The sequence below is a fragment of the Rhinolophus ferrumequinum genome, chromosome 22, assembly GCF_004115265.2.
Source record: "Rhinolophus ferrumequinum isolate MPI-CBG mRhiFer1 chromosome 22, mRhiFer1_v1.p, whole genome shotgun sequence".
NCBI classification, from domain to species: Eukaryota; Metazoa; Chordata; class Mammalia; order Chiroptera; family Rhinolophidae; genus Rhinolophus; species Rhinolophus ferrumequinum.
In genome coordinates, this window is record NC_046305.1 from 1,682,643 (window position 1) to 1,816,319 (window position 133,677).

A 133,677-nucleotide genomic window follows, 5' to 3' on the forward strand; every position below is an offset into this window, starting at 1 on the left:
ACCAAATAGTGTGTATAAGCTCCGGCTGAGCCTCCCGCTTCCGGGACTCAGAGCTGTGGATGTGAACCCCCAGTGTCCTTTACTTGTCACAGGTAAATAAATCTACCTAATGACAACCCTGTCTCCTTGAATAGGACACTCCAAGCGGCCGACCCCGTGAGTTCCGCAACACTATGATTCAATTAATTCTAACCAAATAATGAAATCGAATTATTCTAAATTGAATAACAAGATTGGCACCTTGAACTTAAGATGAAACTTTTGAAATGTAAAATTGAACTTTTAAATTATTCAATATGTAAATATCTAGCTCTATAAGAAACTCGTTAAACACCCTTTCCCCTGTCAGCAGCGTCCCCTGGGGGTGCAGAGCCCGGCGGCGGGGCGCTGGGCGGGCGGCGGGGCACTGGGCAGCCGGGCGCTGGGCAGCTGGGCGCTGGGCGTTCCGCACGCGGCGGTAGGAGGGCGAGGGTACGTGCAGGAGGCGCGATTCTTTCCACCAGTGGCCGGAAAAGGGTCACACTGGTCATGGATTTTCATTCGGCGATGGCTGCAGGGTGACGCCTCGAGCCGCCCTATGTCCCCGCCCGCCGCCCAGGCTGAAAGGCCCGGGGACGCGCGGTGCGGCCGCGATGGGCCCGCGAACCGCGCGCGCGCTGCTGCGGGTGCTCCGGGCGCTGGCGGTGCTCCGGCTGCTGGGGGTGCGGACCGCAGCCGCGCAGGGCCCAGCGCGTGAGTGAGGGCGGGGGACGCGCGGGGACCGGGCGGGGGACGCGGGGGTAGCACCCGGCGCCCGGAGCGAAATTACGGAGCGAAATTAGCTGTCGTCAGCGAGAGGGAGGGGCTGCGGGCTCTCCGGGGAGGAGCCAGGCCGTGGGGCGCGGGTGGGTTCCGCGGCCTCCCGCCCGGGGCCTGGCCCCCACCCCACTGGCCCCAATCCGCGGAGCAGCACTCTCCCTTCCTCACCTGACGCTTCTAAATGTCACTCTTTCCGTTTCTCCTGGAGGCCGAGCTTGGCTTTCAGGTCCTTGGACTCGGGTCTCGGGTTTTTTGTCTCCACTGCCGGTTGTGTCCTGTTTCCCGTCACCTCCCCCGACCAGGAAGTCTTCACTCGGGGTCACTGCGTCCGGAGCACCCCTCGACATTTCCACACCGGGCGCCGCTAGTGCGGAGGGAGCACGGGGGTGTCCTCCTCAGGGCCCCTTGCACTGGGGAGTTTTGGGGGTGCGCGAGGGGGCTGTGTAAGGAGGGAGGCTGGGATCTGAATTCCACCCCAGCCCCACCCCTGTCGTTGATCCCTGGGGAGGGGGCCCCTGAGAGGGATCTGTCCCCAGCCTTATTGTCTCTGCGACACTACTCTGCTAGGACAAATAACTCACCTGTTCTTCTGAACTGGAAGTCAAGTTCCGGCTTTCAGTGGCGTTGATTTGTGATGTTAAACACTACTGTAACTAAAGGACCTTTACTGAAGGACGCCACAAAGATGACAACTACCATCTAAGTAATGACCTCAGTTTTAGATCACCTTCCTAGCTCTGATCTTACAGACTCTAGCCTTCGCAGGTAGGAGACATTCATATGCTGATTTTACTGGCCCTCGCGGGTTAAATTACTTTTCCGGGTTACAGAGATCTGGACAACGTGGTTTTCTCCTGCCAGGCGAGTACCACTGCTCTTTCTAACCTTAGTTGGCAGGGACTTCACCGTCGGGCACAGGTCAGCATTTTACTAGTGACCACGGAACCTCGGCAACACCTGGAGGGCAGGTGGGAAGTGGTCCACTTGTACAGATGATGAGAATGAGATGGTTTGCTCTCTGGTGGTGATGTTACCCTGAGCTCCTGCGCAGGAGTCCACCCAGGTGCCCACTACATAGCCGCCATTGTTAAACGTCACACTGCAATAGCGGTTGAATCCGGGAATCTGATGTTGGACTGGAGCTCTCCTCGTTCGCCCGGAAGGGGGCACCAGCCATGTGCGCTGTGCCAGACCCCTGGGAGAGGCGCCAAGCCTTTGCCCTCTGCCACTGTGCATTCTGGTGGAGGGGTAACCATAAGCAAAGGAAGGAAAGGAACGAGAACGTCAGGTGATGGGCGCTGTGAAGGCACGTGGAGCACAGGTCAGGACAGGCCACTGTTGCAGGCGGCCTTTGAGCAGAGAGTCCTGCCGGAAATAAGGGTGACAGACGCTGCCTGCCAGCAGCACTGCCTGGACAAGCCGAGGGCCCTGGCGGGTGGGGAAGCCTCAGCACTCCTGACGTGTGGGGACCGCCGTGTGCTTTGCTGGGTGTGTATCAGCATCCGTGGCCTTCACTCCCTAGATGCCATAGCCTTTCCATGGGAGTGACAAGCACAAATATCTCCTTTATTGCCAATGTCCCCTGACCTGGTTTAAGAATTCCCAGTTAAGAATAACTGTGTTGAAGAAAGAGCAAGGACGCAGGTGCTCCAGGGATGCAGGGCCAGAGGACAAGACTCGGTGACAGTGACGGTGACAGGCTCCACAGAGGAGCCACAGGACAGTCTCCACGGCCTCGGGGGCCGCAGTGTGGATCCTGGCCGAGGAGTGACATGAGCTGTCACAGCTTTTAGCAAAACTGCTCTGTGGAAAGCGGGGCAGGGAGAGCTGCAAACAAGCGGGGAAGTAGCCGGTATTCCAGGCAGCAGGCGGGTAGCAGAGCCGTGGGGGGGTGGGGGGGCAGCTTTTCCGGGTGTTTTGAAGGAGCTGCTGAAAGACCTGTAAGCTGTGCGACACAAAGAGGAGTCACAGGCGACGCTGTCCTTTAATTATTTCATGGGCCTGAGCTCCGGGTGATGGGTGATGCCCTCTCTGAGATGGTGAAGGCAGAAGAAAGAGCACTTGGGGGGAAGTCAGAGCAGCTTGGGGCTTGTCAAGTTTGAGAGTCCCATCAGCCATCCAACTAGGGGTGTCACGTAGGAGCTGTCACCCTGTATTCATCCAATGAGTCTTCATTAAGCACGTCCTCCTTGCCACGCTGTGCCAGACACTGGGATCCACCACTGGACTCCCCACTCTAACTGAGGGGCCGCTGGGGACACTCACTTGCCTGGAGGTCTGTTTGGTCCTTTTTGGCTTCCTGGGGCTCTTTCTGTATTTGCTCTGAAGCTGTTTGGATGCTGAAGCTTGCTTGAGCTGTTGGTCAGCAGACCTTCCAGCATTTAACAACCACCTGGACACAGGAAAGGGTTTAGAGAGGACACAGTGAAAACCCAGCAGCACGTTCCTCTGGCTTTGACTCTCATGAGCTCCGAGCACCAACTTCCTGAGCTCAGTGCCACAGCTGGACACACCTTGGGTTTTCTAGGGCCTGTGGGGTTGCAGGGAGCCTGCCCTAATCGGATGAATCCCGGGCAGCGAGTAGAGGGCACACGAAGGGTGCGGACAGGACTGTCACATGGAGGGGAGGCAGGCACTGGCTTCACTGCTCATTCTGGGCCCATTTGCTGCGGGTGGGAGCTGATGCAGAAGACATGGGGCCGGCCAGTCCCCTGGGCCCACGGAGGCCTGTTGTCTCCCCAGGATCACACTCTCTGCGCTACCTCTTCATGGGTGCCTCAGAGCCTGACCTTGGGCTGCCCCTGTTTGAGGCCTTGGGCTACGTGGACGACCAGTTGTTTGTGTCCTACGATCACGAGAGTCGCCGAGCAGAGCCCCGGGCCCCATGGGTCTTGGATAGGGCTTCCAGTTCACTGTGGCTGCCGCTGAGCCAGAGTCTGAAGGGCTGGGACCATATGTTCACAGTGGACTTGGGGACTATCATGGACAACTGCAATCACCTTAAGGGTACGTGGGGGGCAGAGGGGGCTTGCCTCCTAGAGGGAGAGAGCTGGGCTTTTGAGGTCCTGGCAGGCAGCGGGGAGATGAGTTTGCTTCCTGGGGTTGTTCAGTCCCTGCAGATGGTGGAGACAGAGACCTGCTCCTTTGATTTTAGTAACAAAGGTGTGCTTCGTTACACACTCTGGTGTGCTGCCAGAGTCCCACACCCTGCAGGTGGTCCTAGGCTGTGAGGTACGAGAGGACAACAGCACCAGGACCTTCTGGAAGTACGGCTACGACGGGGAGGACCATCTCGAATTCTGCCCCGAGACGCTGGATTGGAGAGCTGCAGAGCCGAGGGCCCAGGCCACCAAGCTGGAGTGGGAAGTGAGCAAGATTCGGGCCAAGCAGAACCGAGCCTACCTAGAGAGGGAGTGCCCTGAACAGCTGCACTGGCTGCTGGAGCTGGGCACAGGGGTGCTGGACCGGCAAGGTATGGCGGGAGCACCTCGTGCACCCACATTCTAAGGACGAAGCGGGTAGGGGCAGGGCTGAACCCCCAGGTGGGGTTTCAAGGTGTCTGAGGTTGTGACGCTGGGAAGGAACTGAGGTCTGAGATTTCCACCCTAGGTCTCCGCCTTGTACGTGATACGTCTGATACAGCCATCAGTCGTGGCTTTAATTTTTTTCTCCATGTATGTGGCCAAAGAAGAAGTATCTGTGGTCTCTTGACTTAACCCAGAATCCTGCATGCATTTATGCCTTTTAGGAATCAGAGATGTCAGTTATCCCATGAACACCAAGGCAAGAAATGACCAAGGGAGACAGCCAGTCAGAGGAGCAGAAGCCTGGGGGTTCAAGGTTACTTTCGCAGGGCACCCCGTGGCCACGGCAGGCTGGCTGTCTTACAAGGCCCCCTCTTACAAGAGTGCTTGAACCAGGTTGAACCAGGTGACACTGCTGGTCCTGAACGTTCAATCATTTGTGATCTGTAAAGGACAATTTTATCTGATTTAACTTAGCCTAGTAACAAAGCATGGAAGGCATGGCCAACAGGCATGCAGGTGGCCACAGGATAGGACAGGCTGATACACCTGGGACTGTCCGCCATGTAAGCCCCTCAGAGCAGAGTGTTGGGACATGTGTTGGGCACACGCTGGTGTGTGCAGTTGGCTTTGTCTGACCAGGGTGGCTCCTTCCTCCCACCTGTATGGGAGGCAGGGCCGTTCTGGTCTTCCTGGCAAGACTAGAGGGCTCCCCTCTCCTGTCCCTTCCTCCTCCCTCGCCAGTGCCTCCTTTGGTGAAGGTGACTCGTCATGTGGCCTCTGCCGTGACCACTCTTCGGTGTCAGGCTCTGAACTTCTACCCCCAGAACATTACCATGAGGTGGTGGAAGGACAGGCAGCCAGTGAACGCCGAGGACGTGGAGCCTGGGGACGTGCTGCCCAGTGGGGACGGGACCTACCAGGGATGGGTGGCTGTGGCCACGCCCCCTGGGGAAGAGCACAGATACACCTGCCATGTGACACACCCAGGCCTGCAGCAGCCCCTCACTGCCACCTGGGGTACAGGGACCAGGGGCTGAAAAGATATCCTGTGGGCGGGACGGAGTGGGACACCTTGGGGACAGTCTGCGGTGGGCTGGTGGCTGTCACAGGCACTCACTTACTTTTGCTGTGTTAGAGTCCTCGCTGTCCGGCTCCCAGGTCACTGCGGTCATCAGTGGGATCACCGTTTGTTCCGTCATCCTCTTTGTTGGAATTCTGTTCAGAATCCTGAGGAAAAGGCAGGCTTCCCGTGAGTAAGAAGACACAGGGAGTTTCAGTGCCTCTGCCCCCAGGACACATGGGTCCCCTGCAGGGAGCAGGCAGAGAGGGCTGGGGCTGGGTTCCCTGAGAAGCCTCTTCTCTCTCCCTCTTTTGGAGACCCGCTGCCCCGGAGCAGGGATTAGCGTGTTTCCCTGGAATGAAAGCTCCTGATTCGATAAACATCTTCTGAGCCCCTATGTTTTGCAAGGTGCTGGTGAAGGTCATGCAGGGGATTTGAGGTTCAGCCACCGGCCATTCTCAGACCCACGTACAGTAGGCAGTGAAGTCAGTAACACAGCTAGTGTGGTGACCCAACCCCCCTCCCACGCCCAGTCGTAAGGCAGTAAACGCGTGGGGAGACAAAAAAAGGAATGGCCATTTAGTTGGGGATAGAAGCAGCAGGATTTCCTTGGGTGAGGCTGAGGACTGGGGGGGGTCTACACAGGTGGGGCATGGGCATGCTGGAACCATCGTGCACCCCTTCCCTGACTTGGGGTGCCTGTCAGTCATCAGGTCTGCATTTCTAGCCCTGGACATCTGCGCTGTGGGGACAGACGGGCACGCAGAAAGCCGGGGCCTTTCTGTCATGAGCACTGGGGAGTCAGGGCAGGGACATAGCCAGGAGGGACAGTCTCCCTAGTGTGGGGAGTTGTCAGGAATGAGGCAGAAGGCAGGGCGGCCGGTGGGGAGCTGAGGACAGGAGAGGTCCTGGTGCTTGAGATCTAGCGGGCCCTTGGAAAGGGACTGGTCAGAGCAGCGGTGGTGGATAAGGCCACTGACTGCAGGCAGGAGACAAGCTGGCGCCCAGCCTGTGGTGTCTTGTCTTTACAGGGGGAGCCACGCAGGAGTACATGTTAGCCGACCTTGAATGAGGGACGGCCAGCAGACCCGGTGGGGAGGACACCTTGCAAGGCTGTAGGGCTCATGTGTGCAGCCCTTCCTGTTCCAGGACAGGGCTGGGCCTGACAAGTAGGCACTGTCCCCAGAACTGGCTCTCAGGACTCTCAGGCTGCACGTGGACGCTGCAATTGTTTCCTGGATCGCCTCCCACTCCACACGCCCACAGCCTCTCACCTCCTACCTCTGTGACCGGGCTCCTTTACCTGGGGACTCGTGAGTCTTTTTAACTTAGCGTGAGAAAAGCTATGAACCTTCTCCTCAGGACATAGTCTCTCGGACTCCCACCGGAATTCTGCACACATCCAGGCACTTCCTGCACCCATTCTAGTTTCCCTGTAATCCCCTCTCTTTCTATTAGCCAGTCAGTCATCTGTCACCCAGCCTTGTGGTCCCTTCCACCAGACAGTGACCTGGGGCACGTGTAGCTGTCGAGCCCGTACCCTGTGCGACCGCATGCGGACAGGGGCGCCTTTCCCGTCCAGGTTTCCTGGATGTTTGTGTGCTGGGACAGTTTTCCAGAAAGTGGGTGGCACGTGTCCTGCCAAGGGTCCCTTTGTTGCCTCGTGCACAGAGGTGCCCCTCAGGCTTCCTCAGTCAGCCAGGCCTGCCTTTCCAGCACCTCCCTGGGATGCCAGACTCCAAGTCGCACAACCAGTCTCTACTTGGCCTCTGCTGACCCTTTCCTTGTTTTGATCATGAAAATGACAGTAAGGACGATGAGGATGAGGATAAGTGGTTGACACATGAAAAAGAAAGAGCGTCCTTGGATCCAGACTGCGTCTGGAGCACCCACTTACATGCATTGTCTCGTGTAATTCTTAGCAGAATTCTTTGATGTGAAGTAGTGTCATCCTCATTTCTTCAAACAAAGACAGTGAAGTACAGAGCGTCTCACAGCTTGCCAGGTTCGAGCTGCGTCCGAGTGCCCCGGACCCCCTCTCCCACCCACTGCCTTCCCAGCCGGGACGTGTGATGCAGGAGGAAGGCGTGCCTACCAGACAGTCTTCTGCCTCACTGTCTTTGTTCTCAGTGAGCTGGACTCGCTGAAGGGAAGCCAGCAGAAAACAGCTTCCGCTGTGCTCCCTTTCACAGGCCTGTGGGAAGGACCCGGCGTGTGACTCCCCAGCTGTTCTGTTGCCACCAGCAGTCTGCCCTCTCGGCCACGCCTCTTAGGTGCCAGGACAGGACTGTCATTGGTGTCGGTGAGTGGCTGTGTTGGACCTCACAGTGTCCTCCCCCCACTAGGGCCCCTGGACTCAGAACCTCAGTGGCATTTCACCTCCATGAACTGGGAAAACTCATTAAATGTGGTAAAACCGTAGCCGCCAAATGGCCCGGAGGGTAGCTGGCACCTTCCTGGTGCCCTGAGAGTTTGGTTCTCATCCATCCCCAGCTGTCAAAACATTTAGTCTGACCAGCCCCTCGGGAACGAGTAGAGTCTGGTTAAGTGAGTCATCTGACCACCCTGAAGGTTGGGGGGGGATCTGCCTGACCCTGCCACACACGTGTGGTTGCAGAGCAGTGGCACGGGGCATTCTGTCTGGAAGGACAGATGCTCGAGAGGCCAAATATAGCTCACAAGTCTGTTTGGTAGGTACCGAATTTGGGCAAAAAGATGTCAACTATTTTTTTAAACTTTTTTTCTGGTTGCAAATGTTACATGGATAACGTGCTTATTGTAGAAAAACTGAAAATGAATTAAATTGAAGCTATTGTTCCATTAGCCAATTACAAACTCTATTACTAATGTGTGCTTGCTCTCAGCATTATTGCTATATTAAAATACATGAAAGCTACAAATACATACATTTTAATAAATGCATGATGAATTGTGCTGTGTACTGCACGATTTTTCTGATGTATTTGTCCATCTTATGTATATATTTAATCATTATGTCATTTTGGGGACATTTATATGGCTTCTAACTTTTTTTTACATTTTGTTTTATGGAATATTTTCATTAAAGTATGATAGCTGAATTAATTGTGTTTCTTCACCCTAGAAATGCCATCTAATTTGTAACACCTTGGTCATTTTTGTTAGATAGAACAAGGGTCTCAAGGTCTGGGCGGTTCTCACTAAATGCTATTCTTGCTAAATGTTAAAATGTAGCACAGTATTTTGCAGGCTCAGCTGTAACAGGATGAACTTGACCTAGAATCTATTGGATAAGGTTAGCCTACTGCCAGGAAGAAACCAACATGTAACTAACCAAATAGTGTGTATAAGCACCGCTGAGCCTCCCACTTCCCGGAGACAGCTATGGATGTGTATCCCCAGTGTCCTGTACTTGTCACAAATAAATAAAACTACCTAAACACAACCCCATTTCATCCTTGAATAGGACACCCCAAGCGGCCAACCCCTTGAGTTTGGTAACAATTTTCCCTCCAAACCATGCTGGAGGGGCACTGACAAATTCTTTCTCTTTAAATATCATCTGATCCTCAAAGCCAACTGCCAAAAAGCTGCCCTTCCTCTCCTACCCCCTGGAGGACATGTTACAGTTCATTAGGCAGTGGTTTGTTTCCTACTGTGTTATTTCCCACAAGCTGACGTTTCAAACACCCTAGTCACACAGTCTCACATGTATTAACCATCGGCACCCATGACCTGCTAATTTTCTTTTTTATAACTGAAGTTACAAATCTCCATTATCTATCAGTGTGTCTTAGCTTGATTTTTCTGGCCTCGTTTATTAGTCCTCAAAGTCAACTATGTTGGAAAAATCAAAGACCTACATTTTAAATTCTGTACCTTATTTCATCTCTGGTAAAACCACCCGCACACAGCGTGGTAGTACGGAGAATGGTGCCATCTGCTGGCCACAGTCAAACATGTCACAGTGTCATGTAACTAAAGAACTGGGCTGCGGGTTTTCCCCAGGGGATTGGGACAAAGACAAAGAGTGGGACACTGGAAGATCACTGGTGGAGAAAAGCACGTGGAAATCTGAGGAAATGAAAACTATTCAAGAGCTGTGTGAATCACAGCGCTGTTTAGCTTCCTGAAGTGGAAACGGAACAGAAGGAAAACCAATCTGGCCATCTTTGAGACAACATGCAACAGTTGGTAAAGGCCTGAAGGGAGGTACAGGCAAAAATTCTTATTTTCTGTAATAATTATACGGTGTTATAGTGCAGTGTGCACTTAACGCATTCTTCAAAAACAAAGTTCCCTTAACATGCTGAAGGCTCTTGTAAGCTACCACTGTTTTCTAACCACACTAACAATGAATGAGTAGAATTCAGAAATGCATATCCCGGGAGCGCCAAACATGTATGCACATGACCTGTATTCATATTTTGTTATTGGTATATATTGAGTATTACAAATTTAATACAGGTTTTTCCTTTCTTAAAAGGTGTACACATTTTTTTGGCCCCCTCTGTATATATATATATATATCATTCTTCATCTCTGATAATGATTGACTTAGTCAGTGAGGGTGGTTCTGGGCATTTCATATCTTTATAAGGTGTTTGGTTAACATCGTAGTTTTTTTTTGTTTGAAAACGTCATGTGTCCAATTATCCACAACTCATCCCCAGGGGTTTTATCTGAGGGAACTATGTCACATGTTGAATGAATGGGGTGCCACAGCCAGGTTCACTCTGGGGGTAAGAGGAGGGTGAAAGGCAGGAGAACAACCACCTTATCAGTTCTAGAGTAAGCTGCCCTCTCCCAAATCACATGACCAAACAATACCTGTACTCTGCCCACGGGGGAAGGATCCGTTTTTTACACAAATCTACATGTGTATACCTTATAAATATTTCTGTTCTGACATTCATGTTTTTTGAGTCAAGGTCACCGAGAAAAATTTAGAAGAGGGGAAATTAGAAGGGAATAGAAGAAAGGAACCATGTTGTATACATTCTATTTTTACATATTTTTATGACTTCAAAAGCATGTTGAGATTTCAGTTTTACCTCTGACCTTGCACTTTTACTTTGTAAAGTTTGACACTTCTTTCTAGCCAAGTCTCCTCTTACAAAGTGTGTGTGGTGGGGAGGGAGTGGTGAAAGGCAAGAAGCTAAAAACTTCCCATTTGGGGTAGAACATAACCACTGAATCATTTCAGAAGTGCTACAACCCATAGGCCATTCAGAGCTCTCTCGCCCTCCTCTGAGTCATTTTTCTCACTCTCTGGGTCTCCTCTCTCTGTTCACCTAAGTCTGAGGTTATATAGTATGTGGTCTTTCTCCCGCCATAGTATCATTCTAAGTTCCCAAAATAGGCATTGATTTATTAACCAGAATGGGAAGAGGGTGTTCCTTTTCTTTCTTTTTGCTCTAACTAGAGTGACTCCTACCGTGGAAATTTGCGACAACTGCAGCAGAAAACTAAGGAGAAATTTTTGATTTGAGATATGCCTCTTTTCAAGCTATATTCAGACCCAATTCTGCTCTGTTCTGCCTTTTCCCGCCTCCCATGGGATTAGCCTTGTTTAAAACACCAATCATCTCTTCAGAGGCCTCCCAGGTGTGGCCCTGAAAGCTTCATAATGACCTTAATGAAGTATTAGCCTTACCTACAATTAATCCCCAACTCTCCAGTAGATAGGGGCCGATCTCTGAAACTGGACAAGGTTGAAAGGGATTAATGAAGGAGGGAAGCGGAGCTTGTTGGGAACTACAGGCAGGTGAGATGGTGCAGCAGGCCAAAACGAGGACCCGGGGTGACTGCTGATCCAAGCTTAGCTTTAGGTTCCCATCTCGGACTTGCCATAAAAAGGAGTTACCCAATAAATGTTGGAATCCAGATAATGAAGAAAAGGAAGAACTTTTAATTTGCAATTGTCTACATTTCCGTCTTTCAAATCCCAGGACCCTTAGGACCAGAGCTTTGTCACTAGGCTTATACACTGTCCGGTACAAAGAAGGTTGTCAGAATGCATAAGTTTAAGTAGAAACATGAAAAGGACTGAGGGAAAGTCCCTCGTTCTCTAAATCCAACATCCTTTACACATTATTTCTACTTTCCCCAAAGAACTATTACATAATTTATTAGTTAATAGGTGGAAATAAAAAGAAATATTGAGTGGACCTCTTTGTTCAGCGTCTTAGAGCTGAAGAACACATTCAATTTACAAATACATGCTGAAATAAAATAATGCAACGCAAAACAGAAACAACCTTTTCACTGCAGTAAAATCTGAACCACCCCTTCCAGAAGAAACACAGCGAGGTTTCACTGGCCAATCAAAACACTGACATGTTAATATCCTTCCCTTACTCCACCCCCTTGGTGACCTAATTGGGGGGAAATCCTTCAGCGTGTGATGTTTTCAATCAGGTCCGCAACAATTCTATTTAAAGGGCTGTGTCTGGTTTCAACAGTCACTCTTACTGCAGCCATGTCTGGTCGCGGCAAAGGCGGTAAGGGGCTCGGGAAGGGCGGCGCCAAGCGCCACCGCAAGGTCCTGCGCGACAACATTCAGGGCATTACTAAGCCTGCCATCCGTCGCCTGGCTCGGCGCGGCGGCGTCAAGCGCATCTCTGGGCTCATCTACGAGGAGACCCGCGGGGTGCTGAAGGTGTTTCTGGAGAACGTGATCCGAGACGCCGTCACCTACACGGAGCACGCCAAGCGCAAGACGGTCACGGCCATGGACGTGGTCTACGCGCTCAAGCGCCAGGGCCGCACTCTCTACGGCTTCGGCGGCTGAATCATTTGTATTCACTATCTTACTTTTTTCCCTACCAAAGGCCCTTTTCAGGGCCGCCCACTTTCTCTCGGAAGAGCTGTGCGCTGCGTTTCTGCTGATTTCTGTGATTGTATGTTGGCTTTAATGTTAGCGTTTGCTTACCTTCAACAAATATGACTGGACTGGACGATGGCTCCTCCACAATAGTCTTAAGTTTGCGTGGAGGACCCTGGTCCAGTGGCGTCCTCGGCGTATGGGGTAAAGGTTTCTTAAGGGGACAGGCAGGAACGCGGCAACTCTGTGCCTCCCGGGAGAGGTCAAAATTTGAGAGCCCCGAAATTGATCTGGCAGGGCCCTTCATTCACCCCTTGCCTCTGAAGTCAGCTACGGGTAGCGGTTCCGCCAAAGAGGCAGTCTGCAGTGACGGGAAGTCTCGGAAGCACCGCCCATCGGGCTCGTTAGGCCTGGGTGGTCCAATAAACGGACAAACTACAGAAACCTGCGAGGATTCTGCCGGCAGCCCACATGCACCCAAGATGGTTGAAACCCGCCGTTGCCAGTAAAACGCTGGGTGTTCGTTCATTCCTCGTATGTTGGCTGTGATCGATGTCAGGAAGGATCGGCACGCTTTGCCCCTCCCCCACGCCGTCTCCCCACCCGCCTCTCCAGGCACCGGCTGAGTGCCGTCACCCCAAACCCGGTGTCCTTGCGGTTAAATGGCGCTATTAGGCCTTGCTGAGTCCCGTTCTCAGGCTGGGTCCCTCCCTAAGCCTGAGGCCAACAGTTTGTAAGTTACCTCTCCCTGTAAGTCTGTAGCTCCCCGGGAGCCCAAGCCCGAGGGCCGAACTTTGCCTGTGTAAAGGAGAAGCTCCCCTCCTGCGCAACAGGGCGTATGTGATTTTTTCCCCCTATAAAATGACATACCATAAAAGTTTTTAAATTGTTGAAAATAATGGAGTAGTTCTGTTATGTTTCTTATTAATCTGTTAACCTGTTAATATGTTACCTGTTAACTAAGACTACTAATTACACTGTTAAACTTGCTCTTTTTCTCCAGGTCAAAATTGAAAAGCACATGTAAAGCATCAGAATTCTGATTTTTGAGTTTATTTTTAAATGATGTTTTTCAGTCTATGTAAGCCATTTAAATTTTAAGTTCACATTACAATTTATTAATTTCCTGCTGACGTAAACAATTTGCTCACAATTACTTGTACTCATAAAACAAAATATTCTCAGTCCGTGTACAAGTCCGAAGAGCTAATTGTGGAAATGGAAAATTCAGGGCAGGTAAAACAGCCAGAATTAAGTATGGCCAGTTAAAGAAAAAAGACATGATTAAGATCAGAGAGCCCTCAGGAGCATCATCCCTGAGAATAAGTAAATTCTGACACCCTTCGAAGATTGCTGTAGCCTCTACAATAAACTCGGTAAGGTATAGAAACTATTAATGCTTGTGTTATACAAGCATTGGAAGCCTTCTCTTCTGACTCAGCAGTCTGATTTATTATGACATGTTTCTTCTCTCTCCTCTCTAACCTTACTTAAAGGACCTGAAGGGACAATAATTTGGAATTATTGAATCAAACTTTAGAGGCTTCAGTGTAGCAATTAAAGGGACACTGCATGCTGGAGGATTAGTTTCCTGTTTTCTTTCTTGTCCCAGGTCCCTTCTTAAGCCTAACAAGTTAAAAAGAAAACCACAGGTGCCAAAATGGCCCTGCTGGGACTGAAAACCAAGATAACCTAACCTAGAGTTAATACCTGATGAGTTTCAATCTCTCCCAGAAGTCGGAATTTCCTGGTCAGCACAAGTGAGGATAATTTGATGAGAGCCCTGCCTTCCCCCAGTGGAAGGTGTCCTCCAAAGAATCCATTCTTTCAACTTTCTTAGTGCCACCCTATCTGCCTATGAAACCCTCCCAAATTAACACAATTCATTGGAACCCCTTCCAGCTGCTTGATGGGACTCTCGCTGCCCTACTCTTGAATTTCTTAATAAAGCTAACTAGATCTTCTGACTTACTCGGTTGAATTTTGTTTTTTAACGATGTCAGAAGTTATATGCGGCCATTTCATGTTTGTCTTTTCTTTGAGGCCGGCATGCTATTTTTGCAGAGGTGAGGGTTCAGAACAAGCCACCCCAAGATGTGTCTCTGTGGTGATTGTTTTGAGCTAAGGGCAACTTTAGCCAGGTTCCCAAAAACTAAACTTCTGCTTCTCTACCCCCGCCCCGCCCCCATTACCTAGAAGAATTTGAATTCAGGGACTTGCCCATAATAAGAGATTAAGAGATTATCAGAGATAACCTTTTGGACCACCTAAGTGGTAGAGCAAGTTTGTATTTACTCAAGCATCTGATCTGCCCATGCTGCAATGACCCTTTGAAGCCGCCAATGAACCTTACCTCACCCATAGCTCAGGATGTCTATGTACCCTTGTTCCCTTTCTATCTCCCTACCTCCCCTGTACATGGGGTCTCTCTGTCATATGCGCGGGGTTCCCATACATATGTGTGCATTAATTTTGAGCATTTTTGTTTCCTAATCTGTCTCATATTTATTTGATTATTACACCAGTCAGAAAAACCTTGTCAGACACTGACAACTATTTGGACTCATAATTTATGAGGAAACGTGGAAAAAGAGTGTTGAAAAGAGGCGAGAATTTGTTGTTTAGTTGCAGGAACCCACAGCATACAAACACAACACACCAAACACAGTGGATCCCACCAAAGACCAGAAGGACACCAATTTCCTGATCCTGTGTTCTCAGATGCCAGAAACGATCATAATCGAAACTGAAACCAACAAAGATTAACAAATGACCCAGATTCCAGCTTCCCTGTCCTGTCACCAGTTTCTCTTATGATCTGACCATCCAGCCCAGACAGTGCCCCATAGACAATAATCGAAGTAAGAATGAAAATACGAAACTTGGGCAGGAATAGAGTTTAGCCTGCAAGGGGAAAGGACAGCTGTACAGGACATTCTAAGCCCCAAGCCCGCAGGCTGGACAAGTAGTTTAGCAGGTCGATTGCTATGGTTGGACTGTTACAAGTCTTAATGGTATCTTCAGAAATGGCCTAGGGGTTCATGATTAACCTGCACTTCACTTGTGAAGGAAAACATGCAGTGGAATTACTTCACTCAACAAACACAAAACCAGAAGTTATACAAAAGGGGGAGATGGGGTGTGTCAGGCTAGCAGTGACTGCACATTTACTGGGTGGACTAGCTCTTAGAGGTCAGCCTGCCTTGGACCATCAATACCGGAGCAGGCTCACCAGGGGTACAAGAAAAATCTAGTTTGCTTGAGACCATGAGGCAAGCACCTGTCCACTTCCCGCGTTGGTACTTCTAGCCTGGTTGGGCCTGGGCCTGCACCCCTTCCCAAAGTGATTCCACAGCTGAAGACCCAGTGTCTGACAGCCCTTAGTATTCCTCCCAAAACACAGAACTACAGATTTAATATCAAATGTCTTTTACCTCATCTTCAAAAGCAACCATTTTGTGTAGTTCTCATGTTATTTGTAAGAGTGCTTGAGACTTCAGTACAACGAACAGAAAAAGTTATCCTGTTGCTTAAGTTTTTGCCTGGGGCAAACAAAGACCCCACGAGTAAAGTGGATCCCCCAGCCTACAACCAGCCTCCGGCTGTACGAACTCACCCTTTGTGAGATTCAACACTAAACCCACTTCCGTCACGCAAAAAAGGTCCCTGATTGCAGCTCTGTTGTGAAAACGTGGGTGGCTCTGAAAAGAGCCTTTGGGTTAAAGAGTGCAGCACAAGCACTCACTTGGAGCTGGTGTACTTGGTGACGGCCTTGGTGCCCTCGGACACGGCGTGCTTGGCCAGCTCCCCGGGCAGCAGCAGGCGCACAGCCGTCTGGATCTCCCGGGAAGTGATGGTCGAGCGCTTGTTGTAATGCGCCAGGCGCGACGCCTCGCCCGCGATGCGTTCGAAGATGTCATTGACGAAGGAGTTCATGATGCCCATGGCCTTGGACGAGATACCCGTGTCCGGGTGCACCTGCTTCAGCACCTTGTACACGTACACGGAGTAGCTCTCCTTGCGGCTGCGCTTGCGCTTCTTGCCATCCTTCTTCTGCGCCTTGGTCACCGCCTTCTTGGAACCCTTCTTCGGGGCGGGAGCAGATTTAGCTGGTTCCGGCATCTTGGAAATCTCAAAACACCTAGAAAGAAGATGGAGCTGAAGACCGGATCTCTGCTACTTATAGGGGCTTTATGCTAATGAAGGATGCAGAGAGCCTTTTAGTTCATTGGAAGGTGAATACCAAATCTGTCATCAATGGGCCGAGCTATGCAAATCGGGTATGGAAATGACAGCCTTCTATTGGCTACTTCACTGAGTATGTCAGTAGCCAATCAGTCAGCCTGATTTACTCCCCAGGAACTGCCTATAAAAGAAGCGGTGCTCTGCTTACTTCCAGAATTGAATTTTTCGCGGTTGAGTGTTTTAGGCTTGTTTAGGGGCATTTTCATTTCTTAAGCAATGTCTGGGCGAGGTAAACAGGGTGGGAAGGCGCGCGCCAAAGCAAAATCTCGTTCTTCTCGCGCCGGGCTGCAGTTCCCCGTGGGCCGCGTGCACCGGCTGCTCCGCAAGGGCAACTACGCCGAGCGGGTCGGGGCCGGCGCGCCCGTGTACCTGGCGGCCGTGCTGGAGTACCTGACGGCCGAGATCCTGGAGCTGGCGGGCAACGCGGCCCGCGACAACAAGAAGACGCGTATCATCCCCCGCCACTTGCAGCTGGCCATCCGCAACGACGAGGAGCTCAACAAGCTGCTGGGCAAGGTCACCATCGCACAGGGCGGTGTCCTGCCCAACATCCAGGCCGTGCTTCTGCCCAAGAAGACGGAGAGCCACCACAAGGCCAAGGGCAAGTGATTTGACTGGCATGTGAGTTTCCGGAAAAACTTTAAAACCCAAAGGCTCTTTTCAGAGCCCCCCCAACGCTTCAAAGGAAGAGCTAATGTCACTTTAGGTTTAAAGGAAATAAGATACACGAAGGTAAGCCAATTTTTTCTAAGATACAGTGATGCAAGTTACCTGGGTATAAAAACTCAGGCGGCCTCTAGAAAATCAGTGGGTGAAAGGTCTGATGAAGTGGATTAATACATACTTTACAGTTCAGTCTGACTCTGGTCCTGAATGTGTTAACTGCTGAGGTATTCTGGGGTCTCTAAACTTCAGATTGCTTTGCAAATTTTTTGGATTATCTATAAAGCAGACTTCCGAGCCGGCATCGTAACATCCTGCCGTAGCCCCTGAGGCTGTTAATATTCAAAGCACCATCTGAAATTTACCCGGGCCTTGAAAGAAGCCACTGAAAAGTTCGTTCTCTGATTCTAGACTTAGATGGCTGTTGCAGTTTCTATCTTCTGGTACAATTTTAACTGACTTGTTGATCGGGGTGGGGGAGGTGTATCCTGCCTGACGTTCAAGAACCGCAAACAAATGTTAATAGATTTTCAGAGGCTCTAGCCTGTTACTGACGCAGCCGGAAAAGGTATAGACTAGGGCCCGAGGCGTCCCCAAAACAGCTGCTGGCAGGGATCGGGCAACTCAGCTGCACCAACCCCCATTAAGTGACGATCAGGGACGGTACAGAAATCCTTAGGCTCCTATTCCCTAGGGTTGAATATTACCAAGATTTTGTTATGGTTGACTGTCCTCCCGGCCAACCCCCTGACTGCCGTTGAACCCACCGCCAACACTTCGGGGGTGAGCTTTGCTGGCTAGGTGCCGAAGCTCCCCTCGCCCCCATGTCTGCTGTGTGCTTTTCCTTCTGAAGTTAGAACACGGGGAGCTCAAGATAATGGCCAACACCCACTAACTTCTAGTACTAGGCAGGACATTTCCTGAGCGTCCAGCATATGAATTCATTTAACCCAACACTGAACGTTACCCCATCTTAAAGTTGAGGCGACAGGAACCGAGTGAAGCAATTTGCCCGAGCTCCACTGTCAGGAAGACGCGCCTTCTAACTGCTGGCTAATCTGTAAACCTGCGCCGGAAGAGATTATTGCCAGAATAATGCCGCCTGTAAAAAGTGCACATAAAGAGTTAACTGACCACATTCCAGTGTTAACTAATTGCATCCTAAACACTGAAGTAAGGGTAGGAGGGGAGTTCTCCCAGAATCTACAAAGAGGGAGGGAAGTAGATCTACACACTGTTAGCACTATAAACCCAGAAAAAAGCCAATCACTTGGTTGCTTTAGTGTGTGACAAGTGAAACAAGGGACAGGTGGGGAGATGACTGGGTAAAGACCTTTTGGACTCAATCAACTTGTGAGGCAAGGAGTTAAAAAATAAAAAAGACTTGAGTTTGAATTTTCCCTCAGGGTGCCGTTTTAAAAAGTTTACATTTGATTACTTGTTAGCAAATGGTACATTGTGTTAATCTTGTTTATCTCATCTTGAGGACCCAAAAATCAAGGACCCAAGCTGGTTACATTGTTGATGGCTGGCCTAGGCCCAGCCTGCAATAAACAATTGAGAGAATTCTCTAGCGGCAATAAGCTCAGCAGCTTCGGCCATTTCCCACCCCTTAAGCAGGTGTCTATCTACCAGGGTGCTGGGGTGGACCATTTCAACTGAGACAAAGTGAGGAGAACTGAAGGCCCAGACACCACGGACAAAAAACTGATTTACTAAGATGGAGGCCCAGGCAGAATCACCTGGTTATAGGGGGCTTTCCACACAAGCACATCAGCTTGACATGTCGCCAATTACAAACCTCCTTTTTACATTTCCAAAGACTGCTGCAGTACCCTTTCTTTTACTCCATCACTCGCTTGCTTCATGTTTTTCTGCAGTACTTGAACTCTTCTTCCAATGTAAGTTTTAGAATCAGTTGTGTAAAAAAAATACGCATTTTAGGAGTAGAATTAGGTTAACTTGTAAGGGTTTGTCATCTGTTGATCTTGAATCATAATTCTAAATGTACATATTCCTGTTAAATATAATGCACATGTATTATTAGGAGGTGTTAGGAATTTAATTGAGGCTTCCCATGCATACTGAAATTGAAAAGAAGGGCTCATAGGTAGCCCCAGAATTCTTTTCTATTTTATTCCAATACCTTAATATTGTGTTTTAAAACTAAGATTAGCATCATCAGATCTACTAAAAGGTAGCCATCGCCTACATTTACACCTTGAAAACGATACTCTTAATAATAGACAAATCTATGAAAAAACTGAAGTATAACCATTCTAACTCCACGAGACATTGGAACATGGTATGTGGCCTTCAAAACAAGGTGAAATCTCAGGCATGGCATCACTGAAGTTCTATGAAAAAGCAGAATTGCAGTGGTTTGTCTGAGTTGTAGTTTGGGCAGAGGGAGAGAACTGACATGTCTTAAGACTGGAGACTTAATGCACATTACTCACAGTTGCAGCTGTTCCAGAAGTATGCAAGTGTGCTGAGTGAGCTTCAGACTCTGTTACGAGTTGTCTGTCTGCCAGTTGGAGCGCAAAACCTTTACCATGTTCGTCAGCTCGCAGGGACACCAGGCAGTGGCAGGTGAGAAACAAAACTGCTAACCTTCCTTGTAGATAGTTAAGCTGTGTTTCACAGCAGCAAAGGGATCCCATTTCTTATCGAAACCTGTAAGACTCAGGACGGCTGAGGATGAGAGGAATTAATTGTCACTGTCGTATAAACTTTTGAGACACTGTTCCTGGCAACACTGATTCAAATTGCTTAGTAGACACTTAGCCTTTTGTCCAACATGGTAATATTAGATTAAGTAAATGAAAAAGGAAAAAGGTAGACACTGGAAGAGGGTGTGTACCGTCTAGAAATAAGGCCCACTCTGAGGTTGTGTGAGCCTTTATAAACATCTGTATGGAAAGTGTTTAAATGAGCATGTATCCAGTTTGTAACTTAAAGCCTAGAAATAAAACTAAAAGAACTTCCCTCTGCCCACTTCTCACGCCAAATCTTTAACAATTATTCTGTTTAGATTCTTCAAAATACAGTCAGATTTTATGACCAGATTTCTCGTTGTCTGCCTCTGTCCATTACGCCCTTCCATGATGTAGGGGCCTGGTCTGTCTAATCACTGTGAGATCCCAGCCTCTAGCAGGGAGACTGGCACCTTGCGGGCAGCATCTCTAGGGAATGAGCCCGGGAAGGGGTGTGGCCTGAAAGCCCTCAGACCCCACACATGGTTATGGGAATTTGTGTATGTATAAAAGTCTGCCCGCTAACAGTTGCTCATACATCACTACCCACCCTCCCCAGCTCCCGGAATGCAGGGCAGTTTGCGGAAAGCCCCACTTGCTTTCCACACCCTACCTTTCCAGGTCTCTTCACTAACTCCTCCAATGCCATATAGTCACCCTCAGGGAGCCCTTAATTCCTGAGGGTCTGCTGGCTGACGTAAACAAAACAGTCCTCTTGATATGCTGCGGGAGCTCTGCTCATCGATGTTTGCTTTAAATTGTGAAAAGGAGTGATTTCTGCACAGAAATGGAACGGTCACTAAGCCGCAGGGACTGGAGTTTGTCCCTTGGGTGTGTGCCATTGTAGCCACCAGTCCATCTTAAGTTCCAGTCGCTAAGTTTAGAGGGAGATACATGACTGGTTGGTTCTAGAGCTGCTCTGTCCAAAACAGAAGCCACTACCCACGTGTAACATCTTCAGTATAAATAAAAGAATTACAAATCCAGGACCACATTTCAAGTTGTTGGTGGCTGCCATATTGGATAGCAAAGATACAGGACATAACCTGTTGTCAAGTAAGTTCTAGTGGCAGCACTGAGCTAGGTCCTTCTTGCCCCTGTGGGTTATCATGTTCAGGTGCACTCAACCAGCTTCCTCCAGGTGGCGTCTGATAAAACATGGGATACTTAGTTAAATTGCAATCTCAGATACACAACACATAATTGCTTTATTATCCATCTGCCCTGAAATACTGCATGAGACATACTGTACTAAGACAAAAATTGTTTATCGGAAATGCATACATAACGGAGCACCCTGTGTTTTCATTTGCCAAATCTGGCGACCTCATCTGCAGAGCAAGATCAGACCACCTTCCCTGAGAAGCTGGGTTCTCTCATCATCCGGGTTTTTATATAAGGAACTGAGAAGCTAACTCACGAGGAAACGGGTCTGTACGTTTTCTGCTCGTGTTCAGGAAAGCTGAGAAAGAATTTCCCAAACATACTTACTTGGGTGTCTTCTCTCCTTAGGTGTCTAAACGCTTGTCACTGCAGAGATGCCTGAATCCGAGTGTTTGTCGCAGTCGCCGGTGCTCAGAAATAGATGGACGGCATCCAAGTTCTGACGTCACTGACCGACTCTGCACCTGCAAATTTTTCCTATTGAAAACTTGCTCCCGTCTAATTACTTAGTGTACCTGTGTGCCCTGGGGTTAAGGAGAGTAAAGGGGAGAGAAACTATTACTGAAGGGAAGCAGCTCTCTGTCGTCCAAAAATGTGTCTAGTTTTTTTGAATGAGCAATGCATTCGGAGGGTTCAAACAAACCAACAAGGTGTGCGTGGAGAATGTCCTCTTCCACTGGACCAGGCCACTGTTCCCTAGGCCATCTGCAGTGTTCATTCATGCAGTGTGAGACAAGGAGTGAGTGCCCTATCCCGCATGCCACCCCCCTGCATTCAATGTCTTGGAGAACTTTCCAGACTGATACAGGAGCTTCTGTACCGTCGCCTGGTGGTGGTCTGTGTGGCTGCATCACAGTTTATGTAACCTGCCTCCCTGTTGGGAGGCAGTGGAGACAACTGGGGAATGGTTAGCTCTGATTTACAGCTAGTTGAAAGTGTTCTCATATTCTGCTGCGACGGTGGAAAGAGAACAGAAATTGAAGTCCCTCGTGGGTGGGACTCAAGTTTCTGCCCCTTAAAAACGATGTGGCCTCAGCCAAGGCAGAACCGTTGGATCTCCGTTTCTTCGTCTGGGAAATGCGGGTAACAGAATGAAGAAAAGATCATGCGTCTGAATTGTTTGGAGCTGTAAAGAACAGCACAAATAAAATTAGTTCATTTTCAACACCATTTCTTGTGTGAGAGTTACGCATACTATATTGTAATAGGAACAGATTCCCCAAGTGCCGGCTTGGCACCAGGAAAGGGAAGATGGTGCCAAGTGGGAGGACGACAGTTGCACTGACCTCTCGGGACGCCTCCCTGGTCTGGTAAATGGCCGCTGCCGTCCTCCTCACACAGGGCTTGGGAAGCAGGGCCCACCGCCCGCACTCAAGGTTGGGTTTGAAGGTCTCTGCTCTCCGTGAAATCTGGTTGTTGGGGGCGGGGCCTGCTTGGATCTCCGCAGGGCACCCCGTCACCCATGGGCATGTGTGTAGGAGACCCTGGGACACCTGAATCCATGGAGGGGGTTGTAGGAGACAGACAACGCCTCAGCCTTACCACATACCTGCAATAAGTGTGTGTCTGCATGCGTGCAGCCCAGACATGCAGCGATGTTCCTTCTGGAACAGTGCGTTTGGGTTCCAGCTGTGCCCAGAGCCTGACTGAGGGACTCACCTGCCACTCCCGAAAATCAGGCTTTTCACCTTGTCACGCAGGGTGGCATGCGAGGTCTCAGCTCCCGCTCCCCACACAAGAACACAGGACATGGTGAGGCCAAAAAGGAACACCCACGGAGCCATAGGTAGGGGAATCATACCACTATAGTCTCACTGGAGGCTGGATTCACACAACGTGCGACCTGCTGTCCGCTTTTCTGCCAACCGACCGACTCCTCGCTAACTGCAATCCGCGCTAGCTAGCCCAGCCACTATCTTGCCCCCATTTGCTGCTAGTGTAGCCATGGCAGTTATGTTAGTGGCCAATGGATCACTGGTTACATTTGCTGCCAACTACCCACAGCTGATGGCCATCCAATCACAGTTGATGGCCATTTACTACCTGAGCCAGCACCTTTCTATGTGAGGTCGAGAACCTGGAAACTGCTCTCTGGGGCTCTGTCCCCACACACCTGTAAAATGAAATAGCACATCCCAGAGTTTTGAAAACCAGTCAGGTGAGCTGGCACATGACAAAACACTTTATCTCCCTGTCTCTCTGTCTGTGTCTCTCCCTGTCTGTCTCTCCCTTTCATGCCCACACATGTTGGATCACACTATTGTGCTGTTTCTGCACGTAAAAGGGTCCTGTCTGCACTCCTGATGACCCCGATGCGTCAGGGCTGATTTGAGTCCACACTCCGGTGGTCTGCACCACCGCACCACCCCACCACCCCACATCCTTCTGTATTGTTTCCCATCTACTGTGTTTTCATATCTGCTTTCCAAATGTTATGAGGCAGCCTAGAACACTCCTCAAGCAGATACTCACGCGCCCCACCCCTCACTTGTTTCATGCTTTTGCTCAAATGTCACCTACTCCGTGAGGCCCTCCCTGACCATCCTCCTACTCCCAAAGCGGGAGAGATGCCTTCGGGGGAGGGGCCATGGGCTGGTCCACGAAGATGCTGGGAGTGTGGGCTGTCAGCACAGCGTGGCTAGAAATGCCATGAGCACAGCGATGACCAGCAGGGATGTTTATTTAACCAAGGGCCCCAGGGACTTCCTTTGGGTTGCCTGGCAATGACCTGGGAACAATGCTGCTTCTCTCCCTGTGGGAGGATCAACCAATGTTCCCTGGTGCTGGGAGGCTGGCATTCAGAGCCGACACCCACACAGAAACTGTTTCTCCTTATTCAAGTCTGCTGTCAGGCTTTTTCTATGAAAAGGAACCACATAGGCGGTGGGTCCCCCCTCTGGGGCACAGCCTCTCTGTGCGTGAGCCTCTCCCCTTCCCGGGCACATGGCTCTGAGGGCTGCATGAGGACAGACACATCTGCTGACTTCTGCCCATGAGTTGCAGCAGGAACAAGTGACACCGCGCTCGCTGACAAGACAGACAGAAGCCACAGCAGGAAGACCTGTCACGAGGAGTTAAATGACCTCTAGTGTGGTAGTGAGTGTAAAGGAGTGGATCTAGGTTTGCAGTAGGGGCCAGGGTCTAACTTCTTAGTCATCATTCTGATCACCTTGTGTCTCATCTTCTCACATGCTCTTGCTGAAAGCTGCAAACCACTAATTAGCTCTTTCTGTAACTTTCCATTTGTCCCCTTGAATACCCCCAATTTTATGCCCATCTTTCCCCCACCATCTGTCTTTCCTCTCCATTCAGCATCAACTGTTTTTTAAGGAGCACTTGCAAACGGTATCTTTCTTGTTTTCACAATAGGTGGTCAGTGTTGAAATATGTGGAGACCCTACTGTGGCTTGGCTCGGCGGACACCAGGCGGAATTCGGTGGTGCTGGAAGGTGGTGCTGAGTCAGAGCCATGCCGTCCGGCTCCATCCTCAGGCCCCACTGCTGGGATTCCACTGCGGCTCAGAAGCTGGGCCTCAGAGTCAGAACAATAGCTATCCTGGGGAAGATGCTGTGAGACTATGCAAATCCTGCCGGAACTCGGAGCCAAAGATGTGAGCGTCCACCTGTGGGGTTTATCTCCAACAAGGAATAGTTGTTCCTTCTCTTTGTGTATTTACATATTTACATATTCATGGCTGTACATTGTATTCTGTGAGTTAAAATGAAATATTACCAATTCTTAGTTGTTGCTCAAATGGTACCAGCTTTGGCCATTAGTAGCCCCTGGAGACTGGCTTGCATGTTTTCTCCACCAGTTTCCATCTTTTTAAACCGTCTTACTTCCTAGCACCACCTGACGGTCCAGGCCCTCTGTGTTTTCCCTGCTCCGGACTTGGAATCAGCCATTTCTCCAAGGAGCCCTGGTTCCTTCCATTGGAGAAGAATGCTTAAAAACCATTAAAGATGGTATGTCACGTGTGTCATATGCTGCTATAGTGTCACTGCTTGTAGGCCCTCGCCGCTGACAGAGAAAGGAACTGTATGCATATGTTAACTTACACATACACACATCTATGTCTTGCTAGGAGTATAACTGCACATATATTTAAAAATGTAACTTTATATTAATACTTCTGATTCTAATCCAACACCACAAGGTTAGTTTTAGCCAAATACTAATTTTTCCACCTTTGGGAACACTGGATCTCATTTCTGACAACATATTTACTGCTTTGTTCAATTCTACTAGACATAACTAGTTTTATAGTTGTTAACCCATATGCATGAGAGAACCACTTTTATTAGATTATAATCTTTATAGATCATTACTTTTGTTTTAGCCCTACAGTATGAAATCAAGATATGGGTTTCCACGGTTACTTGAGTTAATTTTTATCTTCCTCGACTCCTTCATTGTTATTATGTTATTAATACGTTTTAATTCATTTGTTAGTGCTTATATTCCATTTTGGGTTCTCCCATTCCTATGGCTGTTTGTTTATTTTGCTTTCATAGGAAACATTACTATAGTAGTAAGAGTGAGAGTTATACAAAAATACATTCAGAGAACTGCCACTCCCTTCTCATTCCTGCCACTTTGTTCCCATTCCTCCCCTCTTCCCACTCCTTTCTAACCCCCCCCCCCCCCAGATATAACCAGTCTTGTTCGGTTTTAGTTAACCTTCTTGGATATCTTTTGCACAAATGAACAGAAAAGTGTGTTTTCTTATATCCTCTTCTTTCCCTCACAGGGGGTATTATATTATGGATACTCTTTTACACTTGAGTTTTTCATGTAACCAGATGTCCTGTAATTCACTCCTCCTTAGTTCAGAGACCTTTCTTACTCATCTTGGTAGCTACATATCACTCCACATGGGAGTGGAGTTTATTCAACTTCTCTCTTACATGTAGAAAATAAAGTTCTTTCCAACATTTTACAGTTCCAAACAATGCTGCCATGAATAACCCGGGGTTTGCGACCCACAGTTGTGATTGTTGAATTAAATCAAGAGAATAACAATTTCTGTGATCATATCTACCCCTTTTTAAGGAAAGTTTTATGGAAATGCTCTACATCAAAAGCCAAGATAACATGCCTATTTAAAAAGTCCAGAAAGGAAAGTCTGTCGCAACAGAGAGTTCTATAGGTGGTCTTCACAGCGCTGCCATGCCACTGCTCCCGTGAGGAAGCTGGGGAGGGGCTCATTTGTTTAGCAAAAAACACCTCTTCCCCAAACTCTTGTCTTCAATAAAGCAGTCATGGCAATATACTGCAATATAACAGTACAGAATCCAGTGCTTAGAACCCAGAACGGTGGAGGAAAAGAAACCAAGTAGAAGCGTCCCTCACTCTTTTTCTTTTTTTGTAAATCACATTGTTCCTTCCTCTTAGCACAGCTCCTGTCATGTCCAAAGGGACATGTACACAGAGTTCTCCTCACTTCCCATCACTCAGGGTTCCTTACAGGCTTTTTTTAAAAATTACCTTTTCGGATCCTTAGAGATTAATACACTGGAGAATATTCCAAGACTACAATCTCAGGAGGGCGCCTCCTCCCACTCCGGCCATCTGAGCCTGCGCAGTTGAGAACTGCATTTTCCGTGGGATATCCAGCATTCATCCAGCCAGTTGTGTAAGTAACTGAAACTACATGCACTGGGCTCTGGTATTTTATATTTTATTCTAGCTCATTGACAAAGGAACATTCTGGCCTTGTGGCACTTACTTGATTTCACAACCTTTTATGATTATTCAGACCTGCTGTCTGAAAACCGCTGTTTATTAGAGCACATGCTTTGAGATCAGACAGATGTGAGCCGGCATCCTGGAGGCACCTCTTAAAGGAGACTTCTCAAGAGAATTCCTTAGCCTGCGTCAGCCCGTGTCGTCCTACCTAACGAGGGGATACTACCCAGAGCATTGACTTAGTGAGAATGCAGGAAGCACACACAACAGTAGCCAGTCAGTGGAAGGGTAATTATTATTAAGAAGGATAAGACGGGATAAGAAGTGGAGATGCCACACTAGGGAGCCCCAGTAGTCCACACGCAACCCACGTTCCGTCTGCCCCCGGTGGCCGCTACTCTCTTTTCTCCCTCGCTAGCCCACTCTAGTGCCCAGTCAGGTGTGAACCCAAGGACGGCGGTATTGGATTGCCGCTGCCCCCACCCTCCCGACCTGTGGCCACATCCAACATGGACTTTTTGGGAAGGACTCACAGAAGGGCGAGGCCAGAAATCCCCAGGGACACTCCCATGACAGGAAACACTCCACACAGCGAGCCACTGGTTCCCAGGCTTGGCTGTGCATCAGAGGAACTTGAGGAACTTGATAAATATTTGAGATTCCAGGACCCACTGGAGTGACTGGTTCAGAATCACGTGGCGCAAGACTTTGGAATCCGTATATAAAATTGTTAAAGGAAAAAAACAGACAAACAAACAAAAAACCCACAGGCTGAAAATGACGTCACTCATATTAAAGGCCTATGATACCAAACCTAGATTTTGTACCTGATCTAACTACAGTTTCAACCTCTCCCAGCAACCTAATCAACCAGTGTGGAGCTTTGTGGTGAAGCACCTGTCAGGTCATCTGTCACAGTGCCCTCTCCATCCCCAAGCCCCTTCCTCCCCGTCCCCCCAAAGAAAGAAGAGGCAAATTGCATGTTAAAAACCCTCCCGTTTTCTTCCCCCAAAGAAAAGATGACCCTACCCAAGAATACTCCTTTCTTTCCTTTCACGAAGAGCTCCCCTTCTCCCGATGAAATCCTTCCATTCTGTACAGCTCTTTGCAGAGCTCTCCTAGCTTCTAGATGGGATGCTGCCTGATTCCTGCATCACTTCACAAATCCAATTAGATCTTCAGATTTACTCAGTTGAATTTTGTTTCCTAACAAACATATGCACACACCCTAGAGAGTGCTGACAGCCAGCCAGAGCTGACAGAGCAATGGGAAAGTGGAACCTTTTGGTGTCATCCCTATTTTGCCATAGAAGTGTCAAATAAATGCTTGATTTAATAATGGCAGGTCCTCAATGTCTTCTTTAACTCCATCAAATAGTTTGATTCAAAGAAAAACCTAGGTGAGTTGAAAGAGCCCAGAATTTTGGAAAGTTTAAGTGGTCCCAAGTCATTAGTAGTAAGAAATACAAAGAGTAAAGTGAGCCATTTGAGAGAAAATGACAATTTGTTATGCAAATAGAAGCAATTTACAGGAGTGATTTTGTTTGTCATTGAAAATGAGATAGCCCATTGTGTTGGGATCAAATGCCCATAAATCAGTTTCCCTAATTTGATGGTTTGATGGTTCCCTATTTGATAGTTACCAGTTGGTCTGTTTTGGAACCTTATCCCCTCCCTTTTAGTTTAATATATACCACAAAGCATATTTATTTTTCTCCAGCATGCACTAATTACATTGAAAATGTTTGTACATTAAGGCCTGAGAAATCGATCATTTATATCACTTTTAGGCCAGGTTCAACATTAATTTAAACAAGACTATTTTGAAACGTCTCATTAATGTAGCGTCAAAGATTTGTATTCTCATTTTTATTTCAGTAATAGGGTCTGTTGTGTGTGAAGATTTGGGGCAATGGAACCAAAAACAAATGTAGTGTCCAAGGCTGTGTTACCACCAGCCCACAGAACAGTATCATGTGCCCTTTAGCAGTGGCCAGCAGTTGTATTTTGTCTGTCAAGTACATAGCTTGCAGTTTTTAAAGTCAGTTCTATCCAGACCATTTTCCAGGAATAATCCCTTTAGTTGGGTTTTCATTGCCAACATGTACTCTTTGCGATTGGACAACTACCTAAACGAACCCACTCTTTCAGAGACCTTGGAAAGGATGTCTTCAGAGGGCAGTGGCTTAACTTGTATTGTCTCTCAGAGTGCAGCTTCTGAGATGGAAATCCGAACTGGTCATTCAATCCTACATGTAATTCGTTTTCTTCATTATGCATAGCGCCACCCTCCTCATGAATCAAGCATATTTGGTGTGTGGACTAGGCATTCATCAGCTATTCAGTAATAACAGGGTCTGAGTTTCTGTAACGATTGGAATACATGTCATGATCTACACTTCTCGTTCATTTCCCTTTATGATCAACGCCTGAATTTCAGTTCTAACTAGTACATTACAATTTGATCCTGAAGAATGGGCCGAAAGAACTCAGCAAGACGGCCCACAGAGCCGTCAGAGTGCACCTCCGCTTCCACTGACTTTATGGACATCATCTGCGGGGTGATTTGAAAATGAATCATTTTCCATTTCTGTGTACCCTATGTTCTGGTCTCCCTTTTCTTCCCAAACATCCTGAGTTAAGGGTACCTAACTCCTGGAGCAGTTGTCCAGGGGAAGAGAAGCAACCGCCCCGCCCCCAACCCTTGGGAGCAGAAAGGAAGAGTTATCCTAAGGAATTACTTAAAAACCAAGGTGCCGCAGACAGAAATAAAACCATGCTGCATGGAGTGATGTCCCAGGGCTCCAAAACTTAACCCCAAATGGGCAATAATTTCTTTGACATCAAAGTAAACCAGTTTGATGAACTCAAATGCCCTCGGCTCAATAGACAGGACTCTCCGAGGAGCCTGTGTTACTTCCCTCACTTAAGTGCAGATTTGTAATAAAAATCTTAATGCCAGTGGCATGGTTTTTGGACATATAAGGAGCTAACCACTTGGAGAATTATACTTTAGAGGTCAGAAAACTCCACAGTTAAAGATCGGTTTATAATTTACGAAGAAAATAGAAAGTTTTGTTTCTCTGAGTTGAAATCTGACGAGCACGGCGAGAAATATTGCTGGTTTTTGACAGAAGGATTCGTGCTTTCCTCATAATTTCAGACCTGCGTGAAGCCTGAGGCTTCGGGGATCAATTTCTGAGAAAAACCGGGCAATTCGGTGTTGGGAATTTTGATATTTTTGGCATTTTTTGAGGTGTAACAAACACAACTCGGGATCCGAGAGGACTCTCTGCGGCTGCCAGCGAGGCGGGCTGGACAGCGCACCAATCACGGCGCAGCTCCGCCCTATATAAGCGCGCGGGCGCAGCGGCGCGGCCCGAGTCCCGGCCAGTGCCTCTGCTTCCGACTCGAGTTCTCTCCGCACGCCCGCCCGCAGTATGTCCGAGACCGCACCCGCAGCGCCTACCGCCCCGGCCGCCGCCGAGAAAGCGCCGGTGAAGAAGAAGGCCCGCAAGGCTGCTGGCGCCGCCAAGCGCAAGGCGTCTGGCCCCCCGGTGTCTGAGCTCATCACTAAGGCCGTGGCCGCCTCAAAGGAGCGCAGCGGCGTGTCGCTGGCCGCGCTCAAGAAGGCGCTGGCGGCCGCCGGCTACGACGTGGACAAGAATAACAGCCGCATCAAGCTGGGTCTCAAGACCCTGGTGAGCAAGGGCACCCTGGTGCAGACCAAGGGCACCGGCGCCTCGGGCTCCTTCAAACTCAACAAGAAGGCGGCCTCCGGGGAGGCCAAGCCCAAACCCAAGAGGGCGGGCGCCGCCAAGCCCAGGAAGGCTGCTGGGGCTGCCAAGAAGCCCAAGAAGGCCGCGGGCTCGGCCACCCCCAAGAAGAGCGCCAAGAAGACCTCGAAGAAGGCGAAGAAGCCGGCGGCAGCTGCGGGAGCCAAAAAGGCGAAAAGCCCTAAAGCGAAAGCAGCCAAGCCCAAGAAGGCGCCCAAGAGCCCCGCGAAGGCCAAAGCGGTGAAGCCTAAGGCGGCCAAACCGAAGGCCGCTAAGCCCAAAGCTGCGAAGCCAAAGAAGGCGGCGGCCAAGAAGAAATAAGTTCCTTTGGCCAACTGTTAAAAGCTCAACACAACCCAAAGGCTCTTTTCAGAGCCACCCACAAATCTCTGCAAAAGAGCTGTTGCACTTGGTGGGAGGAGTGGTTGGCGGTAAGGACTGAGGGACGAGCGTACCGCCGCCTTGGGAGTATTGTGTGCCCTTTAGTGGTAAGAGCTGTATGGGGAGGAGATAACACTGGGTCCCTTCCTTTGTGCCGGTTCTGGTCCCTTCCGATTGCGGAGCGCAAACAACTTCGCATGTAGGCTCCCGAAAAGCCTAGCAGGGGGAATGGGAAGTCAACTTGAGCTACCTCAGGTCCAGCAGCTTACTGATTAGATGTTTGCGTGTTTTTGTCCTACGTTTTGCGGGTAAGACTTAAGTGAGCAGCGCAGAACAGCGGTTTGCTGGGCTGTATACGACTGTTCGGCTGCGGCAGGTTCGAGATAATGTGCTCGCCAACCCTAGCATTTAAGACATAAAAGCATGACCACTGCATACCCCACTGGTGTGGAACTCAAAACTGCGTGTTGTCCCAGCGAGCACGTTGTGCTGCCACCCATAATTCTACACTTCATGGCACAGTTACAAAAAGTTTCCTATACGCCAGAACACACTGCCCTGGCTTGAGTGGCCCTTTTATAGTAGCTCTAGGTAGTCTAGCATAAGACTTCTGATTGGCTCAAGCGAAATAACCAATGAAAAGGCAGGACTTCCAATCATTTACGTTCTCATTTATGACGACACACTAAGAATGATCCAATCGGGAACGAAACCTTACTAGCCTCATTTGAATACAGCATCTATAAATAACCGTGCCTCATTGAGACTGGTTATTCTGTCAGTTCCTAGGGACGATATTGTGACGTGTGACTGACCCTATAATGCCTGAGCCCACCAAGTCCGCGCCCGCTCCGAAGAAGGGCTCCAAAAAGGCGGTGACCAAGGCGCAGAAGAAGGACGGCAAGAAGCGCAAGCGCAGCCGCAAGGAGAGCTACTCGGTGTACGTGTACAAGGTGCTGAAGCAGGTGCACCCGGACACGGGCATCTCGTCCAAGGCCATGGGCATCATGAACTCGTTCGTCAACGACATCTTCGAACGCATCGCGGGCGAGGCGTCGCGCCTGGCGCATTACAACAAGCGCTCGACCATCACGTCCCGGGAGATCCAGACGGCCGTGCGCCTGCTGCTGCCCGGGGAGCTGGCCAAGCACGCCGTGTCCGAGGGCACCAAGGCCGTCACCAAGTACACCAGCTCCAAGTAGGCTCGCACGTAAGCGGCTTGGCTCCCGAACTCCAAAGGCTCTTTTCAGAGCCACGCATGCTTTCAACAAATGAGTTGTAACTATTTCATTTGAAAAGGCTATTGTCACATTACTCATGCTGAATTTAAAGCTACAGTAGCACTTTTAATGTTTCATTAGAGCGGCGTAAGAAATAACTTGCAAGGAACCCAGGCAGTAACAATAGCTACTACAAATTGCGTGCTCACGATGTATAAGTATACTTTCTCTAGAGCCATTAACCATTTAATAATGCATCACATTTTTCCGGAATGAAAATGTCAGTTAAAGTGCACAATTCGCTTCCTTGTGTATGTCTCCCAAATTGATCAAGGACTTGGCGATGACGGCTCACAGAGAGCACAGTAGAACGTGGAGTGACAAGTTTGTTATATTCATAGTTTGGGTTTTTTTGTTTTTTTAAACAGATATGTATTACCGAAAAAAGGCCGAAAACAATGGCCGTCTTCACGGAGGTTTTTCTGGTTTGTTTGCAATTGGTCCAATACATGTGGGGTTTTCGTGCACATGAGGTTAAATGTGATTTTCTCTTGTTAATCTGTTTTCTGACAGTTTGATTACTCAGCCAGCCTTATTATGCCTGAGACTCTGAGAAGCCAGTAAGGGAAGGGGGAGGGGGCGTCCGAAGGGGAGGCCCGGAGAGGAAGGAAATGGAAGCCCTCTTTGAATCTTGTCAGGTGGTATATCTTCTTTCCCAGAAAGTCCTATTTAATTTGTAGTCTTTGGGCAGCATTCATCTTTAAAATCCTCTGGGTCACAAGGGAAAAGCCCAGCGAGAGTTCAGGTGTCTGACTGGATAGGCAACAGTGACCTCAGGATTGGGGCCCCCTTGTTAGTACCCTTTCCCCAGGTCCCCCAGTATCCATGATGGAGGGTAGGTAGAAAGGGGCCGGAAATCACTCTGTGGCATAAAGGGCTTTTGCTGCTGGGGAATGGATTATTGTGGGGAACATATGTCTCAGGAGGGACAAGGGGACCTGGGAGAGAATGGGCAGGAAGGAAAGTAATCAAATGGTTCAGAGTTCTCCAAGAAAATGGGAGGGTAAGTGAGGTTGGGATGGGAGTGAAGTGCTGGTGGATAAGGAGAATTTAGGTGGGGGGTGTTTTTGGCTGAAGGAAGAATGAATTTAGAAATTCATTCTAGTGTCCTCAGCATCTCCCAAGCAAACTCAGATTCATGGGTTGTGGGCATAGATTTCCCAAACACAGTGTGTGTCAGGCCCAGCAGCCCTAACTGGTGCCTTAGTGGTATGTGGATTATTTTGAACTAAAGACAATTTTAGCCTTGGGCTCAAGAGAAAATTCTGCCCCTCCCTTAACTATCTAGAACTTTGAATTAGGCACCTTGCCCGTAACAATAGGTTATCAGAGATGACCTCTGCTGACCCACATATAGGGCAGAGCAAATGTCTATTCACTAAACATCTGCTCTTCTTACCCCCAATGACCTTTGGAAGCCCCCAGGCAACTAACCTGCCATAGGATTTCTTCTATACTTCAAACCCCCTTTCTCTCTGAACTTTACATCTGTGGGGTGTCTGACTCTCATGCATGTGGGGTTCTCGTGCCCGTGAGGTTAAATGTGATTTTCTCTTGTTAATCTGTTTCCTGACAATTTGATTATTCAGCCAGCCAGAAAGAACCAGAAGAGAGAAAGGGGAATTTTCCCCTTCCCCACGATGGCAAACTGAGTACCTGGACTGACAATTAAAATCCAGAATAATATTTTTGATATTCTTAAAAGCAGTGATGAACCACTAAGAAAGAAAGCGGTCTCGGGCCCAGCGGCCTGCTTGGCTTGTGTGAAACTCCAAGCACCATAGCTGGCTTTCACTCAAACCTGAGCTCTGTTGTTTAGGGGGTTATGTGAAGCCTAGCCCTAGGGGGAGCCTGATGAAAACTCCTTGCCCATGATGCTGAGACACCAGAGCAAAAGCTACATCCTGGGAGTAGAAGCATGAACTAGAAATAAACACACACAAACTCACACAGCACTGATGACTGGAGAGAATGCCCTGAGCAGGACAGACCCACCACTGAGAAGGTGAACCACAAGCCCACCTCCACACTGTCTTTTTTCCGGCATCAGTCCCACAGGGATACAGAACTTCCAGGCTGAGAGCATTTAATCTAGAGATGTCTCAAATTGGTTTTGTACCTCTGAGCATCTGGTGAACGCAAACAGGTCTTCTCTGAAGGAATAAACTTCACATTAGGCCTCACCAAATCCCCACCCATAAAATATTAGGTTGGTGCAAAAGTAATTGCGGTTTAAAAGGTTAAAAACAATTGCAAATATCACAATTACTTTCCCACCAACCTAATAGCAAAGACCTTGAGTGAGCACCTTCACAACCGAAATTAACCAAATAACCCCAACCAGGAACACAAGCAACAGACAGTGGAAACAAAAGGGGTAAAAAGAGGGAATTAACAGACTTGAAGTGACTCATTGAAAAAAAATTTAAAAAGACTTTGATTCATGTTGAGGGACAAAGAGAATACAAAGAATGACCATACAGATGTGAAACAAGAACCAAATGGAAATTGCAGAAATGTGTGTGTGTATACAATTATAACAAAATTAAAAGCTTACTGGGTGGGCTTAATAACCAATTGGACCCAGTCAAAGAATTTAATGAACTACATAATCCAATCTTAAAGGATTATCCAAAATACCGAGAGAGATACAAGAGGTTTGGAATTAGTAGTAAAATTGCCTGACGTGCGTCTAATCATAGTACCTGGAGGACAACCAGACAGAATGACGCAGATGAGCGATTTAAAAGATCGTGGCTGAGAATTTGTTAGAATTCATGGATTACTCATATAATGAGAAATAAATGGAGAAAAAGTGATAAGACAAGGGCATCACAGTGTGATACTGTGAGCTAAGCCTGGAATTTTCACAACGAAGGTCATTCTGGTTTGCCCAGGGCTGTTCCCTCCTATCTCATGATTTATACTTGCTGTGTGTGTGTGTGTGTGTGTGTGTGTGTGTGTGTGTGTGTAACTTTGTTGGGTTGATGTCGTTTCCTTCTAATCCTTTGTTAAGAGTTGTCATTTTTTAAATGATTTATGAATGTTTGGCATTAGAATGAAATCACGTGCTTTTTCTCCTTTAACCTGTTGCAATGAAGTATAGGTAGATGTCCTAATGTTGATCCCTACTTCATTCCTAGGCCAAATCTTATTTGGTCCTGTTGTATTATGATCTTAAATAATGACTGGACAATGTTAATATTTTACACGTATTGTTTTCCATCTCTATGGAAATCACTATGATTTTCTCTTTTGGGTTTACCTTTGTCAGATTTTTGTCACGAGGTTTCTGGAAGCTTCAAAAACTCCATTGTGGGGCTCTCCTCTATTAATTATCTATTTATATATAACAAATTACCCAAACTGAGCAGTTTAAGTCAGTGAACATTTATTATTTCATTTCATTTCTGTGCGTCAGGAATCCAGAAATGTCCACATGTAAGCACAGGCCGCAGTCACCTGAAGGCTGGAGCCTCCCCTTCAAGGTGGCCCGCTCACAAGCCAGACTAGTTCTGTGGGCTATTGGCAGGAGGACCTCAGTTCCTTTCCATGTAGACCTGTCTGGAGGCCTAACTGACTCTCTTGAAAACATGGTAGCTCTTAACACCCAGGAGGAGAAATCATAGAGAGGAAGAGAGAGGCCACAATTCTTTTTGTGAGCTAGTTTCAAATGTCACACACTCACTTCTGCCACTTTCTATTTATTAGAAGCAAATCACTTAACATCTGTCATGTATTCAGAAGGGGAATTAGACTCCACCTTTCAAGGCAAGAATGGTGAAATATTTGTGGACATATTGTAAAACTACCACATCATCTGTTTCTATACTTTACATAGTTGAATGAAAAAAGTACCCCTGCTTTAAAGATTAGGTAGAAATCAGCTGGACAATCACCTGGACCTATTACCTTTATAACTGGCAGATCTTTAAGAATTCCAGCAACGTAGACGAGCAGCAGGTGTAGAGGCCAGAGCTGAGTTGTCACAGTGGTTCCACAGAATGAGTGACTCAGCCTGTCTGGGATGCACTTTCCTCGTGGATACAAGAATAATAACAGTACACTACTTTTTAAAGTTCTTTTCAGGACTGAGCGAGATAATTCATGTATAGCTCTTAAAAACAGGGACATTTGGGAGGCACTTAGCAATTGTTACCAATTACTATATTTTTATAGTCACTGAATTAAAATGTAAATTAGAGTGGCCAATTATCTTCAGCTCAAAAACTAAGGGGAGGTGATGGAAGGAGAACTGACTCTGGGTGGTGAACAACAATGGGATTTATAGTTGATGTGATACAGAATTGTACACCTGAAATCTATGTAATTTTACTAACAATTGTCACCCCAATAAATTTAAAAACAACAACAACAACAACTAAGGGTAGAGAATATACGCATGTGAACTGTTTGAATCCCACCCCAAGCGGGGTGCCTGTGGGATTTGTAACGCAGTTACATTATGCAGGAGTGTCTCTTGACTAGGCATGAAGTGACTCATTACCTGTTCTTACTAATAATGACTAAAGTGTAGGTAATACTGCAGCAGAAACATCTCCTAGCACATTAGACGAGCAAATGTGAAAAGGATTCTCTCATTGCATAGCAAATACTAATGCGGATGGCCAAATGGCACCTAACAAGTAAACCCTTTTTATGTCTTCAATTAGGGGAGAGATGAATGCAGAGAAGAAGGAAATACAAACAGTAACTGAAAATATGACCCAGCACATAGAAGTTACGAAATATGAAAAGTCTGATCTGCCTGAGAACGACCGATTAGTGTGTTTCTCCTGCCTAACTCCAACCCTGCTTTGCTGCACACTGATTCATCAAAAAGAGATCATTATCTGAGTGGATGAGCCCAAACGAGGTGTTTTAGATTTCTCATCTTATTTTTTGTTTGAAGTACAGAAATAGGATTTACTTCTGTTACAGGTCTACTTACTGGGAATTCATTACTCCCCATGGACTGACTACCTTTGCTTAGAAAAGTCTGAATGAGAGGATGGGAAAACGTCTGTAAGTGGGATGTGATTAATAAAATTTGTGGAAAATTGGAATTCTGCATTCACTAATTCAAATATTTCTCCTAAGATCTCCCCTTTCTAGACATATAACTTACTGATTTTTCATTTTATCTTCTGGCATCAAAGTCAGAGTAGGAAAGGCCTATGCACTGTTTTGGTAACAGAGTCATTTGGCTAGGCTGACATTGGAGAGGTCATTTCCAGCATCTGAATTAAGAGAAACAATACTTTGAGGCAGTCTCAGACTGGAGTGTGCACCAAATTGTTGGGCTCCACCCCACTGCCTCTGATTCACTAGATCCATAGTAGGATCCCATCATTTGTATTTGTTATCCAGGTAATGCTGGTGTAATTGGAGCAGAGCTCACACTTGGAGAATGAGCTTCAAATTAGGACATGGGATTTCCCTGAAATGCTAACACCAAACGGCCACCACGTAGGTTTAAATTGGGAAGTGAAAAGTCCTGAAAACTGGCAGGGGTCATCCTCCTTCCAGCGCGAGCACGCACTGGTGGAAAGCAAACCCCGCCCCACCCCTCCGCCCTCTCCCCCGTAACCACGCCCCTCCGCGCCGGCTTCCTCATTGGGCCCTCTGGCCCGTCCTCACGCCCCGCCTGTTCCTTGACAGGGACGCACGTTACCCTTACCCCAGGTTACGCACTGCGGGCCCCCTCCCCCCATGGTGTGGTCCGTTTGCTTGCTTCCGCCTGTCGCCCGCCTCCTGCTGGTGCGGAGACCGTGCTGTCTCGGCCTGTGTCTTTGGGCTGTCACTGGACACCCGAAGAGTGCACACAGTTACTGGGGTCATTCACATATACAAACACAAAAGCAAGCAGTTTGAAGACCGAGAAACAGGGCAATAAACCTCCATGGTCTGTCTTCCCGTCTCCGGACTGTTTTGCAGAGCTTGGCACCTCCCATGACTGAGGACACTCCTCCTAACCCCAGGACACGTTGCTTGCACCACCCCTATTTATTGTCATCACACAAGTAGGGCACTGAGGATTGTGTGCGCGTATATGTATGTGTGTGGATTATTTCCTACTTGAATAATTTTACAATTTCATCTCAGGTGCATGTAGGGCGGACAATCCATTAGGCACCGTAGGTGCAGGCCCACAGTACCTGCAGACGCTCACGAAAATATTTTAATTTCTTCTAAAATTAGAAGAAAAAATAAACTTCTAGGTCGACGAAAATGTTATAATATTAATGCATTAATCTTTATATAATTTTAATGATGTTATTTTTGTTATTTTTATGGAGGAGAGGCCCAGGAAGGCAAACGAGCCTAAGGCCCACAAAAGTCAATGCAGACCTAGCTGCAGGTAGCAAACAGACCTCCCCAGTTATTTGTATGTACTTTAAATATATATATATATATTTTTTTTGCAAACAGCTAGACACATTTCCAAGTGGTTTCTAGATATTAGCTCATGTAATCCTCATAACACATCTGTGAACTATTTTTATTCTAATTCTACCCACTGATACATTGACTCACCCGAAGTTTAAATGAACGTGCCCCGTGTCATGCAGTTAATAAGTGGCAGAGGGGATTTTGACCCAGGAAATTTAGCACCAGGGTCCCTGCTGAAACCCAATACACTAAAGACATGATCTTTTGGTAACTAAGCAAGTAATACAAATAACAGCAGGTAAAATTTAGACCAATTTCCAGCCAGGCTCCTCTGAGCCCTCTTCTGGACTTGGCCTATAAACACTTAGGTAAAAAACACTAACAGCTTCTAACAGCTCAAGGCTGTTTCCCTAGGATGACCCCAACCCCTCCCTCTTAAAGTCCCTGCTTTAAGTCAACACCAACCATTCTTTATTTTTTTTCTTCTTTTTTATTATTTCCCTTTTATTGGGGGGCATGGGGAGTGGGGGGTGGTTGGGAAGATCACCTTGACCATTTTTGCTCAATATGAATTTTACAATGCTTTGCCAAAAATCCATCAGGGTTTTGTGGCACGACATAGAATTTTTAGGTTATTTTGGAATTAATGAACATTTTGGCATATTGAATCATCAGAAAACATAAATATTATGTAGCCATCTCTTAATTTAAGTGGTTCTTGTTTTGTATCCTTCAATGACATTTTATAGTCTCATATAGATCGGATTTTTTTTTTTTTTTTGGTCTTGCCTTAGAATCCTTAGGATCTGTTGTACTGTTATGAATGATGTCTGGTTTTTCTATATCAATTCCAGATAGGTCAGTGCTAATGTATAGAAAGGCCAGGAATTTTATGCGGTGCTCATATATCTACCAACACTGTTGAGCTCTATTAAATCTGTTTATAGATTCTCATGGATTTTTACAATGGTATATTATGTTCAAACAATAAAGATAACATCTTTCCTTATTGAATCCTTCTCCTTGTTAGTTCTTGTCCTTGTCTCATGATATTGGCTGGACCCTTGATGACATGTTGAATAGGAGTAGTATCACTCACCTTTGGCTTTCTGTTAACTCTGGGAATCCTTCTAAAACATGATTATTACATGTTATACTCACTGTGGCTACTCCTTCTGAAGTATTATTAAATAGCTACTCCTCATTCTAGTCTATGGAAAACGTATATGATGAAAGAGTGTTATATTCTAGCAAATACTTTCCCAGTATCTATGGAGATGACCACATAGTTTTTCTCTAGTAATATCTTTCACTGGCGGGTTTATGATGTTATACGTTTCTTCCATTCTTGGAATAAACACTACACAATATACTATTATTTTTTAACTAATATGGCCTCTTGGTTTCCATTTGTTTTTTAAAAAGTGCTTATATCTATGAATGCTCATAAGACAAGAGTATAATTTTGTCTCTTGTCTCTTGCTTTGTTTTTTTTTTGTTCCTGTCCAGTTCAGATAATAAGGTTATACATTTTCAAAAGAAAAAACAGGAAGAGGGCTATTTTGTTTTATTGAGACAGATTCTGTTAAATAGGGATTATCAATTCCGTAAATTTCTCTAAAACCTGTAAAACCCAACAGTGCATATCATCTGGGTGAAGGGTATCTTATGTTTCCTTGTGATCAACTTGCTCATTCACTTGTTTATTGCGCAATTTTTTCTTGAAAATTATCTTTTTATGTTAAGTTTCATTGTTTGTAAATGTTATTTATAACATTCTCATGGTTCTTAATATCTCCCTTTTGGTAGCTGCTTTCCCTTGTTTATACTGGTGGTTATCTACAGAACTTGGTGTCAAGACGCTTCCCTCCTCCAGGGATTAATCCTTGCCTTCATGAGGCACTAGGTGGCGCTACGAATCCGCCTCACTTTAATTTCAAGACACTGGGATTCTGTACCCGAAGTAGGCCTGTGGTTAAACCCAGGAGGCAAATTTCCTCTATCCTCCTCCTCAGAGCCCTGCCCAGACGAGGGTTTTCTTCTTAGGAAGTTTTTCAAACTTTTTTTTTCCCCTAGCCTACGCTTTCTCAAAGAAAAACCAAATGTGTTTAATATTTTGCAATTTTAATTTTTTTAAACATCAGCCCCTGCAAGATTTGTCATTGAATGTAACTGACAATATTGGCTTCCTTCTGAGACGTGTAATCCTAGGAAACAACAAAGGTTAAAGATATCCCCACCCCTCCTTTATATTCCGACAATGGCTTATTGCAAGGAACCAATGTTTCCCTCTATGATTTAGGTAAGACTCAGGGATGAACTCTTTGTTTACCTTCCACAGGGCCAAACGCAGATATTGGAAATTCCCATTCTGTGCCTCATAAATGATGAGCTGAACTAAAGTCCTCACAATCAGAACAATATGCTTGTCAACCAAACTTCACATTTCCTCCATGCCCCTGACGCTAATCCACCCTCAGCCTCCATAAGGGTCCTTCCTGAGAACTGGATGACCTCAGGGTAAAACATTCTCTGATCTGCTATCCAATCAAGTCTGTTCTTTCTAGTCTTAAATCTTCCCTATAAAGAAAATCCCTTTTGCCTAACTCTTGAGAAGCTTACAGATCTTATGCAACACTCACCCTCCCACTGTTGCAATAATCCCTTTCACCCCATCCATAATCCTATGGGGAAAAAATCTCTTCTTACCAAGCCTGGATCTGTTTTTTATTAAACACAATTCTTGGACTATTTTGTATGCCTTGTACTGTGTGTGTGTGTGTTTTTTTTTTTTTAAACTAAGTTCAGGTAGACGTGGAATGAACACTCCAGTTTGGGCCAATCCTCACCACTCCTCAATGTTATATCGTGGCCAGGTTCACCTTATTAAAACATAAAATTCAACCAAGTAAATCTGAAGACCCAGTTGGCTTTAATTAAGTAATTCATGACTCCAGGCAGCATCCCATTTAGCAACCTGAAGGCTGCTCCGAGGGGTGTGGGGCAAGGGAGTTATTACCAAAAGAAAAGAAAGGTCTTGGGCAGAGACATCTTTTTTGGGGGTAGAGAATACAAAGGGTCTTATCATGCAGATGATAGCTTCTTTCCAGAGAGCCTGGAGAGGGACCCTGTGATAGATTGATTACTGGTACTTGATCAGAAAGTTCCATTCTGGTTGGTTAAGGTTATATTTCTGGGAGAGTTTGAAACTGTAGTTAGATCAGGTATTAAATCTAGGTTTGGTATCATGGGCTTTTAGCATAAATGATGCCCGTTTGGGCCTGTGGTTTTTCTTTAACAATCTATTCACACATCTAAATTAGTTTTTGGTCCCTTATATCCATTATTTAAATCCTATAAACCCAATGATTACACTTGGGAACAAATGGTCAAGTATTATTAACCTGATGTTCTTATTTCGCTATTTGTATTTGTCCTGTGTTGGACATAAATCTGACCACAAAGGTCTTGTGTTTCCAGGCATTGTATCTTAGTCACAGAATGATCACATATATTTCTACAAATAGGTGACCTTTGCACAATGAAATCTCATGGGGAGGAAAACATCTGAATAAAAGAGAAATCATCACACCTCAAGTGATTGCGTACCAGAGCTTTGGTTTTCAGTTGGTGGCTTTCAACTTTACCCAAAATGGAAATATATTAACATTCTGAACTAGTAAATGAATAAAGACGTGGAACTGGTAACGCTAATAAAAGCCAACAAAGAAAGCCAGTGGCAATGCTAATATAAACTGATAAATAACAAATGACCCTGGACAAAGAAGCGAGAGTATTTTTAAAAATAAGAGATTGAAGGAAAACGTTTGCCTTTGTGCCCTGTGTTTTATTCTGCTACTCACTCCTCCACTGCAGGTGAAAACCAGAGCTCCAGAGCACAACACTTCTCAAACATAGCATACACAGATTACCTGGGGACCTTTTTGACATGCAGTCTGCTTTGTAGATGTGGGGCCGAGCCCAGGACTCTGCATTTCTAACCACCTCCTGGGTGACTTGCTGCTGCTGGTCCAGCGTCCACTATTTGAGTAGCCAGGCCCTAGTGGAAAGGAAGCTGACTGAATTAATTGGGAGCAAGTGTCAGTGGGAAGGGAGCCCGATCCGCCAGGACTCGGGCCAAGGAGAGTGGGGCTGCACGAGGCTACAATTAAGAAAATTAGAGGATCTCTCAGAGGATGTGTGTTGGAAAAGCAGGATTGCAGCCAGCTGGGCAATGGGAGGGAGACGAACCAAAGCATGCTTAAAATTTTGCAGGTCTACAGATAATCAAGTGCTCATGAAGTAATGTCAAGAGCTGAATAAAAAATAGCAACAGCTAATCAATTAGAAAGACCACGTAAACTGTTTTTAGTTACACAGAGATCCAATCTCTGCTACTTTAGATATGTATCTTGCTTTTCTGTAAAATGAACAAAAATAGAAATATTCAACCAGGGTTTATGATTAAGCAAATACCTATAAAGCAAGTTAGCAATTATTCTGAAAATTGCTACATTGGATAAATTGGAAATGAAGAAGAAATGATGTAGTTGGATACATCTTCAGATTTCCTCAATATGGAAGTGAGAAAACAAATTAATTATTTGGTGAAACAAAGGCATGAATGCAGGGGTATGGTCTTAGGGGCCAGCCTGCCTCCTACAGCGACTGCCCCGATTTACTGAGGGGGGCGGGGCAAAGGAGGGTTAGAAACAATCCTGTTAAGGGCGGAAGACTCTCTGCAGAAAAGTGGGTGTGGAAGAACTACATAGCCGATTTCAGCCAAACATGAAGATAACACTTCAGAATAAAGCTATTGAACATCAGATTTTCACTTTAGTTTTTTTAAAAGTCATTTCACTAGTTACACCGAAGATCTCTGACCCTCCTCTGTGGCTAAACTGAATATATGATAATTTCCAACACGAAGGAGTGTAGCCATATAAACGAACAAATTCCTTCTTTTCTTACCTCCCTTTCCAGCCGTGCTAACTTTTCTTTCTCTCTGAGGTTTTATTGCCCGTCCTTTATTTTTCAACGCTATATTTCTGCATTGTGCTTAAAGTGGAAACTACTGTTCTCGGAATTGCCTGGATGGCCGCAATCACCTATTTCTTTTCAGTTCTTCCTTCTCCCCACCCCTCACTAGTTCATCTAGATTCAAAGGTAAAGACACACTGATGCCTTGCCGCCCTGCTTCCGACTTCCGGATAAACTGACCCCAGAAAATTCACTGGACGTGGCCAAAGTGCAGGGAAGGCACTATGTACAAACTTTTTTGGGTGCGACAAAGACACTGTGTCATTGGTTAAAACTGCAGCTTCAGCTCAACCAGTGCGAATGTAAATTTTGTACTCCTATGTTCTGATTGGGCAGAGCCAATTTTTTTGTCGTTCTTCTAAATAACCACCAATCAGCACAGGATTTTAGTTTATGCTCTTATTTGCATGCGAGGTTCTATATAAAAAGGACACGGCATACCAAGCGCATATATTTCCCTTTTTGTTTTCTTTCTTTGGAAATCGTTCCCGCCATGCCAGAGCCGGCCAAGTCCGCGCCCGCCCCGAAAAAAGGATCCAAGAAGGCGGTGACCAAGGCGCAGAAGAAGGACGGCAAGAAGCGCAAGCGCAGCCGCAAGGAGAGCTACTCGGTGTACGTGTACAAGGTGCTGAAGCAGGTGCACCCGGACACGGGCATCTCGTCCAAGGCCATGGGCATCATGAACTCGTTCGTCAACGACATCTTCGAACGCATCGCGGGCGAGGCGTCGCGCCTGGCGCATTACAACAAGCGCTCGACCATCACGTCCCGGGAGATCCAGACGGCCGTGCGCCTGCTGCTGCCCGGGGAGCTGGCCAAGCACGCCGTGTCCGAGGGCACCAAGGCCGTCACCAAGTACACCAGCTCCAAGTGAGTGCTTCTGCACTGTTTAACCCAAAGGCTCTTTTCAGAGCCACCCATGTTTTCACAACAGAGCTGTGTGCTGGCCTGTTACGTGCAGGGAGCGGTTTTTAATGAACTGTGGTGGTCACGCTGAACAGGTCCTGCCAGCTTCCTGGGTCTCGGCCCAGGTTCCCAGCAGTACAGAACGTAGGCTGAAAGTCAGGGCTGACTCCTCAAGCTTTTGGGTCTCCTGGTCATGGGGTGTCCTAGTCATCTTTTTAAAGGTTTCATGGGCTGTGGGGCTAGTGGCATCGCTTCATCAAGCTCCTACAGCGGCCGTGAATGTCCCTGTCTCCCCATTTTACCTAAAGCACCAATCCGGTGCCCAACAGTCGAAATTACCGCTCCAGAAGCGGAACTTACCTCTTGGGGACGCGGTGCATCTCCCCGCCCACGGTCTGGTCTACTGGGGCCTTTTGAGTCCTGGTCTACGTTCTAGGGAAGGTTACAACCAATTACGCTGGGCGACTGCTGCTATCCACTTGGGAACGGTCATTAACCTGGATTTTCTGTTTCCTAATTTTTAAATTCGGCTCGTCCTTAGGTTTCTTTTCAATCAATGTCAAAGCCTAGTTCTCTCCCCGGCCCCTAACTCGTTTGAATTGTGTTAAATCCACTCACTAGCGTGACCGGCTAATGATCGTACAGCTGAGGGCCACCTCTGCTCCAGTTCCTGGTGATTGTTATACCCTCACACTTGCATAACTCGGCAGCATACTGACCTCTAATCAAACGGCATTGGCCAAAAAGTAAGCGAGTCTACACCTCAATACTAACCCCAGGATCCCACGGTGCCGTAAAAACATGGTAAAAAAAAATACCCACTGGCAATGTCAACTTTCACTTTAATAACGTACAAGGAAAAACAAGACACCACGAAACAAAGTCGAACGTATAAATACATACACTGACAGACTCTTTTAAGTGAAAGAATAGGTGGCCCTGAAAAGGGCCTTTGGTTTTGCTGCAGAAAGCGAGCTTGCGGGTTCGGTCTCAGCCCCCGAAGCCGTAGAGGGTGCGACCCTGACGCTTGAGCGCGTAGACAACGTCCATAGCGGTGACTGTCTTGCGCTTGGCGTGCTCTGTGTAGGTGACAGCGTCTCGGATCACATTCTCCAGGAATACCTTCAGCACCCCGCGAGTCTCTTCGTAGATGAGACCAGAGATGCGCTTGACGCCGCCGCGCCGGGCCAGGCGCCGGATGGCGGGCTTGGTGATGCCCTGGATGTTGTCGCGCAGGACCTTGCGGTGGCGCTTGGCGCCGCCCTTCCCGAGCCCCTTACCGCCTTTGCCGCGTCCTGACATCCTTAAGTCAAGCTTGCTAACCTGACAGCACAATACTGAAAGTAACGCTGCTCAACACTTTTATAGGAAACTGGCGGACCTGATTGGAAACCACAAGTGCAGAGGCGGGAACCTAGTCAGTTCCCGCCTTTCTCTCCTTTGATCAGTGCTCAGAGCTGTGCAGACCCAGTGTTGAGTCTGAAGGGACCATGGACCCAGGGGATGATACTTTGTCAATGCTGCTCCATATGGATATGTATGTATGTATTCGCGTATAATACGTGTAGCATTAAGTGGGCAAAAATTCATACTTTCCACAAAGAAGCCTGACACTGATCCTTCAGATTTCCCAAAATATGAAGTAATTAGTCAATACACTTCCCTTACAAGACACTTATAAGACATAATCTTCAAATTGTTTAAAGTAACATCTGTAAATCAGCAGCCGCTCAACATTAATTATTATGACACTATAGTGTTATGGAGGCCCTGAACTCCTCCCTCAATATGTGCCCCTCTAAGACAGCCTGACAGCATCCCTATTCGTTAAAACCTCCTGTGAAGTCGTTTTAAAGTAATTTTCCTCCAAATTAACAGCGACAGATTAACAGGAGAAAATTAAATTTTAATATGTGCATACGGGGAATGCATCTAAGCAGGAAAATCCCAAAAACAGGCAAAATACGGTATATCTATCATTTTGGACATAGGAGAAAGTGGGGAAGGGGTCTGGGATTTCAAAGACGAAATAGGCAATTCAGAGGTAGAGAAAGTGGCAAACACTCTTGCTAGGCAACTTAGAAACAATAGGACAGAAAGAAATCTAGTGGACAGATTTTTTCATGGACTGTTCCTGTCTACCATACTTAATTCACATGTGCTAAAAATGTGCTAAAAAGATTACGCTAAGGTTCCCTTCCTACAGCAGGTCTTTCTGTCTGAATCTCTTTAACAAGGAAAGGGAAATTCTTCCTGAGATTATTGGGCTTAATTAACTTCAACTCAAAATTGCCTGTAGGCCAGGGTGTCACATTTCAGGGAGACTTGCTCCCATTTCCCTTGAGGACTCTACAAAATAATATTTAACTCATCATTCATTCCCTTGTGGAGGTCCAGCTGACTTTGGGTAGATTTTCTTTTCCTACATGGTCTGTGAGGAGGAGGACCAAGTTCATCACAGCTGAGTTTACAGCGTATGGAAAGACGTTCCACAGTGAATTTCTTAACCTGGGATATGCAGACGGCATTCAGAGCCTCTGTATATATAGAACAGAAATTCCATCTTTATTCTTACTGTCCCCCACCTGAACCTAAGCAGTTCCTCTGTTTATGAATGCAGGCAACAAATAGTTTAATTGGCAGAAATTGTGCTGTATTCATATCAGGATGCATTTGCAGCTGTCAAGATCTCAAAAATACCTTTTAAACATAGTACGCCATCTAAACTGTGGTAACTCTTGGTCTCATGGGAAATATTGTTATTTATTTAATGTATTGATAAAGAAGTACTATGTTAGTACTTCATCAATTTGGGTTTCTCATAAGCTTAATAACGGTATTTTAATGTAAATGTTTTCCTATGTAATCCTATGTATATTTTCTGAAACATTTACAAGCATTATTTTGGGAAGGGACCCATAAGCTTTATCAGTTTCATGAAGAGCCCATGACACAAAAGTGGTAAAGAATCCCTCTTCTGTAAAATCCTGAATGCACTGAAAGTCTCTGGGTATCAAGAATGTGCAGGAAGTGGCACGAGGAAAACTGACAATGTCTCAATAAAAATCAGGTTAGTCACAATACTCTGACAGAGGTGTGAAAGGAAAGTGACGATGATTTTCTGCACTTCTACACACTAAAAAGGTCACTGCGTCTCCTTGTCTTAGAGAATTTTCTTGGAGAATGAGTGCGTCTGAGTTTTCACTATTCCCTTAGAAATGAAGTTTTTCTAGTGATTAAGCCCTGTCTTCAGTATTTACGATGTAGAGATACCTCCTAGGTTGTGGACCAAATAATCTGTAGATAAGTAAAATATGGACCTCTAAAATTAGTATTGTATTTTCTAACAAGACATACCGAAGATTGTCTCAAGACATAAGGTTGTTGTTTCTTTTACTTTGTGCCTGAAGATGTGTGAGATTATTTTTCCCTAACTTGCTTTCGTTCTAACTTACATGTATGTAAATCTGTTTATGCTTACTCAATAATAAATTGTGTTCTTTCTCTTCTATATTGATATAGAAATGTCTTTTTTTTTTTTTTGACAGAACTGTTTTATTTCTCCAACATGTGAAGGGGACAAACAGCCCCCTAGTTTTTATATTCCTTTATCACATCTAAGAGGAATGTGCTTGATGCAACATGAATTCTCTGCCTGTTAATGTGAGGATTCAAACTCTCTAAGAAGAGGCGTATTTCAGGCACTCAGACCTCAATGGCAGAAAGTGGAGCAGGCAACTTATTTCCTAATTGCTCTGCACCTTCAATAAATGATAAGGCCCCAACCAGTAAGGCTGGGCTCTCATTCAGTTTCAAATGAACAAGTATCATGCATGACTGTATGGACAACCCTATGTGAAGTGTGATAGCACAGAGAACAAGCCTTCAGGCAGCAGCTAGACAGCAGAATAAAGCCCTGGAACGGGACTGAGGACACACTTGTGTTCCGGGTCCACACAGACTCCCTGTGCGTACTTGGGCACGTTTCTTTATATAAACGACTCATCTATCAGACCATTGGTTGTTTACAGGCTACTAGGAAGATTTGAAAGTGGACACGTATGCAGATAATATGAAGCAGATTATAATAGCCCGTAGAGAAATCAGTGTAGCAGTTGAGAAGAGGGGGAGATCTCATGCACGTTAAGAGACTGGGAATGACATATATAAACACTTCAAAGTGTGTCATTTGATCAGTTTGATGTACACATTGACTTTAAAATAGGATGAGTAGCAGGAAAACCTGGAAAAATGTACTGTGAAATGTTAGATGGTTTGCCCAAGACCATGTATGTAACTCATAAGCTGCAAGATGAAACTCAAATGCATATCAGTGTGTTTTGCAAATCCCACGCTTGTTCTACTAAACCACCTGCCAGAATGTGACTTAACACCATAGAAAAGACTGAATGCTAAAGTTCTTATTCTTCAATTAGAAAACTACAGGACTACGAGCTATAGAAATCTGAAGCTCACCTGAGGAATACTTCATTGAGAAGAATAAACAGGATGAATTACAGACAGACTGAGAGGTAGTAGGGGCCCATAAAAAGGCTGTGAGAATAGCTGGTCCAGACAAGAAACAAGAGCCACAATTACAACCATAATGGGGGAAATAAAAGAGGAGAGATGAATTTAGGAAGAATTCACTGAACTTGGTGACTCCCTGGATTTGGTGACAATGAAAATGGGAGAATTGAATTTGTGTGTGCCAGGTAATAAAAGAATGGTGTTGTTGATAGAACCTCTGAGATATCAACAGGTAGGTGATCTTTTGATTGGAAACTACTTAGATGAGGTTGGTCACGTTGAGTCTGATGTAGGTAGACGGACTAGCAGATCTCCAGCAAGCACCCAGAAATGTAAGTTTGTCATTTAGGGAAGAGGACAGACCTGAAGAGAGAGACTTCAGAAAGATTTATACAGAGACAGCTTACTCACCCACGAAGGAGAATGGGGATATACTTGGGAGATGTCCAAAATCTAGATGGCTAAGAGGCAGTTCTTCGTTTGCTGGTGCTATGGAATACCAACTGTAATGAGTCAAACCATTTTAGGAAGATTAGGAATACATGAGCTCCATAACCAGAGAATGCACATTCCAAGTAAAAATGATTTCTGCTTAGCTGATTCCTCATCCCTCACCCATCTGAACTGTGGTTTTAATTTCTATTAGCCTTTCCTATTTTTTCTTTGCTAAGTTGGATGTCATGCATGAAGTAATCAGTCATTTGTCGATTTTGATGGGATCAAGGAGTATGAAATCCTCACATCTTGTGCTTTGTTCTGTCTGGTACCAAGGCTTCTTTCTTTTATAGTCCTAGCGAAACACAAACTTGTGCATGCTGCAAAATTAACATAATATGTTAAAGTGAACATAGTTTGAGGAGTGAAAAAAGAAATCAACTTACTCTGCAACCGAACTCAAGGGGTTCACTGCTTCAGGTCCTCTATTCTAGAACTAGACCTGGTTGTGTTAGGTAGTTTTATTTGCAGTAAAGGACACAGGAGATTCACATCCACAGTTCTGTCTCCGGGAAGCAGGAGTCTTAGCCGGTCCTCATACACACTATTTGGCTAATTATATGTTGGTTTCTTCTTGGCAGTCGGCTAAACTTATCCAGTTGGGCTCCAGTCAGGCTCATCCCTTTACAGTTGCATCTGCACAACATGGTGTTATATTTTAACATTTAGCAAGAAGACCATTTAGTGAGAATTGCACAGACCTTGAGACCCTTGTCCCAGCTAACTCTAGCATCAATCTGTTACTGAACATAAAGCATAAGCTGTTTCCTGTAAACCTACATGGTTCCGTAAATAAGAAAGGTAGTTCTAAATATAAAATATGCTTGTTTTTTCAATTTCCTTCTCTTAAAGGAATTCTGTATAAGTGTCAGTGTGAGTGTGTGCTGTGCCAGCGTTTATTCCTTACTGATGCCACTTGAATATTTTGCCCAAGTTCGCCTCCCCCAAACATGACAGACCGCTATCCCCAAAAGCTTGTGAACATTTTAAAACCTGACCCTCCCCTAAAGAGGCAATGTAAGTAAAAAACTTATTTTTTATTTTTTTAGCCATAAAAGGGTCCCAGTCTTTCATGCCTTTTCCTGGGTATTCCCAGCCATCAGCGATTGAGCACAGGCCAAGCTTCCCTGTCAAGAGAACTATTGACTGTTGCATTTCCCCTTTTCCTAAAGAAATGTTGAATGATTGAAACCCAAAAAGAGCTAAACTTCCACATCACCACAACAAGCTCTCATCAAGCGTTTTCAGACAAAATAATGACTTTTCTCTCAGACATTGCTATTATTCCAAGCATCCCTTACTACCCTTGTAGAGAAATCCTGAAAGGGCCTGTGTTATTTCTCCTCATATGAAAGAGATTTTCTGGGTAAATCTCAATGAAAATACATCTGTCGCTGAGCTGTGGGAGAAGCCAGGAATGTCCCCAGCATTACTAAAGAGCAAGCCCCTGAGGACACAAAGGGAAGTATTTAAATTTTAAACGTAAATCAGCAAGTTGCCTCTCCCACCGCTGAATCTCTCAGTGTCCCTGGCTTTTGACACAGGCTGGAGCCAAAGCAATAATCACTGGAGGAAAAAGTTATGAAGCTCTCAAAGCTTGAGCTCTCCCGGAACATTGTACAGTATAATTGGTGTCATTTCTCCCAGGGAAATTTTAATTTTGTGGCTTTCCTGAATTGTAACAAACACAATTCGGGACAGAACTGACACTAGGAAGCTGTCAAGCCGGAAGAGTGAGCTGGGAACCAATCAGCGTGCAGCACCGCTGTGTGTTTATATAGACACGCACCCCAGCCGTGCCACTTAACTCCCTGACTTAATTTTTTTTTCTCTGTCAATTCAAACCAACAACCATGTCCGAAACCGCACCTGCCGTGCCTCCTGCGCCTCCTGCAGAAAAGGCGCCGGTGAAGAAGAAGGCTCGCAAGTCCACCGGGGCCGCCAAGCGCAAGGCGTCGGGCCCCCCGGTGTCCGAGCTCATCACCAAGGCCGTGGGCGCCTCCAAGGAGCGCAGCGGCGTGTCGCTGGCCGCGCTCAAGAAGGCGCTGGCGGCCGCCGGCTACGACGTGGACAAGAACAACAGCCGCATCAAGCTGGGTCTCAAGACCCTGGTGAGCAAGGGCACCCTGGTGCAGACCAAGGGCACCGGCGCCTCGGGCTCCTTCAAGCTCAACAAGAAGGCGGCCTCTGGGGAGGCCAAGCCCAAACCCAAGAGGGCGGGCGCCGCCAAGCCCAGGAAGGCTGCTGGGGCTGCCAAGAAGCCCAAGAAGGCCGCGGGCTCGGCCACCCCCAAGAAGAGCGCCAAGAAGACCCCAAAGAAGGCGAAGAAGCCGGCGGCAGCTGCGGGAGCCAAGAAAGTGGCCAAGAGCCCGAAGAAAGCCAAGGCCGCCAAGCCCAAGAAGGCGGCTAAGAGCCCGGCCAAGGCCAAAGCCCCGAAGCCCAAGGCTGCCAAGCCTAAAGCTGGGAAACCAAAGAAGGCGGCCCCCAAAAAGAAGTAATGATTGAGGTGATCTGAGAACACAAAGGCTCTTTTCAGAGCCACCCAATGAATCTGATAAAAAGAGCTTCTAAGACCCTTTTTGATGGAGTGGGGGAACGGAGGTGGAAATCTTTATACTTTAATTCTGACTAGAGGCCGCAGTGTAGCAATCCACAGAAAGGGTGGTTGGTGCTGGAAACAGCCTTTGGGGTTAAGGTGGCTGGGCACTCGGCGTCCTACCTTTTCACTCTAAACCTTATCTCTCAGATTATCAGCCCGTTTTGTTACATGTGTGGATAGCCTCCCTTTTTATTGCCGGGTACAATTGACCCCCAGAGTGCGAGTTTTGTTTCACTTTGTTCCCTGCCTTCTTCCTTAAACTGACACTTTGACAAAAATACAGAAGCACTGTTACCAGGACTAGGCATCTAATGACACTTTACCAGTTACTGGGAGTCACAGTGGTGCTATTATCACCTGCAAGTTGGCTACAAGGTGGGAAAGACTGCACTGAGCTCTCCAGGTATTTGTGAATCTCACTTTCTAGGGTATGTAGCTGACCATTCCCACCAGACAGCCTGCAGTTCAATAAACTGCTGTGGTAAGCCAGGCTGTGTGGCTCCTGCCAGGACCTTGGGTGTTTCCTGAAGTGCAGACCTATTGACTTTGTTCCTGAAGGGCCTTCATTGTTTACGGACCCCAGGATGGGGACTCCCTTAGGTGATGTCAGCCAAAGTAACAACCCCGATACTGCGTTGACTAAGTGGGGTTCAGGCCCCGCCTTTCTTGAAGAAAGAGGGCTTCTCTCAATAGTTCCTGAGGGACTACAGCAAAAGAGGGATTAATGTATTCGCTTTACCTGTTGTGCACAGTCCCAATCCTGCCTTAGCGATACATGCTGTAGGGACCTTAGATTACTTATTGTGCTACAAGTTCTGAATTCCTGGTATGAACTCCCAAGTCAAAACGCCAGGCTCAGACACTCGGGTGACCAGCTGAAACAGTGACAACACTCGGTGCCAAAGGGACACATAAGACGTGTCTGTCAGGCAAGGAAGGGATTGGTGGACAGAGAAAAACTGGGAAGCCAGTGACATGCAAGCAAAGTATCAAGTGTCACCCACGGTGTCCTTTTTCAGGAGGATTGATACCGACAATTCACTAACAGCTCTTCCGATTGAAAGCGTAGGTGGCTCTGAAAAGAGCCTTTGGGTTGGTTTTAGGTTGCCGCTCGGCAGTGAAAGCAATTTATGCCCGCTCCCCACGGATGCGGCGCGCAAGCTGGATGTCCTTGGGCATGATAGTGACACGCTTAGCGTGGATGGCGCACAGGTTGGTGTCCTCGAACAGCCCCACCAGGTACGCCTCGCACGCCTCCTGCAACGCCATCACCGCCGAGCTTTGGAAGCGCAGATCCGTCTTGAAATCCTGCGCGATTTCGCGAACCAGCCGCTGGAAAGGCAGCTTGCGGATCAGCAGCTCCGTGGACTTCTGATAGCGCCGGATCTCGCGCAGCGCCACCGTACCCGGCCGGTAGCGGTGCGGCTTCTTTACCCCGCCGGTGGCCGGAGCGCTCTTGCGGGCCGCCTTGGTGGCCAGCTGCTTGCGCGGGGCCTTCCCGCCGGTTGACTTGCGCGCTGTCTGCTTCGTGCGAGCCATAGCAACCTCTGAAGACCAGCTAGATAATGCTGAAAGCAGGAGCCTGCACCAGTTTATATAACGAGAGTCCTGCTATGATTGGGCCGGCCATCTGTCAATCATGGTTCGCGGGGACGGGATTGGAAACGGCGCCCTTCTTGATCACATGAGCCGCCAATGTGTTCAGACCGAAAATTAACAACTTCCTGTCACCCATCCTTGCAACTTCTGATGTTTTCAACCTTTTCTCGCCTCTACTTTATTCGTGTTTTCTTTAGTTTTCTTTACCTTTTCGGTGCAGAATTTAATACGTATTACGATATATCTTGTTTACTGAATAAAAATGTTAATTTCTATCACCTGAAACTGTCTTTTTGTTGATTTTTGAAAAAGCGCGCGCTAGCTGCAATTGGCGAAGATTTTTTTTTCAGCTTCAAAGTATGTTTTTTCTATTTAAATTTAGCGAATCTTTAAATGTTTATGTACACTAAGTAAACCAAGACCATTAACTCTGAACTTCACATTTGATATTAGAACTACATGAACACATACTTTCCACTCACTATAGCATCTCATATAAAAGCATTCCATCCACTACGTTTCAATTTCCACTGCGGTGTGTGCGAAATGGGGTTAAGAAAAAATCCCCAGACTTATATACATGGTACAACATTCCTATGTGCAACCCTTTCCCAAGTCCCTCTGAACCCCTGTTAAGCTTGGCCTAAATGACAGGACTCCGGGGCAGGTAGCATCGCATTACTGTTTACAAGTGATTAGGACTCAGGAGAGGTGGCTATGGGCGAAATGCATATGGGTAGCCCTATTATGATGCAAAACAAGTGCTTTGAGAAGACAACATTGAAAGGCGGCTTTATTGCTAGTAGGTTACTAACTACATTTGTATGTAAATATTCACCTTTGGCCAAGCATTGTTCTTTCCAATTGTCTCACGGTTTAACCCTGAGGGCCGGCTGCACTGGTGGCCTTCATTACTTGTAAAACAAAAGTATCGCTGTATCCGTTTTAATTAGTTGATGTAACTTTAAAAAACTTCACAAGAATAGTTTCACGTTTCTGTAGTGTTTCAGTAGTGACATCTAACGACCAACAGCGGTAAAGGTTATTTCCAATTATCGGAATAAATTAAGGAACACGCGAGCCCTTTTAGTGAAAAGGTGGGTGGCTCTGAAAAGAGCCTTTGGTTTGGACTGGACGTACTGGAGATGCCGCAAAGGGCACTTCTATTTCCCCTTGGCCTTGTGGTGGCTCTCCGTCTTCTTGGGCAGAAGCACGGCCTGGATGTTGGGCAGGACGCCGCCCTGCGCGATGGTGACCTTGCCCAGCAGCTTGTTGAGCTCCTCGTCGTTGCGGATGGCCAGCTGCAGGTGGCGCGGGATGATGCGCGTCTTCTTGTTGTCGCGGGCCGCGTTGCCCGCCAGCTCCAGGATCTCGGCCGTCAGGTACTCCAGCACGGCCGCCAGGTACACGGGCGCGCCGGCCCCGACCCGCTCGGCGTAGTTGCCCTTGCGGAGCAGCCGGTGCACGCGGCCCACGGGGAACTGCAGGCCGGCCCGCGACGAGCGCGTCTTGGCCTTGGCGCGCGCCTTACCGCCTTGTTTCCCGCGCCCAGACATTATCACTGTAGATTAGCTGAAAGTGATCTAAATTGAGAGTTGGCTCTTATTTATGAACCTTTTTTGGGCGCGAAAACGATGCTGTGTCATTGGCTAAAATTGCAGCTTCAGTTTTGCTAGGACGAATGCAAATTTGGGATACCTGCGTTCTGATTGGGAAGAGTTGTTTTTTGACGTTACTCTGAATAACCACCAATCAGACACAGGACGTGAATTTATGCCCTTATTTGCATGAGACGTTCTACATAAACTGAACACGGCGAGTTCAATTCATGTTTTTCTTACTGTTTTCTCCATCTGTTTTCGAGTCGTCCACACCATGCCCGAGCCAGCCAAGTCCGCGCCCGCCCCGAAAAAGGGATCCAAGAAGGCGGTGACCAAGGCGCAGAAGAAGGACGGCAAGAAGCGCAAGCGCAGCCGCAAGGAGAGCTACTCGGTGTACGTGTACAAGGTGCTGAAGCAGGTGCACCCGGACACGGGCATCTCGTCCAAGGCCATGGGCATCATGAACTCGTTCGTCAACGACATCTTCGAGCGGATCGCGGGCGAGGCGTCCCGCCTGGCGCATTACAACAAGCGCTCGACCATCACGTCCCGGGAGATCCAGACGGCCGTGCGCCTGCTGCTGCCCGGGGAGCTGGCCAAGCACGCCGTGTCCGAGGGCACCAAGGCTGTCACCAAGTACACTAGCTCTAAGTGAGTTCCTGTGCAGCACTGCTTAATCCAAAGGCTCTTTTCAGAGCCACCCACGTCTTCACAACAGAGCATTGTACTGCCCTGTCCCGTCCTGGGGGCTGTATTTAATAAGCTGTGGTGGTCACACTGAGGATAAGCCCTGCCAGGTTCCCAGGTCACAGCCCCAGAGCCCGAGATCCTGATACTCAGGTGCCTAGTACCGGGTTCCCAGCAGTGCAGAATGTTGGCTGAAACCCCGGGCTGACTCCCCAACTCCTGGAGCTCCTGGTCACCGTTTTGAAGATCACGGGTTGTGGGCCAGTGCCGGCGCTTCTCAGTCGCCACAGAAACTTTTGAAATTCGCGCTGCACAAGCGGAACTTCCTCTTGGCTACGCGGCGAGTCTCCGCCCACTGTCTTCGGTTTGTGTCTGGCTTTCACTCCCCATCCCCCATTTACTAGCCCTTGGCCTGGGGCCTTGAGAGTCCTGCTTGATCGTTTTATCGCAGCGTTCTCGACACCTAATTCAAAGGATCTTTTCAGAGCCGTTTACACTCTCATCGACTTTTAGTGATTTCTGTGCCTTCAAGCATAGTTGACACCCGAGTTTGGTGAACCATTGTGCATTCAAGGAGGAAATGTATCAGCAGGCCCCTGGGCTCTGAAGCAGGCCGTGTCCCTGCTCCAAGTCCCTGCTCCTCGGCCTTTGGTGTTTTCTCTGGTAAGTGAGCTGGGGTCCTGTACACCACACTATTTCTTGTCATGGCTAAGGAAAGGTAGGGAAGTTAGGAGGAAACCCTGCTTCTCTACGATTCAACTATGGTCTTCCTCTTGGTTTCAATTTCCAGCTTTGGCTTTTTCCCCAGTCTGGATTCTACACTTCTAGAATCACGTTTATAACCACCCCCACCCAGTTCTGAGCCTTTTCTCCACCTGGTCCACCTTTAAATTTCTGAATTGTAATAACTAACGTCTTTTCTCTTTTTGCTCTGAACCCTGTGTGTGTGGCTCCTGCCACCTTCATTTATTTCCCAACACCAGCTCTGCTTTTGCTTTCCACTATCCGAGAACCAGCAGAACATTTATTCAATTATCTCTGTAAAAACAACCAGTACTTTTTGGTTTTCCTGGCTAGACACTGAGGCCACGGCACCCAGCCTCCCTAGATTTAAAGTGCTGTTTCTACTTTACCTGTTCAAGATATTTGCTTCTTGCACTCAGCATCCTCAGCATCAGAAGTTTGAAAATCACATAACACACTTTCCTTGTTTTCAGGGAATGCAGTCTCAGAAGGGGTCATCACCCTCTATTCCCACAGGTAGGTAATACTTTTATTCCAGGAAACAGAAGTGAGGGAAATTCGTGGAGCTTGCACGCCTGTGGCCTATGAGGCTTCATGTCCTCGCCTGACCAAGTGGCCTTTTTTGGCTGATTTGTGGACACATGAAAGATGAAAAGGAATACACCGAGAAAAGACACGTAGCCTAGTGCTGGGCAGAGAAGAAAATCTATGTAAAATAACTTCCTAAAGTGTTGAGAAATCAATACATGTCTATGGAAATGTTTTGAATTCTATCTACACATCTTTGAAAGAGCATAGCATCAGAAGACATTGGCTGGAATTTGACTTCTGCCAGGTAAATGAGCTTTGGTTCTCACACCCTCTGTTCCTTATAAAATGAAAATATTACCAAAATCAACTTTATTGACACTTATGCAAACAAAGCAATACTTATAAATATTTAGAGGTATTTGCTATTCATAGAGTTATTTGTAGACATTACAAGGTAAATTTTATCACTTCTCCTATACTTTACCTATAATGAAGGCTAGCTTTTTGAAGTACTATTATCAGAATTAACAATACTGCAGTGGGTGGAGGAAGTCCTCCACGAAAGCACACTTAAAATCAGACCATAGACACTAGCAAAAAGGAAATATAACTTGCTGCTGTTAAAATTAGAGCAATTGAAAAATTACACGAACCTGAAATATTTAGGAAGAATTTACATGCATCTACATTAATTTTGATATTTACACATTTCAATTTAAATAGTTATAATCTTAAATACCATCATTGACTACATTAATCAATGATTCTTATACTTCTGTAAATGCATTAATTTCCTATTGATGGTCTGATGAATTATCACGAATTTAATGGCTTAAAAAAAGACACCTTTAAAACATGATGGTTCTGTAGATCAGGAATCAAACACAGATGTCACTGAACTAAAATCAAGATGTCAGAGGCTGCATTCCTCTCCTGCGCCTCTAAAACAGAATCTGTTTCCTTGCTTTTTCCCGCTCCTAGAGGCTGTCCTCCTTCCTTAGCCCCTTCCCTGTTTTCAAAGCTGACAGTATCGGGCCAAATCCTTCCCATGCTGCCACCTCTGGTTCTGTATTCTCACTCTTCCACTGTTGAGGACCCCAGAAATTACATTGGGTTCCATTGGCTAATCTAGGCTCATTTCTCTATTTTAAAGTCAGGTGATTAGCAACCTTAATTTCATCCTCAATTTAACTGTCCTTTGTCTGGTAACCTCAGATACCCACAATTCCAGAGATTGAGAGGTAGACTTATTGTGGTGGCATTGTTCAGCCTCGCACAGTAGGTGACAGTATCTTTAGAATTTGATAGAAAGCTACCTAAAGTACTTTCTGTTCTGGGAGGGGAGGAACATAAAGACAGGATTTAAAACAATCAGGAAATTCATGAACACCCCTGAAGCCCATACAGACCTTTTTTAGGTATTCACTTCTGGGACTACAAAGTAAAACTTGACTGTTTAATTATTCTTATATAGTACAGCTAGCTAGCTTGTATTTTCAGTTTATTGTTTAACATTTTGCTTATTCCTCTTGTTCTTTCTGCTTTCTTTGAATGTTTATATATTCTTTGTATGCACTCTGGTGTGTGGTGTGCTCATGTTATGTGCTGTGTAGAGACTGGGGAGATTATTTTTCATGAAACAAAATTCACAAGAATATGTAGAATACTATTACCCTTTCCCTACGAGCACTGAAATCCTAAAAAGATCGAGTGTCCTTTTGTACAGTTTACCCCACATGGTATTCATTCATGGCAGTTTCATAACTTGAACTAGGTTTGGAATCAAGTATATATTGTCATTAATATAAGCTCCACCAAACACAAGGGTGTTTCTTTCCTGGACTGCCAGTATCAGGTCCAGAATGAATGTTGCCAACTCTACCCATTCTGACAGCAGTTTACTCGCCTGCAGGACTTTGGCGACCTTGATATCCAAGTGACCATTAGCAGCTAGGAACTCCCCACCATGGTCCCAAAGCTAAATGCAAATCTTGCTCAAACAAGACTGCAACTTTTAAGGCAAGGAACACAACATAAAACAATCACTTGAGTTAATAGAGGAGTTTACTTTGACTGTTTAGCATGCACAACTCTTATCCTGAAAATGTGGGTGGCTCTGAAAAGAGCCTTTGTGTTAAAAGCTGCCGTACAAGCACTCACTTGGAGCTGGTGTACTTGGTGACGGCCTTGGTGCCCTCGGACACGGCGTGCTTGGCCAGCTCCCCGGGCAGCAGCAGGCGCACGGCCGTCTGGATCTCCCGGGACGTGATGGTCGAGCGCTTGTTGTAATGCGCCAGGCGCGACGCCTCGCCCGCGATCCGCTCGAAGATGTCGTTGACGAACGAGTTCATGATGCCCATGGCCTTGGACGAGATGCCCGTGTCCGGGTGCACCTGCTTCAGCACCTTGTACACGTACACCGAGTAGCTCTCCTTGCGGCTGCGCTTGCGCTTCTTGCCGTCCTTCTTCTGCGCCTTGGTCACCGCCTTCTTGGAGCCCTTCTTCGGAGCGGGCGCGGACTTAGCTGGTTCGGGCATGGTAACAAAAAAAAACACGACTAAAGCCAAACAACTGATTCTAAAATGTCCGCCTATGTCTGGACCGTCTTCCTTTATACTCGCTCTATGCAAATAAGGTACTCAAGACCATCCGGATCTGATTTGATAATACGTTAGTGACGACATCATAGAAATTTTTTTTGCACCACCTCTCCTTTCTTATTGGTTGTCTATGTAAAGGAATGCTATTTGAACCAATCCCATATCTCGATTTACAATTCCATCCTGCACTATAACTGGCGTCATGTTGCTCCCTTCAGGACATTTCTTTTACTGCTTTTCTTTGTGCCTGTATTTCCAGTGTTAATACTCAGGATGTCTGGACGAGGAAAACAAGGCGGTAAGGCGCGCGCCAAGGCCAAGACGCGCTCGTCGCGGGCCGGCCTGCAGTTCCCCGTGGGCCGCGTGCACCGGCTGCTCCGCAAGGGCAACTACGCCGAGCGGGTCGGGGCCGGCGCGCCCGTGTACCTGGCGGCCGTGCTGGAGTACCTGACGGCCGAGATCCTGGAGCTGGCGGGCAACGCGGCGCGCGACAACAAGAAGACGCGCATCATCCCGCGCCACCTGCAGCTGGCCATCCGCAACGACGAGGAGCTCAACAAGCTGCTGGGCAAGGTCACCATCGCGCAGGGCGGCGTCCTGCCCAACATCCAGGCCGTGCTGCTGCCCAAGAAAACCGAGAGCCACCACAAGGCCAAGGGCAAGTAGAAGAGACCTTACTCTAGCGGCAGCTCCACAGTAGGTCCAGTCCAAACCAAAGGCTCTTTTCAGAGCCACCCACTTTTTCACTAAAAGGGCTCGCGTGTTGCTTAACTTAGGTTGATAACTGAAAATGACCTTTCCCGCTGTTGGTCGGTAGATGTCAGTGGTTTAACACCGGGAAACGCAAAACTTTAAAGTTACAACTAACAACAAAAGTTAACACAAACCCATTGAAAACAGATACAGAGATACATTGTCACAGATCATGGAGATTAGCACAGCTGGCCTTCAGAGTTAAAAGTGAAGCGTTTAGCAGTCCCATTTGGAAAATGACTTGTTTCAGTCACCTTTTTCTGGAAAGGGTTGAAAGATGTGTTCAAATCATATTGTGTACTTTGCTTATATTCTGTTAACACCTGGTTGCTAAGGTTTTATATGCTTTACACAAAGAGGTTGCTTTACTTGAAGCAATTGGTCACATTTTATGCCCTATAAAATCTTACAAGAAGTTTTGAAACTACATTTCTGGCGTCCTCTTTTACCGAAACAAGATAAACGTTTCTAAGCCTACAAAAGGAATGGCTGTTAAGGCCATTGGAATTGTCAGGAGGTAAGTTAGGACTGGGCTATGTCCATGACATGGTAGGAATCAGGAACATAATATTTCAACACGTTGAAATTGTTTTCTGAGTGCACCATGCATATACATAAATACATAATGATGGTGTACATTCAAGTAAATGTGTCAGAAACTAATGTATGAATAAAATACAGAACAAAGGAGGGAAAGCTGACCAATCACACACCAGGGCGGGCTTTTTAAATTTCACTGATAATGGCATTCAACAATAATCCGTGGGTTGTCTTTTCAAAAAACATTAAGTGTAGTACACTAAAAACAACATTAAATGAAACCTTGCTTTTATGGACTCAAAGTGGAATATAAGTGCGAAAGAAAGAAAATGTTTGATTTTAATCAGTGTTTAATGGAAATCTAATTTCTCCAAAGGTAAACAAAACCAAGTTAGGTCACAGCGTGGGACGCATGAACCAGGCTGATGTGCTGGAATGCATAAGGTCAGAAACCACCCCAGTTCTCTTCAGCAAGGTTACTTTCCAGTGTTACCTCATGGCTCGCACGAAGCAGACAAAGCAAGTCCACGGGCGGGAAGGCCCCGCGCAAGCAGCTGGCCACCAAGGCGGCCTGCAAGAGCGCTCCTGCCACCGGCGGCGTCAAGAAGCCGCACCGCTAATGGCCGGGCACGGTGGCGCTGCGCGAGATCCGGCGCTACCAGAAATCCACGGAGTTGTTCATCCACAAGCTGCTTTTCCAGTGGCTGGTGCGCGAGATCGCGCAGGACTTCGAGATGGACCTGCGCTTCCAGGGTTCGGCCGTGATGGCACTGCAGGAGGCGTGCGAGGCATACCTGGTGGGGCTGTTCGAGGACATCAACCTGTGCGCCATCCACGCCAAGCGCGTCACCATCTTGCCCGAGGACAGCCTGCTCACCCTCAACATCCGCGGGGAGCGTGCGTGAGCCGCCTTTATTTCCGAGAGGTAACCTATACCAAACCCAAAGGCTCTTTTCAGTGCCACCTACTCGTTCAGTTGAAAGAGCTGTGCGCCAAGGGCTGCAATTTAACCAAGGCCAGGAATTCAGTTTGTGAAAGCAAAGAAGTGCACACTCACTGTAAAATGTGTGTGCTCCCTGTGTCACAGACTGATCTGGTCACTAAGGCAGGACTGGGACTCAGGTAAAGCGAATACAATAATCCCTTGTTTGCTGGAACCCCTCAGGAACCATTGAGACAAGCCCTCCACTTTCTCCAACAAAGGAAGGGGGCCTGAACCGCCCTTGGTCAGTGTAGGATCTGGGTTCTGTCACTTTGGCTCACAGCACCTAAGGGAGTCCCCAACCTGGGGTCCATAAACACTGGAGGCCCTTCAGGAACGAAGGCAATAGGTCTGCACTTCAGGGAACATCCAAGTCCTGGCAGGAGCCACACAACCTGTCTTTCCCAGCAATTTATTCAACAACTGCAGGCTGCCTGGAGCAAGTCGTCTGTTATGGAACCCAAGAACTACTTTCAGAAACACCTGAAAGAGCTCAGTATAATATTTTTCCACCTTGAAGCAGACTTGCAAGTAATTAATAACACCACAATGTAATTCCCACGTGATTGTTGATTGACTAGGTTCCCAGTCCCCCTAGCAACACTTAATTCATCTTTGCCAAATAGTATCAGTGTAAGTGGAAGTCAGGGAACACAAAATGGAACAACAAAACGGGGTGGGGGGCGGTGGGGTGGTGGAAGAAGGAAAAAATAACTCCTGTACCTGAAAATTCTTAACAGCTGTATTTGTAATAGCCCTAAAGTGTCAATAGCTTAGCAGTTCCACTGACGCGTGGTCACACAAACTCCCATACATCCATACAAGTGAATCCTACTGGTGATAAAAAAGGAAGCTACTGATACATGTAAGGAGTCCGCTGGATCTCAAGGGCATGAATAGAGACAAGGCCAATCTCAAAGGTTACATGTTGTACTATTCCATGTATGTAGCATTCTCAAAATGAGGAAACCAGAGATGGATAACAGGTTAGTGATTGACCCAGGACGGGAGAGAAAGGTGGGTGCCTGTGAGCATGAAGGAGTAACACACGGAGTTCCTTGGTGATGATGGAACAGTTTTGTTCCAGCTCTGCGGTGGTGGTTCCAAGAATCTACTCACGGGAAATTGCACAGGACCCTCCTCACACACAGAAGCGTAAATGAGAGCATGTGAAAACTGGTGAGAACTGAATAAGTATAATTGTGTAGGATATCACCATTAGGGAAACTGGGTTCAAAGGACTCTATTTCCAATTTACAAGGTTCAAGGGGGGAAAAAAAGCTGTAACAATTCTTTAGCATTTGCTACTTTGTATCACTTAGGATTCTATTGGCTTGCTTAGTAAATCAATGGGACTTTTGTCATATTAACAGCAGTTGTTTTGCTTTTTTTTTTTTTTAACTTTTATTTATTTGTGTTTTTCCAGGACCCACAAGCTCCAAGTCAAATAGTTGTTTCAATCTAGTTGTGGAGGGCTCAGCTCACAGTAGCCCATGTGGGGATTAAACCAGCAATCTTGTTAAGAGCACCGAGCTCTAACCAACTGAGCTAACGGGCCACCTCTGTTTTACTTTCTTTTGGCTGTTCTAGCTGTGACACATCCATTTGGTTGGGATTTGGTTCATTTATATTGCCACCTGATTTTGGAGATATTGCTGCCCGTACCTTAAAAGGAAATTGAGTTTTAAAAGTTGCTATTTGCAATGTCAAATTTTTTGATTGGTACTTGGTTGCGTTAACCCATGGTGCTTAGGAGAGTAGTGTGCTTGGTACATCATAAATGCACAATGGTAAAGCCAACGCCCAAAATGGCATCACTCATTCTAAGAGCCCAACATAGCAAACCTAGATTTCATACCTGATCTAATTGCAGTTTCAAACTCTCCCAAAAAAATAATCTTAATCAACCCGTTCGGAATTTTCTGGGCAATCACCAGTAAGGTGATTCTGGTCAGTATATCATTCTAAGCCGTTTTTCTTAACTGTGAAACAAACATTTTAACTATACCTAATGCAAGAACTTTATGATGTGGAAGTCACAGAAGTACTTCATAAACTGTAAGGGACTACAGATATTATGTAGCCATTTTGACCACCCTTACTGAATGTCACATTCCCACATAGTTCCCTTATTCCTCATCACTCTTCACCAAAAACCTCTCATTCTGGGTAGTAAACACCTCACAGTTCTCTTATCTTTCCTACTCGATGCAATCTCTTATTTTCAAAGATTCTTTTGAGTAAACTATGTCTCATTCCCCCATCTACCAGATCTTCCTTCTCAACGAAGCCACTTTCATAAAAGGATGAAGAAATAATGTGATGCAGGTATAATTGGGGAAAAAATTGAATTATTGCTTAGAAGAGCTGGAGATAATGGCTACAGACCAAATTTTTTTTCTTTACGATCAAATAGTAAAATTTATGAAATGATTATCCAATGCAGGGTGCTGTAAACAAAGAATAAGGTTAGAGGCATTCCACCCATAGTATTCAGTGCTCCCTGGACATGTCCTGTGGGCTCTATGGATAGTCTGGGGAGACCTGAAAACACCTTTCAAAACAATGTTTTTAAATACTCAAAGCATACAGGATAAGAAAGTTAGCAACATTAAAATATATCAAAGTGTAAGATGTATAATAATGTGTTTCATATGTAACATATCAAGTAACAAGGATCAGCAGGTGGAATAATTAATATCAGTTTCAAGGACTCAGAATGAGTGTAAAATTTGAAGATAATCCCAGTAACTGCAAAGTGATAGAAAAACTGATTGGCCTTGTTGAAAGTCACAGGTGCTGCAAGATCCATGTGATTAGGCGCATAATTGAAAGAAATGCTAAGTTGTAGTTAGTTTGTAGGGGGAAAAATTTCCCCCCATCCAGGTTTACATCCCACAATGGTCTCTAGAACTCAAGTTTTTGTAAAGTAAAATTAAGTAGGCTTCCCTGAAATAACACCTTAGTCTGGGACTCCGTGGAGTCAGACATCTGGGGGAACCCATCCTCCTAGAGTCCACTTTTTTGCCCCGGTCACCCCAACTCCAGGAGCTGTCTAACCAACTACGCTGCCTTCCCAAACGTTTTCTGTTTTATTCCACCCTCGCTGTCTTGTCTGTTCAACAGATATTGGACAGCCAGCCATGTTTCCCTGGGTCTCTCAACAACCCAGCCAAAGAAAACCAATTACAAACAGACGGAAGGGAGCTTTATACCTTCAGTTTCCCTTAGCCTCCAGGTGGCAGCATGACCTCAGAATAATAGCGTGAATAATCCCCCCCCAAGAGAAATCCATTCATCTCAAGAAAAAAAAACTCCAAGCTTCTCAACTACGTGACAGTATGTACAAGATTTAATAACTCAACCTCTAATTGGTACTTTCTCAGGACTCATGCACGTGCATCCAGCGGGACGTTCTGATTAGCTCAGTAATCTGCAAACCAATAAAAAGGGAAATTTAGGAAACGAGACGGTAATAACCCTTTCCTCACATTGGTTAAAGAGAATTGCACCTTTCCCTTGTAGTATGTCTGGACGCGGGAAACAAGGAGGCAAGGCGCACGCCAAAGCCAAGACGCGCTCGTCGCCGGCCAGGCTCCAGTTTCCCGTGAGCCGCGTGCACCGGCTGTTCCGCGACAAGATGCGCATCATCCCGCGCCATCTGCAGGGGGCCATCAGCAACGACGAGCTACACAAGCTGCTGAGCAAGGTCACCATCGCGCAGGGTGGCGTCCCGCCCAACATCCAGGCCGCATTGCTGCCCAAGAAGACCGAGAGCCACCACAAGGCCAAGGGCAAGTGAAGATTTTAAACCACTACCCCTGCTCCCGGATGCCGAAATCTTTTAAGAGCCACCCATGTTTTCCTAGGACTGGTACCAAAGCCACCTAGGATTTCTGAAAACCCACATCGTGCACGCCCCTATGCGTCCCACCGCACCCCACAAGGCGCTGCAAACACACCAGTCCCAAAAAGCTCAGCTCTTTCCTGAAAGTAGTGGGTGGCTCTGAAAAGAGCCTTTGAGATTTCAAAGCAGGACATGCCACTGCGACCTTACTTTACTTCTTCTTAGGCGCCGACTTTTTCCCTTTTGCAGCCTTCGGTTTGGCTGCCTTGGGCTTCGGGGCTTTGGCCTTGGCCGGGCTCTTAGCCGCCTTCTTGGGCTTGGCGGCCTTGGCTTTCTTCGGGCTCTTAGCCACTTTCTTGGCTCCCGCAGCTGCCGCCGGCTTCTTCGCCTTCTTTGGGGTCTTCTTGGCGCTCTTCTTGGGGGTGGCCGAGCCCGCGGCCTTCTTGGGCTTCTTGGCAGCCCCAGCAGCCTTCCTGGGCTTGGCGGCGCCCGCCCTCTTGGGTTTGGGCTTGGCCTCCCCAGAGGCCGCCTTCTTGTTGAGCTTGAAGGAGCCCGAGGCGCCGGTGCCCTTGGTCTGCACCAGGGTGCCCTTGCTCACCAGGGTCTTGAGACCCAGCTTGATGCGGCTGTTGTTCTTGTCCACGTCGTAGCCGGCGGCCGCCAGCGCCTTCTTGAGCGCGGCCAGCGACACGCCGCTGCGCTCCTTGGAGGCGCCCACGGCCTTGGTGATGAGCTCGGACACCGGGGGGCCCGACGCCTTGCGCTTGGCGGCAGCGGCACCGGTTCTCTTCGCCTTCTTCTTAACAGGTGTTTTCTCCGCAGGTGCAGGAGTAGCAGGAGCAACTGGAGCAGTCTCCGACATTTTTCTGTTTTGCCAGGAAAGACAAAAAGAGACTCGAACTGTCAGAGCGGCGTGGCGCGGCGCGGGCGGCGGGGGTTTATATAGCGAGTAGCTGAGTGGTGATTGGCTGCGGGCTCCGTGCGCCGCGCGGCCCAAAAGGCTCCTGCGCTCTGCCTGGTGGCTGTGTTTCTTGCCTTTTAAAAAAGAAGAAAAACATAAGAAATCTGGGCACGAAATAATTAGGGCTTTGGGGAAAACGGATCCGTGAGTCTTCAGGCTCCAGGCCTGCCTTCTTTGCTTTACCTGCTTTCAAAGCCGGCACCCTGAAACTTCCCTGACTCCCCCAAGTCTCTCTAAAACTTCAGACAAACTGAGACAACTTTCAGATTTTTCTTAAAAATACCATTTCTCTCTGTTTCCTTTGCAAATCTTTCCTCCAGGTAATAATTCTGCACAGTCTTTTCTTTGCAACTCGGTGTAAACAAACTCAGTTTTATTTAAATATACAAGGAAAATCGGTTTTTTTCGCCAGCGCAATAGCACACATCTCCTGCAGGTTGTTTGCACTGAGCACCGCGGCTTGGCATGGGGGAGACAACTCTGCACACACGACGGGCAGCTATTTTAGAGAAGGTTGATTATTTTTTCAGAGTATTTGACTGACCACTGTGGAATCTGAGTTTGATCTCAGTGTTTCCGTGATTTGAACATTTTGGGAAGGATGGTGAGCGAGGCTGATTCATCCGTTTTCTAGATAATCAGTTCTAACCAGTCACCAGTCTCTTTTAAAGTAGCAAAATCGATTTTTCAGATGTACAATGGGCATTGGAGACAAACTAACCTATCTAAAGAAGAAAAAGCGAATCATGAAGGAAGAGAAAAGGGCAGCTCTGCATCGACTTCCCAGCTGTGAGGTGAAGAACCCCACAAGACCAAATGTTTGTAATCGGCTCGCCTCACAGTTGTAAATTATTTAATGACAGACACCTTACCCATGTTTTTTTCCCTCCAATGTTTAGCATAGAATTTTGAGCGTATTCCCTATATTTCAAAATGACAAAGTACAAGTTTGAGTTGACTTTATTTTTAATATTGTAAGTAGGGACACAGAGGATTAGAATGAATTCTCATGTGAATCGCTTTCTGGATTTTCCTATTTTTCTGTGGGGTCTTTCTAACAAAATATGAACTAGGTTGTCACAACCTAAATTAATTGGCCAAATATGTCCACCTGTGGGGTTCAAAAATTTCACAGCAAGCATGACTGACCTTTCTACTCCATCTCTTTTAGTCTGCAACACGACAGAGCTCATGGAATTCAGTAAATACTGAATAATTAAGCACAAAATTATCCAAATAATCAGAAACTGAAATTACACCTCATTGTTCAATGAACAAGAAAAGCATTTGGGTGTTTTGTTTCCTCTAATAAATACCCCTATTTCCATAAATCTAGTTATTCTGGCCTAGATTCCATGATGATTTGAGAATTTTCTCATGAGTCCAAGATAAAATAATCATCTTTAAAGATATCCTCTCTATATATTTAACTATTTCCATTTTGAAAAATCACTTGGCTTTTTTTTTTTTTTTTTTTTAGTCTTTTCTTGGTAAGCACTGACTGAAACCAAGACTCTGGTACTTGAGACTATGTTATATACCAAACACAAACGCTGTATGAAAAGGTAGGCAGGTAGGACTCGGTCCATAGCACTTTCCTCCTTGGCAGGCATTTTATAGGCATCCACAGACTGTGGTCTTGGTTGTACATTGTGAATAGCGATGACCACAAACATTATATAGACATTTTCCGTTTTGGTCCAGAGCCTAATATTCTCTAGAACTAAAGATAGTGATTAAAATTCAGATGCTTAAAATTTTACTATTTTGGCCATTATTGTAGTCATAACATCAGTTGTTGCATAATTGCTGGAATTATTCCCTAAGTGACATATAGTTGATTTAAGACCGATGAAAAGTTCTTTCTATGGCCTATGTCACCACTGCATTCTTGTGCAAGGCTTACTGGTTCCCATGGCTATTTAGGTCCTAAATAAGTGAGAAGACATTGGGATTAAGGGCCATTTCCTTAATAATCTGTAGATAATCACTGTCCCTCTCAAAAACTGAGATAACTGCTTTCACCTGAAAAGTTCTTCCCTGGATGTTTCTAGAAGGATGGGGCGGTGTTGCATGTAGTTACTGCTGGTGCTTCAGGCCCAGGCACCTTATACGCGCTGTGCTGTAGTGAGAAGGTTCTGCAAGACCGGATCACTCCATAGGACGGTGCACTTGAAAAACTTCACCTATTCCTCTGGTAGCTCACAAAAAGTTGTGTTTATTGTGCATCCTAAATCTGTATATATCTTAAAACAGTGGGTTTTCCACTATACTAAGACTTGAACCATTTATTTATATAGATGCAAAAAGTAATTGAGGAAACCACAGGTAGATAAGTGATGGTTGTCCCACTCATGACCTCTTGTTCTCTCACCTGTGGTATGAAACCCTCTCAGCATCGTGAAGGACTGGGACCTACAGGCAGTGGTCACCGGGTCTATGCACAGGGGCGGCACTAAGTGTGCCAAGACTCAGTGAATTTCAAAGGTTTAAGGGGGAGGGTGGCCATGTTGAAAAAATACCAAAAGGGGCAAAGAAAATGTAAGCTCTATAAAGCAAAAAGGCACTGAGTTAGAACCAAATGTGTTCACAAGGATCATGAGAAATTACATTCTAATTTCCTATCAGAGTCTCACCTGAGGACATGCTCCCACTTGAAACTCCACTCCAAGCACAACTATATCTTGTGACTGTTATTTCCTAGACGGGGCAATGCTATAATATCTCAAACTTCCAAGTCCCTTTTACATGTCCCTCTTTCTATCTGTACTATCTAGTATGCCCGGAAGTTGGCTCATTTCTAGTATTCTTCAAAAAGACCCCAATCTTCACCTTCCTTTGCAATTCCCACCACATGCTTTTCCCAGTCTGCACTGGAAGTTCTTCACGAGAAATTCCCTATCACAACACAGCACAACAGAACTTATTGCCATAAAGGAAATGGTCTGTATCTGTACTGTAAATGGGTGGCCAATACCAACATGTGTTTACTGAGCGTTTAATGAACCTGGAGTAACTGAAGAAATGAATTTTTTATTTAAGTTTAAATACACACATGTGGAAGAGCACAGCTTTAAAGTAACTCTTTGCAATTTTGTGTGTGAACTTGACGTGCTCAGAGATGTTCAAATGCCACATCAATTCAGTAGGTTTGGGGTCTTCAGATTTACAGCAGATTCTGTAAGTCAGACAAGCTCCCCAGTGATGGCCACACTGATGGCGCACAGCGGCCCGGCACACCACCGCCCTTCACCACCCAGCAGAAACTGGGAGCATGGTGGGCTGGTGGCTGGCCCCTCCCCGTCAGGTTACTTTCTCATCACTCTACTTGACTTTGAGTTCGTTAAAAGAACTTCTGTGATTGTGTGAGTGCCTCTGGTATTTACAAATCATTCTTGGCATATAGACCTTAAATTCTTGGATGGATGGATGGATGATGGATGGATGGATGGATCAATCAGTCAATGACTCTTGTTTGGTCACATTCTCAAAAAGGACAGCATGGGAGATCACTGTGTCTAAGTCTCATTAAATCTGTGTCTGAGGCTCTGACTGCAGGAAATGAAACGGTAAGCAGTCGCAGAGAACGAGTTTTTCATCACCTCTGTAGTTCACAGAAGGCGCTCCCTGGGATTGTGTGCAGTGTGAGTAAATGCTGGTGTTGTCAGACATGTGAACCTGTATCATCTGTGAGCAGAATATCACTTCAGTCACTCTTTTTACTCGGACAGTATTTCCCAGGATTTAGAATTTTTGTTAATTTTGTAAATTTGCAGACACTTCCTCATCACACTGGCATAGATGATCGGTAGGTGGCGAGGTCATCAGACTCCAGAAACAGGACTCGGTTCTAAGCCCAACACCACCACGCACCAGAATCAGAGCAGCTCTCCAAGCCCGGGATTCTCCCTTTTTACAACGCAAACAGCACCTTACAAATGTGGAACCAACAAGTGGAACGTCCATTAACATTCACTCCCCTTCCTAGAGTCCCCCTTAGGGGACTGAACACGACGTGTATTATTATGTTCAGCGAACAGGCATGTACCACAGTCGGCCAATCCAGTAACTGCTGCTAGAGTGGTAATAAGTAATATTTTTAGAAGAATCGTCATAGTTAAAAATCAATTTTACTCTGGTGTCTCTCCCTTTTGTAGACCAGTGTAGTCTTACTGCCTCCTCTTTATAAATGATAGCAGCGGTCAGGAGACCGATCATTTCCGACTACCCACAGGCACAAAACTAGAGGTCACTGGAGCCAGCGACTCAGGACCCCGACGAGAAAACAGGAAAGAGTCGGAAGCCTAGCTCCTTTCCCCGCCCCCTGCCCTTTCAGTTTCCTGAAACGCACGGAAAAGTGATATATAAGGAGCTGCAGCGAGCGCTTCGCACAGCAGGGTGAGTGTCGGTCGCTCTTCGGCATGTCTGGTCGTGGTAAAGGCGGTAAGGGGCTCGGGAAGGGCGGCGCCAAGCGCCACCGCAAGGTCCTGCGCGACAACATCCAGGGCATCACCAAGCCCGCCATCCGGCGCCTGGCCCGGCGCGGCGGCGTCAAGCGCATCTCCGGGCTCATCTACGAGGAGACCCGCGGGGTGCTCAAGGTGTTCCTGGAGAACGTGATCCGGGACGCCGTCACCTACACGGAGCACGCCAAGCGCAAGACGGTCACGGCCATGGACGTGGTCTACGCGCTCAAGCGCCAGGGCCGCACCCTCTACGGCTTCGGGGGCTGAGCGCCCCCGCCGCGCACTCCCGTGGCCCCTCCGTTCCCAAAGGCCCTTGTCAGGGCCGCCCACCTGCTCGCACAAGGGCTGTAGCTAACAACAGGGCCCGAAGGTGACACGATACTTGGAGGCGGTTGTCGTTCCAATTCTGACCTTGAACAAAAAGTTCCTTTGCCTAGCCTGGCGGTGCTGTTTTTTGTTCGGTTGGTGGGGTGTTTTTGGCCATTTTTCCACTCGGCGGCTATCGCCTAACATGGCGCCTGAAATGAGCTCAAAGAACAAAGGGCGGGGGAGGGGAGCTCGCGCCGTTGTGAGCTCGTCTTGTAACCACCCGGAGTGAATTGCCTTAAATGGCAGCAGTTCCCTAACCTAAATGTTACTAAGTAAGTCGTTTCCTTGTATCCCAGGAGCGTTCAAGTTCACTTTACCAGGAGGCTCCGCTGACCCAGCACCTGCGTCCTCCAGAGGGCGCGCTGGCCTTTAACCTCCCTCCGGCGGGAAACACAGTGGATACAGTTAGGGTAGGAAACCACGTCAGCAGTGGGAGAGACGTTTTAAACTTGTACCCACTGCATCCCTGAGGACTGGAACTCTACTGTGGCTTAGGTCATCCATCATCTTACAGCTTTCTTTCCAAAGTTTGATAATTAAACTAATTTCGGTGTTCTGTCAACCTAAGGCCTTCCCACCTGTGACCCTGACTGCATCCTTACATCTCCATTCCCCCTCCACGCAAAAGAAGTAGCCTTAGGCTATCCCATGCTCACCCTCCCACCTGTGTCCGAAATCTTTTCCCTACCTGAGGACTTGCATTTGTGTCACTTAAATGCAGAGTGAAAACGCCCTAGTTTCCCAGGGGCAGCTTCAGTCTACCTGATATGTTTTAGGTTAGTTAATGAAGCCTTCTTCCACTATCAATAACTTACTTGGTTGAATAATAAATGAGTTGGTCATCCTACTCTAACCATAATGATATTCCATCTTAAAGTTTTAATATTCTCTCTTGGCTCCTTCCGTATATATATTTTGGTGTCTCAATCCATACCCCTATCAATTATTACACCCTTCCCTTTGTACCAAATCTCCAAGGTTTGAATTATCTGGAGTTACAGTTCATGACATGACTTTGGCACCACTGACTCACTCACAAATACCCTTGCCATTGGTTACCACTGACCTACGAATTGCCAAATCCAAACTCACATTAAGAATTAAATCTGCTACTTCTGACCCGTTTGTTACTTGTGTCAGCTGAAAGAAAAGATGTCAGAGCCCCCAAAGTATGCCACTTTGGCATAAGGATTATTTTGAGTGAAAGGCAGTTGAAATAGAGCAGATAGAAAAACGGGGCTCTGACATCTTTCCTTTCTGAAAGGAGATAATTATCCCATGGGAAATGTACCCTCCCCGTACCAGGAAGAAAAGAACATTCTTACCACCAGAGATTGGGGTGGGGTGGGGGAGGGGAAGACTTTGAGGCTGAGAGAAATCTGTACTAACAGACCTTACTAAAATAACCCTTGTCTTCCCTTCAGTCTCCCCATATATTTTAGTTACTGTTTCACAATTACTACTCTATCCAACCTAATATGTAAGCTCTTAGGCCTAACAGGTTTGGGTCTTCACTTCCCCGGGTACACTCCCCTGTACCTGTAATAATATTAAGTAAAATGTGTGATTTTCTCCTGTTAATCTGTCCTATGTCAATTTCGTTGTCAGGCCCAACTGGAGACTCAAATCGGGTAAAGTTTGGCCTCAGCCTGTTTGTCCTATCAGTGTCAGTGACCAGATTCCTGACAGGTCTCCATAGGCATTGTTCCAACCCTACAACCAATGGAAATTGCTGCAGAGACCTGAGTGACTTGCAAATGTCCTTTCCTTATGAGGATGCCCCATCTCATAAAATTTATATGAAATACATTTGCATGCTTTTCTCCTGTTAATCTGTCTTGTTGGGGCAGAAAAACAATCCCTTCCTGACTTCTGGGTTCCTTGGCTGGTCTAATAAATCAAGTGCACATAAAACAGATTAACAGGAGAAAATTTTGATTGTGTAACATACAAGAGCACCGTTAGTATATGAGACCCAAAGGCAGTCAGGCAATAGCTGTTTATATACCATCCTGAGCTGAGAAAGGGGTAGGGCCTGGGGCCTACGGCTTGGGGGGTTATTCACAGGAAGATGAGAAGGACAGACTTTGCTGGTCAGAGGTTTGCCTCACCTAGAGGTGGGTCATTCAGATAAAAGTTACCTCTGGTTATAACGCTTTTTCTGGGACAGACGCCCTGCCCCAAACTTTTTTAGGCAGTTAGGGGAGAAGTGCAAGTTTTTTCTGGTCTGCCAGGTCCTGATTGTCTTCAGCTCTAATTAAGTCACAAGCCGAAGTGGCACATTTTGCGGTACCTGTGCTGCGCCCCTTCAGTCATATGTCAATTCAGTTCTCAGGCCCAGCAAGGGAAGTTAAAGGTCAAGTTAAAATTTTGACACCCCTACAAACGCCACCTGGCATCTAGTTAACATCCCACAACAGGCTAGTATGGAGAGCGCTGTTTACTGTGAGCCAGGTCTATGCACAGAAGCAACACTGCTCCCTGGGTCGCCACTCCTGGCTGCCTCCACTCCTCAGCTCCACTTGTGTGGCCACCCAAGTTACTTATACAGCCGGGGAGCTCACTCAGCATCTACCCTTTCTACAATTGTTTTAACACTGATGTGTCTTCGGGTTGCTTTGAGGATTAAATTAGCCAGGTGTATACACAGCTAAAGCTTAGAACTGTCCTACTCATTAAGCCATCACCTAAGTGATAACATCCTAGGCATCACACGTGGTCTCCAAAGGCCAATACCATACGAGTCAGGTTACCTTTAAGACTGTCACATGTAGGACGCACTTGTTAGGATTGGTAGCTTTAATTAACTTTCATGGACCGAAAGGCAAGTGTGAGCTCCTTTATAGAAAAAGTGGGGAGCCCTGAAAAGGGCCATTGGTGGGGAAAAGGATTGGTTGGTGATTAGTAGTGACTCAGCCCCCGAAGCCGTAGAGGGTGCGACCCTGGCGCTTGAGAGCGTAGACCACGTCCATGGCCGTGACCGTCTTGCGCTTGGCGTGCTCCGTGTAGGTGACGGCGTCCCGGATCACATTCTCCAGGAACACCTTGAGCACCCCGCGGGTCTCCTCATAGATGAGCCCGGAGATGCGCTTGACGCCGCCGCGCCGGGCCAGGCGCCGGATGGCGGGCTTGGTGATGCCCTGGATGTTGTCGCGCAGGACCTTGCGATGGCGCTTGGCGCCGCCCTTCCCGAGACCCTTGCCGCCTTTGCCGCGACCAGACATGATGAAGAACCAGACTCCGGAACGTCTGCCAGACACTGGCCGCTGCAGCCTCTTAAATAACAAGTGGGAGGACCTCGTTTGAAACCGAAAGACAGGAGAAGGCGGGGAAACCGCCCTGAGTACACGCCCCTAGTAAACGCGGGGATCGAAGATTTGCTGGTGATAAGAAAATAAGAGATTCTAATCAGGGTGCCAAACACGGACAGGAATTGCCTTTCTGTGTGTGTGTGTGAAGATCTGTCCATCCCACGCGTATTCTTGGATCTTTTCCACACTGGAATTGAGTAGGATTTGACAAGGCCCAAATCCCAAGAAACAGGAATGGGCAGCTTCTTTTTTTTTTGCCCCTGCTCTCTGGCCTCCTCATTCCTTCTCTCTCTCCCTCTCCCTCACCTCCGCTAGGCCCATTCTCTTTCCTGAGAATGTATCACTAATAAACCCTACTTGCATATTAAAAAAGGAATTGGCAAAAATATTTCCAAGCAACCCAACCAGGCTTGGGGTTTAGAATCTCTGAACTGCTGCTCTCAAGCTGTTAATGGTGGCGTGTCTGTTAATCTGTTAGTGGCCTTGTCCCTAAAAAGGACAAACTCTTGTTGATAACTGAGTTGTGGTAAAAGCAGAATGACTAGCATCTGGTTCGTTGACAATAAATTCCTATCCATCGCCCTGGTTTTCTGCTTTTAAAAACAAATGATTTATAAATTACAGACAGGATGAAAGCACATGGAAGGATTTGAAGACGTTTCCCATATAACACCATATGTCCAGAGCTATCATTTACACTGAGCGCGTGCATTTAAAAATGAAGGATTGCAGAGAGAAAGGATGAAAATTGCCAGGGGCTAATGCTGTTCCTCTTACGTAAGACACTGGGAGGAGGGGAGACTGCTTTCCTGGGGCTGGTGTGTGGAATTCCAGCACAGCTCTCCTCAACTCTGAAGCTAGGCAAAGGGATTTTATGCAAGTGCCAGAAATATTAATAAAAATGTGGGTATTCCTATCTTTTTGCATTATAAAAAAAATGCTAAGCTAGTATATAAGACCATTAAGGTATATATGATGTCTTTAGAATGCAATAGTGTTCAAAATAGGAGATGATCTGTACTGTTAGAAAACTATTGAGCTGAGTAAATTGGAAGATCTAATTTTATTAAGCAATTCATGAATTGCGCATTTACCACCTAGAATGGCGATCTAAGGGGCTCCAAGAATGGAAAGTTTTCAGAAGAACAAGGGTAGGGCAAGGGAGCTGTTAGCAAAAGAAAGGCTTACTGTTGGGGCCTACACATCTTTTCTTTCAGAGAAGCAGAAAGAGGCTTTTATCATGCAGATTGCTCTTTTAGCTGTGGGGGAGAGGGTAGATGGAGAGGGCTCATGTGACAGAATGCCTTACTGATGATGCTTGACCGCAAAATCCTATCCTGGTCATTATGTTTCTGGGAGAGTTTGAAATTGCATTTAGATCTAGTATTAAATCTAAGTTTCGTATCTAGGGCTTTTAGCATGTGTAACGTCGTTTTGGGCCTGTGATGTTTTCTTCTTTACCATTGTGCATTTATGATGTACCAAGCACACATTCCTAAGCACCTTGGATTAACTCAACCAAGTACCCATCAGATATAGCTATCAACTTTTGGAAACTCAATTTACTTCTGAGGTAGGGGCAGCAATATCTCCAAAATCAGGTAACAACATAAATGAACCAAATCAGCCAAATAGATATGTCACCACTAGAACAGCCAGAAGAAAGCAAAAAACTGCTGTTTATATGACAATCTCATTGATTTCAGCAAGCCATTGAATCCTAAGTGATACAAAGTAGCAAAATCCTAAAGATTTGTTACAGCTTTTTTTTATACCATTAATTTCAAATAGAGTCCTTTGAACCCAATTTCCCCTAATGGTGATATCCTACCCAATTATCCTCATTCAGTTCTCACCAGTTTTCACATGCTCTCATTTAAGCTTCTGTGAGTGAGGAGGGTCCTGTCATCCTTCTCCCATGAGTAGATTCTTGGAACCACCACCGCAGAGCTGGAACAAAACTGTTCCATCACCAAGGAACTCTGTTACCCCTTCATGCTCACAGGCACCCACGTTTTACTCCCCTGTCCTGGGTCATTCACTAACCTGTTATCCATCTCTGGTTCCCTCATTTTGAGAATGCTACATACATGGAATAGTACATGTAGCCTTTGAGATTGGCCTTGTCACTCTTCATGCCCTTGAGATCCAGCGGACTCCTTACATGTATCAATAGCCTCCCTTTTTATTGCCAGTAGGACTCAACTGTATCAGTGCAAGAATTTGTTTGACCAAGCATCAATTTAAAAACAGTAAGTTGTTGCCACTTTAGGGCTGTTACAAATAATGCTGTTAAGAACTTTCAGGTGCAGGGATTGTTTCCTCCCCCATCTGATGCCCCAGCTTTGTTGCTTCGTCTTGTATTCCCTGACTTCCGTCCAAAAATGAGTTTTTGGCAGATACACTAAGTGCTGTTATGAGGACTGAGAGCCAATGATAGTCAATCAACAGTCACATGGGAGTCACACTGGTGCTATCACCTGCAAATTGCCTTTAAGGTGAAAAATACTGCACTGAACTATTCACTCACTTGTTAAATCTCACTTGTCCGGTCTGTAGCTGACGACTTCCTAAAGGCGGCCTGCAGTTAAACTGTTAGGAAAGCCGGGCTGTGTGGCCCTTACCGGAACTTGGGTGATCCTTAAGTACACACCTGTGACATCATTCCTGAAGGGCCTCCAGTGTTCAGACTTGTCAGGCTGGGCACTCCGCTCGGTGCTGTCAACGAAAAGCGACAAAACCCAGACCCAGCGTTGACTAAGGGAGGTTTGGGGCGTGCGCCGCTGTTGGGGAAAGTGAAGAGCTGGTCTCAATGGTTTCTGAGGAGTTCCAGTAAACAGTATTGCATTCGCCCTACCTGTGCGGAATCCCAGTCCTACATTAGTGACCAGATCAGTCTGCCACAGGGAGCACACACATTTCAGTGAGTATGCACTTTGCTTTCACAAACTTAATTCCTGGCCTTAGTTAAATTGCAACCCTTGGTGCACAGCTCTTTCAACTGAACGTGTAGGTGGCCCTGAAAAGAGCCTTTGGGTTGGGTTTAGGTTACCTCTCGGGAGTAAAAGCAATTCAAGCCCTCTCCCCGCGGATGCGGCGCGCGAGCTGGATGTCCTTGGGCATGATGGTGACGCGCTTGGCGTGGATGGCGCACAGGTTGGTGTCCTCGAACAGCCCCACCAGGTACGCCTCGCACGCCTCCTGCAGCGCCATCACAGCCGAGCTCTGGAAGCGCAGATCCGTCTTGAAGTCCTGCGCGATCTCGCGGACCAGCCGCTGGAAGGGCAGCTTGCGGATCAGCAGCTCCGTGGACTTCTGGTAGCGCCGGATCTCGCGCAGCGCCACCGTGCCCGGCCGGTAGCGGTGCGGCTTCTTGACGCCGCCGGTGGCAGGAGCGCTCTTGCGGGCTGCCTTGGTGGCCAGCTGCTTGCGCGGGGCCTTCCCGCCCGTGGACTTGCGCGCCGTCTGCTTGGTGCGAGCCATGCTGACACGTTAAAAACACCGCATACAACTGAAAGCACTTCTCTTCTCTCTCCTATTTATAACGGCAACCCCCTTCTGATTGGTCCCAATGTTCAAATTCCGCGCCCTGAATGTAGTAATTTACTTTGCCTTGTGATTGGCTAGTAGACCCCAGTTTCGAATATCTTCAAATTGAGAAATGTGTTCTATTATGTTCCCTCAATTCTTGGCACTATATTTACCCTGTATTTTACATGTTTTAGCCATTCATGGATTGGTCTGTTCGTTTCCTTAATATCGTTGTTTGGGATTAAGTTTGTGAAGAAATGAAAGTGAAAGTTGCAGGGCTCATGAACCATTTCAAACACTCCTCGTTTGAATATAATCCATCCTCTAGAGTTTTTCCTTTATCAAAGGTTTGACCTTGAGAAAAAATTGTCTTATTTTACCAGCACAACCACTCTATTTCATAATTTCTAACTTTCCAACAAACACTGCTCCCTTCCAGATGCATCTTTCTGAGATTACAAATGAGACAATCCCACCTCTGTTGAAATGTGACCATTCTTTGAATCTTGAAAAAAGCTTAAATGTTGCCGGCTGTGATCAGACCAAAGTGGGAATGTCAAAGGCATAATTTTAAACACATTGCTACCGTAAAAACAGAAAAGAAATAAAATAATAATAAGTAAATAGCTATGTCTATATGCTCACCCCTAGAGTTAGCAACCAGGTAACTAATTTGGCAAGAAACCACGGAGGAGTAAATTCAATCCAGCTTTGCCTACTTAGGTCCTGATTTAGGGAGACACAAGGTTCATAAGTAGATTCTATTAACATGAATTTAATTTTTTCGTTTTGTAAATGAAAATTTTTCTAAGGGAAAATAGAATCCAGGGCTCCGCTTCCTCACAAACAGCCAATCAAAAAGTAGATTTTTTAGTCACCTTGTTTACATAATACGGTTCTGACGGCTGATTTGATCCAATCAGGGTCAGAGGCAGATTATACCTCATTTGCATAGATGCCCTGCACATATAGCCCAGCGTTGGCTAAAACGTTCACGCTGCAGGTTTTCTGTCAGAGAATTCTGTGCCATGCCTGAGCCAGCTAAGTCCGCGCCCGCCCCGAAAAAGGGCTCCAAGAAGGCGGTGACTAAGGCGCAGAAGAAGGACGGCAAGAAGCGCAAGCGCAGCCGCAAGGAGAGCTACTCGGTGTACGTGTACAAGGTGCTGAAGCAGGTGCACCCGGACACGGGCATCTCGTCCAAGGCCATGGGCATCATGAACTCGTTCGTCAACGACATCTTCGAACGCATCGCGGGCGAGGCGTCCCGCCTGGCGCATTACAACAAGCGCTCGACCATCACGTCCCGGGAGATCCAGACGGCCGTGCGCCTGCTGCTGCCCGGGGAGCTGGCCAAGCACGCTGTGTCCGAGGGCACCAAGGCCGTCACCAAGTACACCAGCTCCAAATAGACTCTCACGTAAGCGGCTTGGCTCCCACCCCAAAGGCTCTTTTCAGAGCCACCCATGTTTTCACACTAAGAGCTCTGACACTGAATGTTTTTGGAGGGGTCGTACACTAATTTGTTGAGACCTTGAATATCTACTGAACAAGTTTGGTAAGCATTCCAGAGTTTTGTGTGGCTTTTGAGACTTAATGTGGCTAGTGGAAGACAATAGGGGCTGAGGATTTCCTAATAGACGGAAGGGATTGGGAGGGAAATTGCACAGAAAGGTTCGTGAAACAATTCAGTCCTTTAGCTCTGCAAGTAAAATGCATTTTAGACTTAAAACTTACATAGAATTTACATTTGTTTGGTTAGTATCCTTGCCTGGCAGCAAACAAAGAAGCCGAGCACGGACAGCCTTACTTTGAAGAGGCTGGTGGCAGTCTATAATACGATTTCTGCTAGATTTCAAAATACCTGCTATTAACAAGCTTACAGGGACCAGTACTGGGTGTCAGCACCCAAGTCCACCCTTAATGGGCCTTTGTTGGATCATGGAGTGGAAGCACGTGTGGGGAAGAGTATCCTAACAGATCTGAGTGTCTTCCCTACATGCAGTGTTGAGCGGAAGGCCTAGGACTCACTGCATTCATTTATTGAGAGTGTTTCTGATTTCTCGGCCTTTTGGCTAAAGTCAAGAGTGTTAAGTTTCCAAAAGTGGCAGGTCCTAGGGAAAGCAGTGAGCAGTATAGAAACAGTCCTTGTTTTCACAGGGCTCATCTAAAGTGGATATTAAAACAGATCAAACAGGAGGGAGAAGCATCAGTCTAAAGATGGGTTGAGCATTGCCAACAGCTGAATTGACTGAACCTTACATTTTCAAGTTCCCTGCTAGCAACTCTGGAATGAAGGTGAAGACAGATGGCAAGGGAAGAGGGGGCAGCGAGAGAAAAGAATCACAATGTGTGGAGTTCACATTTGTACTTAGAAACTATCATTAGACGACTGAAGTTATCTGGAGGGTAACACATACTCTGTAAGACTTGCAACATCTAGTACACAGCCTCCTCCCATCTGCTGGGCCCCTTTGCTCATAATCTCTGGTTCTCAAAACCACCCTCAGCAGAGAAATTCACCAGCAGGAAGGGAGATGGAGAGGAGAGGCAGGGGGGAGCAGCGGGGAAGGTACCATTGCATTAAGGGAATCTCCCACCTGTCATTCTAGTTGTCATTCTTAATATGCCCCTTTCACCTTGTGGCCCAAGATGCCCTGCTGCAAAGGAAGCTTGTGAAGTTTAATTACTAAATAATAAAGAATGAATTTCAGGAGACAACTGTGGCAGTCCCTGCCACAGCTCATGCCTGAAAACAATAAAACGAGAGGGGAATTGGTGAGTTGTGAAGTCTCCAGTAGCAAACTGGAGCTTCCTAGTACAACACACATGAGTTGTAAATACTGGCTAAAATTGCATCAGTGGGGAAGAAAATAAAACCATACAACTGTAGCTGGAATCAAATTTTCATTTTGAGATGATCAGTGCTTTACACCACTGGAGTCCAAATGGAGCTGTGTGCAGTTGGCACAGGGCTTGGGCACTCAGGACAATGCAGTGAGATGTGGAGAAGGTCCGCGTGGTCAGTCAGACTCAAGCCTTCCGTGAGGTCAAGCTGAGTCTGGAATCTAGTGACTGACACCCTACGGGCTTAATATACATGCCAAGGGCTACCCTCTGGCATACAAGCTACGATCCTGCCTGCCTGGGTCCTATCTTTTATCTTGGTGAATCTCTCAACTCACTCAGAAGACATACCTGTTCTGATGGGCAGTCGACCTTGAGACCACCGAACAGTAATGAAATCAAACTGTCTTAGGTTCTCCTTATCACGGGGAATTGCTTTAAGAACACTTAATTCTGTGACATGAATAAACATACAATTTGCAAACACTTATTCCTGATGAGAGCTTTTCCTGATAAGACCAAAAACACCAATTTAGAAAATAGGCTTCTTACACTGGTGTTCATGAGACTCACCTGATGGGAACTTGGAACAATGTTGGAACGGACTGTGTAGTCCGGGTGGGGTCTCAGACCCTACACTTGTAACCAGCTCAGTGATGCTCTCCAGCAAGTGGAAAACACACTACCGGTGCCCAGTCTGTGGAAGCCTCCAGGGATGGGCCGGGCCTTCGGTTCTGCCTCCAATAAGCCCATTAGAAATCCTGATTACCAACTATGCCCTTGTTATTCTCTGTGGAAAGGACAAACATTTCACAGAAAAGCCAAGACTGCCTCACATTTAACTGCACCGAGATGGAAATTGATCACATTGAGGTTTCAGACATGAAAAAGCAACAGATGTCCCCAGTACAGTAGTAGTTTCTAAGTGCCCAAACACATGGGAACAAAGCTTTAGGAGGTGTAAACAGAAAACACACCCCAAATTCAATCTTTTGTGGGTGATCAGACCTCACCTTTCATAATTTGTGTGCCCATATAACCCCACGTTCACACTGGATCACTGCCCCTTCTGAACTACCTAAAACACAAAGGAAACAACTCAGCCTTTTGCCAAAACCAAGCACTCCTGGACCTCCCGAAAATTGTACTTCCACCCTTTCCTGCTACCCTGCAAAGCTCCTATCTTAGGGCAACTTTAGCTTCCAACAAACCTACTTAGTGTACAAAACTGCCAGGAAGGCCGTTTGACAGCGTACAGGTCAGGCGAAAAACTAAATCTAGCAGTTTCATTCACTCCCAGTTAACAAGTCAAACCAGTTTACCCAGTAACTTAAGTAAACAAATCTCCATCTGTCACAAATCGAACGATTTCGAACTCAATTTCAAGATGCATTAAACCCAAAATTTTTACACATAATTAGCTAAATAACACTTCTTTTCCGGGGAAAAAAAAATTGGGGGAGGGCCTTAGAGGAAACTGAGTTGACCAAAATCAGTAGGGAGAGACTGGCTGGTTCCTTCCAGGACTTGGCTTTCACTATTTACTTCATTCCTGCGCTTAAGGGCCTCCACTGTTTAGCGACAGCTCCCCTCCCAACGCCCCCAGGATGGGGGATCCACGGCCGCTGCCTGCCAAAGCTGACAAAAGCAGATCCTGCGTTGCCAGAGGGCGGTTCGAGACACCGTTTGAAGTGTGGGGCTTGTTTCAATGGTTCCCCAAGAGTTTCAGGATATGAGGGGTAATTCAGCATGATCTGTGCAGTCCCAGCGCTACCTTAGTGATCCGATCCGTTTGCCACGCTGCATGCGGACATACACGGTGCCTCAGGGGCCACAGGGTGCTCCTGCCAGGGCAAGAAGAATTGGGGCTTGGGATGGATGTCCTCAGGTGAACAGAGAAGGCGGGAGGGCGAGTACCACTCCCAGGCAGACAAAATGGGTGCTGACACCACTGGCCTGTCCCATTGGGGGTAGATACCAGAAATTTGCTCACAGCTCTTGCAGTGGAAAATGTAGGTGGCTCTGAAAAGAGCCTTTAGATCTGAACCTATCAGCGATGAGACAGCTTACGCCCGCTCCCCACGGATGCGGCGCGCCAGCTGGATGTCCTTGGGCATGATGGTGACGCGCTTGGCGTGGATGGCGCACAGGTTGGTGTCCTCGAACAGCCCCACCAGGTACGCCTCGCACGCCTCCTGCAGCGCCATCACGGCCGAGCTCTGGAAGCGCAGATCCGTCTTGAAGTCCTGCGCGATCTCGCGCACCAGCCGCTGGAAGGGCAGCTTGCGGATCAGCAGCTCCGTGGACTTCTGGTAGCGCCGGATCTCGCGCAGCGCCACGGTGCCCGGTCGGTAGCGATGTGGCTTCTTGACGCCGCCGGTGGCAGGAGCGCTCTTGCGGGCAGCCTTGGTGGCGAGCTGCTTGCGCGGGGCTTTCCCGCCCGTAGACTTGCGCGCGGTCTGCTTGGTACGTGCCATTTCGCAAACTGTGAAGGAAAATACAAAACTAAGGAGGGTGGAAGTGGTAGTCTTTATATATCCTCAGAAACGTTCTGATTGGACGTCCGTTTTTTGAAAAGTCCCGCGCAAAAAACCATTGGCTGACGACTCGAGGAGGTGCTTAGTGAATTATTAGTAACTCCAAATGAATTGTTCCGTTTCATCCGTTAGCCGTCTGTAATCCAAAATTTTCTAATGTTCCAGTTCTGTGCATTTCGCATTGTAAATAGGGAATCACTTGGGGATTGTGGAAAGATGCAAATTCGCCCAGGAATTCTGTGTAATGGGCCTAAGATCCCAAGGACCACGCTGAGATTTACTCGTATTTTTTTCCACAGATAATTATTTTATTGACTGAATCTCGAGTCGCCTCATTGCCACTTCCTATCCATTGAAATCTTTGATCCACGTGGCAGCGTTCCTAGGTGGGCTACCTGCGACATGACAGGTAAAGCTCGGGCACGGGGATGACGGGCAAACTGCAACACTGTCGACACTTCCCTATGGGGTCCCAAATGCAATCGGCTTTACTTCAGAAACTGAAACGCCCACGGTGACTTCCAATGTGCCGAAGTATTTGTTTTCAACCAATCTTGATATTTCAGGCTGCCACCACCACTCACATCCGCCTCCCCAAGCGCTTAATTGCTAACCAGAAAAGCCCAAGTTCCCTCCTTTGTTTCCATCATTAGAGAAAATTAATGCACAACACTAACACTGCAGTCAACCCGTTTATCTTAAGTCTTGGGTTTCGTAAAATTCCTGTAACTGGTCCCTTCCGATTACTAACCCCCTCGGATGAGGGATGTTCCTAAATCACTTGTCCCAGGGTCACATTCCAGGCAGCGGCGGGAGTCGAAAGTAACCAGCAGTAATTGGGCTGTCGGGACCACCAACAGAGTCTGTAACTTAACGATACAACACGTACACGAGTGACTTGCTCTTCGTGAAAAAGTGGGTGGCTCTGAAAAGAGCCTTTGGTTTGAAGTGGACATACTGGAGGTGCCACAAAATAAGGGCGCTTCTACTTGCCCTTGGCCTTGTGGTGGCTCTCGGTTTTCTTGGGCAGCAGCACGGCCTGAATGTTGGGCAGGACGCCGCCCTGCGCGATGGTGACCTTGCCCAGCAGCTTGTTGAGCTCCTCGTCGTTGCGGATGGCCAGCTGCAGGTGGCGCGGGATGATGCGCGTCTTCTTGTTGTCGCGCGCCGCGTTGCCCGCCAGCTCCAGGATCTCGGCCGTCAGGTACTCCAGCACGGCCGCCAGGTACACGGGCGCGCCGGCCCCGACCCGCTCGGCGTAGTTGCCCTTGCGGAGCAGCCGGTGCACGCGGCCCACGGGGAACTGCAGGCCGGCCCGCGACGAGCGCGTCTTGGCCTTGGCGCGAGCCTTACCCCCTTGCTTCCCGCGTCCAGACATTGCGAGCTTAGAAAGTTCACTAGAAGTAGCTAAAGTGTAGGGGTTGCATTTTTTATAAACCTTTCAGGTCGAGAAGCAGACGGTGTGTCATTGGTTAAAATTGCAGTTTTAGCTTAACCAGTGCAAATGCAAAGTTTGAATTCCTGCGTTCTGATTGGCCAGAGCTAATGTTTTCACGTTATTTTGAATAACCACCAATCAAACACAAGACTTTATTTATCATCTTATTTGCATGCGACGTTCTATATAAAAGGACGAGGAGTGCCCCGCTCACACATTTTTCTTGCTGTTTCTTCTATTTGTTTTGTGGTTGTCTCCACCATGCCCGAGCCAGCTAAGTCCGCGCCCGCCCCGAAGAAGGGCTCCAAGAAGGCGGTGACCAAGGCGCAGAAGAAGGACGGCAAGAAGCGCAAGCGCAGCCGCAAGGAGAGCTACTCGGTGTACGTGTACAAGGTGCTGAAGCAGGTGCACCCGGACACGGGCATCTCGTCCAAGGCCATGGGCATCATGAACTCGTTCGTCAACGACATCTTCGAGCGGATCGCGGGCGAGGCGTCCCGCCTGGCGCATTACAACAAGCGCTCGACCATCACGTCCCGGGAGATCCAGACGGCCGTGCGCCTGCTGCTGCCCGGGGAGCTGGCCAAGCACGCCGTGTCCGAGGGCACCAAGGCCGTCACCAAGTACACCAGCTCCAAGTAGACTCGCACGTAAGCGACTTGGCTCCCGAACCCCAAAGGCTCTTTTCAGAGCCACCCACATTGTCTTAAAGATCTGTAACTCTGCAGACTGGAAACAGGTTTGTTTAGAGCAGCCAGTGTAATAACTAGTCGAAATCTCAGGACACACTTCTTCCTCTCCTCCCCCATATTTCGTAAACTTCACCAACTAGCCAATCTACAGCTGGGTTTTTTGTTTAGCTACTCGGTAAGTTATTAAAGGAAAGGTAACCTAGATTCTGGTTCGATCTCATCTAGAACTGCCTGAAAGCTTTGTAAATTGCCTGTCTTCAGTTTCATTTTCTCATCAAATCTCACGTCTACACTGTTCCTCACGGAACACATCTAGGCTGTTTTCGTGGAGCTAAGTATTATCTCTTGGCAAGTTCTGGAATTCTTTTTCATCCAGTAGTTTTTAATCTGCCTTTGTCCAAGGGTATTGGAAACTACGTGCTGCAGGCTAGCCTGGGGGTGGAGAAAGCCAGAGAAAGTCTCCATTGTGTAAAATCTTCAACCCCACACTTCCCAAGTGGTGAGGTGATAATCATCTGGCTTCAACCCTCCCTGGTCTCTGAGTCCTAGAATGACCCTGTCCAGAGTTTTTCATTTCCTGGGACTTGAAGAGAGAAGGGTTACAAGGACTTAACTTGTAATGTCACTCCTCAGCATGTCACTGATTTTATCCTGTCACCTGTGAGGGAATCTCAGGTGAATGACCTGAGGATTTACACACGTAAATAAAACATGTGAATTCCCATCTATCTATCTCTAAGGACTGTTTCCACAGTGTTAGATTTGTTTCTCAAGGAAGAAGCCAGTTGTAATCAGGAATGGGGAAACGGGCTCAAAGGGAAAATAGAGCATTTTATAAAAGTAAAACTGTCCAGGAGATACACATGTTCTTTGAGTCTCAGCAAAGTCCTCACACCAGCCAAAGTTGATTTAAAAAAATACATATATATGTAGTGAGATGTGGAAGGTACGGATCCCCTGGCAGCAAGTTGAACTTTTCTGAGCACTGTGGTGTGAAGGGGGAAGCCATGTCGTCAGCAGTATAAACCTGAGGTACACATCTTTACCTTCAAATGCCTACATTCCAAGTTCTGTGAACATTAAAGGAGTAACTAGTTTGTAGTGGAGCTTATGAAGGAAATTCCCTAAAGTCCACATATAATTAAGGCGTTTATTTCTTGCTCTCCAAAGCTAATTTTAAGTACATTTTTAAAACAATGTATTTATACAAAGAAACAAAAGCATGGCTTAAGGGAGGATCCCAGGGTGATTTGAATGCTGAGTTGGGGCAAATTACTTAAACCATCTGTGAGATGACCTTCCCTCTAAAGTGGGAAAAATAATGAGTAACTACCGTGTTTTCCCGAAAATAAGACCGGCTCTTATATTAATTTTTGCTCCAAAAGATGCATTAGGACTTATATTCAGGGAAAGTCACCCTGAAAAATCATGCTAGGGCTTATTTTTCCGGTTAGGTCTTATTTTGGGGGAAACATGGTACATGACATTGCTGGGGTGATCAATACGTGAACACAGATAAAGAAGGCACTTAGGACAGTGTCCGCATAGAGAAGGTCCTCCAAAATCTTGGTGTGGCTACACCCTCTGGCTGATGTCAGGACACTGGTATCTCAGAGTCCTGAGGCCTTGAACGAGGCAGTGGGCCCCAAAGCCTAACAACTGATACCAATTAGGGTTCCTTGTCAGTCAACCCCCTTCTAAGAGTCTACACCCCTCTTTAGAGTCATCTCTTTCCCCTGAACTGTTCCAAGGACAGTCAATGCTGGAAGACATCCCTGCCTTTGCCAGTTCAAGCAGCATGTGGCCCATTGTCCAGAGACCTTCTCAGGCTGCACTAGAACCCCACTTAATAGTCAACTGTGTTGCCATGAGGAAGGGACTCTGGAAACTCACACAGGAGCTGCTCGGTGTGTTGTTCCTGCGGCCTATGCCTGAACTCGCAGTAGCATCTGGCCAGAATGAAGAATCATCTCCAGAAAAGCAGCTACACTTTGGAAGTTCAAAGGGAATCAAGAAATTATTGTCCACAAACCTTCCCAAACTAGGAAAAGCCAGAGCCACCCTAAAAACTGCTGTGGGGTTACCATCGATCTTACTTCAAAAAAACTATCCTTTCATCACCTCAAAGGTCATAAGGATAAACTCGAAATAAGAAATCTTTATCCCAAATAAATTTGGTCCTTTATACCAAATAAATTGAATTCATCTTTAATATTATGGAAAATGTACTACACTGACCTTATTTTTCCCATTTTTCCACAGAATAGAGGAAACTTGAACACAGACTAACACTGTCTGTGGATGAGCACTTGGGATCACTGATTTGTTCAAATCTCTGTACTTCAAAATTAAAATGTGTGTCTCAATCTGCTCAGCTAATCAGAGGAAGGGCAGGATTAAAGCAGATTTTCTATTTCCCTTAAAATTGTATCTATTTCTCACTTCCATGTCTTAAGTATTTATGTTCTATTCTAAGCAGTCCACATATTTATTAATACTCTTAACAGAGTGGTTATGAACTAATTCACACAATGAAAATTGTATTAATATTTTATATTCCAACAAAGCATCCTGTAGTTTTTTGGGGGTTGTTTTTGTTTTTTGTTGTTGTTTTTTTGTTTTTTTGGCAGCCAACAAAGCAAACCTCAACCAAGGAGAACAGATAGATGAATATGAACTCATTAGGCATAATCACACATTCTAGCTGTAATGACGAGCGGAGAAAAGAAGGAAGAGGGGAACACACGCTTAGAGTGGGGCTGATGAACTTATTTAGTAATATCTAATCAATTTATTTAGCAATATGCAATAGCAAAAGACAAAGGCAATTAATAGAATGTGCTAATGACAGAAAGTAAAGGTGGTTAAGACTAAACTATATACATTGATACCAATGTCACGTTAAAGGAGTACACATACACATAAGTTTAAGAGATCCCAACATGTGTTTACTATTGATCAAAAATCACTTGGCTAAAGACACAAATAACATCAGTAAGGAGTATCCAAAAACAGTAATAAGCTCTAGAGGATGGTAACTGTTACAGTAGATGTCAAAAGCTCACCAAACTGTGAGAGAACAGAACTGGGAAAGTCATAAATCAAAACCTTGCCAGGTCTGTAGCTGGGAGAAACTCAGGCATCTCCCACACCGCTGCCTGTTAGTTCCCAAGAATGCTGTTGTTGTTGTTGTTGTTAGAAGTCAAGGCATCTTCTGATGTTATAAGCTGCAAGCTGTATATGTTTTCAAGGTGTTAACAATCTGAAGAATGTTGTTGTCGTTGTCGTTGTTGTTGTTGTTGTTAGAAGTTAGGACGTCTTCTGATGTTGTAAGCTGCAAGCTGCATACAAGTTTTCTAGATGCCAACAAGTTCGCGGCTGGAAGTGAGGACATCCCCTGGTGTTATAAGCTGCACATTGTTCGAAGTCTTCAAAATGTTAGAATGATGAGAAATCACCAATGACAAATGACCAAATGATGAAATAATAATTAACATTACACTACCAACTGAGGTCTGTCTTATATATTTTCTCAGATGTACCTTAGAGCAATGTTTTTGTTCCTGCCTCCCCCTCCGGGAATGGCCGGTTCCGGGAGGGTCCGGCAGTTACTGATATGAATGTTACCCATCTGGCCGAAGGGCTAATTCATCCAGATAAGCAATATCTACTGTTCTTGCTTGGGACCATCAGCCCAAGGTCTATCCAAAGCCTGGCAACCTGCTGTCACGTCGTCTTGATATAACTTAGCCATTTCTTCACTTCATCTGCTGACGTGGGCGAAACAGAACAAAGGGAATTCTCTTAACCCCTGATCAAGAATTTCTTTAACCCTAAGCTAACCATCACCTCACAGCACAGACAGAACAACAAACATCATCTCATAGCTCCCCTACTCAAGAGAATGAGACCAAACAGAAAACTTCATCTCACGTCTCCCCTGCTCGGGAGAATGAGACCTAAGGGGGAATTTACTCAACCCCTGATCACAGCACAGAAATCATCTCACATACAGGAACAGATAAAAGCTAATAGACAAAAGCTCACATCAACCAATGAAGACAAATTTTACTCAACATCTACCCTACACTAGCACAGCTGTGACAACAGGGAGCATTAGCCACATGTGACAGACAACATGGCAACTTAATGTTCTCTGAATAAAGCAATTCCCGGAAATGAGGTGAGATCTAACACTATATCACTACACTCACGTTATTTGTGTTGTGACATCCCCAAGTCCCAGGGACTTACTACAGTACTGGTTTATGCTCTGCATATGTTTATTGACTGTGGGTCAGTTACTGCTCTAATGCCACCTGTCCTCTTCATCCTGGGAACCAGGCTGAAGCAATAGTCAGGCCACACAAGGGCTCTGAAAGGCTCTGCTCAGGGATGGCACACATCACTCTCATCCTCATTTGGTGACCAGAATTGAAGGGGCAAACTGAAATCTGGGAACAGAAGCACACAGAGGTTCGTGTTCTTGAAGTGCATCTTCTCAGATCGGGAGCCGGTGAAGCCAAGGGAAGAGAAAAGGCAGCAGAGCTCCATGAAGAGGCTTGGAGAGGCCTGAGAGCTCCCTGGAGTTGTGTGTGAATATGTGGGGAGGGTGGGTGCATTGGGGTGGGATGTGTGTCTGTCAGTGGGTCCCCAACGTGACGTGCCTATGGCTGTAGCATGAACACATTATTGGAGTGAAAGTCCCAATTTCATCATATACTCATTACTGAAGGCATTTTCCCACATCTGTAAAATAAGCATAGTATTTATTCTGCTTGTTCTGAGAGTCACAGGAGAAAGGGAGAATTACAGCAGGAAGTGCTTATAAAACTAAGTTATGAATCCACATGTTGTGAGCACAGAGCAAAGAGTTCTTGTTATCTGACCTGGGACTCACGTCCTAAGCTGCTTCTCTTCATTACCAGCCCCTTTTATAAGCGATCTTAGCTGGTCTTATGGCTTTTTCACTCTCAGGGCAGTTCTGCTCTGACAACTCCTAAGTATGTTTCCAGTCTTCCTGAAACTGCAGTCATATATCCAACTGCCTATTTCACATCGTCCTCCTAGATATAAACACGGATATCAAACTCTGCATGTCCAAAACTATGCCTGTGACTCTCCCCAAAACTTGTTCCTTCCAGAATATTGTCCATTTTAGCAACTGGCATCTCCATCCAGTTCCTGTGACTAAAATCCTTAGGGTCATCCATGCGTTTTCTCTTTTAGACCCTACCTTCTCTAGCTCAGGAAAAACCTACCAACCCTACCTTAAACATAGAAACAGAATCCAACTATTTTTCACCGTCTCCAACAGTAACACATGGGTCTGAGTGTCTGTTGTCTCTAAAGTGCATCCAAACTGATCCTGCCCCCACATGGCTCCATCAGTCTATTCTCCACCAGGCATCCACACAGATCATTTCAAATACAAGTCAGATCACATCCATCCACTGCTCGGAACCCTACAATGGCTCTCACATCATTTAGAGTAAAAGTCGGTGTTACATCTGTCAGTTAGGACATGGGTCACAAGGTCTGGGCAGCTGTTACTAGATGCTCTCCTTGCTACGGGATGAGTTTGACCAGAAGGAAAACCAGGTCAGTTTAGCCAACTGCCAAGAAGAAATCAACATGTAATTAACCAAATCGTGTAGAAAAGCAATAACTAAGCCTCCCTTCAGGGAGACAAGAGCTCTGGAAATGACTCCCCTGCCTCCTTTACTTGTCACAAATAAAACTAAGCTTTCTCTTCCAACAGGACTTGTGTTCCTTCGGCTCCGACACTCCAAACAGCTAACCCATCGTGGTCTGTTGTGCTGTGTTCTAGAAAGCCACACAGGAACTACTCACCTCCATTTGAGTCCCAGACCTTATCTCCTTTCCCGCCACACCCCCACACCCACCCGGGCTGAGCCATAGTAACTCCTTGCTGCCTTCAGGCTTTCCTTCTTGGTCTTCCTTCATGGCATTTCATTTTCTCAATTTTCCCCCAATCATTCCTTTATTAGTAAAGCCTTCCATGATCATATCATTTAAAATATCACCTCCTTCCTCCACACTCTTGACTTTCCCTGCGTCCGTGGTCTTCATAGCACTTAGCACCGTCTGACACACTAGACGTTTCACTTGTTTGGTTTGTACCCCCAATAAAAGATAAGCTCCATGCACATAAAAATACTGTCTTGCTCACGTAGATCCACTGGTACAGTTCCCAGAACACGGAACAGTGCCTGGTACATAGTATGTGTGCAGTTTTTCGTTCGTTAAAATAACATTCTCACACAAGTTTATCTCCTCAAAGCACTGTTTTGGCTTCAATAACATCTGATTCTTGTCCTACCTTACGCACTACAGTGTATAGCTTTAAAATAGATGAGCTTTAAAATTACTCCATTGTCTCAGTCTCAAAATATGACCCTACACATTATTTGCTGGCCACAAGGAGGAAAAATATGACTTTACAATGGAACTGATCACCCTAAGCCAGTGATTGATCTATTATTTCCAAATTGGATAAGCCTGACATCATGTGCCCCTGATATGGTACAACAGTGTGTACTATGGGGGCTAAAAAAAAAATGAATACTTTTCCTCCCACCTTCTAAGTGCTTCCAACTGGGCCAATAATCAAATTAACAGATTCACAGTAGAAAATCGTATTTTTAGTACACGCACACGGGGAATTCACATTAGCATGAAAATTCAAAAGACAATGAGGGAAGGTTGGGTATATATGACACTTTTGGACAAAGGAAAGGAGGAATGGAGTATTCGATTTCAGAAGTGGGACTGGGCAGTTCACGGGTATTTCAGGAAGAGCAAAACACATGTGGCAGGCAAATTCTTGCTGGGCAACTGAAACAATGGGACATGGGGTCTCCAGCTAACATGTCCTGCCTGGCTGGGGCCCTCTTATTTACCATGCTTAATTCAAATTGAGCTAAGGTGAACATCCTAGGATTCCCTTGCAGAAGGTTTTTCTGTCTGGATCTTTTGGGCAGAAAAGGAGGAGGAGAGGGGGTATCAAAAGTCCTTTCTGAGTATTTTTCTTAATAAACAGCTTAAAGTCAACATCCCCCCAAAAAAGCACTTTCAGGGTGACAACATTTTGGTTCCCTTCAGGTCATAACACCATCTATAACCTATTCCTTGACAAGAAAATTAACGCAATTTCAATTGTATCCATGGAAGTCACTTCTACCTTGAAGGGCATAGAAGTCAAGTAAAATCACCCCTTCACTCAATAAGACTCACCAGGACATTCTGTAGGTCAGCTCTCCTGCAACCGAGCGTCAAAAACAAAACAAAATGGGTGAGGGACGGAAAAGAGAAAAACTGTTTTACATTAAGACCTGAGACATAACTGATGTGGTTTGCTCAGAGGTGATTCTAAGACATTTGGGGCATAAGAGGGAATATTTGATATTAAGGAATTTGTTTTTAGTTAAGTGAGATTATATGAAAGGTTTATTTCTTTTTTTAAAATAGTGTACACTTACCATTAGGTTGGTGCAAAAAGAACTGCGGTTTAAAAGGTTAAAACTAATTGCGAAGACCTCAGTGACTACCATCATGTGTGCTTAACAGTGAAGTGTAGCTGACATTTCTGTGTTCTTCATTAAGTAACCTCCTCCTACCTAGCTTTTCCTTGGTCAGAAACACACTCGTCCGTATGCTGAACTTTCAGCTCTCCCCGCGTGTTCAGCCTGTTTCCCCCGCGGCCTTTGCTACAACGGACGCCTTGTCGCAGGGAACACCAGCGCGCGCTCCAGGCGGGAGCCACACGTCTGCTCACGGACTCGCCTTTGTCCCCGGACCCCTCCCCGCCCGGAGCGGGCTCTTTGTCCCTCGCCCTCCGCCATTTTGGGCGCGGGGACACAAGCCGGGAAGGGAGGCTCCCTTGCCACCTCGCGGGCAGTTTAACCCTTCTTAGTACTCGGGAGCCACACACATCCATTTTCCACTTAGAGAACCCGAGGACTGACAAGGAAGGGTCCCGGGGAGGTGGACAAGCCACGCGAGCTCCTTCGCAGCCACCTGAAACTTTAAAATGGCCAAGCGCGCGTACACTCACTACACGACGGCCGCAAAGCAATAAAAACAGACACCCAACAACCATCTTCCAACGCCTGACAAACAGGAGAGCTTTAACTGCACCTAAAATGCGCATTTAAGTGCCGCGTTGTCAATGAGACTTAAAATGGAAACAAATCTAAAGATGCCAACTCTTAACGAGAATACGTGAACCCCGAGAAGAGGCTTTGGTGGAGAAAAGATTGTTGCTGAAAATGGGTGACGGTCTGGGGCGGGGAGCTGGCAGGCGGAGGGCGCGGGGAGGTGGCCGAGAGCCCCCCGCGAGCCTGGCGCGCGGAGGGAGCTCCTCCTTTACACGTGCCAAGTTCGGCCCTCGGGCTCCGGGGAAGTTACAGGACCGAGTTAGGACACTGGCTCCCGGGTCTGGTAACTACAGGGAGCGGCAACTTACAAACTGCTTGGCCTCGGGCTTAGGGAGGGGCCCAGCCTGAGAACGGGAATCAGCAAGGCCCAATTAGCGCCATTTAACCCCAAGGACCCAGGTTTGGGGGTGACGGCACTAACGCCGTGCCTGGGGAGGTGGAAGGGGGACGAGGGCAGAAGCCGAGCTTTCCTGATATCGCTTGGGGACAAACACGTTAGCAATAAACACCCAGCGTTTTACTGGCAACGTGTTTTTAACCGATCTCGGTTCCTGTAAGGAGCCGGCTGCACCCTCAGATTACTGTCGTTTGTCCGTTTATTGGACCAACCAGGCCTAACGAGATCGGCGGCACTTCCAGGACTTCCCGTCACTGCAGACTCCCTCCCTCGGAGCACCGCGGCCCATGGTGGATCCTCAGAGACAAGGGGTTAATGGGAGGCCCGCCAAAGTTGGAGGTTCCATAGCTTTACCTTCTCCGGAGCGGGTAGAGATTCCTCCAGTTTACTAATTCCTATCTGAGCCCTCAGAAGTCTCTCCTCCCGATGCTTCAAAGGTGTCGCACCTCCTGTCTGCACACGATTGATTGACAACTATAGTAGTCACCTTCCCGCGTTTAGTTGTTAAAAGCAATACTGAAGTTAAACCCAAAGACACGACAAACAAACAAAAAATGAGAAACTGCACACAGCACTTCCCGAAAAGCAGTGGGCGGCCCTGAAAAGGGCCTTTGGTTTTGCTGCACAAAGCGAGCGTGCGAGTTCGGACTCAGCCCCCGAAACCGTACAGAGTACGGCCCTGGCGCTTGAGCGCGTAGACCACGTCCATGGCGGTGACCGTCTTGCGCTTGGCGTGCTCCGTGTAGGTGACAGCGTCCCGGATCACGTTCTCCAGAAAAACCTTCAGCACCCCGCGAGTCTCCTCGTAAATGAGCCCCGAGATTCGCTTTACGCCGCCCCGCCGGGCCAGGCGACGAATGGCGGGCTTGGTGATGCCCTGGATGTTGTCACGCAGAACCTTGCGGTGGCGCTTAGCGCCGCCTTTTCCGAGGCCTTTGCCACCTTTACCACGACCAGACATCGCTGCGACGCCCAAACTACTCGAACAACTCCGAGAGCAGTGGCAGTTCCTTTATATGCGCAGAGTGCGGACCTAATTGAACACCGCACACACGCAAGCACTTCCTCAAGCCGTAGGCCCCGCCTCTGAGGCCCAAGCCCAGACATCATGGACGACTGGTCCCGCCCCCGCCCCACGTCCTGAGTCCCCGGATGAGAATTTCCGGAACTTTTTAACTCGGTAAAACTAAGCATACTTGGATCCATGTAACAACCTCAAAACCCGTAGAGAGTTTTCGTAAAAGTTTATTTGAGCCAAACTCACGACATTGCCCACCAGCAAGGTCTCAGATGCTCCCGGGAATGACAGTTTGGCAGTATCTTTTGTGCACTTGGAATTAGGGAAGGAAGGGAAAGAAGATTGCGTGAAGGTGGGAGAAAGCAAGGTGCAGGACAGTTAAGACCATGTGCTCCCTCCCTTGAGAGTGGTTACCCGGAGCCTGAAAAAGGATGGTTTCTGGTATTTCAAGGATCTGCGAACCTAGATGTACAAGGACAGTGGACGGGGCTTGATTAAGTCCCAGATAACCTTTGACTAAAAAGTTACCGGCCTGGGGCCTGACGACCCACCATGACCTGCCCGTTAGGGAGTTGTGGTCTCCGTGAGGTCACTGTCGGTCACCGAATTATTACACAGCCCCTTTCACGTTCACACATATCTCACTGATTATCTTCTGCTTGGAGACGGTCGCACGGGAGCCTCGGCTTCACCTTCGTGGAAAGGCGGGTCCCTCGGTCCCACATTTTCCGCGCCCCCGGCACTGCTGCGGCAAAGCCCTTCCAACTGACCTCCCCATACGCCCCGGTCTAAAAACTGTGGGACCCACCCTCCACACAGCCACTCAGGGAAACCCAACCAAAACGGTGTTCTTCCCGAAGGCGAGTCCCCAGAATTCTCACGCCACGGAAGACCGGGTCCCTTCCCGGTGTCTTTTCTTTCCTGTAATTCATTTCATTATCTAGCCACTCACCTCTGCGCCCAGTATCTTAAGTGTGTGTTAATGTTTACTTCTCTGCTCATAGTTTTGAATCGTTGATTCCGCTAGCGACATTATTCCAAAGAGAATTGGCAAGTTGTGGTAATGAAGATATTCAAATAAGTAATATGTAGGCGAGCTCTCGCGAGCTATTTTTAAAACATGCTGTAAATCGCTACTGAACATACTTAAGAGAATTATTAGCAAAGCTTCAATACCAGACAGCAGAGTGGCGCAGCGGAAGCGTGCTGGGCCCATAACCCAGAGGTCGATGGATCGAAACCATCCTCTGCTAAGAGTGGTATTTTGTTGGATTTTTGTGTTTTTTTTTTTTTTTTCCCCTGCTACTTAAACTTTGGTAGCTTGGTTTCACACTTAGAAAAGAAAACGAGAAAAGCCAAGATAAATGAACCAGGAGAACCAATGCTCCCAGAGGCTGGGAATTAAGAAAATTAAGGAAATGTCTTATATGTACATTGCTGACCGTTATCTTCAAATGAGGTACATGAATTCACAGAGATGCACTGACAAGGATGAAAGAGGCCATCCAAAATACCACTTCAAATCTAGATCGCATTATTAGGACAAGCACTCTACAGAACATTATAAATTCTATAAATATCTTGTCCATAGAATGATTTTATTGAAATACTTTTTTGTGTAGATTCATCTATAAGTGTAAAAGCTATTAGCAGTCAAAATTTTTGTAATCCTACCGTAGTGTTTTGTTTTTGTCTTTAATCTCTTAATATGTGGAAGCCTCAAATAATAGTAATGGCCCTGGACCTCTCTAAACGCCCAGAAAAGCATTCTCTTCTTCAAACGGATAGAGACACAGCGTGAAAAGTGCTCTGATGTCACACTGTAACAATCAGAGAAGGCACCAGAAGAGCATGGGAAGGGGAAATTGCAGGTACCTTGCAGTATGGCGAGGTATTGCCTGCTAGTAAGACAGGCTTCGGGAGCGGTTTCCACGACAGTTGTGCAGGCAGAGGTACCAAGTACCCAGAGTCTGAAAATAGTGAAAATGGGTGAGTATTAAAGGGATGAAACTCTGAGTTAGCTTATTAAAAAATATCCCTCGATGCAGATAATATACAATACTTCGGCATATTTTAGGCGCCGTAAACTCCAGTTTCTCTGCTCCGCAGTCGTAAATTACTTTTCCCTCCATGGAGTCCCCATGTGCTACAAGACCGAAACGACTGTCGGTCCCTACCCTTCCTCAGGCCCGACTCCGTGGCCCCAAATGACCCACTTAATCTAGAGTTTCCATCTTTCCAATGATGAAAAGCGCGGGCGCCCTCGCCTTTGTGTCATTAAGTGACTTTTCGTTATTACGTAGCTTGTACTCAGGACCGGACTGATAGCCTATTGTACTTTCTAAGTATTGCAGCAAAGGTTATTGGCTGAGGACCACGTGGCCTAACGGATAAGGCGTCTGACTTCGGATCAGAAGATTGAGGGTTCGAATCCCTTCGTGGTTAATTTTACTCTAGCTGCTATGCATTTCAATAAAAATTACCCTATCTTATGTAGGGGTCGGAAATCACCTGGCACCTGTATGTTCCCAATTATTTTCTTTCTTCCCGCTCTACTTCAAAGATGTCATTCTCAAAAGCCCTGGGAGAACTAAGTGTCAGGGCTCGAAGGAGGCTGAAAGTCAACTGAAATAAGACTGTCCGATAACTTGGGGGCTCGAGATCTCCCCAAATCTGGATCTTGAGCGCCTGAGTTTCATATTCACAGACTCGGCTTGTTCTGAGCCACTTGGAAAAGGGAACTCAGATCTGACAACTGAATTCTCTGCAGCTTTCTGAGTTCTCTGCAGCTGCTGAGTCCCAGCACACGGGTAGACCGGCTGCTTCCCCTTCCGGCTGCCTCGCTGGAGGCCACACTCTCTTCTTGGCATCTTGCTTCCCGTCTAAGTCCGTGTGTCCTTCCAAGTCCTGGCTGCCGCTGGTTTCCACTCTTCCCTTCCTTTTTTCATCTTCCTTTCTTCGTTTGGTTGTGCTGCGATGAAAACAGCTTGAGTTCAATGCTAGATGACAGAACTGAAATCCTAAGGTCATTAAAACAGCACAAGTGTTTACATAGTGTGTATGCAAACAGCAACAGAGAAGATAGCTGCATAAAATGTCCCAAAACACAATCTCTGTGCCTAGATTGCTGAATTTCATAATAATTTAGGATGAAGAAAAAGTAATTGTCAACTGTTGACTTCATGTGAAACAGATGGTGCTTAATTTCAGATCTGAATGCTGGTTCAAATGTGGAGGCCATGAGTGGTTTTGTAGGTGAAAGCAATGAAAATTAAAACAAGGGAAGGATTACCTCTTCCTTTCCCTGGCCTCTTTCTTAGATCTCCCTTCTGACTCTGGTTTCCTCCAGTCATCTGTAAAGGCTAAACTGTACGGAGAGAACCAATAGGCTTAGCTCACTTCTACTTCATGTATTCTTTTCTTCTCTCCTTTTTAATTAAAGAAAAAACAGAACCTTTGAATTTGAAAGAGGTGAAGGACAGAGGCAAAATTACCCCAGGATCTACTTCTCTACATTGGGGAGATTGGCACATTTAAAATCATCCTTTGATGTGTAATCACAGGAGTCACTCACGCTGGATGAGTGACAAATATTCTGCCTGGGTGAAGTTTCAATCCCTCGCCCTGCCACTATCACCACATACACACAATATGCCTTTAAGTGTTTATTTTACAAATATCTGTTGACTGTACAGTGTGCAAAGTTGGAGAGACAAGGATATAAAAGGGTGCTACCCCTAGAACTTTATTCTCAGAGAAGGTAAAGTGGCAAGGGAGTGGTGGGAGGGGTAAGACTGCCCAGGTGTCCATAATATAAATTATCTCTGATTCTTTATTGGAGAAAATGCAAAATATACAAAGCATATCATCCAGTTCCTGGACTCCACTTTGGCTTCCAATCTGGATCACCGCCTCCCCTGTTCTCATTTCCAAGATTAAATGGATTAACGTGTGTGAGCCATCTTTAAACCATATATACCATAAAAACCTTATATTGTTAGAGAAAATTCAAAAACAGACATTGCTTCAAAATTTGGGCTTCTTAGGCCTCCATCCTCATGAGGCACTGGGAGATGTGCTGGCTTATGACAAGTGTACTTCAGAAGAAGTCTCCAGGTATCAAAAGTTACAACCACATTTTCCGAAATTGAACATGTTGGAAGGACCTCATCACCTCATCCACTTGATTTAAAAGAACTTGGTTCTCATGAACCTTAATAAGGAAAGGTTGGATTTGTCGGGTCTCTACCTCAGTTTCCTCTTCTGTAAAATAGAGACAGGTGATAGAAGGGAAGTATCAGAAAAACAATCTCTACCGTTCCTTCAAATTTTGTTACTCTACACGGTTTACCCAGCCCCTTGCTATAGTTTACTATAAGGTGAAAACGGGTGGCAGGTGAGATTTTTATGTGTGCTAAAATTAAGATGCACGTGGCAGAACATCAAAAAAGGGAGAAATAAACAGGCTGGAGCGCTTGGAAAAGATCTTTGATTTAAATTAATTCAACTAAAATTCGAAGAGGAGACTAATGCTGTCATTGGCAGGTTCAGGGGAACGGGACATTTGATCTGGGTCTTGCAAAAGGATTTTGCCGGCAGGGAGCAGAAAGCGTCCTGGCAAAAGAAATGCCGTAAGCAAACGCACAGGGTGTGGACAGTGCCGGCTCCTGGGAGGAGACAAAGCTAGAGTCAGACCTGAGCTGGGGAGGGATGGAGGGTAGAGAGTGACAAGGGGTCACGAAAGAGAACCTTGGACCTGGAAACGTGCCTGGGATTTGAAAGGTGAAGAATATTCGACCAAAACCGCCAAGACAGGGGAGCAGGTAGCACAATGAGCAAAGAGAAGAGTATGTCCTGTGTTCCTCAACCCAACAGTGCATTAGCATCACCTGTGGTGCCTGCAACCACACGGACCACTGGACAGACACATCCAGTACATTCGAGAAAACTCTCCCCCCCGTTGCGTGTAGCCACACAGTGGGAAGGAGGCAGGAGTGAGGCCGGAGGCAGGAGTGAGGCCGGGGGGCCGGGAGAATCTTGGCAGGGCGGGGCGGTGGGCACCTCTGCTGCGCATAGGTGCTCCTAGTCTCCTCAGGATTCGGTAATGAGAGTTGTTTGACCCCTAACTTCCGGTCTGGTTCACGGAACTCTAAAACAGCCGCTCGTGCGCGCTAAAACACAACGCCCTGGGTGTGGGATGGGTATACCCGACGAGGGTGGGATTCGAACCCACGCGTGCAGAGCACAATGGATTAGCAGTCCATCGCCTTAACCACTCGGCCACCTCGTCACCTACAGCGGTTTTTTTTTTTCAAATATATTTTATTTCTTTACACAGCAAAACTCTGTTTTGTAATTTTTATTATTTTATTGCGTGTTTTTATTAACGAGAAAGATGTCTCTGCTTGTATGAATGGTCCTCTTGCTTTGATAAAGGAAGAAAAATAAAAAGATTAGTCTGGGGAGCAAGGGGACAGGACAAGGATGTGGACCTGAATAAAAATGACAAAATACACTTTCAAAGAGAAATGTGGAATCTAAAAAAGCCGAACTCTCAGAAACAGAGAGTAGAATGGTGGCTACAAGGGGCTGGGGAGTGAGGAATTGGGGAGATGTGGGTCAATGGGTACAAAACTTGCTGTTAGAAGTTGAATACGATCTGCAGCACCGCATACTGATAATAATCAACAATACTGTGTTATATGCTTTAAAGTTGCTAAGAGACTATGTCTTAAATGTTCTCATCACAAAAAAGAAATAATAATTGTGTGACACAATGGAGGTATTAGCTAATGCTACTGTGATCATTATATTGCAGTATATAAATGGATCAAATCAATATGCGTACACCTATATCTTCCTTGATGTTATATGTCAATTATATCTCTACTTAAAAAAAAAAAGTCTTTATTGTAACATCTGTCTTATGTCCGTGATTTTGGGGAGGGCTAAAGAAAACCGGGCTTTGTTCTGGGTTGAAGGCTGTTGGGAAGGGAGGACATAATTCTGTGATTCAGTACCTTAATAAAAATTTTATCTAGAAGAAGAAAAGAATCTACTGAAGCTAAATCTGTAAAACTAGTGGTCCCTCATATTAGGTGATAGAAGATGTTTGGTATTTTTGTGATTTGCAGTGACCTTTCATCGTCTGTTCTTAGACAAGCATATGAAATGTGTTGTTGTTATTTGGTTGGTTGGTGTTTGTTTCTGTCTCTTTTCATCACGATCAGAGAATGACCATGTCTGATGCTTCTGTGTCTGTGAAATTGTTTATGTTCAACAGAAGACTCCCATGGGCTGGCAAAGTTCAGCAGCCAGAGAAAAGAGCACGGCACTGAATGTTGATGGGGGAAGAAGTGCAAGTGTAGGGGACCAACTGTAAAGACCAGCGTGTACCCTAGGTTTGGGGAAACTCAAAGGCAAGGTCACCAAAGCTGAGACAAGTCCTCTGAGATATGAAGTCCAGAGCCTCGCCATCACATCATGAGGCCCTTGAAGTTGGGTCTCCACTGAAAGGGTACGCTCCTAACAGATGGGTTTATCTTCAAAATAATGCAGGCAACACATTAGCTTCAGGAGTTTGTACAGAGCCTCTAATGGGTGGACAGGAGGCTCTAAGTCTAAGATGTACACGACAGCTGCACCGCTGTGCGGTAGGAGGTTCTCTAGGGCACTGTTAGTGTTTGGAAGCTGATGGAACACTTTAAGTGGTTCCAGGAAAGGAAGGGTCTGAGTTGGGGACTGTGAAATATAAACTCTTAATCATGGGGGCCAGGAATCTTACTCACCAAGATCTGAGAAACTCTGGGCAAAATGGGACATCAAATGTAAGGGGGAAGCAGAGCTCAAATTCAAAACAGTTTTCTCGTGGCCAGTGGCTTGATGTTGAATTGGTTACTGATTTTGGAAGAAACTGGCAGCACTTGCAGCCAGACGTGTACACCACTAAGGTGAGCTAATGATTGAGGAGAACCCCAGAGAGGAAATCACCAACATGTTGCTGAGGTCCCAGAGGGTCTTGGACTCTAATTACCGGATTCAGAATACAGAGTGCTAACCTCCGGCTCTTCCATGGGGAGCTTTCTACTGCAGTTCTTATGTATATTCTTGCCTCAGGCCCAAGCATTTTGAAGGGGCTTCAGACAAAAGTTTTGTGGGAGGAACTCTGACACACGAACTGTTAAGACCCTGAACACTCAAATTGCTTAAGATGATCTGACTAATTTGGGGAACCCAGACTAGAGTAGATGTCAAAAGCATGAATATTCTACAAGGACACAAAGGTGACTTAAATAGGATACTTTTCAGAAGTCCCAGAAAACAGTAAAGAATTACACGCTGCTCCTAGGGAGAAGAAAGCCAGAGTGGAAAAGTTCCTACGCACAGACTAGGTGGGACACAATGGCGATTGGAGGTAAGCACTCGTGAAGAGATCACCAAAACAAAGACAGGTCCCACCGAGATTTGAACTCGGATCGCTGGATTCAAAGTCCAGAGTGCTAACCATTACACCATGGGGCCACTCGCGGGCGGCATGCGACATCTAAGAATACTCACTGCCGCATTTCTCATTCTGTTTAATATTTTGTAAACTATAGTTTTAATTTAAAACATTAATTAATTTAAAAATCTGCTGTATCAGACAGTAAAGGCTCCAAGATAAACATGACCATCCGGACTCGCACACACTAAGGACTTCTCAGGATCCAGTTTGTGTTAGAAATTGATGGAACCGGAACACAGAATTCAGGTCCAGGATGTGAAACGTGAATACGTATACATCCAGGCGCAAATCTTATTTACCAGGATCTGAGGGGACTCTGGTCCAATGGAGGCGGAGGCACAGGAGAGGGCTGGTAAGGATTCCAGAAGGAGGTGTGGGGATGCTGTTATGCAGGACAGTGGGATGAGATGGGTGTTCAGGTGCGCAAGTACGCAGGTGTCCCCAGGCTCCTCCAGAGAGGACAGTGATTTAAAGGAAAAGGAAGACCATATAAGAGTGCTAGGTCCCACCGAGATTTGAACTCGGATCGCTGGATTCAAAGTCCAGAGTGCTAACCATTACACCATGGGGCCCACGAAATAATGCCTTTTGACATGCTTTCGCAAACGCGTTCACAGGAGTGTCGTGTGCGTTTCATTGTAGGTATTTTTGTCCTGGACGCATCAGGTGGCTGCACGTTCCCTGAATCCGGGGAAGAAACACAATGGCTCCGCTGGGCGAGAAGCCTAACAGACCTCACCTTTGCTTGAAATTTTTCTCAGGCCCATGGAGGGTTGAATACCGGCGCTCCTTGCCAAATCAAAACTGCATTTCCTGAATTCCTAACTTGGCCGTGACGGTTTTCTACCTGTGGGTTTACAGAGGAACGTGTGAATGCTTAACGTCTTATGATATGTATAACATAGGAAACGCAAGAAGAAAATAGTTAAGTATAAAATGGGAATTTCCTGGTAATTTCGGGGATGAAGAAAAACTTTTACCTTTTTCAGTATTTTTACTTCCTTCTTTTGGCTTCTCCGCATTTCCTAATGGATCGATTGCAAGTACAATAAAAGATAATTTTCGCTATATTTACTCTTATTTGAGTTGCATATACAGTGTTTGTATGTACTAGAAAGAGTTTTAGCGAGCAAAACAGTTTTTAAAAAATAAGATTTAGCCAACATCTATCTGAGAGCAGTTTTGCAAATTCTCTTTCTGGTACTTCATCTCTACAATCTGGCCTTAGAAGTGGAATGATAAGGAGGAGGAAAGAATGAATATTTCTGTTTGAGATATTGATTCCAAGTCATCAATCACGCTCGGAATTGAAATAGTGGTGTCCTGGATGTACCCACGTTTTTGGCAGAAGTTAGAGACAGGGAGGTTTCGGAAGTCAGAGCTGAGCTGGATTTCGGATAGGGAGATAGTTCAAAAGGAATTAAAGCCCCAGCAACTTTACAGTGGTCTCAGAATTCCTTGTTGTTTTCCCAAAACCATTTTCAAAAATATCCTATACCGACTCTTACACTGGAGGACTAGAACTACTTGCTTCCAATTTTATGCAGAAATATAATAACGAGGAAAAAGAGGGTGTTTCGCGTAGTTTCTGTGTGTGCGCTTGAATTTCCAGTTGGTTCTGTAGGTGTTCTGGGAGGAAAACAAGACCCCGTAGTCGGCAGGATTCGAACCTGCGCGGGGAGACCCCAATGGATTTCAAGTCCATCGCCTTAACCACTCGGCCACGACTACACAACTAAGAAGGATTCTAGATAAATTCTCATGAGGAAGAAAATTTGTCCTGTCACAAACTGGTTTTTCCGTTCAATGAGTGTTCTGGAGTGCCTGTCATCGAGGTAAAAAGATGAGGCTTCGCAGGACCGAGATGTTGGTTAGAGAACGTACTGCAAATTGCAACACAGACGGACACGATTCACCTTCCGATCCCTAGCAGTTTTGCTGCTCCCAAAATGTGAGAGGCTGTGTCACAAAATTGGCCAGGTGTGACAAGTAGCGTTTACGGAAGGTATTTGTAACAAGTTTCCTCGGAGATTCTCACACCTCCAGAACTGGTCGGCAGGCCCTCTCTGATAGTGTGATAACTTGTATTCTATCCCCTTTCCTAAAATCTGAGCTCAAATCAAAAATGTGGTCGCACATAGCAGAGGATGGTTTCGATCCATCGACCTCTGGGTTATGGGCCCAGCACGCTTCCGCTGCGCCACTCTGCTCGGCGGTTGAATGAACATATTTCGAGTCATATTCCAGCTTTATATTCGGGCACTTTCTTAACAATAAGTGATTTCTAACTGTTTCTAAGAATAGGAACAGCACCCTAATGTCTGCACATGGCTACGCTCCACCCCCAAATACTAGATGCTTAGAAGTCACCTCCGAAACATCTTGAACAGAATGACGTTTCAGGCTTTTGGAAAACCAAACGCATGCTAATTGGCATAATTTATAAAGGTGAAATTGCAAAAGGAAGGCTAATGTTGGCCTTTCTAGGCCACACGCCGATACCAGAAGCAGAGTTACTTTAAAGTATTCTTTATGACATTTCACTGAGAATATTTTCCCCCGGAATTGGGGGGAAAAAATAACAGTAGCGTTGCATTGGCCGGGAATCGAACCCGGGCCTCCCGCGTGGCAGGCGAGAATTCTACCACTGAACCACCAATGCTTCACGCTCCTCGTTCCTTTAATTGTCTTTATATAACTATATTTATGTCACTAAGCTAAACAATGAAAAACTATGTTATTTCCTCAGGATTTTCTTAAAGCTCTTTCACTTTGATCAATGCATTTATCATACAGAAGGGGTCCCAAATAAGCCACTGCTACAAAACATAAATTATTTTGAACGGGAGGCATTTGAGTTCCTGAAATCCCCTATTTCCCTAAAAGCAGAGACTTCCGAAAGGACTCTCGTCATCAATCTCATCCCCCGAGCAACTCTCATCTTTTCTGGGAGAGAAATTGTAGGGAAGGAAAAAATAATTTTCCCTTTCCCATTCTAAATCCTTGGTTGGGACCCCTGTGACAAAAGACAGATTAGCAAGAGATAAGTAGACGTGTATTAACATGTGCGCGACAGATACACATGGGAGGTACCCAGGAAAACTGGTAATTCTTGAAGGGAGCAGAATTTGCCACCCCCCAAAATAAGCCTCTTTGAGCTAAGAAGCTCTGAAAACCAACTGGAAGTTATCCTTTTGCAAGCCCTCAAGGGGAAACGTTTGAGAATCTCTGCTCCAGGTTAGAGATTTGATACTTTGGTCTCTCAGGAAAGTAGGTAAACTTCCCGTCTTCTTCCAAGATGGGGAGGGGCAATGTGTCAGTTTGCCAGGGTTGCCATAACAACAGTACCACAGACTGGGTGACTCAGGCAACACTTATTTACTCACATTTCTGGAGGCTAGAAGTCCGAGATCAACCCTCTTAACAGGTGTGTGGATGGCTGTCTTCTCCTTGTGCCTCCACAGGGTCTTTGTGTGTTCGTGTCCTAATCTATTTTTATTAGGACACCAGTCGTCTTGGACCTGAGCCCACCCATATGACCTCATTTCACTTCACTTACCTCTTTGAAAGGCCTATCTCCAAGTACAGCCACATTCTGAGTCCTGGGGGTGAGGGGTAGGGGGTGGGGACGACAGAACTCAGCCCCTAACTGGCAGTTGGCAAGTGCAGCTCCTGCTCACAGTTCCTGAGCCTGGCATGGGCACTGACGACGAGGTCTATGGTGTAATCTCACGGCCTCTTTGCTCTTCCCGCCCTGCTTGTTTAAGGGGCAGCTTTCTCAGGTCTGACAAGTCAACCATCACTCTAGATCACAAAACTTGGGGTATCTCCTCTCCCGAACTTTTTGTGCTATTTGAATTTATGTGTCTGAGTTGTTTTGAGTAGCATTTCTGGAGGGTACAGAAGTAAATTCTTCTATCTGACCCCCAGCCTTGACCTGAGAACCGTGCCGCGCAGCGGTAGGTTCCCTGGGTATATAAAGCAGCCGGGCTATGTCTTCGCCTCCGTCTGTCAGCCCTCAGCGCGAGCGTCCCTTCCTCGCTTTGGCTTTTCTCCCTGATTCCCAACAAAAGATAAAGCACTCTGTTATCAGTCGTTGGAGCACCACGTCCCTCTCTGGATCGTTACATCCGTTGTAATTTGACGTATTTTTGACCGCTAGATTCACCTTGTTTCCCCAGTCAGACTGTAAGATTTTTGAGCCGTTGGCATACCTTGGCTTGCAGCAACAATTTCACTACTTTATCACTTACAGGTTCCAGGGTATCTTCTTTCAACAAATTGCCCACAAACACCAATACGCTCACGGTGGGACCACGTGGCCTAATGGATAAGGCGTCTGACTTCGGATCAGAAGATTGAGGGTTCGAATCCCTTCGTGGTTGGCCTAATCTCTTTTTCAAGGGACTATGCTGTGACTGTGGTAGTCATTCTGTTATCGCATTTAAAGTCAGATGTCAGAAGTTTCCTTTTTCTCCTTAACATAACGGTTTGTCCTCAGTGTGTTTCTCCTACACACCCGTTCCTTTGTTTTGTTTCTTTTTGCCCCTGCCAGCACCTGTTTATCTCCGTTCTCCATAACACCACCACACAGCCGGTTCTGTGCCGCAGCGCGGCTCAAAAGCTAGTCCGCGGCTCCGCAGCAGCGCCCGCGCGCGTCTTAGCAACGCAGGCGGGAGGGCTGGCCCCTGGTCTCAGCGCTGCCTGCTGGGCGAAGCTCGGGTCCGGGGGCGGGGCCTGGGAGTCGCGGCGAGCCCCACGCGCGCCGGAGAGGGACATCGCGGACGCACAGCTGAGTTCCCCGCGTTACGGGCTGCTGACGTCTCCCAGGTCCGTCCCGCCCGCCCCACGGCCGTGCAAGCCCCTCACCCAGGGCCTCTCACTACTTAGCTCCCACCCACCCGCGCTCCAAGTGTTATAATGGGGTCCTGTGCAGCTGTCAGGGGGAACCCCGGGAAAGACGGGCGGAGAAAGGCAGGAAAAGGTCAGCAAGTGTGACAAAAGTTCCCTCCAACAAATGTAGGGAAATGGTAGTATTAGAAACTCACCATGTGCAATCCCCAGAGAAACAACAGACTCAGGCCGACAGCCTTAGCGACTTCTTGCCTCAGGAGCCCCAGGCTTCCTGACAGAGTGGCGGGAAAGGGAGCTGAGAGGGTAGAGAGATGCCCGTGATGAAGTCCTCCTATGCCGTGTGTGACCTTCCCAGTCTGCAAAGAGTACCTGTGAGGAAGGGAAGGGAGGGACACAATCAGATTCACATTCTCAGATGAACACAGCAGTTAGCGCTGACATGGCCCCACCTACATAATCTGCCCTAAACTGCGTCTCCGGTGTTATCTGCCATTGCTGCCCCTCATCCCCCCAGTACCCCTCCGAAAAGCCATGCTCCAGCAAGACAGAACTTTCTGCAGTTTCTCTCAGTCTCTGATCTGAGGTTGAGGTCTAGAACCCTACCCTCCTCTCCATTTGGGCTCACTCCCACACATCCTTCAGATCTGAGTTTAAATATGATTCATTTCACAGGTATTTATTGAGTACCCACGTACTCAGTCAGAGCTAATGAAGGCAGGACTGGAACCTGCTTTCACGAAGCTTGGAGTCCAATGAGTGACTCTCCAGGTGACCACCTAAGATGTTGGTGATGGGGATCTAGGGCCCCTCCTACAGGCTAACACAGCACTCTGGCCCTCCCACTTGTCACACTCAATTGTAGATGTCCACTTCAGTTATTGTTTACTCCAAAAATCACTGAAAGGAGTGGCCACTGAATGAGCTGCACTTACAAATTGCCTGCCATAGGATGGTGCTCAGAATAAGACGTTTGAAAGAATGAAGAAATGAATGAATCAGTTCAGGGGGGAGGGACTGGGGGCCAAAAGACTTCTAAGAAGTTGTGGCAATAACGCCTATGAGAAACTGTAAAAACCTGATCTAAGAAAATGGGCCTGAGGCTTGGGAGGAAGAGCCAGATTTGAGAAATAATCAGGAGGTTGAATTGAAGTTGAAGGCCTGGTAACCTCTAGGCTGTGAGAATCAGAGAGGAAGAAGGTTAGAGGGGTTTAAGCTTTTAAGTTTGGGGATCTGGGTGCTCCTGTCAAAAATTTGGGGTTTTGGAGGAAGTTCAAGTTGGGTGGACAAGATGCAGCATCCATTTTGGGATGTATTGCTTTTGAGATGCCTGTGGACATGCAAAAAGACATAACTAGGACCATTGTATATTCTGGAACCCAGAAGAGAGGTCTGGGCTGGAGATGATTTTCATTCCATTGGCACATAAGCAGTGTTTTATCAGCCATGCCCTGTCCTTCTGTTCATAGACTGAAACTACTGATAAAATACAGAATCCCTTACCTGCACACTAATACACCCACATGTATACACAGACAGATGAGATCGTGACACTGGTTGTGTGGTTTCAGAAATGTGGAGATCCTGGGGTTCTGTTCTTGCTGTGAAGGTGGTCTTTGCAAATATTTTAAAACAATATCCACAGAGTATCAGATACAGTTCTCTTTCCCCTTGTAAGAAAAGGCCCCATGCAGTGAAGTGAATCGGGTTCTCAGAAATATTTTCTACTTTCCTATTTCATTCAAAAATATTCTATCTTTTGCTTTAAACTATTTTAAGCTTTATGAAGAGACAGGAAACAGGCTCCCCTGTGGAACACTTTCTGAATTTAAAATAATGGTGACAATAGCAGCTTACATTTGTGGAGCCCTTACTTATATTCCAGGCACTGGATTGGGTGTCTGAAGACATAGGGGATCTGTAAGGAACATCTTTGTCACATTATTTATTGAGGATGAATTTGCTACTCCAGCAAAAATATGAGAATTTTTAGTTATTGCAACATATCGCTGATTTGTTTTCTAGAAAAGACCCAAAGAGGCATTCTCAGTTTACCACGTGCAATAATTGAAGTTGGTTGATTCCCTTCCAGTTTTAGGAATGGACGCGGTGTCCTTTGTCTCGTCCTGTCCTAGTACTAGTCCTGAAGCTGCGTAGGACCAATGATATATGGTAACAGGAAGGACACGGAAGACTATCACTCAATGGTAGTCGTGGCCGAGTGGTTAAGGCGATGGACTAGAAATCCATTGGGGTCTCCCCGCGCAGGTTCGAATCCTGCCGACTACGGTGGGTGGTTTTTATATGTTAGGCCACTTTCTGCCCACGTAACATCATATTGGATGAACAAGAGGCAAGGGAACCAACAGAACTTCTGTTTCAAGTCTGAGGTTTTGGTGTTCGAAATCTTGGTGTCCAGAAAAAAGGAATTCGCGTGTTCGTATTTAGAGCAACATAGAAACTACACTACTTTTTCTGTAAGTGTAAGTCCTACGTAAGGCGTAGGTGGGCCAGTGGCGCAATGGATAACGCGTCTGACTACGGATCAGAAGATTCCAGGTTCGACTCCTGGCTGGCTCGTTTTGATTATGCCCTTTGAGGCTCCACCATTCCTCTTTCCTAGGCTTTTCTGTATGATATATTTTCAAAGTTTTTTATTTTTTAAATTTTACTTTATAATACCTTTTTACACAAAATGGCAAAACTGTTAGTAATATAGGTTCCAACTATATAGTTCACTATTCTTTTACACACATAAATTTTCTTAAAATCACATAGCTAAATCGTTTTCAAAACTGACCAGACACTATCTCACTATCTCTCTCTTCTCTCTCTCTCTCTCTCTCTCTCTCTCTCTCTCTCTCTCTCTCTCTCTCCCTCTCTGTCTCTCTCTCTCTCCCTCTATTTAATTTTTAGAGCAGTTACAGGTTCACAGCAAAATTGAGAGGAAGGTACATATGCACAGCCTCCCCCATTATCCACATTCCCCCTCCCGAGTGGTATATTTATAATAATTGAGGAACCTATATTGACATGTCACCAGCACCCAAAGTCCATAGTTTTCATTAAAGTTTGCCCTTGGTGTTGCACATTCTATGGGTAATGACATATATCCACCATTATAATATCATGCAGAGTATTTTCGCTGCACAAAAAAAAATCCTGTGTGCTCTGCCTATTTATATACCTTCCCCTACCCCCTGGCAACCACTGGTCATTCTACTGTCTCCATAGTTTTGCCTACAATATGTATCCTTTCAGATTGGCTTCTTTCACTCATTAATGTGCATTTAAGTTTCCTCCATGTCTTTTCATGGTTGGTAGCTCATTTCTTTATAATGATGAATAATATCCCACTGTCTGGATGTATCAGTTTATTCATCCATCACCTACTGAAGGGCATGTGGTTGCTTCCAAGTTTGGGCAATTATGAATAAAGCTGCTGTAAATATCTGTTTGCAGATTTTTGTGTGGACATAAATTTCAACTGCTCTGGGCAAATAACAAGGAGCACAGCTGTATCGTGTCGTAGGACTGTTATCTTTGTAAGAAACCACCAAACTGTCTTTCCAGTGTCTGTACCATTTTGCATCCCTCCCCCACCCCAACCCCCACACCCCAGCAAGTGAGAGTTCTTGTTGCTCCACATTTTTGCCATATTTGATATTGTTATGTTTTGGATTTTGGACACTAATAGGTGCACAGTGATATCTCATTGTTGTTTTAATTTGCATTTCTCTCATGACATGTGATGTGGAACATCTTTTCATATGCTTAAAAAAATGGACCAAAGATTTAGACACCTCATTAAAAAAGATATGCGCATGGCAGATAGCAAATTTTTTTAGTTTTTTTAATATTCTTTTTTCATAGATGTAACTTAAAGAATCAAACATTTCACAAGATTTGTAATAATGATAATAAGAGTCCTCTCTCTGCTCCCTGTTCTAAAGATTCCCATGGTAACTGTACTGTAGGAGGAACCTCAGGATGAGGCAGATCTCTTTGGGAGGAAAAGGACTGAAAAGAGCCTAGTAGGGGATGGTTTTATCCCTTGACCTTTGGGTAAGGGGTCCAGCAAGCATCCTCTGCGCGCTCCTCTTAGAACTTGGCTTTTCTGTGGTTTGATTATTTTCCATTGTTTTCCCAACTACACAGCTAACTGTGATTTTTTTTTCCCCCCAAAAAAAGCAATAACCTGTCTTTTGCAATCTGATGGTCATGGGCCTGAACTAACTCCTAAAAAATGGGTTAATAAGAAATGGGAAAAAGTTATTTTGGAAACACTTCACCGATGCCAAAGGCATGGTTAGGTATAACGTCTGTTACTGTGTACTACGTGAACGTGTACATTCCATCTGTAATAAAATGCCTGCTGATACCTCAAATGTCTAAGTTATACAACATAATAAACTCTGATGAAATAAAAGTGCCTTCCCTTTCTTCCATGCTGTAATGCCATGGTTCATAATATGTTTGGGTGGGGGGGAGGGGGCTGCGTCTCCAGCCCCAGGTAAGATAAAAACGCACATTTTTATTTTAACATAGTTTTAGGGGTTTCACGGTACTTCTAGCCCAGAGGACTAACTTTCTAGTGTAATACTTCATTCCCTATAGTCTGAATTTGACATACATACATGGATACATACATACACATACATACATAAATAATGAAACAACTGTGTTCAGGTTTTCTGCTTGCTATGTAACCTTTCTGACATGGAAAAGCTGACCCAGGTGTGCAGCAGGTAAACTAGACTAGTGTGAGAAAGGTCTGCGAAGCTTCCGAAGGTTGAGAGAGACGTGGATGAGGAGAGGGTCCTCCAGCACAGAAGTGAGCGTGGAGAGAAGACCGGGACGGTTGGGAATACGCACGAGTTGGTGAAAAGTGAAATGTAGAACATTTGCAATAAGAGTAAAAACGTTTCTACGAGCCCAGAAATAAGCCCCCCAAATCCAATATGTATTCCTGTATCTATCTTTATTTTACTGACTTAAGGCATTTTGAGGATATCCAAGGTCGGAGAAAGCAGGAAAGGAATGTTTTTCTTCCTTTCTATCATCGACACAGACACTAAAAAGAAGTGACCCCGACGTGATTTGAACACGCAACCTTCTGATCTGGAGTCAGACGCGCTACCGTTGCGCCACGAGGTCCTCCGGGGCCGCCCTTTCTTCATCTGTTAACCTGATCTGTGGGATTAATTTTCGATACTCGGCGAGGATGTAGCTGCACATGAATGCCTGGCTCCCTCATCCAATCACTTCCTGACTCTCTCTGCCTTCGAATTGTTTCTATTCTCACTTCTTCCTATTCTATCTCATTTTTTTCTTACATAGTTTTCTCCATATATATCAAAAACAGACGTTTTGGGGACTTTTGTTGTTTTTGTCCGTCGCTTCGGCGTGGAATAGGTTAGGTTAGGGTCCTGGATGAGGCATGTTGGAAGCGGGCAGCCTGGGAGGTGAGATGAATAGGCGTTCAGAAAATAAACGAGAGGGGGTTAGGAGGATCTCCAGCCGCCCATAGAGAGGAAGGAGCCTGCAGCTCTGGTGCTCCCAGAGGATTAATTCATGGTGACCAGCTGTTGACTGAAAACTGAAATTTATACTTTTTTCACCTATGAAATGGGGCTGATAATAGTACCCACTTCACAGGCTTGCTGTGAGTTTACACAGGCAAAGTGCTCTCAGTGAGCTTAAATACGCTTAGAAAGTGCCTGCCTGGCACACAGGAAGCCCTCAATAAAATGTTGGTGTAATTGCTATCACTCCAAAGTTTACTGTAATCCTGCATTTGCCCACATCACCTGCCTGGTTGTGCCCAGATTACTGTAAAACCTACATTTGCCAATTGTTAGTTTCTTCCATAGAGTTTGGTGTTATCAAACAATTAAACAATTAAATGAATTGCTTTATTTCAGACGTTGAATTACTTTTTTAATAAGAAAAAAAAAACCAAAGAGTAAAAATGGCTACCACCCCTGGTTGCAGCTAAAATCAGACAGGCTATTGACAAAACAGAGCTGCAGACGGACCTGGAAGTTAACATCAACTCAAATCGACAACTGAAACTAAAAACTCTGTGAAACGCTTTAACTCACAGAAGTTTCTTTACTCGCTTTAGCTGGTAATTAATGGTAATTCACAGCACAGCTGATTTCTGTCTGGTTGTTTATAATCGATTGCTGCCTATATTGAAGCAAGTCTGGATACCATTTTAAAAATTAGCTTGTTATTCGGTCTCAGTAACACATCCCCGGCGCACCTGGTTGATGAAGCCTCTCCTCTCACTGCTGCCTTGTTTCACAGCCACATGTGTAGCCTTTTCTTTCCCAGAGCTGGAAACCCATGATTCCCCAGTCCTTGCAGACTCGGTTTTGCTAATTACCCTGTTCCAATCTAGGCCTCAAGCAAGAGAGTATTCAGAACTCCTCAAACCCTGGGGCTTAGCACCAAGTCACCCTATTGGTTATTTTGATCTTGGACCTGGGGTCTGATGGCTGGCTTTGTCTGTGTCCACGTTCCTGTTTCTACCTGGGAGAACAAAGAAAGCCGGAACTTTTAACGCAAATGCCATAGGCTGGAAACAAAGGGGGACGAGTTTCCGGACGTACCTCTACGGCAAGCACGGAAATCCAAACGTCCCAGCCTCATCCGGGCGCGAACGTGCGCAAGTCTCACTTCCCTGATGCACCTGACTCCACTCAGGGACGCCTAATGTTAATGACGACGTTTTAGTTCACAGTAGCATAAACATCATGGGGAACAATACATTACAAGAAAATGCTTTCCTGTAGCTCAAGGATCTGGAAACTTTTTTCTGCAAAGGGCTAGATGTTATATATTTTTGGCTTTGCCCACCATGCCTACAGCCAAAGATGAAGGGACGTGTCCCGGTAAAGTCTATGGGTGCTGAAATTTGAATTTCATGTAATTTTTATATGTCACAGAATAGTGCTTAGTTTTCCCGCCTCTCCGGTACAGAAAAAGCCACTAGAAGGAGGGAGGGTGGCTGTGGAGAGCCTCCTCATCATCCTCAGAACTTTTTGTCAGATGAGAAAAATCTTTATTGTTTACACCAGTAAAGCGATCGACACTCAAGGCTATAAAATCAGTTAGTGACGGTTGGAGCCTCAACCCTATTCTCCCATACCTACTACCCTCCTTAACTTTAGTCTTTATATCTCTTCATTCATGCATAGTTACAATATTAAATAAAAGAGCTCAGAGATTAGGTTTTCCAGAGGAGATGGTATCACAGCTGTGTTAAATCAAGAGGGGTCCTCGTAACAGACAACTGAAATGGAACTTCTGTGATCTGCGTTTAGCAAGAACGCAGGACTGACCCAGCTTCTTCATGGAAAAAGGTGGAAAGACAAGTTTTTCAGGCAGAACGCCATGTGAAAATGAAGGCAGAGATAAGGCGATGCTTCTACAAGCCAAAACATGCCAAAGAATGCCAGCAAGCCCCTAGAAGTCAGGGCGGAGGCTGGAACAGATCCCCACCCAACCCCGCGCCCCCCCCACACACACACACACACGCTGCCCTCAGAAGGAACCAATGCTGCTGAGACCTTGATCTCATATTTCCAGCCTCCAGAACTGATAATTTTCTGTTGTTTAAGCCACCCAGCTTGTGGCACTTTGTGCAGTCCTAGGAAAGTCATGTAACCTATACGATTTGACATAGGTGTGTGGTTTGTAGGGACATCGTAGGGACAGTGTGGGGACAGAGTTCCAGAAAGCAGCTTCCAGGCTCTTGACCTCACGTGGAAAGGTGCTGGCTCGAGTAGTAGATGTCCATCAGCTCTGACCAGTTAACCATTAGCCACTAATGTAACTGCCGTGCCTATGCTGCCAAGGGAGTTGGTTATTTGGTTGGCAGAGAAGCGGACAGCGATTGCACACATGTGGAGCCTGCTTCCTGTATCTCCAACCCAGCCACCAGCGAGAATATAGTGGTATGAACCCCCTATCCATGGCTAAGTTGGTGTTCCTTTTCGGCCTCACCATATCCCACCAGCAGCTGCCGGGAGCTGAGCTCGGCATTACAGACATGTATGCGTTTCTCATTTTGCATCAGAAAATTCTTAGCTCTCTGCCTCATGCTCAAATGAGAGGGTTCTTACAGTGTTAATATGCAGAGAAATAAGTGTGTTCGCTTTCAACATAATTTTTTTAAATGCATATCAAAAATTACAATTTGAAAATAAATGTTCAAGTCTCAAAATCCTTTTTTTTAGGTATAAAAGCAGAGCCCCACAGGCCTTGGGGCATAATGTTTACGCCACAAGACAATAATCAGAGAACAATACTTCTCAACCTGCAGGCCCTGGGCCATTATGGGTTATGAAATCAATATATTACGGAATGACCAACGTCAAAAAAAATCAAATAGAACAGAATGGAACTGTAAGGGCATACAGTATACATAAATTTGAACGTGTGTCCTGCGTTACAATATAAAATGTATGTCTTAATGTGGGTCACAGTAAAAAAAAGTTGAGATTGCATTAAAGATGTGGAAACCTGGCGGGACACAGTGTTGTGGGGTGTGGAGGTGGGGGCCTGAGGCGGAACCGCGGGGTGGAGGTGAGAGGTGGACGCCGTTTCCCAGGCACACAATGTGCCGTGATGCGCGGTGGCCACTAGGAGGCGGAGAAGCCTAAAGATTCGCACCTGAGAAATCCGAGGAGGAAGAAGCAGTAGGAACCCAATGGTCTGAGAGGAAGGGGGAAGCGGAGGGGAGCATGTCTCTTGTAGCTCCTGGGCAGAAGGAAGAGACCTGCGGAGCTGACCCGAACACAACCCCGAGCCTAGAGTCCAACCTTTTCAGCCAAGCCCCGGCGAGCCCACCCGTACCAGTTGCACTCCAGTCCCCCTGCAGACAGACAAAGGAGAAATAAGAGACGTCAGATGCAATGTAACAGAGCAAATGAGTCAAGGTAAATAATGATGGTAAATTCTCTGTGTCTCTAAAATCTGTCTCTCTTCTTATTCAACCACTGGTTTGGGCACCGGCCTCTGTCACTAACTTCATTCCTTCAGGGGAGCAAATGTGAAATAGATAAGGGCTTTGCCTGTGGATAGGGTTATATAGTCAGCAGACCCAGGCATCAGAAACTGAGTATCAAGAGACTAGATATCCTGAAGACAAACTTCTCGAATTCCACAGATTGGCCTCAGGTACAGTCTATTTTTGAAACACTCAGAAACCGTGTTAAAAGGTGTGTGCTTCTTTCAGTGAGGGAATGAGCCTTTACAGGTGCTCTGACTGTCAGTTAGGCATTGCCTTCCCCGCAGCTGAGCAAGCTTTTCTGGCAGGTGCCTCTCTTTTGGCGAACAATAACACAGAGAAGGGCAGGGGGAGGGAGAGTGGGAGGGGAGGGGGAGGGGAGGGGAGGGGCGGGGAGGGGAGGGGGCGGGGGAGGGGGAGGGGAGGGGGAGGGGGAGAAACAGCAGAAGAGATTGAATGCAACATTCATTTGTTCTTCCCAGTATAAATAATCATAAAGGGAGACTTGCTTTATTTGTGTGGTCTGAATAACTGCTTTCCTCGTGGAGGCTGAGAAAACTGTCCACTCAAGTTCAGGTTTTTTTCCTTTTCATAATACAGAGCCATCACCAGTAAGTAATTGTCCAGCCAGGGAACACATTTCCCAGCATCCCTTGGCATTGAGTGGCCATACACCAGTTCTCACCGATGGAATATGGGTGGAAGTAAGGTGGTCACCTCTGGGCCAAAGCCTTCAGGAGGTGGACACTTTCTCTTCCTTCCGAAATGGGCCTCTGGGGCCCTGAAGCTTATACAATTTTGGGTCCTCTTTAAGGAAACTATATAAAATTATGCATATAGATGAAGAACAGGTCCTTGGAAGCAGCAGTGTTTGCTCAATCTGCAGGCTGTGAGGGCTGCTGTGCCCACCTACCTGGTCTCTGCGTCAGTCTCTTCTCCTGTGACCCAAGTGTGCCCTTTCTGTGACAAAGACAGAGAGTAGTCGTTTCATATCACTCAAGCCAAGATGCTAGAAAACAGGAAGTAGGGCAAAGGGAATATTCTGTGGAGGAAGTACAGCTGAAAGCCTGGGACAGGGAACAAGAAAATGAATTAGTCCTTTCGTGTTATCTCTTTGGGCAAATAAACTCTGCTTGGGCAGAAAAAGAACTACCTGTGGCATGTGCTTTTGCCAAGGAACTTTGCACTGTTGTGTGACATCTCTATTTGGCTGGCACTTTCTCCTCTGCTCCCTTTGGCTGTGTGTGGTCATGACAGGCCCAAGCGGAAACAGATGCAGCCTCTGGCTGGTCTGAGCTGAGGTCTTGCTCCTCAGGGTCAGTGTGGGTGGCTGAGGCAGAGCTCAGGGCCTGCTGCAGAAGCAGCTTCATGGAGGGGCAGGAGGCGACCCTGACATTGTGGCTCCCTAGCCCCATGACTTTACAGAGTCCGTTAAAGCACCTTAGCTTTGATTGCCTTCTGCAAAAGAATGAGGAGAAAAGGAGGGGAATTGGAGTAGATCAGAGATATTGTGAATTCCGAGAAGGCTCAGGTTCTAAAAGCCCAAATTGATAGGGTTAGTGGAGTTCCAGGTTCCTCTCCTGCCTTCTCAAGGATTTTGAACGTTCATAGGAAGGAGAGAGTTTTTCAGGCTACAAGGATCAAGGAAGGCTTTCGTGGATGAGGTGACATTTGAAGACATGAGCAAATGAGTGAGATAAATAATCAAATCAGTCACAGTCATGGAAGGAAATGGGGCACAGTCCAGAAAGTCCATTGCAGGGAATTTAATGGAGGAACCATTTGCAAAGGGCAGGGAAAGGTTTATGGGACACCAACAAGGAATGGTGACATTCCCTGGGGTTACAGCAGGAACCACCACCAGTGGGTCTGAAGGAGCAAGGGGAGAGTATTTTCAAAGTAGATGAGACTTGTAACCATAGTAGAAGGTGCCAACAGAGCTGAGGCCTCCTAAGCAGGGAGGCAGCCACTGTTATTTGGGCCCAGTAGGGAGCGAGCTGGGGGGAAGATTCCTGGAGAGCTCCGTCTTCCACCCTTTGGGTCTTCTGCTGTTGCCTCCTCTTGGCAGCACCCCCCCAAACCCCAGCAGCAAAGGCTGCCAATATAGTCCTCACAGGTCAGCCTCTGAGGCCTGAGCAAACTGGAGAGGAACAGGGACCAGACTGGGGTGGAAGGAGGGGGAGAGGAGAGCAAATAAAGAATTCCCAGCCCAGGCACCTCTCCCTTCAAGGATTTGCAATTTGTTGGGATAGCCTGTTGAATAACATATAACTGGGTAAATTGGAGTAAGAGTTATTTGAGTGACAGCTCATACTTCCTGAGCATTGGGTATCAGGCACTGATTGTACCAAAAGCTTCGCACACCCAACCTTGCTCCATCTTCTCAACCCTCCTATGAAGTCTCACTATGACTCAACCCATTTGGTGGAGGAGGTTAGTGAGGTTAATATGTCCAAGGTGGTAACAGCCAGTGAACTGCTGCAGGCAGACATGAACTCAGATGGAAAAGCCCAACCAACATGCTGTGCTCCTCGGTCAGGAGCACAGTCAGTGCCTGCAGCTGGGTCTGTCGACCTTGAACGCTGCCACAGTCACGTTCAGATTCTGAAGGGAGCTTGCAGAGCACTTATCCCATCCAAAGTGTCCTAAGGGTATTAATAGTTGATGACTCATTGGACCTGTATCTTTCCTGAGCTTCATTTCAGCAGCTTTATCCATTCTACCTGCCGCAATTAAGGTTCTCTTCCAAGAAGAAAGTTGCACATTCTCTGACTTCATCCCAGCAACAACTCCCCGTCCCACTGTCACCTACCTTCTGCAAATCCCTGGAGGACCAAAGATGTAAAAGTGCTTAGCAGATGCATCCTGCATTGTGCTTTATTATTGGTTGTGCTTTAATACAAAGTTGTTTTTCTCCAGCTTGTTCTCCACTCCCAGAACCCACAGCTCATCACCTGCTTTCTCCCAACCCCACACCTGAGGTGTGGCCAGCCACCCTGCTCAGCTCAAGGATCTCATTCCAGGTGGTGTGAGCGCCCTATGGTGAGACTGGGGTGAGAATGACCAATGCAGGTCTCCGTGGGCCAACCTCTACACTTGGCTTCTTTCTCTGAAATCATCGATTTCTTACATCACAGATGATGAGGAAGGAATGCACAGTCCAGTGTTCATCCCTATCATGAAGTGTTCCAGCACTGAAGTAGCACAGAGACAGGTGTCCCAGCCAGATACCTCTGCATGGAATCCAGGGGAGCTCTGCCAAAGGCCAGCCCCAACCCCTCCACCCCACCCCACACCTCTGACAGTAGCGTCCGTTTGAGGTGCTGGAGGCATTGCATGGTCCTGACTAAACCTTGGACTCACCCAGAGTCTGAGTCACAAAATGACCCAAAGCCCAAGTCAGTCAGAGGAGCAGAGAAATGTGAAGTCTGAGCCTGGACTGTAGGTGGACATGGGGGTGTGAGCCTGGGGTCAACGAGCTCCACCCTTTTGTCTGTTGAATATCTGCATGTCCGCTCAGGAGAAAGAGCGGTTCAGGTCCTCTGCCCATTTTTTTTCTAATTGGAGTTTTTGTTTTGTTTGGTGTTAAGCTGTATGAGTTTTTTATAATTTTTGGATATTAACCCCCCCTTATTGGATATATCATTTGCAAATATCTTCTCCCATTCAGTAGGTTGTCTTTTCGTTTTGTTGATGGTTTCCTTTGCTCTGCAAAAACTTTTTAATTTGATATAGTCTCATGTGCTTATTTTTTCCTTTGTTGCTCTTGCCTGAGGAGACACATCCAAAAAGATTTTGCTATGAGCAATGGCAAAAATTTCACTGCCTATGTTTTCTTCCTGGAGTTTTACAGTTTCAGGTATTACATTTAAGTCTTTTATCTATTTTGATAGATTTATTCTTGTATATGGTGTAAGAAAGTGGTCCGATTTCATTTTTTTGCATGTATCCAGTTTTCACAATACCACTTGTTAAAGAGACTATCTTTTACCCCATTGTATTTCTTGGCCTGCTTTGTTGTAATTTAATTGACCACATAAGTGAGAATTTATTACTGGTCTCTCTATTCTATTCCATTGATCTATATGTCTGTTTTTATGCTAATACCATGGCCATGGGGGACGTGGGCATCGCAGTAGTGGCATAAAAGGCTAGTGTGCTAATTGCAGTGTTGAATTGAGTCACAAGGGAATTGGAAGAAGCATTTAGGCACTTGTGGGAAATGTTCAGAATGTGCCTTGGGAAGATTATTCTGGAAGAAATCTATACAACGTCCCGATTGAGGTCTGTGGGACAGGGAGGGGGCATCTTGTAGGTGTAGGAGGCGCTGCACTCAACCAACACCCCCAGAGTCTTGGTTGGCAGCCATCTTCCTGCAGGCCCTGGAGTGCCACCCGCCTGAGGGTGTTAAGATCCGGAATTGTCCCCCTCAGACAGACAGAGAACCCGCACAATAATGCAAGTCACACAGCGAGGTTTATTACCAGCCGGCTGGGGTCCCCGTCTCTGCCCGACGCAGCGGGTTTTTAACAAGGACCCCAAACACTTAAAGCCAAGGGGTTATATAGCATTTTCAAGGCCTTCCATAGCTTCTGAGAGTACAAGATAAACTTACAGGACTTACATAGTTTCAAAGAGTATAAGATTTACTACAGGACAAGGAGACCAGGAGTATAAGATAAGCTACAGGACTTCTAGTCGCCATGCTGCAACTGCCCACATCCTGGAATTTTATAATTATGTTGTTTCAGGCTAGGGGCTGTTAACCCTGACCTGAAGATAGCAGTTCTCATGCTAACAGTCTCTTACATGCTAACAGTCTCTTACAAGGGAAAGCGCTTTGGCCTCTCACAGCACCCTCATATCTGTCACACCATGGTTTCTGAATGAATGACAGTCTCCAGAACAACTGCTGCAGCTGCCTAGCTGGCTTCATTCTCTACCCCCAACCCCTCCCTGCGTCCCCCCTCCCATCTACCCTACCCCTGACCCCCACAAGCCCAGCAACTTAAATGAGATTCCTTGGCTTCGGGACAAGGGTTACTTATGTTCATTTCATCATCTGCTCACTCCCACCCACAACCTCTGCGCGTAGACACACACACCACCCCCACCCCCCCCCACACACACACACACCCTCCTCGTGGTTAGCAGCGGCGCCAGCCACGATCCGCGGAGAATCCCAAGTCTTTGGGGGAAAAATCCTTCTGAAAAGAGAAAGAAACTAAAAGGGGTAGATAAACTCTAAAGGCTATTTACAGTTGCGTTTTTTTAAATGCTCCAACTGTTTCTGTGTATTCTACCTAGCAACTGGTGAGGAGTAGGCTCAGGGATGCCATTGGCTGTTGACCCACCGCCAGCCAATCCTGGGCCCCGAATCATCACTGGAAATCTTGGGACTCGGATCACAGAGAACGCTGGTTCCTCGGTCTGCAGCCGCGCACAGGCACTGATGGGAGAAGAGGGAAAGATTTCTCCGCTTTGGGGACGGTTTGCTCTCCCGTTGCGACTGTGCCCAAGGGCAGGTTAGAGAGAGGGACAACCAGAAAATCGTCGTTTGAGCTTCCGTGGAGGGAGGAAGACGCAGAAGTTAATTCTGGCAGGTGGGAAGGGAGGGGGCGCTCCGCTCCCGGCGGGGCGGGGCGGGGGACGGAGCCCGGGAGGGAAAGGCAGGTGCGGGACGGGGGCTCCCTGGGGTGCTGCACGCCTGGCGTCACCTGGGGTCGCACAGCCTGAGGCCAGGAGTAGAAAGAGAGGGGAGGGTGTGGAAGGATATCAGGTGACAACTGAAGAAACTCAACTCTGACTGAGAAGTGAGCCGAGCAGGGCGGATCGTTGTGTGTTGGCTTATTCCATGGAATGTTCAACGAGTCAATCACTCGGGAGAGGAAGGGGGTGTCCAGGACAGACGTGGGGCACTGATGGCACCAACAGGGTCACAAGGGCATTTACCGAGATCAGGACTGCGGTGCCAAGTCTCCCTGGCTGATTTTCCCGCGCCCACGGCCTGCGGTCCTGCGCCTCCTGGGTGACTCGTCCCTGGTGCTATGGAGCCCGCGGCTTCTCGGCCTGACCCCCTGCTCTTCTTCCCGCTCCTGGGCCTTTCTACACTGGTCTCAGGTAAGAGAGCTTCTGTCAGCGCAGAAAAGTCCCTGCTTCCCTCCCTCTGCGCACAGGCAGAATGGAGAGGGACTCCAGCGGCGCGCTCTTACTCTCTCATTCCACGCGTGTTCCCTGAGTATACCAACGCCGTGGGCAGAAATGCACACAACCCCAAATAATCAAAATACCATTTAAGCTTTCAATTCATGTAAAATATGTCGAGAGAGTACACACTTTTTATTCTAAATGTTCACGTTTTGTATATGGATTGTACATTTTCAGCACATACCTGTTAGTTGGGACTAGCTAGTGGTTACCACATCCGACAGTGCGAGTTTCTACTATGCCCGGGCACTGGGCTAGACCGGGGGACAGCACTGTGGGGCTAGACTGTGAGGCGCTCATGTGCTTCCCAAAGTTTCTCCCCAACACCAGCAGCCTCAGCAGATTCCCTCCGAGAGATGTCTCACTGCCCCCAGCCGGCTACTATCCCCAGAGCCCTCAGCCCAGGAAGCCTCTGTGTTTAACCCCCGGAATAGCTTCTTCCTTTCCTGCCTTAGATGTTGGTGGCTGGTGCCCGCCTGATTCTGCCCTTTTGTTGAACAGCCCAGTTTTCCGTTGTGGGGCCAGCCAATCCCATCCTGGTCATGGTGGGAGAAAACACCACGTTACGCTGTCACCTGGCACCTGAGAAAAGTGCGGAGGACATGGAGGTGCGGTGGTTCCGGTCTCAGTTCTCCCCGGCCGTGCTGGTGTACAAGGGCGGGCGGGAGAGGACAGAGGAGCAGATGGAAGAGTACCGCGGACGGACAACCTTTGTGAGCGAGGACATCGGCCGGGGGAGCGTGGCGCTCACCATACACAACGTCACGGCCCGCGACAACGGCGTGTACCGCTGTTACTTCCAGCAGGGCAGGTCCTACGACGAGGCCGTCATGCGCCTGATAGTGGCAGGTACGGTGCTGCGCTTTGCTTGGTTGCTTTTTCACAGTGTGGCTCTTGGGGCAAGTTTCTCTCCAGACCTCAGGCCCACTGCAGGCTGGCAGGTTTTTGCCTAGACTCCCCTTTAAACGGGGAGGGCTGCTCCCTCTGGCCGAGGGTCCACTGAGAGGGTTTGCTCTGCCGAGCTGTGGCCATAGAGCTCTGAGAGGCGTACACTGAACTCAGCTGCAGCCTTGAGCAGGGAGAACATTAGTCCCCACAGATTGGATCTCGAAGGGTCTTCGTCAGCAACGTGCCTTAGAATTAGACATATTTCTCTGTCCCCAGGCCTGGGCTCCCAGCCCCTCATTGAAATGAAGGGCCACGAGGATGGGGGCCTCCGGCTGGAGTGCACATCCGTGGGGTGGTACCCAGAGCCCCACGCAGTGTGGAGGGACCCTTATGGGGAGATCGTGCCCGCCCTGGAGGAGGCTTACAACGAGGACACGGACGGCCTCTTCATGGTCACCTTGGCCGTGATCGTCAGGGACTGCTCGGTGAGGAACATGACCTGTTCCGTCAACAACACGCTGCTCAGCCAGGAGAAGGACTCCGTGATTTTCATTCCAGGTCAGTCCCCTGCCCTCTGGGGACCCATCGTGGGGATGCAGGATCCTCAACGGACAGATTGCAACTGGAGCAGGCATGGGGGGCAGGGTGGAAGGGTCCTGGGCCCTGAAGAGCCGCAGGCTGCAGCTGAGCTGAGGCCTCTCCCCTTGTCACAAAGGACAATCTGAGAGTCTCAAAACACACGAGTAGGAGTTTCTTCTCTGTGGGTGAATATGAAAGTTTCCCTCCTGCTGTGGTTCTTATCCTGCAGCAAGTTTTAAACATTTAGAACAATCATAAAACATGGAGGGTGACATGGGCAGGTGGTTGTCTACACCAGTGGTGCTGTACCCTGAGGCCTCCCTTCCTGCCCGTGCAACTTTCCAAGGGTTAGAAGAACACGGGAAACTATCTACAGACATTCATAAATTTGTTCAACAAATACTTAGCAAGAAGCACAAATGTTCAAGGCACTGTTCTAGAAACCAAAGAGAAATCAGTGAAAAAATATATGAAGATCACTAGCCTTGTGGAGCTCACATCTAGAACAGCAGAGAGTGATCAATAAAATAATTAAAAGAAGGAGTGAAATACTTAAGCTGTATTAGACCGGATGGTGATAAGTACTGTAGAGAAGTTAATCAGGGGAGGACTTAGGGAGGGCTAGGGAATTGTAATTATAAATACGATTGGCCAGGGATGGTTTCACTCAAAAGACGGCAATTGGGCAAGTGAGGAATGAGCATTTGAGGTCTGAGCAAGCCAGGTGGCAGGAACAGCATATGCAAAGGGCCTGAGGCAGGAGCATGTCTGGCAATTAGTCTTTGGCTTTTAGTCTGAGTGAGACAGGAAACATTGTGGGGTTTTGAGCAAAGAAATAGCACGATCTCACTTGGGCTGCCATGCTGAGGACAGACTGCACAGGATGTGAGCGGAAACAGAGAGGAGGGCATTGCAGTATTCCAGGCAAGAGTGATGGTAGCTTCTGTCAGGATGGTGGCTGTGCTGACACTGCAGAGCTGGTTAGCTTTTATCCATCCTGGTCCTTCCCACAGGGAGTCCAGGTGTTCATGCTTCTCTATCTCATGGGCCCTGTCAAAGGACAAAACTAAGACAATTTAGTAACGAGTTTGACATTTTGTGTTCGTTGGAAAACCATCCCTGGATTGGAGAAGTGCAGGGTCTTGCCAGCACTGGAGACTCTTCCTGAGGGATTTTGGGCAAGAGCGAGGGTTGTAGAGGCGGAAATGGGTTTGACTGGCAAGAAGGTCAGGGTCTCCACCTAAGGCCAGCAGGTCCTGTTTCCCAGGACCAGGATCCGGATTGGTGTTGTTAGGTTTCTTTCACAATGTGGTTTCCCATACGTATGTGCAGGCTGACCTGGGTATAGATTTGTGACGTGGGCCACTGAGGTGGCCTCCATTTTGAGGGTGCCAATATATGAATTAACTTCATCAGCTCCCAGCCCTGGCCACCACTGGGGGCGGGGGGGCAGTGCAGAGCCAACGTCTGTTTTTTCATCTGGGGTCTCTGAGAGAGAAGCCGCCAGAGCAGGGACCTGAGGAAGCTCCTCAGGTGTGTATCATGAGGGGCACTTGCACCCTGGGTTTAAGTTCAAGTTGGAAAGTTTCCAATGAAGTAGGGTCCCCTTTTCTCACTAAGTGGGACTTTTCTGGCCCTCTTTCCAGAACCCATTATTCCCAGCACGTCTCCCTGGACGGTGGCCCTGGCTATCACCCTGCCTGTTCTGTTCCTCCTCATCACTGGGGGCAGCATCCGTCTCATCAGGAAACTCTACAGAGAAAAAGAGATTCTGTCAATGGAAAAAGAGATTGAAAACAAAGAGAAAGAAATTGCACGTAAGGAACTGGGGAGAGAACGTGTGGAAAAAGAGAAAGAACGTCTAATAAAAGGTAAAAGAGCAGGAGGACAGTTCACTGGCGTTCAAAGGACACAGCTCGGGCAGCTATGAGCCTGGGAAACAGGATGAAGAGGCAGCAGCTAGGGCTTGGAGCTCTAGTGCCCTTGTCACTGACCCCTCAGAGCTCGCTTTTGCCCACCTAGCAAATGTTGAATCCATTCACCTGGCTACAGAGAGCACCGTATTGTTGAACAAAAGCAAGCCTAAATAGGTACTGGCAATATCCAGCCACCTGGTCATATCTCATTGCTGATATCTGGGTAATTCCCTGGGCGTGGGGAAGGGGATGAACGGCAGGTTCATAGAAAGTGCTAGGCCTTCATTGTTTAATCCAGACTCAAATCCTCTAGTTCTTCTGTTGAGAACATTCATTTGTTTCTTTTCCTTTTGTTTTCTTTTCTTTCAGAGCAACTGCAAGAAGAATTGCGTAAGTTTAGCGTTTCCCGACCACTCCATGCACACTTTGTATTCTGCTTGGTTACTGTTGTCTTGTGAGGCTCACCTCTCTGTCTGTCCCATTGCAGGATGGAGAAGAAGCCTCTTACATGCTGGTGAGCGCCTCTGACATTCCCTCAGATCCTGAACTTTCTCCCCACTAGCAAGTCAACAGGACACATGAGAGGAGATGAACAAGGGGGCCTAAGGCAGGCTGGGGGCAGCAGGGGCTGGTGCTGGGGCAGCAGGGGCTGGCAGCATCCCCCCCACCCCGGTGGTGCAGGCTGGGGGGTGGCAGTGGGTGGGGCTGGCTCACTGGCAATAGTCCCCCCTCCTCCTCCAGAGCAGGACGCCTGTGCTTCTGTCAGGGAATTCCTGTAGCTCTTAGTCAATTCTTCACTTTCTTCCCACTGCCCTTTCTTTTTTAGTGTAATTTCATCCATGAGTCCCAGAGGTTGACCACAAAGGTAACCTCCCCAAAGGTTACGTTTCAGTAGTTGTTGCCCTTTGGATCCTGGATTAATTTGAAAGAAAACGATACTGGCTTAGCTATTGATAACGTGGGAGATGGTAGAGAGGCTACACAATTGAGCCATGTGTGGGACAGGCAGTAAGCTTCCCCAAGCCTGTCTCGGGTAGACAAATAGGTGCCAGAAATGCCGTCCTGCCCCAAGAGAACACTGATACTGTGTCCAGCCTTTGTGGGGAGGGGGTTGGGATCACGGGGAGCGCACAGAATCCAACTGCCTATCCTCATGAGCAGTTTGCATTTTATGATTGGTCACCTTCTGCTCAAAGGCACCAAAGAATCCAGGCCTTACTGGATGCCATGGTCCTTGGACCTTCCCTCTTTAGGTGAATTTCAAAATTGTCCCATCAGGCGAAACAGTGTGGGGAAAGGGGAAAATCACTTCAACGCAACAGAAGTTAGGTTGCCTCGGTAATAACAGCTGTAGGTGGGAGAGGTCTGCAGAATGTCAGGGTCTCAAGCATTTGCTGTATCCAGAGAGGTCACAGCTGCAGACCTCAGGTTTTTAAAGCAAAACTGAGGCAGCAGGTTGGCTTTTGGGGACATTATCCTCCTTTTTTAGCCTTTGAAGGGTACCCTTATTAGTCATTGAAGTCAGTTGTCACCTGGTAAAACTGGTGGAACACAGAGGACCCATGAAAGGACCTTCCCTGCCCAGCATCTGAGCAGCGAGAAATAGGCCTTAACTGCTCCATGGGGCACAGGGAGGGGCCAGGGCCTCCGCTGGTTTAAGCCAAGTTGGAAAGTTTCCAACTAAGAAGGGTCCCAGAGATCATAGGCCTTGAATAGAAAAAGGGGACGATCTAAGCACACGGAGCGAAAGTGGGATCCGGTGATTGCAGCTCATTTGCTAAACGTTCTCACTTCTTATAGCGCCAGCTATCCTCTACCTGAGGCAACGCTGCCGGCACTCAGGCCGGAGAAGTGCAGCCTCAGTACTTCCCGGTCTGGGAGCTGCCTGGGAGCGGGATCAAGGGGCCTTCGTGGAAAAGGCCGCCACTTGGGGGGCTCTCCCCCAGCTTTGGGGGCCCTCTCTGGGAACCAGGAATTGCACAACCTCCTGAAGCCCCAAGCCTAAACCTGAGACTTCCTCTGCAGCTGATGTGGTCCTGGACCCAGACACCGCTCACCCCGAGCTCTTCCTGGCAGAGAACTGCAGAAGCGTGCGGCGGGGCCCCTCCAGGCAGAGCTTGCCTGATAACCCTGAGAGGTTCGACTGCCGGCCGTGCGTCCTGGGCGGGGAGAGCTTCTCCTCGGGGAAGCACTACTGGGAGGTGGAGGTTGAAAACGTGATGGTCTGGTCCGTGGGGGTTTGTAGGGACAGTGTGGAGAGGAAAGGGGAGGCGATGCTGATCCCGGAGAATGGCTTCTGGACCCTAGAGATGTTCGGAAACAAGTACCGCGTCTTATCCTCCCCCGCGAAGATCCTTCCGCTGAAGGAGCGCCTCCAGCGGGTGGGCGTCTTCCTGGACTACGAAGCTGGAGATATCACCTTCTATAACATGAGGGACAGGTCACACCTCTACACGTGTCCCCGTTCACTCTTCTCTGGGCCCCTGAGACCCTTCTTCAGGCTGGGGTCTGATGACAGCCCCATCTTCATCTGCCCAGCGTTCACAGGGGCCCATGGGATCACAGTGCCCGAGGATGGCCTGGTTCTTTACAGGCCAGGGGCCCGCCGCCGTTACCAGCACCAATTCCTCGGCTTCGGAGCTAAGTAGAGAAGCCCTGGCCATCTCTATCGGCGGGGCACAGCGCCCCCAGAGGAAAGCCGCCCTCTTGCCCTCTGGTTACAGAAGACCCTTCCAGAGGCCACCTTGACACCCTCTTCAGGCCTCAGCACCATCTCTCCCTCGTTGGGCTGTTGCTTCAGTAGCTCATTTGCTTGTAGCCATGGGGCAGGAGCCCGTCTCAGGGGAACTTGTGCTGCCATATGGCTCCCAACCAAGAAAAGAGTGTGAGAAAGCCACAGGCTGAAAACCTGCTGCTTTGACATCAGGGTGTCACATTCAGCATGGTGCTTGAGTTGACATCAGACACGGTGGATTTGGGTGAGGGCACCGGGGTCTGAGAGGAAGAAGGGAACCCCAGGGCCTTCTAAGGGGAGGGGGCACCACATTGGAGGTCAGTGACAGAGGAAGAGGGAGCAGAGAGCTGCGAGGGGCAGGGCTGTTGGGGTGGCTAAGCCTCACCGTGACAGCCAAGGGGGTCCCAGGATCTTATGGTCCATTTCCACCTCACACCTAAGATTTCCAGCCCACACAGTAAGGCTCCCCAGACCTAGAATTGGGATGAAAGTGGAGGACACATCTGGATCTGGCCGGCTCCGGTGCCCCTGCAATACACAAGGAGTCAGGACTCAGCGCCAGTGGCCTGAGCTGAAGGTCCCGACTGAGCAGGTGAGCAGTGAATCCAGTCAGTCACAGGTCCAGCTCCGTGTCCAGTTTCTTGACAGCGGTGTCCAGTTTCTTGTCACGATGCCTTTATATACTTAAAAATTACTGAGGACCTGAAACAGCTTTCACTTGTTTTGCTTATATCTGCCAATATTTACTATATTGGATTGAAAAGCTTTAGAGATGTATTTATAATCTGTATTGAAATGAAAGTTATAAACTGATTACAGGCTAATATAAATAACATTTTGTGAAAAATAACTCGTTTGCAAAGCAAAATAAACGTTAGTGAAGTGTGTGGAATTGTTTGTTCTGCAAATATTATGTCTGGCTTAAGAGAAGACAGAATTCTTGTATCTGTTGATGTAAGAAATTCCAAACCTGTAGGGAATTTTCATAAGAGTTTATTTGAGGCAAATCCACGACATTGCCCACCAGCAAGGTCTCAGATGCTCCCGGGAATGACAGTTTGGCGGTACCTTTTGTGCACTTGGAATTAGAGAAGGAAGGGAAGGACGATTGCATGAAGGTGGAGAAAGCAAGGTGCAGGACAGTTAACAAGACCATGTGCTCCTTTGAGGGTGGTTACCCAGGGCATGAAAAAGAGGATGGCTTCTGGTATTTCAAGGGTCTGTGAACCTTGATGTACAAGGACAGTGGACGGGGCTTGCTTAAGGCCCAGATAACCTTTCACTAAAAAGTTACAGTCCTGGGGCCTGACGACCCACCATGACCTGCCCATTAGGGGTTTGTGGTCCCCTTGAGGTCACTGTCGGTCACTGAATTATTACACATCCCCTCTTCCATTTAGAACAGCAACATCTTGAGAACCAAACAGAGCAAGAACCATCTTAAAAACCAAAGTCCAAATAAGCAGATAATGTCTAGTTTCATTTTCTGCACGGGGAATTTAATTTTTTTAGAATGCCCTTCTTACTTTTTCTGCCCTTGAGGGACCTTTCTCATCAAAAACCTATTTCTGGGGAAGTGTCATCATTTGTCCCATCTGTTGCTTCCCTGGGAGTCCTCACTTCCAAGACTTGTCCATTTCACCTGACTCAGCTCACCTGGTGAGAGCAGCTTTTCCTTTATTTCTTGAAAACAGCGAGTTGCAATTATTTTATTTGCATCTGCCTTAGGTGGCGGACAACAGTTGGGTCAGTAAAGAGGCTGTGTCCCCTGGAGGAGGACTCTGCCTTTCCAAACCAGTGACTACACAACTCAGCCAAAAGGTACCTTAAGCAGCCACCCAGGGCAACCAGCAGCCTTTGTTCTCTAACCTCAGTCTTCCACCAGTTCCCTCTTCTGAGGCCTCACTGCCCCACTTCAGTCCGTCCCCCAGTAACCCCTAGTTACTTTTGCCAGGAGGGGATTAGGCATGGGAAATTGGGGTCTCCCCCCATCGTTCTGCCAAGAAGGCCATAAAACCACTCTTCCTACAGAATGGAAAAAGCAGAACTGTGTGCGGCTGGGTGGCTCTTCATTCTCTAGGTCTCTGGGCTCCTACCTCCCATGGGTTCAAAGCCTGAGGATACACAGAAGTGAAAACTGACAGCATCCTAGTGGTGAGGGCAAGAGAGATGGTGGGAAACTGTTCTCTGTTTTCCTTAGGAGACGTACAGGTCTCTTGGAATGTGACCATAAGGTTGTCTTAACCCATTTCTCCTCCCCCAAGTAACTTGAAGGCTTACTAATTTGTATGCCTGATAATTTGGAAAGGATTTGGTATGGGGGAGGTGTGTAGGGGCCAAGGGCAGGGAGTGGAGGCCGCAGGTGGAAAAGGTCTTCGAGGATACTGACAATTACTGGCATGAATGTCTCATTTCTTTGGAGAAAAAGAGATTCTTTCGGAATCTCTCACATTTACAACCTATTAGTCTCCCCTCCCCTCCCTCCCCTCTCCTCTCTTCTCTTCGTCCCTTCCTCTCTTCTTCTCTCTCCTGTTCACTGGTGATTCTCTCTCTCTCTCTCTCTCTCTCTCTCTCTCACACACACACACACACACACACACACACACACCTCACCTGCTGGTGTTCTTTCTAGAAGAAACTCAGCCAGTGAGGGGCTGGATTGTGAATAAGCCCTTCTGTGTCTCATTCCTCAGTGACAATTCTGAGTTGGGTGGCTCAGGGGGGTCCCCAGCAAGGTTGAGCCCCAGGTACCCACACAGTAATCAGCTGTCATCACACTCTTTGTTGGCTCAGTCTCATTTCTTCACTTTCCCTCAGTGTTTTCTGGGATCACATCCCAGATAAATTGCTTGCCTTCTTATTTGTCTCAGGGTCTGCTTTTGGTGGAACTCAAACTAAGACAAGGTCTGATAAGGGAACAAGAGTGACAGCTATGACAAGAGGAAACCAAGGTGAATTCATGACCTGCTCCTAAAGTTTCTAAACTCTGTATTCTGGAACCAGTCCTCCAGAGGGTGACTGTAACCCTGCTTGGAGTGCTCTGCCCCACCAGGTGACAGGGACAAGCTGTCATGGGGTAGATTCTGGGGAGAATGCAGAGTGGTCCAGACAATGCTGGTCCCACCCTGCATCCTCCCCTCTCTCCCTTGCTCAATCCAACCTCACTTTATTGGCTCTCCTACGGTCTGTTCCCTGTCTGCTCCTCTTGTTTATTCTAGGAACTCTCCATTTCAAAAACGTTTCCAGGAATATGACTCAGAGAATTCACCACTCCCAAGGCCCTCAGCCTCGTCACCCTCAGCCATATGTCACCTCCCTCCACCTGTGCGAATGCAGACTCTGTGGGGCTACGGTGCACATACACTAACACAGGCTTGGTAAATCGGGGGATTATGTCAGTGTTACAGCGAATGATTATGTCAGTGTCAACCTATCATCAGTCACATCTGATTATTCCCAGAGTGCCAACAGCCTGTGCCCCCAGGAAAGAGCAGCTGACCACAAACCTCACTAGCAAGCCACAGACTGCTGTGCTATCCATGCCACTCACCCAGCCCTTTGCCTTAGCTCGGTCTAGCCACATGCAAAAGAGACAAGCCCAGGAGCGGGAGCCACAGCGGTCCCTCTGGGCAGCCCCCCAGTTCCTGCAAAGCCGGCAGCTGCCAACAGGGGAGACAGCACTACCTTCAGGCCTCGGAGGGTGTTGTGGGTTAAAACAACCACATCTCCACCCAGATTCTGCCAGTGTGCAGGTGAGCCATGGGAGGGAAGGGAGAAGAGGCTGAGAGGAAGGAAGCAGGAGGTCACACACACTACAGCACTTTCTTGACCCGATTAAGGTGCCTGGGGTCACTAGGAGATGCGTAAGGATTTTTCAGCACAAGGTGACATGATCAGATTTGCATTGGGGAATTTACTCTCCTGGCAGTCTGCTGGGTCACTGGGGCAATTGTGTCGTTTGTCGGTCTTAATCGGAGTTCCAATTCAAAGGCCAAGAACAAACTGGGGTAGTGAAGGGTGTTTGCCACAAATGTCACAGAGTTGACAGCTTCAATTGATAAAAAACTCATACAGCACCAGATTGATAAGAAACTGCACCAGAATCTGTCTAGAAAAAAAATGGGCAATTGGCCTGGAAAGCTCAGTTCCAGAATATGTTAAATGGTTAATATGAAAAATGGCCAGCCTCACGGTCATATAAGTGTACAGCAGGATAACAGCTGGGTCCATCCCACCGGCTCATCA

General features: G+C 46.9%; 24 protein-coding genes, 12 non-coding genes and 1 pseudogene across 47 annotated transcripts; 20 read left to right on the top strand and 17 right to left on the bottom strand.

Annotated features, from left to right (window-relative positions):
• The first annotated feature begins 570 nt into the window (after window positions 1-570).
• HFE (homeostatic iron regulator) lies at window positions 571-7,996 on the top strand. 3 transcript variants are annotated; one of them, XM_033093897.1, is made up of 6 exons: window positions 571-732; window positions 3,541-3,804; window positions 3,953-4,270; window positions 5,150-5,342; window positions 5,461-5,574; window positions 6,417-7,996. In XM_033093897.1, the coding sequence occupies exons 1-6, from the start codon at window positions 633-635 to the stop codon at window positions 6,451-6,453; spliced, it is 1,026 nt and encodes a 341-aa protein (XP_032949788.1). In that variant the 5' UTR covers window positions 571-632; the 3' UTR covers window positions 6,454-7,996. The 3 variants fall into 3 exon arrangements, with proteins under 3 accessions (XP_032949788.1, XP_032949785.1, XP_032949787.1); XM_033093894.1 differs by having other exon boundaries at window positions 573-732; window positions 5,067-5,342; XM_033093896.1 differs by having other exon boundaries at window positions 576-732; window positions 3,995-4,270; window positions 5,067-5,342.
• Window positions 7,997-11,839: 3,843 nt separating this feature from the next.
• LOC117015351 (histone H4) lies at window positions 11,840-13,502 on the top strand. Its single transcript, XM_033093959.1, has one exon. It carries the CDS (start codon window positions 11,846-11,848, stop codon window positions 12,155-12,157), a length of 312 nt encoding a protein of 103 aa, XP_032949850.1. The 5' UTR covers window positions 11,840-11,845; the 3' UTR covers window positions 12,158-13,502.
• Window positions 13,503-15,887: 2,385 nt separating this feature from the next.
• Window positions 15,888-16,321, bottom strand: LOC117015339 (histone H2B type 1-C/E/F/G/I). Its single transcript, XM_033093944.1, has one exon. It carries the CDS (start codon window positions 16,310-16,312, stop codon window positions 15,932-15,934), a length of 381 nt encoding a protein of 126 aa, XP_032949835.1. The 5' UTR covers window positions 16,313-16,321; the 3' UTR covers window positions 15,888-15,931.
• Window positions 16,322-16,608: 287 nt separating this feature from the next.
• LOC117015317 (histone H2A type 1) lies at window positions 16,609-22,792 on the top strand. 4 transcript variants are annotated; one of them, XR_004421694.1, is made up of 3 exons: window positions 16,609-17,167; window positions 19,560-19,690; window positions 21,367-22,792. XR_004421694.1 is itself a non-coding variant. In XM_033093922.1 (2 exons), the coding sequence occupies exon 1, from the start codon at window positions 16,652-16,654 to the stop codon at window positions 17,042-17,044; it is 393 nt and encodes a 130-aa protein (XP_032949813.1). In that variant the 5' UTR covers window positions 16,609-16,651; the 3' UTR covers window positions 17,045-17,056; window positions 21,367-22,792. The 4 variants fall into 4 exon arrangements, 1 of the variants encoding a protein (XP_032949813.1); XR_004421695.1 differs by lacking the exon at window positions 19,560-19,690; XM_033093922.1 differs by lacking the exon at window positions 19,560-19,690 and having other exon boundaries at window positions 16,609-17,056.
• Window positions 22,793-30,092: 7,300 nt separating this feature from the next.
• On the top strand, window positions 30,093-30,843 carry H1-4 (H1.4 linker histone, cluster member). The gene has a single exon (XM_033093910.1). It carries the CDS (start codon window positions 30,147-30,149, stop codon window positions 30,801-30,803), a length of 657 nt encoding a protein of 218 aa, XP_032949801.1. The 5' UTR covers window positions 30,093-30,146; the 3' UTR covers window positions 30,804-30,843.
• A 782-nt stretch (window positions 30,844-31,625) lies between these two features.
• LOC117015314 (histone H2B type 1-M) lies at window positions 31,626-37,200 on the top strand. 2 transcript variants are annotated; one of them, XM_033093917.1, is made up of 2 exons: window positions 31,626-32,061; window positions 36,817-37,200. In XM_033093917.1, the coding sequence occupies exons 1-2, from the start codon at window positions 31,685-31,687 to the stop codon at window positions 36,998-37,000; spliced, it is 561 nt and encodes a 186-aa protein (XP_032949808.1). In that variant the 5' UTR covers window positions 31,626-31,684; the 3' UTR covers window positions 37,001-37,200. The 2 variants fall into 2 exon arrangements, with proteins under 2 accessions (XP_032949808.1, XP_032949809.1); XM_033093918.1 differs by having other exon boundaries at window positions 31,627-32,073; window positions 36,817-36,958.
• A 6,866-nt stretch (window positions 37,201-44,066) lies between these two features.
• LOC117015330 (histone H2B type 1-C/E/F/G/I) lies at window positions 44,067-44,467 on the top strand. The gene has a single exon (XM_033093935.1). It carries the CDS (start codon window positions 44,070-44,072, stop codon window positions 44,448-44,450), a length of 381 nt encoding a protein of 126 aa, XP_032949826.1. The 5' UTR covers window positions 44,067-44,069; the 3' UTR covers window positions 44,451-44,467.
• An 874-nt stretch (window positions 44,468-45,341) lies between these two features.
• LOC117015342 (histone H4) lies at window positions 45,342-45,802 on the bottom strand. Its single transcript, XM_033093951.1, has one exon. It carries the CDS (start codon window positions 45,782-45,784, stop codon window positions 45,473-45,475), a length of 312 nt encoding a protein of 103 aa, XP_032949842.1. The 5' UTR covers window positions 45,785-45,802; the 3' UTR covers window positions 45,342-45,472.
• Window positions 45,803-51,330: 5,528 nt separating this feature from the next.
• Window positions 51,331-53,082, top strand: LOC117015310 (histone H1.4-like). The gene has a single exon (XM_033093912.1). It carries the CDS (start codon window positions 51,361-51,363, stop codon window positions 52,003-52,005), a length of 645 nt encoding a protein of 214 aa, XP_032949803.1. The 5' UTR covers window positions 51,331-51,360; the 3' UTR covers window positions 52,006-53,082.
• A 60-nt stretch (window positions 53,083-53,142) lies between these two features.
• On the bottom strand, window positions 53,143-53,869 carry LOC117015316 (histone H3.1). The gene has a single exon (XM_033093920.1). The coding sequence runs from the start codon at window positions 53,643-53,645 to the stop codon at window positions 53,235-53,237; it is 411 nt and encodes a 136-aa protein (XP_032949811.1). The 5' UTR covers window positions 53,646-53,869; the 3' UTR covers window positions 53,143-53,234.
• Window positions 53,870-54,836: 967 nt separating this feature from the next.
• On the bottom strand, window positions 54,837-55,261 carry LOC117015320 (histone H2A type 1). Its single transcript, XM_033093925.1, has one exon. It carries the CDS (start codon window positions 55,259-55,261, stop codon window positions 54,869-54,871), a length of 393 nt encoding a protein of 130 aa, XP_032949816.1. The 3' UTR covers window positions 54,837-54,868.
• Window positions 55,262-55,580: 319 nt separating this feature from the next.
• Window positions 55,581-55,961, top strand: LOC117015335 (histone H2B type 1-C/E/F/G/I). The gene has a single exon (XM_033093940.1). The coding sequence runs from the start codon at window positions 55,581-55,583 to the stop codon at window positions 55,959-55,961; it is 381 nt and encodes a 126-aa protein (XP_032949831.1).
• Window positions 55,962-56,382: 421 nt separating this feature from the next.
• LOC117015318 (histone H2A type 1) lies at window positions 56,383-60,803 on the top strand. Its single transcript, XM_033093923.1, has 4 exons — window positions 56,383-56,656; window positions 57,211-57,572; window positions 59,181-59,287; window positions 60,128-60,803. The coding sequence occupies exon 4, from the start codon at window positions 60,142-60,144 to the stop codon at window positions 60,532-60,534; it is 393 nt and encodes a 130-aa protein (XP_032949814.1). The 5' UTR covers window positions 56,383-56,656; window positions 57,211-57,572; window positions 59,181-59,287; window positions 60,128-60,141; the 3' UTR covers window positions 60,535-60,803.
• On the bottom strand, window positions 59,337-59,838 carry LOC117015332 (histone H2B type 1-C/E/F/G/I). The gene has a single exon (XM_033093936.1). The coding sequence runs from the start codon at window positions 59,803-59,805 to the stop codon at window positions 59,425-59,427; it is 381 nt and encodes a 126-aa protein (XP_032949827.1). The 5' UTR covers window positions 59,806-59,838; the 3' UTR covers window positions 59,337-59,424.
• Window positions 60,659-65,343, top strand: LOC117014575 (histone H3.1-like; annotated as a pseudogene).
• A 130-nt stretch (window positions 65,344-65,473) lies between these two features.
• LOC117015309 (histone H1.3) lies at window positions 65,474-66,893 on the bottom strand. Its single transcript, XM_033093911.1, has 2 exons — window positions 66,201-66,893; window positions 65,474-65,576 (listed from the first exon to the last, which is right to left on the bottom strand). The coding sequence occupies exon 1, from the start codon at window positions 66,850-66,852 to the stop codon at window positions 66,202-66,204; it is 651 nt and encodes a 216-aa protein (XP_032949802.1). The 5' UTR covers window positions 66,853-66,893; the 3' UTR covers window positions 65,474-65,576; window position 66,201.
• Window positions 65,588-66,176, top strand: LOC117015348 (histone H2A type 1-like). Its single transcript, XM_033093956.1, has one exon. The coding sequence runs from the start codon at window positions 65,670-65,672 to the stop codon at window positions 65,943-65,945; it is 276 nt and encodes a 91-aa protein (XP_032949847.1). The 5' UTR covers window positions 65,588-65,669; the 3' UTR covers window positions 65,946-66,176.
• Window positions 66,894-71,322: 4,429 nt separating the features above from the next.
• On the top strand, window positions 71,323-71,839 carry LOC117015343 (histone H4). Its single transcript, XM_033093952.1, has one exon. The coding sequence runs from the start codon at window positions 71,373-71,375 to the stop codon at window positions 71,682-71,684; it is 312 nt and encodes a 103-aa protein (XP_032949843.1). The 5' UTR covers window positions 71,323-71,372; the 3' UTR covers window positions 71,685-71,839.
• A 2,831-nt stretch (window positions 71,840-74,670) lies between these two features.
• Window positions 74,671-75,015, bottom strand: LOC117015347 (histone H4). Its single transcript, XM_033093955.1, has one exon. It carries the CDS (start codon window positions 75,008-75,010, stop codon window positions 74,699-74,701), a length of 312 nt encoding a protein of 103 aa, XP_032949846.1. The 5' UTR covers window positions 75,011-75,015; the 3' UTR covers window positions 74,671-74,698.
• Window positions 75,016-78,065: 3,050 nt separating this feature from the next.
• LOC117014576 (histone H3.v1-like) lies at window positions 78,066-83,984 on the bottom strand. The gene is made up of 4 exons (XM_033092626.1): window positions 83,542-83,984; window positions 83,247-83,272; window positions 79,771-79,896; window positions 78,066-78,581 (listed from the first exon to the last, which is right to left on the bottom strand). Exons 1-4 carry the CDS (start codon window positions 83,947-83,949, stop codon window positions 78,170-78,172), a joined length of 972 nt encoding a protein of 323 aa, XP_032948517.1. The 5' UTR covers window positions 83,950-83,984; the 3' UTR covers window positions 78,066-78,169.
• Window positions 79,654-80,059, top strand: LOC117015337 (histone H2B type 1-C/E/F/G/I). Its single transcript, XM_033093942.1, has one exon. The coding sequence runs from the start codon at window positions 79,657-79,659 to the stop codon at window positions 80,035-80,037; it is 381 nt and encodes a 126-aa protein (XP_032949833.1). The 5' UTR covers window positions 79,654-79,656; the 3' UTR covers window positions 80,038-80,059.
• Window positions 83,985-84,964: 980 nt separating the features above from the next.
• LOC117015349 (histone H2A type 1) lies at window positions 84,965-85,399 on the bottom strand. Its single transcript, XM_033093957.1, has one exon. It carries the CDS (start codon window positions 85,385-85,387, stop codon window positions 84,995-84,997), a length of 393 nt encoding a protein of 130 aa, XP_032949848.1. The 5' UTR covers window positions 85,388-85,399; the 3' UTR covers window positions 84,965-84,994.
• A 291-nt stretch (window positions 85,400-85,690) lies between these two features.
• Window positions 85,691-86,140, top strand: LOC117015334 (histone H2B type 1-C/E/F/G/I). Its single transcript, XM_033093939.1, has one exon. It carries the CDS (start codon window positions 85,709-85,711, stop codon window positions 86,087-86,089), a length of 381 nt encoding a protein of 126 aa, XP_032949830.1. The 5' UTR covers window positions 85,691-85,708; the 3' UTR covers window positions 86,090-86,140.
• A 3,253-nt stretch (window positions 86,141-89,393) lies between these two features.
• Window positions 89,394-95,688, bottom strand: LOC117015341 (histone H4). Of its 2 annotated transcripts, none has more exons than XR_004421697.1 (2): window positions 95,071-95,243; window positions 89,394-89,567 (listed from the first exon to the last, which is right to left on the bottom strand). XR_004421697.1 is itself a non-coding variant. In XM_033093950.1 (2 exons), the coding sequence occupies exon 1, from the start codon at window positions 95,675-95,677 to the stop codon at window positions 95,366-95,368; it is 312 nt and encodes a 103-aa protein (XP_032949841.1). In that variant the 5' UTR covers window positions 95,678-95,688; the 3' UTR covers window positions 89,394-89,909; window positions 95,071-95,365. The 2 variants fall into 2 exon arrangements, 1 of the variants encoding a protein (XP_032949841.1); XM_033093950.1 differs by having other exon boundaries at window positions 89,394-89,909; window positions 95,071-95,688.
• A 1,227-nt stretch (window positions 95,689-96,915) lies between these two features.
• On the top strand, window positions 96,916-96,987 carry TRNAM-CAU (transfer RNA methionine (anticodon CAU)). Its single transcript has one exon. It is a non-coding gene; the product is annotated as a tRNA-Met (tRNA).
• Window positions 96,988-98,106: 1,119 nt separating this feature from the next.
• On the top strand, window positions 98,107-98,179 carry TRNAR-UCG (transfer RNA arginine (anticodon UCG)). The gene has a single exon. It is a non-coding gene; the product is annotated as a tRNA-Arg (tRNA).
• A 2,763-nt stretch (window positions 98,180-100,942) lies between these two features.
• On the bottom strand, window positions 100,943-101,024 carry TRNAS-GCU (transfer RNA serine (anticodon GCU)). Its single transcript has one exon. It is a non-coding gene; the product is annotated as a tRNA-Ser (tRNA).
• Window positions 101,025-103,183: 2,159 nt separating this feature from the next.
• On the bottom strand, window positions 103,184-103,255 carry TRNAQ-UUG (transfer RNA glutamine (anticodon UUG)). The gene has a single exon. It is a non-coding gene; the product is annotated as a tRNA-Gln (tRNA).
• Window positions 103,256-103,738: 483 nt separating this feature from the next.
• On the bottom strand, window positions 103,739-103,810 carry TRNAQ-UUG (transfer RNA glutamine (anticodon UUG)). Its single transcript has one exon. It is a non-coding gene; the product is annotated as a tRNA-Gln (tRNA).
• Window positions 103,811-104,887: 1,077 nt separating this feature from the next.
• On the bottom strand, window positions 104,888-104,969 carry TRNAS-UGA (transfer RNA serine (anticodon UGA)). The gene has a single exon. It is a non-coding gene; the product is annotated as a tRNA-Ser (tRNA).
• Window positions 104,970-105,376: 407 nt separating this feature from the next.
• On the bottom strand, window positions 105,377-105,448 carry TRNAM-CAU (transfer RNA methionine (anticodon CAU)). The gene has a single exon. It is a non-coding gene; the product is annotated as a tRNA-Met (tRNA).
• A 381-nt stretch (window positions 105,449-105,829) lies between these two features.
• On the bottom strand, window positions 105,830-105,900 carry TRNAG-GCC (transfer RNA glycine (anticodon GCC)). The gene has a single exon. It is a non-coding gene; the product is annotated as a tRNA-Gly (tRNA).
• Window positions 105,901-107,550: 1,650 nt separating this feature from the next.
• On the top strand, window positions 107,551-107,623 carry TRNAR-UCG (transfer RNA arginine (anticodon UCG)). The gene has a single exon. It is a non-coding gene; the product is annotated as a tRNA-Arg (tRNA).
• Window positions 107,624-110,296: 2,673 nt separating this feature from the next.
• TRNAS-AGA (transfer RNA serine (anticodon AGA)) lies at window positions 110,297-110,378 on the top strand. The gene has a single exon. It is a non-coding gene; the product is annotated as a tRNA-Ser (tRNA).
• A 218-nt stretch (window positions 110,379-110,596) lies between these two features.
• TRNAR-ACG (transfer RNA arginine (anticodon ACG)) lies at window positions 110,597-110,669 on the top strand. The gene has a single exon. It is a non-coding gene; the product is annotated as a tRNA-Arg (tRNA).
• Window positions 110,670-113,174: 2,505 nt separating this feature from the next.
• Window positions 113,175-113,246, bottom strand: TRNAW-CCA (transfer RNA tryptophan (anticodon CCA)). Its single transcript has one exon. It is a non-coding gene; the product is annotated as a tRNA-Trp (tRNA).
• Window positions 113,247-116,779: 3,533 nt separating this feature from the next.
• LOC117015286 (butyrophilin subfamily 2 member A2) lies at window positions 116,780-130,316 on the top strand. Of its 5 annotated transcripts, none has more exons than XM_033093863.1 (11): window positions 116,780-117,037; window positions 120,028-120,150; window positions 120,884-120,967; window positions 122,416-122,711; window positions 123,043-123,228; window positions 123,817-124,164; window positions 124,480-124,761; window positions 126,429-126,599; window positions 127,068-127,088; window positions 127,186-127,212; window positions 128,724-130,316. In XM_033093863.1, the coding sequence occupies exons 5-11, from the start codon at window positions 123,156-123,158 to the stop codon at window positions 129,344-129,346; spliced, it is 1,545 nt and encodes a 514-aa protein (XP_032949754.1). In that variant the 5' UTR covers window positions 116,780-117,037; window positions 120,028-120,150; window positions 120,884-120,967; window positions 122,416-122,711; window positions 123,043-123,155; the 3' UTR covers window positions 129,347-130,316. The 5 variants fall into 5 exon arrangements, with proteins under 5 accessions (XP_032949754.1, XP_032949752.1, XP_032949755.1 ...); XM_033093861.1 differs by having other exon boundaries at window positions 120,887-120,967; window positions 126,429-126,653; XM_033093864.1 differs by having other exon boundaries at window positions 126,429-126,653; window positions 128,499-128,863.
• The last annotated feature ends 3,361 nt before the right edge of the window (window positions 130,317-133,677 follow it).

Coding starts and splice junctions, on each gene's coding strand:
- LOC117015320 (XM_033093925.1), bottom strand. CDS start 55,261: ATGTCTGGGCGCGGGAAACAAGGCGGTAAGGCGCGCGCCAAGGCCAAG.
- LOC117015310 (XM_033093912.1), top strand. CDS start 51,361: ATGTCCGAAACCGCACCTGCCGTGCCTCCTGCGCCTCCTGCAGAAAAG.
- H1-4 (XM_033093910.1), top strand. CDS start 30,147: ATGTCCGAGACCGCACCCGCAGCGCCTACCGCCCCGGCCGCCGCCGAG.
- LOC117015351 (XM_033093959.1), top strand. CDS start 11,846: ATGTCTGGTCGCGGCAAAGGCGGTAAGGGGCTCGGGAAGGGCGGCGCC.
- LOC117015317 (XM_033093922.1), top strand. CDS start 16,652: ATGTCTGGGCGAGGTAAACAGGGTGGGAAGGCGCGCGCCAAAGCAAAA.
- LOC117015337 (XM_033093942.1), top strand. CDS start 79,657: ATGCCTGAGCCAGCTAAGTCCGCGCCCGCCCCGAAAAAGGGCTCCAAG.
- LOC117015309 (XM_033093911.1), bottom strand. CDS start 66,852: ATGTCGGAGACTGCTCCAGTTGCTCCTGCTACTCCTGCACCTGCGGAG.
- LOC117015332 (XM_033093936.1), bottom strand. CDS start 59,805: ATGCCCGAACCAGCTAAGTCCGCGCCCGCTCCGAAGAAGGGCTCCAAG.
- LOC117015341 (XM_033093950.1), bottom strand. CDS start 95,677: ATGTCTGGTCGTGGTAAAGGTGGCAAAGGCCTCGGAAAAGGCGGCGCT.
- LOC117015347 (XM_033093955.1), bottom strand. CDS start 75,010: ATGTCTGGTCGCGGCAAAGGCGGCAAGGGTCTCGGGAAGGGCGGCGCC.
- LOC117015330 (XM_033093935.1), top strand. CDS start 44,070: ATGCCAGAGCCGGCCAAGTCCGCGCCCGCCCCGAAAAAAGGATCCAAG.
- LOC117015348 (XM_033093956.1), top strand. CDS start 65,670: ATGTCTGGACGCGGGAAACAAGGAGGCAAGGCGCACGCCAAAGCCAAG.
- LOC117015318 (XM_033093923.1), top strand. CDS start 60,142: ATGTCTGGACGAGGAAAACAAGGCGGTAAGGCGCGCGCCAAGGCCAAG.
- LOC117015349 (XM_033093957.1), bottom strand. CDS start 85,387: ATGTCTGGACGCGGGAAGCAAGGGGGTAAGGCTCGCGCCAAGGCCAAG.
- LOC117015335 (XM_033093940.1), top strand. CDS start 55,581: ATGCCCGAGCCAGCCAAGTCCGCGCCCGCCCCGAAAAAGGGATCCAAG.
- LOC117015342 (XM_033093951.1), bottom strand. CDS start 45,784: ATGTCAGGACGCGGCAAAGGCGGTAAGGGGCTCGGGAAGGGCGGCGCC.
- LOC117015316 (XM_033093920.1), bottom strand. CDS start 53,645: ATGGCTCGCACGAAGCAGACAGCGCGCAAGTCAACCGGCGGGAAGGCC.
- LOC117015286 (XM_033093861.1), top strand. CDS start 123,156: ATGGAGCCCGCGGCTTCTCGGCCTGACCCCCTGCTCTTCTTCCCGCTC. Junction 124,165..124,479: donor CATGCGCCTGATAGTGGCAG/GTACGGTGCTGC, acceptor CTCTGTCCCCAG/GCCTGGGCTCCCAGCCCCTC. Junction 124,762..126,428: donor CTCCGTGATTTTCATTCCAG/GTCAGTCCCCTG, acceptor CCCTCTTTCCAG/AACCCATTATTCCCAGCACG.
- LOC117015314 (XM_033093917.1), top strand. CDS start 31,685: ATGCCTGAGCCCACCAAGTCCGCGCCCGCTCCGAAGAAGGGCTCCAAA. Junction 32,062..36,816: donor ACCAAGTACACCAGCTCCAA/GTAGGCTCGCAC, acceptor GTCTTCAATTAG/GGGAGAGATGAATGCAGAGA.
- LOC117015339 (XM_033093944.1), bottom strand. CDS start 16,312: ATGCCGGAACCAGCTAAATCTGCTCCCGCCCCGAAGAAGGGTTCCAAG.
- LOC117015343 (XM_033093952.1), top strand. CDS start 71,373: ATGTCTGGTCGTGGTAAAGGCGGTAAGGGGCTCGGGAAGGGCGGCGCC.
- LOC117015334 (XM_033093939.1), top strand. CDS start 85,709: ATGCCCGAGCCAGCTAAGTCCGCGCCCGCCCCGAAGAAGGGCTCCAAG.
- HFE (XM_033093894.1), top strand. CDS start 633: ATGGGCCCGCGAACCGCGCGCGCGCTGCTGCGGGTGCTCCGGGCGCTG. Junction 733..3,540: donor AGCCGCGCAGGGCCCAGCGC/GTGAGTGAGGGC, acceptor TTGTCTCCCCAG/GATCACACTCTCTGCGCTAC. Junction 3,805..3,952: donor CAACTGCAATCACCTTAAGG/GTACGTGGGGGG, acceptor CTTTGATTTTAG/TAACAAAGGTGTGCTTCGTT.
- LOC117014576 (XM_033092626.1), bottom strand. CDS start 83,949: ATGGCACGTACCAAGCAGACCGCGCGCAAGTCTACGGGCGGGAAAGCC. Junction 83,273..83,541: donor GCATCCGTGGGGAGCGGGCG/TAAGCTGTCTCA, acceptor GTCCGCATGCAG/CGTGGCAAACGGATCGGATC. Junction 78,582..79,770: donor ACCTTGTACACGTACACCGA/GTAGCTCTCCTT, acceptor TTAACGTGTCAG/CATGGCTCGCACCAAGCAGA.